Source organism: Oryx dammah, unplaced genomic scaffold (genome assembly GCF_014754425.2).
Source record: "Oryx dammah isolate SB20612 unplaced genomic scaffold, SCBI_Odam_1.1 HiC_scaffold_1, whole genome shotgun sequence".
NCBI classification, from domain to species: domain Eukaryota; kingdom Metazoa; phylum Chordata; class Mammalia; order Artiodactyla; family Bovidae; genus Oryx; species Oryx dammah.
Genome location: NW_024070185.1, coordinates 17165244 through 17309422, shown reverse-complemented (window position 1 = coordinate 17309422; position 144179 = coordinate 17165244). Strand labels below are relative to the sequence as shown.

At 38.5% G+C, this 144179-nt stretch overlaps 1 protein-coding gene across 1 annotated transcript; it reads right to left on the bottom strand.

The window, feature by feature from the left end:
• Positions 1-57262: 57262 nt before the first annotated feature.
• On the bottom strand, positions 57263-134839 carry CAAP1 (caspase activity and apoptosis inhibitor 1). Its single transcript, XM_040238125.1, has 6 exons — positions 134423-134839; positions 130718-130918; positions 129226-129310; positions 127988-128063; positions 106935-107008; positions 57263-58688 (listed from the first exon to the last, which is right to left on the bottom strand). The coding sequence occupies exons 1-6, from the start codon at positions 134726-134728 to the stop codon at positions 58342-58344; spliced, it is 1089 nt and encodes a 362-aa protein (XP_040094059.1). The 5' UTR covers positions 134729-134839; the 3' UTR covers positions 57263-58341.
• Between the last annotated feature and the right edge of the window lie 9340 nt (positions 134840-144179).

Sequence of the window (144179 nt, the reverse complement as noted above, 5' to 3'; positions counted from 1 at the left end):
ATTGCTGGCTTGAGCAGCATAAACTGAACACATAAATTTAATGTAGACAGGTAGCAAATATCCATGTTAGTTATCAACCACACCAAAGAGAGAGCTGAAAAAAAAATACCACGTCAGGGAAAAACAGGCACAGTGCATGTCACCATCACGCAGTTAGAAACTAGGCCTATGTCACTGCTTTTGGCGGGATGTGGAAATTTCAATACATGTATTCAATATTAGATAACCTTCAAGGTTTCTGAACTTTCTCTCAAGAATCCCAGTTATTTCAGCAATAATTTCCAAACACCACTGCTTCTGCTAACACTTTGGCCCCAGTTTAAGGAAACACTCCTGTTTGGCTTAGATCCTAACTCCTGCTCATCTTAACATTTTTCTCTACTTCCTTATTTAAAACCTGTATGTTGTCATCCTGCTTATTTAACTTATATGCGAGTACATCATGTGAAATGCCAGGCCAGATGAAGCACAATCTGGAATCAAGATTGCCAGGAGAAATATCAATAACCTCAGATATACAGATGACACCACCCTTATGGCAGAAAGCAAAGAAAAACTAAAGAGCCTCTTGATGAAAGTAGAAGAGGAGAGTGAAAAAGTTGGCTTAAAGCTCAACATTCAGAAAACGAAGATCATGGCATCTGGTCCCATCACTTCATGGCAAATAGATGGAGAACCAATGGAAAGAGTGAGAGACTTTATTTTGGGGGCTCCAAAATCACTGCAGATGGTGACTGCAGCCATGAAACTAAAAGATGCTTGCTCCTTGGATGGAAAGCTGTGATCAACCTAGACAGCATATTAAAAAGCAAAGACACTACTTTGCCAACAAAGGTCTGTCTAGTCAAAGCTGTTGTTTTTCCAGTAGTCATGTATGGATGTGAGAGTTGGATTATAAAGAAAGCTGAGCGCCAAATAATTGATGCTTTTGAACTGTGGTGTTGGAGAAGACTCGTGAGACTCTTGGACTGCAAGAAGATCCAATCAGTCTATCCAAAGGAAATCAGTTCTGAATATTCATTGGAAGGACTGATGCTGAAGCTGAAACTCCAATACTTTGGCCACCTGATGGGAAGAACTGACTCACTAGAAAAGCCCCTGATGCTGGTCTGAAAGCAGGAGGAGAAGGGGATGACAGAGGATGAGATGGTTGGACGGCATCACTGACTCAATGGACATGAGTTTGAGTAAGCTTCAGGAGTTGGTGATGGACAGGGAAGCCTGGCGTGCTGCAGTCCATGGTGTTACAAAGAGTCGGACGTGACTGAGTGGCTGAACTGATCTGAACTAACAGAAATTTAAAGGAATGAAACAGAAACTCAAGGTCAAGGAGTGCTTTCAAGGCAGACCAGGCATGGTCACTAAGATCTTTTTCCAAGATGCCTCCACAGAATGATATTCACTATCTTGAAAGTGGACCATGGCTCCTAGTAAGATAGTGACAAAAACTAAATTTTGTCAGGATCCTGAGAATGAATCCATATTATATTAAACAAGCTTAAGAAACTACTGTGTAAGACCAGAATACAAGTGTATTTTTTCATAAAGAGAAATTAGTATCAAAGGGAATACACAGAGTCTATTTAACTGTTGTCTGATTCTGTTCACAGATCTCTATGAGAAGCCATTAGAATATACTTAAAAACAAGCAATAGAAATCCATCTCAAATTGGGTTAAACAATGAAGAGAATTTATTCACTCATATAAACCAAAACATCTGAGGTTGGAAGTATTTCAGGTAAGGCTTGATCCAACAAGGTTATCACCAAGAATTAAACTTTTTTCAATATATAGGCTCTATTTTCGATCATATTGGCACCTTCCTAGGACATCTCCTTCCCATGGCTCTCAGCAGCATTAAGATGATATACATTTTTCTATTCAACTTCAGTAAAAGAATGATGGTGTCTTTTTGCCCAACCATCAGATAAAGGTCCTAAACTTTATGTTGATTTGAATAAATTGGACAAGTACCTGTCCATGAACTAGTCACTATAGGTAGAGCATTGGTTTAGGCCTAGATCAGTTTTTGTCCCCAAATCAATTGCTATGGCAAAGAATGTGGCTTTATGAAAATAGGTTTACAGTCAATCTCTAGAGCTAAGAAATGGCTAATCTACAGTTCAATCTACACAGTGTTAACAGGGTGGGCTAAATGTTTGGGAGACAGCTTCATGATACTACTGTAGAAAGATACATTGTGATCAGATGGTTGCTTTGTAAACCTGGGATCAGAAGAAATTCAGAAATACACATGCTTAATCAGTTCAGTTCAGCCACTCAGTTGTGTCTGACTCTTTGTGACCACATGGACTGCAGCATGCCAGGCTTCCCTGTCCATCACCAACTCCTGGGGGTTGCTCAAACTCATGTCCATTGAGTTGGTGATGCCATCCAACCATCTCATCCTCTGTTCTTCTTCAAGGAGTCAGTCCTTTGTATCAGATGGCCAAAGTATTGGAGTTTCAGCTTCAGCATCAGTCCTTCCAATGAATATTCAGAACTGATTTCCTTTGGATAGACTGATTGGATCTTCTTGCAGTCCAAGGGACTCTCAAGAATCTTCCCCAACACCACAGTTCAGAAGCATCAATTCTTTGGCGCTCAGCTTTCTTTATAATCCAACTCTCACATCCATACATAACTACTGGAAAAACAACAGCTTTGACTAGATGGACCTTTGTTGGCAAAGTAATGTCTCTGCTTTTTAATATGCTGTCTAGGTTGATCACAACTCTCCATCCAAGGAGCAAGTATCTTTTAGTTTCATGGCTGCAGTCGCCATCTGCAGTGATTTTGGAGACCCCCAAAATAAAGTCTCTCACTCTTTCCATTGGTTCTCCATCTATTTGCCATGAAGTGATGGGACCAGATGCCATGATCTTCGTTTTCTGAATGTTGAGTTTTAATCCAACTTTTTCACTCTCCTCTTTTACTTTTATCAAGAGGCTCTTTAGTTTTTCTTTGCTTTCTGCCATAAGGGTGGTGTCATCTGTATATCTGAGGTTATTGATATTTCTCGTGGCAATCTTAATCCAGCTTGTGCTTCATCCAGCCCAGCATTTCGCATGATGTACTCTCCATATAAGTTACATAAGCAGGGTGACAATATACAACCTTGACGTACTCCTTTTCCTATTTGGAACCAGTTTGTTGTTCCATGTCCAGTTCCAACTATTGCTTCTTGATCTGCATACAGATTTCTCAGGAGGCAGGTAAGGTGGTCTGGTAGTCCCATCTCGAAGAATTTTCCACAGTCTGTTGTGATCCACACAGTCAAAAGCTTTGGTGTAGTCAATAAAGCAGAAGTAGATGTTTTTCTGGAACTCCCTTGCTTTTCGATGATCCAGTAGATGTAGGTAATTTGATCTCTAGTTCCTCTGCCTTTTCTAAACCCAGCTTGAACATCCAGAAGTTCAGGATTCATGTACTGTTGAAGCCTGGCTTGGAGAATTTTGAGCATTACTTAGCTAGCGTGTGAGATGAGTGTAATTGTGTGGTAGTTTTAACATTTTTTGGCATTGCCTTTCTTTGGGATTACTTAATATCATTAAGATATACAGTGGGATTTACCCAGTCCCAGGAATTTCCTTGCCAAAGGTTCTAGACAGTGACTGGGTAACCTCTATGAAAGCACCTTAAGAATGAACAAGGGGAAAGGGCAAATACCATGTGATTTCACTTGTGTGAGGTGCCTGCTGCTGCTGAGTCGCTTCAGTCGTGTCCGACTCTGTGCGGCCCCAGAGTCAGCCTCCTACCAGGCTCCTCTGTCCCTGGGATTCTCCAGGTAAGAACACTGGAGTGGGTTGCCATTTCCTTCCCCAATGGATGAAAGTGAAAAGTGAAAGGGAAGTCGCTCAGTCGTGTCCGACTCTTAGCGACCCCATGGACTGCAGCCTACCAGGCTCCTCCATCCATGGGATTTTACAGGCAAGAGGACTGGAGTGGGGTGCCATTAGAGTTAGTCAAATTCAAAGATACACAAAGTAGAATCAGGGGCTGCAAGTGTGGTGGGGGTCATGTGGAATTACTATTTAATGGGTAAAGAATTTCAGTTTTGCATGAAGAGAATTCTGGAGATGGATGATGGTAATGGTTGTACAGTATGAATATACTTAATACCCTAGAACTGCACACTCAAAAATAGTAAAAATAAAAAGTTTTATGTTATGTGTATTTTACCATAATTTTTAAAAGGGAATAAAATGATTAAATAGGTGAGTTATGGTCATATCTTACAGGCCTTGGAGTTGAATTTCAGTATCTTCTCTTTTGAGTGTTACATGCTTGTGTTTAAATCAACTTATGAAAAAAAAAGTATTATTATTCTCTTGCAAAAGATCTAGGGCCAAACACCACAGTGACATACAGAAGAAACTGTCAGCATTTGGGTTCAAGAAGCTAGTGTCCCACCATCACATGGCTTAAGCTGTCTCTCCTGTGTAAGTGGACACAACTGGAGACGATTTAAACTGTACTCCCGGAGAGACAGAAAACCCCTGGTACCCAGCCCTCATACATTTACAGCTGGGAGGTGACCGAGATCACCCAGCCTTGTTGCTCTGAACACAAGGCACAGCCTTGCCAGTGTGAGAAAACATTCTTTTCTCTATGTCCATCCTCTGGGAAGTTTGCAATTCAGCATTGGCGCTAACCAGTACAACTTCTGACTCTCTCTGCCAGGCCAGCTCATTACTGGACAACCTGAGAGAAAGTTGCTGGAGGCATCCAGAGAGAAACTGGCTTGTCTCTCCTCATCATCTTACATCCAAGTGCTTAGAGGAAGCTTCACTGTAGTCCCCAAGTACTAACTGAAAACATCGATTGTATTTAAAAAAAAAAATCAGTAGGACAGAGGAAAGCATTTCATTGGTAGCTAAAGTAGCATGTCCAGGGGCTGGAAAAAGCACTGGTGGAGTTAAGGCTAGTAAAGGATGAAGGAAGGAGTGTGCATGCCTGATAAAGTTTTTAAGCCACACAGAACTGAAGCTGGGCTTTGGTTATCTTAGCATGGGTAACAGAGTGGCATACAGCTCTTGATTACATTTTCTTTGATTTCTTTATGCCATGTGATCCCTGTATATCTTATAATTGAACTCTAAAAACTCCAAGCAGACACTCTGCCTAGTATCCAAGAGCAGCCATAGATAAGCCCTCCAAAAACTCTGTCTAACATTGATGACTAAGAGAAAAGTATTTCACTGACTTCTTAAGAATCCTCATAGAATTAAGGCTCCTTATAGAATTAATGTAATCATCTGGTGGTGGATTAGCATTTTCTAAATAAAGGAGCAAGTCCCTGCAGGGATGCAAGACGTGAGGTAGTGCTGAATTAGTGTTTCATTTAGGCTTTGCAGTGAGTGAGAAGCTTAACACACCTGTTTTTAGTGTGCTTGTGTGTTATTATTGTGATATGGTAACAGTGTTTTGAGAATTATTAATTGCAGGATATCGTGGGAACCTATGTATACCAGCTCCTCTAATCCTTAAAACATCATCAGGTCAGTATAATTCCTAGTTCATAAATGAAGAAATCAAACTCAACATGTTTAATAAATTGTCCAGGATCACATTGTTAAGAAATACCAGATCTGTGACTCAAACTCACATTTCTCTGACCCAGAAAACTCAGTGTTAATCATCATGGTTCAGCAAGCCTATATCTTTGTTGGATTGATGAAGTTTTGATGGGCATGCCATTCTTTGACTGCTTCTCTCAAGAGGCCTGTAGACAAAGCCGGATGTTGGGAATGTGTAAGTTTTATTCTTCAGGCAGAACAGATGCCCAAACTTGAAATTCCATAACATCCGCTGACCACAACAGGCTGTCTCATCAGGAGAAAAAATGGAAACTTGGTAAGAAGTGAGTTCCCCTGTTTCCAACCTTGACTTTTGAAGTCTTCTTCAAAGGACTATTGTTTGAATTGCATCAGCTTTAAGCAGGGATTAGCATATCTGGGTTCAAATTCAAATTCCACCACTGGTTAACTTGGTCAAGTTGCATAATTCCCTGAGTCTCGGTTTGCTTATCTACAAAATGGATATCACACTGATGTAAAAGTTAAGCTCCTTTCTAACATTTGCCACTTAAATAAGCATGTCTGTATGGTTTCAGTTTTTATTTCTCTAAGAACTATATCTTCTTTGGCAAATCGTCTGTCAAAAAATTTTACACATTTTTTTTAAATGGGTTGTTGGTCGTCTTAGCATTAATTCTTGAGACTTTTCTTTAAAATAAATTCCGGATACATACCAAGAGTACGTGAGAACACGGAGCATCTGGAACTCTCATGCATTGCTGGTAAGAATGCAAAATGGTAGAACCACTTTGGAAAATTGCTGGGCAATTTCTAGAAAAGTTAAATATGCACCTACAATATGACCCAGCCTTTCCACAAAGAGGGTTTTACCCAAGAGAAATGAAAACATGTGTCTAATGATTTCTGTGTGAATTTTCATAGCACCCTTATTGGTAACAGGCCAAAACTAAAAACAACCCAAATGTCCATAAGCAAGTAAATGGATAAACAAACTGTGGCATAGCCATACGATGGAACATTGTCAAAAAGGAAAGAAGTACTGATACCTGCTTACAATATGCCAAAGCTCAAAATAATTATGCTGAGTGAAAGAAATCAGACAAGAAAGAATACGTGTTGTATGATCCTGTGCATGCTAAGTCACTTCAGTCGTGTCCAACTCTGCAACCCTAAGGACCATAGCCCGCCAGGCTCTTCTGTCCATGTGATTCTCCAGGCAAGAATACTGGAGTGTGTTGCCATTTCCTTCTCCAGGGGATCTTCCCCACCTGTGCTTCTTATGTATCCTGTATTAGCAGGCATGTTCTCGACCACTAGCACCGCCTGGGAAGCCCTGTATGATCCCACATACAGGATCTACATATTGCAATTCTACATAGTGCAAATTAATCTATAGTGACAGAGGCAAACCAGTGATTGCCTTGGGCCAGGTAGAAAGCCATGCGGGGAGATTGGAGGGGAGAAACACAAAGGGAAAAGGAAATGTTCAAGGATGATGGATATATTCATTATTTTCCTCATGGTGATCGTTTCCTTGATAGAGAAAATGTATCAGTTTGTGCACTCTAAATATGTGTAGTTTACTAGTCCGTTATCCTGGGAATAGCCCCTGATACAGAGGAGGAGCCCCCTGTAGTCATGCCTGGACCACGTGACTCTGCCTTCCTGGCCAGAGTTGGTCCATCCGATGGCAGGTCACTAAAGACAAGAATTACAGACATCAGTATGCTAGAAAAAAGATCCATAATTTCCTGCTTCTTAGGCCGCTGACATTGCTTGGCTCCAACCCATCCCAAGATAGCTTGTCTTAACTTCAGATTTCAGAACCTGAGTGTCCTGTCAATAAATTCCTTCTATGGTAACAGGTATATGTTATCTTCCACCCTCAGAAAGAAATGAATTTGACATTTAACTCATTGCACTGATATTTCTTGGACTTCCCTGGCAGCTCAGATGGTAAAGAATCTGCCTGCAATGCAGGAGACCCAGGTTCAATTCTGGCCACAGAGATCCCCTGGAGAAGGGAATGGCTACCGACTCCAGAATTCTTGCCTGGAGACTTCCATGGACAGAGGAGCCTAGCAGGCTTAAAGTCCTTGGGATCACAAAGAGTCGGACATGACTGAGTAACTAACACTTCCACTAATATTTCTTATGCTTTCTATCACAAATGGCCACATCCCTATTTTAAAAACAGGGCATTCAGCTGGCTCTGTGAGTGCTTCATCCATCCCTTCATTTAACACACTTTGGCACAAGTGATGGCATGCTGTAGGCCGGGCACTGTGCCAGACATTTTCACATCTGAATCAAATCCTACAACTGCCTGTGCAGCCATCTGATGCTTGCAATTGAGAAAGCTCAGGTTCAGAGTGGTTCACTTACTTGCTTAAAGTAGGAGTCCCTAATAGGGATTGAGTCCTACCTACTAGGATTTGAGCCCAGTCCTGACTAGCTTCAGCACCACACTTTTTCCATTATCCATGCTCTGTTCCCGGGCAGTAGTAAGACCCAACATGAACTGAGCTCCAAGTGACTAGCCAAGCCACTGTAGCTGGCAGCTTCAGGAGCCGGGGGTCCCAAAATGTTTCCTGGATGCTCTCAAGGCCAACAACAGCCATCTCAGGAGTTTGTCCCTACAAGACTTAGTGTCCTGGGAAGAGATAAATTATTTGTTCTTGAGGGCAAGGACAACCAAAGGATCGTTTTTCCCAATGTTGATGTCTGTTGCTTTGTAATGAATCTGACTCCTCAGTGACAAATAGTAGCAAAATCCTAAAATTAAAAACAGTTAACCATAAGAACAGGAAATGCCCAACCAATGCCACTCTTGGCCACAAATCAAAGATAATGGGGCTGTAATAGTCTTCCTGTGAACTCACTGGAACTCTGACCACTTATGAAAAGCTGAGGATTGAAGCTGCATTTTTACATGGTTTCTGGAAATACCGCTAATAATTTCAGTGACACAGGCTTGGGTTAAAGCCAGAGACCTCATGATACTTTCTTTTCCTCAGGGAAGTAAGTCTACTAGAGCAGAGGGAGATTTCATCTTCAACTTAGAGATCTCAGTTCTTGAATTTAAAAATATAATAAAAGGGGAAATTCCACAGATTTTCACTTTATATATTCTTCCTCATAATCAGCCTGCAGAAATACGAAAACTGCCTAGAACTCAAGTGCACTGGAAATCATCACAGTGTCATTTGTAAGAGGAAAAGTGGAAGCAAGCATTTGATCATCTGGTAATGATATAATGTTACATCCCAACTTTCTTCTATTTAAAAAAATATTTAAATAATTTGGTAATGTTAACAAACTATACCCATATAATGGGTTTCTTAGGTGGTACTAGTGGTAAAGAATCCGCATGCCAATGCAGGACACGGGAGACGCAGGTTTGATCCCTGGGTCAGAAATATCCCCTGGAGTAGGAAGTGCCAACCCACTCTACTATTTTTTCCTGCAGAATCCCATGGACAGAGGAGCCTGGTGGGCACTGTCCATGGGGCCTCAAAGAGTGGGACACAACTAAGCAATTGTGCACACATTCATGTGATAAAAACTATGTACACATCAAACATATTTCAAATACTAATTTAATCAAATAGACTAATCTTTATGATTTGTTAAATGGTAAAAATAGGGTACAAAAATAGGTATGCAATCTGATCTTAAAATGTGTGTGGTATGTTTATGCATGTGTCTCAGGAAAAGGAGATATCAAAATATGAACAGCAGTGATATCTGAATATGGGTAAAATACTGTCCCTCTTACTTTTATATCTTACCCATTATTAAAATACATTATGCTAAATGAAATATGGTATCTCAGCAGATTGGATCCTGGAACATAAAAGGGATACAAATGGAAAAAACATGAAATCTGAATAAAGTCCTTTGTTTACTTCATAAATAGTAAGATATCAAAAGTGGTCCCAATTAAAAAATCACATTGTTGTATCTGGATTACTTGTGAGAGGTGTAGCAAGTCATTCATCATTATTTTTTTTTAAACTCCAAAATTATCACTGATTTATCTTTTGCTCCTTAACAACTTTAGAGCAGATTCAAGATAATCCTTCTAATAGCCTTATATTCACACTCAGTCACTCCCAATGTGGTTTCTCAAGTGGAGAAGAAAGATGTGCATGAACAGGTGGGGCTCTGGAAACTGCACACAGCTGGGTGTGTCCACATCACATGTGTCAACAGCAACAGCCTGTGCACATCTGCACACAGAGGGAAGGTGACAACCACTGACAGAAAGACTCAGCAACTGCTGTGTGCTGTGCTGTGCTGTGCTCAATCGTGCCTGCGCGGACTGTAGCCCACCAGGATCCTCTGTCCATAGGATTATTCCGGCAAGAATACTGGAGTCGGTTGCAAGTCCCTTCTCCAGGGGAATCTGCCCCACCCAGGGATAGAACCAGAGTCTCTCGAGTCTCCTACGTTGTCAGGTGGGTTCTTTACCACTGAGGCACCCAGGAAGCCCCAGCAAGAGCTTCTGTGTTCTGAGTTCAGAGCCCAAGAATCTGTTTAAATATTTAGCCAGTTGGTGATGGACGGGGAGGCCTGGAGTGCTGCGATTCATGGGGTCGCGAAGAGTCGGACATGACTGAGCAACTGAACTGAACTGAACTGAACTGAGGGAGGCCTGGTGTGCTGCAATTCATCGGGTCACAAAGAGTCAGACGTGACTGAGCGACTGAACTGAACTGAAGATGTTGACTTGAAAGGTATATGCAACTTGACATCTGTAAAGCTATCTCTTGGACTTACGGTCACAATCATTTAAAACAATGCTTTTCAAACTATCTTTTTAAAATTATGAAATGCTTTTTTAAAAGCAACCTTATATTTTATTTGTACAAAAATTATTCCTGAGTGCCTACTGTGTGCCAGGAAGCACTGTACCACTGTAATTAATAAAATAGATGAGGTCCCTACACACAAGAAATTAACTGTGGAGACAAACAAAAAGTCAGGCAAACACTAAATAAAGAATTATAAAGGGTACAAAGTATCATGAAATAAATGAACCGGCTCAAGATGAGTGGGAACTCACTTTGGTAGAAAGATCAGGAAAGATTCTCTGAGGCAGTTACATTGAAGGTGAGACCTTAAGAATTGGAAGCAGACAGCCATACAAAGAACATAGTCACTAAATCATATTCAACTCGTAGCAACTCCATGGTAGCCAAGCCCGCCAAGCTCCTCTATTATTGGGATTTCACAGACAAGAATACTGGAGTAGGTTGCCATTTTCTTTCCCAGGGAATCTTCCCAACCCAGGGATCAAACCCATTTCTCCTGCATCGGCAGGCAGATTCTTTACCACTAAGCCAACAGGGAAGTCCAAACAAAGAGATGGTGCATGAGAAAAACAAACGGTGGGAAATAAAAATGTGTACTTGATTTGCCAGCCCATGTGATTTCTCTCTAGCGATGCTTAACAGCCCAGATATAGGATACAGAAGACATCTTTTGAATTGTCACAGAATTGGGAATTGCCAGTGAGTGTCATAAAAGGTCTAAAAGGTGACAGAAACGGAGGAGAAATATGCAAATCTTAACATTCTGTAAGCAATCAGACAGATTCAATATTTACCTATGCAGAATCTTTTTTAATGCTTCTGTGCCATCCTTCTCAGAGATCTGAATGTTTCTGATTCATCATAGAGACACAGAGGCTCTCAGAACTGTCGAGCAGATTTCACTAAAACCTGGAGGTGTCTGGAATAAAAGTGAAAGTTCACGTCGTCAAGTTTATATCATTTCTTAGCAGACAGCCATCTTCTATATATCAACAAACAGAGTCTAAGGCAGCACATTCTTCACGACTTTTCTGTGATTCCATCCCCCGACTAAAGGCATATTGCAAAGTCTGTGATAACTTGGCATGTCTCGCACATGATCCACCATTTACATAAATCAAGGTTTCGTGTTTGTAATTTATGTTTCAGCACTTAGAGAATACCTTGCTAGTTATTTCAAATAGATAAATCAAATCAAAATTTTGTTAATAAAATATTAGAAATGTCATAAGACCTCTGATTTATTTAAAGATGTCTAACATTTCTTGATCTCCATTTATTTCAAGTTTTAGGAAGAAAAATGGTTAGCTGGATCATCCTGCTCTTATTTTTATTCCTTCATTTAGGAGATTACATCTCAGCTCCAAAACCATTTTTAATAATAAGATATGCAATTTTTAACTGTTGATATTTTTTAAAGAATAAACACGATTAAGATTAATTCATGCTGTCTCAGATATACTCAAATAATGGATTAGTCTGTATAGCATATTTGATTCATGTCTGATAGTTAAGATTCTTTTCATTTTAGCTTCATCCATATATACAGACATTTACTCCTTAATTTGCTTAAAAGTCAGAACTACTTATGCAATAGAAGGAAATGAATGTAGACCAATCATTTCTAGGTAACACATACAGAATGCCTAGGATACGGTAAATTAACACTATAAAACAGAAAGCAAATGGTGTCCGTGGATTGCAGAAAGATCCTTTTCAAATGTAGAGTGTCAGGAGATAAGAATTAAATATATCTTTAAAAAAGTAAAGAGAGCAGCAGAAAATTTTTGGAGGTGATGGTAGGTTTAAGGCACAGATCATAGTGATGGTTTCACAAGTATATACTCATTTCCAGACTCATCAAGTTATATACATTAAATGTGTGTAGCTTCTTGTATGTCAATACCTCAATAGTGGTTTGAAAAACAAACAAAATAATTAAATAAATGGAAGACACTTAAAGGAAAAGACAAAATTCAGATAACTGCAGAGAGGAGGAATGGAAGGAATACTTTCCTTTTCTAGCAAAGAATTAAATTCACACCAGGTCTCAAGTCAGAAACTGATTCTCCATTTTAGGTGTGGTCTTATTTATATTTTCCCTCTGGGAGCTTCAGGGGTGAAAGATTGGTCATTGACTTTGGAAATGATTAACAACATTCTTAATTTGCTACTTGACTCATTTTTGTCCTCCCTACATTGGTGAACATATATATTTTAGATGCTTATGAACACTCAGGGAAAACAGCATGATGGAGTTAGTCACTGATTTTACAGTTTTAGAGTGGTCACAAAAGGACTCGTAGTTGGCATCGTACTGGAAGAACTTAACAGTAATTTGTCTAGTATTTCCCAAAGAATAATAAGTTACAACGTTGAACATCAAAGTAACATTTAGTGTAAAAATGAGAAATAATTCATAATAGAAAGGCTTAAAAAATGCAAAAGAAAGGTAATAGTTCTTAAGGTCATTCCTACTCCAGTGTTGACTAAACAAAGCATCATGATTGTGGGAAAAACTTAACCAGGTTCACAACTAAGTAGCCAGGTGATCTAAGAAAAACTCAAGAGCTTTAGTTACAAGGGAAGAGAATGAAACAGTAGGATTTCTTGGGTTCTCCTTTAGCTATAAAGTTCTAAGTTAGATCTTTAGCCATGATACTGTTGCCTTCCACTGAGTACAGAATCTCATACATTAGTTCCTGACTTTTGAGTATGCTGAACTAATTACTGGCTGCTGTTGTTCAATCGCACAGTCATATCCGACTCTTTGCGACCCCATGGACTGCAGCACACTAGGCTCCTCTGTCTATGGGATTATCCAGGCAAGAATACTGGAGTAGGTTGCATTCCCTTCTCCAGAGAATCTTCCTGATGCAGGGATCAAACCTGGGTCTCCCGCATTGCAGGCAGATTTTTTATCAGCTGAGCCACCAGGGAAGCCCAGTTACTGGCTAGCCTTATAAAATACAACACCTACTAGTTTAGGTCTTGCTACTCTTAGAAATACTAGGTCATAATATTGAAAGAAATCTTTTTTAAAGATTTTTTTTAATGTGGACCACTTTTAAAGTCTTTATTGAATTTGTTACAATATTGTTTCTGTTTTATGTTTCGGTTTTTTGGTCATGAGGCCTGTGGGATCTTAGCTCTCCTGCATTAGAAGGCGAAGTCTTAACCACTGGACCGCCAGGGAAGTCCCTGAAAGAGATCTTTTAAATTAGTTATTTGTATAAATGACAACCTGAAGCAACATCCTCCTTTCAATTTTATTTCTATTTCTTACATGACTTATTTAAAACCAAAAGAAGTCAGACACCGATCTTTCATCTCATTTATGAGAGTTCAATATTCAATTGCATACACATTACTCATAGTCACACAACGTCCTGCACGTATGTTACCTGTATACTTGCTGCACACACATTATAGGATTAGCAAAAGAGTAATAAGAGTCATATGATCAAAGAACAAATGAGGCAAATATTTCAGTTTGCCCCAGTGGCAATTTAAAAACCTCTAAATATCAGAAGGTTTAAATAAGAAAAAGAAAAAACTGCTTACTGTGGCCAAAGATGCTTTAGTTCAGTTCAGTTCAGTCGCTCAGTCGTGTCCGACTCTTTGCGACCCCATGAATTGCAGCACACCAGGCCTCCCTGTCCATCACCAACTCCCGGAGTTCACTCAGACTCACGTCCATCAAGTCAGTGATGCCACCCAGCCATCTCATCCTCTGTCGTCCCCTTCTCCTCCTGCCCCCAGTCCCTCCCAGCATCAGAGTCTTTTCCAATGAGTCAACTCTTCACATGAGGTGGCCAAAGTACGGGAGTTTCAGCTTTAGCATCATTCCTTCCAAAGAAATCCCAGGGTTGATCTCCTTCAGAATGGACTGGTTGGATCTCCTTGCAGTCCAAGGGACTCTCAAGAGTCTTCTCCAACACCACAGTTGAAAAGCATCAGTTCTTCGGCGCTCAGCCTTCTTCACAGTCCAACTCTCACATCCATACATGACCACTGGAAAAACCATAGCCTTGACTAGATGGACGCATACCTGGGGACAATTATGAAAAAAAAAAGCAGAAGAGTAACAAGGATTCTCAGTAATACATAATACACACCAAAACCATTTCTTAAGATATATAAAGAGGAAAAATGTTTAACACTTTAAGTTTAAACTGGGAAAAGACCAAGTTGCTGAATATAATTTTAAACAGAGATATATAGGATGAGACAATCTAATGTTGAGTCTTTTTATTTTCTTTTCCATTTTCAGAGTTGTAATTTCTGACTCCTTCCAGTGAGGTTGCCAATACCACCCAATGGTAATAAAGAAAACAAATGAGCACCTAGAAGCTGAAAGAATGAGGAAAGTTATAGTTCAAAGTTAAAATACAAAGTCACCATTCCGTAACCTGTCCTATAAGATTAAAAAAATTCAGATACTTGAATTTAGTCCCCAAAGAAAAGTCACCCTGTTAAATAAAATGCTTCACAGTCCTCCTCTCGCTGAAGCTATTGCCATGAGCTTGTCCACCCCTGCTCCCATTAACACAAGAGCATAAGTGCCTCTGACACACGTGTGAAAAATGGAATAGCACCTGAACCTCGCCTTCTCAGTTGTGGGTAATCCAGCAGAGAAGGCTGCAGTGGGAACGTGTGTCTTCTTGCCCAGGAATGCTGGGTCTCACCTACGGAGTATGAGTGTGTGGAGTGTGAAGATGAAGTGGGTCGCAACAGTCAGGCAAACCAGGATGTGGAAGATCTGACTTTGCCTCGTGACCCGAAGGGAAAGCCCCAGACGTGCTGCAGGTTGCTGGGACCAGAGAGGAAGGAGAATTGCTTTTCTTCTCCCAATTCCTGGACATCCCTTTGCTCTGTTTGGTGGGACAGTAGGTATCACGTGGCCCTGAAGAGCTGCCTCAAAGCCCACATCTAAACTACTATTGCGAGACAGGGGCGGGCCACACTCCCCTCCTCTAAGCCATGGCTTCCTCATTGCACCCAGGGATTCAGGATACTGGAACTAGACTCATAAGAACTTCTTATTTTATGATGACATTCAACAGTCACACTCTAAAGGAAAGAAAATTCGTTTAAACCACCTAAGCTCAGAGTATAGAAGCAGAAAAACAGGTGTGTGTCTAAGGCCTTGTCTAACCTGCAAAGGCATCATTACGATGGCCTTGCCCAATCTCCTTGAACTTAACCTGTGAACGGAACATTCATTGTCAAACACTGAACCATCCTTCGTCATTTCTTAATTGGATAGGTGTGTGCTCAGTCGTGTCTGACTCTTTGTGACCCCATGGACTGTAGCCCACCAGGCTCGTCTGTCCATGGGATTTCCCAGGCCAGAAGGCTGGAACAGGTGGCCATTACCTTCTCCAGGGAATCTTCACAACCCAGGGATCAAACCTGTGTTTCTTGCACTGCAGGCAGATTCTTCACCACTGAGCCATCGCTCAATTATTCCTCTTTCAAATCCAGGTTTTTCTTCGGCTTCTAACAACTTTCAATACTATTTCAGGTAACTCCTAGTTTTCTACCAAGGTTGAAGGGGCTAAAATGAAATTGGTTAATGTTAACACTGAATCCAATACCCAAGGCAGAATAAGCTAAGATTAGCAGGGCTCTAGTTCCCTGCAGGTGATATAAAAGGTGCATTTCACTTCAACAAACTGCCTGTACAAGAGGTTTTCTAACAGAACAAGATAGAAAAGAAGCTTATGATCCAATAAAATGTTCTGAGAAGTATGCTAAGTTTGACCTCAAATTGAAAAGGACCTTATTTGCAAAGTAGTCTTTCTTAAAGATTGAGTCAGTCTTATTAGGCTCTCAACATCTAAATACCAGTTCAAAACAGTATACTGTTGGCCCTCCAAATCTGCAGGCTCCCCATCTGTGGATTTTAGCAACTGCTGATGGAAAAACATTTTTTTCAGATAATTCCAAGAAATAAAACTTAAATTTTCCATGGCTGGAAACTATTTATATAGCATTGACATTGCATTAGGTATGACAAGTAATATAGAGAAAACTTAAAGTGTATGAGAGGGTATCCATAGGTTATATGCAAATACTATGCCTTTTTATATAAGGGACTAGAACATTCATGGGTGCTGATATCTGTGGGGAGGGCTGGAACCAATAACTTTTGGATACCAAGAGACTTCGGTAGTAGATAGAGAAACAAATTAAACAAACCATAAGAACATCTCAACCTCAGAATGTGGGACACTCTATAGGACTTCTCACATGGTTTCTCCATTAAATTGATACCATTAAAAAATATGTGTATACTATTTAGAATGAATAAAAACTTTAAAGATGCAATAACCAGTTGCAACTTGTAGACTATATTTGGCTCCTAATTTACACAAACCAAATATTAAAAGTCACTTGTGATAACCAGGGAAGTTTAAACTAGACTGAGTGTTAGATGACATTAGGGAAAAGTCTTTATCGGTTATAAATCTATCCTGAAGTATTTACAAGTGAAATGGTAAGCTTACACATGAAATTTTCTTTAATGTTCTCAAGAAAAAAGTTGGGGAGTAGATTAAACAAGATGGGCAAAATGTTGATTACTGTTGAAGCTAGTGGGGCTGGTAGATGCAGGTCCCTTCTGGTCTCTTATGAATATTTCACAGTTTTTCATGACAAAAAAAGGTTTTAAAAGCCAATGCATTATCACTGATCAAAAAAGTACTTGAGTATCATTACAACATAGTTTAGTGCAGTACAAAATGGAAATAATCTAAATGTTCTATAGGAGAAAAAAAAGTTTAATCTATGATCAACCAATCTGATGAAAATTAGGCAGCCATTAGGATGACAATACAGAAGTGAGCAACAAAGAAAATGGTTATGGAATTATTATTTTTAGAATAAGGACTACACCCACATTACAATCACAACTCTTTCAAATATGTGTGAATATAAACAAAGAAGAGACAAGTGTAAAAGAAAAACAAAATGTCAAGTTGATATGTCATAAAGTGATGAAATGGTTTTCTTTTCAGTGATATAATATTGTTTCTGAAACAAAAAACTGACACGAACAAAAGAACAAAAAAACTGACATGGAGCTGCATGTGCTGAAATGGAACCTGCTGCAGTGGACACAGCCCTGGCTTTGGAGTCAGACGATACAGACAATTCAAAGGATCTGAGAATCAGTTTTCTCATCTCTAAAATTGATATGAAATAACTGCCCTTTACTAAATCCCAGGTGGCGCCAGTGATAATGAATCCACCTGCCAACGCAGGAGAAACAGTTATGGGTTCAATCCCTGTGTCAGGAAGATCCCCTGGAGAAGGGCGTCACAACCCACTCCAGTATTCTTGCCTGGAGAATCCCGTGGACAGAGGAGCCTGGCAGGGGTTATAGCCCAGGAGGTTGCAAAGAGGTGGACAAGACTGAGCACGCGCGCACACACACACACACACACACACACACACACGCACACACACACCTTTCCTTTAGGGATGCTACAAGGATTAGAGATGAAAGCAAGTATCTACCATAATACCTGGCGTATAGTAAACATGCTATAAACAGTATTCAGTCCTATTGTTTAGTAAACGTTCTGTAAATAATGCTTACTACTACTGTCATAATAAAAATATGCCAGAGTTTTTGACATTTGGGGGAGAGGTCTGTAAACAAACAGGAGAAAGGGAAGGGGGCTGAGGATGCATGGCCACAGATTTTCATGGTGGTGTGGCTTTTACACAAAAAAATGAAGACAGGGACTTGCCTGGAAGTACAGTGATTAACACTCTGCACTTCCACCGCCAGGGGTGTGGCTTCAATCCCTTGTTGGAGAACCAAGAACCTGCATTACATGAGGTACGACTAAAAAAAAATCATTAAAAAAATTTTTTTTTAATGAAGGTAGGGCAAAATTCAAGGAGGTTTTAAAATTTTATCTGGACCAGTTGGAGGTAAGGGTGAGCTGGCGAGGGGCCAAAGCTTGTCCGAGGGGCTAGTATAATGAGGCAAAGGAGGCCATGAGAGGTAAAAAAGTCTACCCTACAGGAACAACAGCAGAACCATGTAACACCACTTTCAAACCACCCTGCAGCTTCCAGGCAAAACTGTAGTTCTAGAGGAAGGAGAAGGAAACGAGGGAGTAAAGAAAAAGTACCTAGAGGACCCCAGGTCCGAAAAGGTGCAAGAAATGTTGAACTGCTTCTATATGGGGCTAGAGAGATGGGACTTCTTGGCACTAACAAGCAATTCCTAACTGTGATTATGATGATAGATTACAGAGTTTCAGAGCTGAAATGACCTGGAATTCTTAGAAAATTGCCTCATCCTATCTCTCCACTATACAAGATGAGAAAATCACGTCCAGGAAAGGGAAGCCTCGGGAGACAATGGCAAGATTTTCTGGCAAAGCTATGGCTAAGATGCTGGCTTATGAACCCGAGACCAGTGCACTTCTTGTACCTCATCCTGCCAGTCTCCAGGATGGTTTGTACCATAACCTCACCAAGTCAATCTTTTTTCCCATATTTATTAAACATACATAGCTTTCCATGTCTTCAACAAACAATAAAATACAAGCACTTATTCTCTTCATTAATATCCTACATGTCAAAAACTTCCTACTAACTTGAGATTATTTTGTTGCATGAAACCAAAGAGACTGTATTGAATGTTTGTTCAGCAAAATTTGCATCAGCACCTACTAGGTAGCAGGCATATAAGAATGAATGGCACAGACCTTGTCGCCAAGGAGCTGACAGTCCAGTGAAGAAGGCGAGCATGGATGCATAGAAGCATAATCCTGCAGAGACAGACTGTAATGCTCAGTGTGCTGTGGAAACAAGGCAAGAGGTCATTAGACCCGAGGAGGGAGAGAAGGAAGAGAAAACTTCATTGCAGGTGTTGCTGGAGGAGGCCCTGAGCATGAATGAATGAAGTCAAAAGCAGGGACAAGGGGCTTCCCTGGTGGTCTAGTAGCTAAGACTCTGAATTCCAAGTGCCGGGGGCTTGGGTTCGATCCCTGGTCGGAGAACTAGATTCCACATGCCTCATACATGCTACAGCTAAGACCCAGAGCTGCCAAATTAATATTTTTTTTTAAAAAAAGGCAAGGACAAAGAAGGTGGCCTGGCACAGTAGCTTAGTGAAAGGAGATAAGGACCGAAACTGTGAAAATGACCAGAAAATACAGTAAGCATATATAGGAGTCAGAGTTGGGTAGTGAGAAAAATCATTCAGGCAAACTGGCAGCAGAGTCAGGAACAAAGTAAAAGCCAACCTCTTTTTAAGTTGTAAGGAAATGTAAAAGAAAGGGAGAGAGAAAAACGCATTTTTTTTCTTGTCTCTGAGCCCTAAGAATAATCAGGTGATTCAAAGTGAGTCATGGCCAGCTGAAGTATAAGAAGACTCCAAAAACAGATTTAATTCTGGTCTTGGACAGATTTCAGCAGCTGCCATCAAACCTATATCTCGGGGTGTGAGTCCTTGGGTGCGCAGACAGATTTTGGCTTCCTGGCAAAAACTTCATTCTCTTTTTTTTTCTGGAATCTGGCCCCTTTTCTTCTGGCTTCCCTCCACCCTCACCTTTACTCTCCCCCTTGAGATTCATTGTGGTATTTAGAATAGAAATTCCAACTGAGAAATATTTGCTCTCTCCTCTGTGGACCTGAACGGCTTTCAACAAATGATGCTTCAAAACCATCCAGTGTTGACAACCCTCAATAGGCAGACCCTCCTTCTCTAAAGAACGACATCAATGGGCATCAAATTATACAGACATATGATTACAAGAGGGAACTTTCAATATAGCCTATAATCTAAAGTCTACTCCAAGGAAAATTTTATGAGAGTTGCAAAATACAATGCAGGCCACACAGGAAGGTGAAGCAAAAGTTCCTGGGGAAATGGACCACTTAGAAGCAAAAAAGAGCAGAAAACCAACACTGCCAAATGTGTACTTCCTTTGCGCTGGGCACCACCAGGGGTACTTTACACTTATTATTTAATAACTTATTTTAAAATACACTTATTATAGGAGGAAGGAAAGAAAAGACACTTCTTGTTTCATTCAATTTTATTCTTTCAAGTATCTCTCAATAGTTTATCACATTTTATCATTTCTACTAAAGATGAATTTGGAGATGATGAGAACAAGGAGATTCCTAGTGCTAGAATCAGAGAAAACCTATTTCTTCAAACCTATGTATGTATATTCTTTGTAAGAGTTCCCCCAGTTTTCAGATGACAGAGCATTTAAAGATACGTACTGACATGAACGTCAGTATTTCTTAAAATACATTGTGGGCAAAAGGATTGCTAAATATTCTGCCAGTTTTGCTTTATACTAACACATCCTTCTGTTCAAAATGAGTACGTTTTCTGAAACCAGGTCCTGAGTTAAGAATGAACCTAGAGAGAAGTCAGGAAAGCTTTACGAGGACTTAGCTCTCCTACCTGGCAGACTCTCGAGATTGCCCAGCAACCCTGACCACAGATTTGCATTCTTCTCTGCTGCATGCTCGTCTGGATCTATTAGACTATTAAAATATTAATAGGGTCTTGGTATCTGTCATTATTAATTTTAGAGAATAACAAGGACATGCTGAGCCATAGTATTGATAGATTTGTAGAATATGTTAATCAGGACACTCATTACTCAGCTGTTATCATTTTTTCAGATGCTTTTTCTCCACTAGTCATTTTCAATATTTAATAATTTGTCCTATCCAACTATCCACACTTGTTCCTTAGAAATCTATTTATATACGTGTTTTGTAATGTCTTGATAGAAACAATTTATTAAACAATTGTTGTGCCCCCATCATAGAAGGAAAGAAAGTCTTCTGAAAAATACCTGGAGAATTTAGCTAAGAAATGAGTCGATTATGAAATGTGGCATAAAAATAATATGTTTCTGCTCTTGAAATGAGAAAGCTGAAGCATAAAGCTAAATGAGTTCCTAAGAATTAACAAGCATGAAGATCTAATCTTTTCTATTCAATAACTGTTGAAATGTACCAAGCTTAGATTTGGGATGTGCACTTAAAAAAGAGAAACTCAAGTGTCTTCCTAGTCAGAGTAGACAACTCAAATATAATTGAAAACCTAAATAAGAAGTCATTTTTTGTTACCTACAGTACAAATTATCTCTGCAAGTAATGATTCTTCTCCTTTTTTTGTGGGTGAATGCCACCATAACCATATGTCTCTCCAGTCTTTTTATTCTCCTCAACCTATTTCCACCATCACTTCTAAAAGATTAGTACTTTATCTGCCTCCAAAAGTGATGGTGGTAGCAAAACGTATAAGCCACAGTCTTAGTCAGAAAGACTCATGCTTTATTCTCAATTACATATAGCACAACAACAGCAAAACACCCAGATGGATCCAAGCTCATACCATACTTCAGACAACTATGTTACTTACTGCAGTAACCTGGCTCTCCAGGACCATGGCTCTGATGAAAGGGTGAGGAACACAGGTGGAACCAGAGAAGAATTTGCCTGGTTGCAATATCACCATCACTATTTACAAAATACCCCTTAATGTGGCTGCAAGCAGAAACAGAAAGGTTTTCGATTCAGAGGATGAAATAGCCTAAGTTGGGCTTTGTCTAAGGTTGTCTCTATCACAAATCAGGTAGTGGTATGTCTTTTTTAACATGGCCGTGGCTCTTCATGGTCCAGACTCATTAAATGATAAGTTAAAAGAACAACAGAATGTTTTGCTTGTCCGCTCGAGCCACAACTAAAATGCAAAACAACCAACCAACTGTTGAGGGAGGTGTTTTCCATCTTCAGTACTGTACAGTTCATGTTTAAATTGACAACCCAGGTCTCTTCTCATGACCCTGAAGAAGCTCACAGTGTTTCAATCATAAAATGTAAATCTCAGCCCACCTCCTCAAAGCACTGAATAATGAATTATGAGAAAGAAAACTATAGACTTGGATGTTCTGAAAATAGGGTGTTAAAATCAACCCATGATTCTCCACAAACTCCTTTTTACTTTCTACTCCTGTCATTAGACATCTGAAAAATTTGTTCTTGCTCCGTCCTCCACATGCAGAATATAACCGAAAACTCTTGGGTGAGTGAGGCTCCTGAATGGGTTCATTTATCATTCTGAAATCAGTGATCAGATCCATATTACTGCAAGGGTAAAAAGTGTGATGGACAAGGCAAGAGAATGTTGGCACCATAAATATCCTGAAGCTCTGGCTTTCCCATTTCATTCCTGACACGTGCACTTTCTCTTTCACCAGAGTCAAAAGTGGGTGTGGCAGGAATGAGTGAGTGTGGGTATGGGTGCATGTGAAAGAAGGGATAAAGAACACTCATCAAGGGCCCCACTTCATTGACATTTGCTCCATCGAGGACTGAACTGCTCACACCCTTCATGCCAGCCTTGTTGGCCACCCAATGGCCCTCTTGTCTCAGCCTTAGTGACTTTGCCACAGCAATACAGTTGGATGGTGCTACGATCTGGGGTACACCAGGTTCATGTGCGGATGCCCTAACCCCTAAAGATGGGGCCTTTGAGAAGGAAACAGGTTTAGATGAAGTCATGAGGGTAGGGTCCTCAGGACGGGATTAGTGTCATTATAAAAAGAGACACTGGAGAGCCCACTCTTTCTCTCCCTGTGGGTGTTTAGAGAAGAGGTCGAGTGAGCACACGTGAAGATTGCCACGGTGTGCAAGCCAAGAAAGGAGCCCTCCCCAGAAGCCAACCGTGCCAACAGCCTTATCAGACTCACAGCCTCTGGAGCTGTACAAGAATCCATTTCTGTGCCCATGTTATCACAGCCCAAGCTGACTAAACCAGGTAAAGAGACAGAGACATTTTGGAAAGAGTGATTTCCATTAAAAAGTGGTTGTTCTAAATGCGACAATGATTTCATCTCCTTTTACTCATATTTTATGAAATTTCATTGCAACAGACATCTCTTGGCCAGTGCCCAGGGCTCTCACTCTGAGAACAACAATCAAAAGTATAAGAACTGAGGAACAAGAGGCTGAATTCAGCCCTTCTCAAATGATGGGGCAGTTGATGCCATTTCCTACATTCAACATCTAGTCAAATTGCAGCAGGCATGACCAAACACAGCCTCCCCAGGTAGCGCTAGTGGTAAAGAACCCACCTGTCAATGCAGGAGACCTAAGAGATACGGGTTCAATTCTTGGGGAAGATTCCCTGGAGGAAGGTGTGTCAACCGTTCAGTATATTTGCCTGGAGAATCCCATGGACAGAGGAGCCTGGCAGTCTACAGTGCACGGGGTTGCCAAACAGTCAGACACGACTGAAGCGACTTAGCATGCACACATGACCAAAGGCGCTTCCTGATCCTCCCACTAGAAAGCTACCCCTCAGGCTAACTGTAGGCTAAACAGCCCTCTCTTTACAGCAGTAACTAACACACATTGCAAGTCAGCTAAGCTATGTCTGACTCTTTGCAACCCTATGAACTGTAGCATTCCAGGATCCCCTGTCCTTCACTATCTCCCTATACTTCATTTAAAAAAAAATTTTTTTTAAAGGAGAAGTAAACTGCTAAATTCTCCTATACCAACCAGGTTTGTTCAGTTTTCTGACTTCTACAAATCTAAACCTTTCTATTTGACTCCTTATGGTTCTGTCACGTTAAGACTCCTGCAAGGTCAAAAGAGACCTTGGTTTACTAGGTCTAGGGCTAGGTTTACTAGCTGCCAAGGATCAAAACTGCAGAAGTTCTCAGAGACAAGTAAGTTTCTAATAAACTAAGTTTTCACTTGCTTAAAAAAAAATAAAAAATAAAAAAAAACAAATAAAATGTCAACACCGTGTAGGCAAGTACAGAGATGGAAATGAAAGCTTTGCCTATCACTGCAAGCTTTATTTTTTTTAATAAAACCGATTTGGATCAATTTGAGATAACTGCTGGGAGATGCCAGGTTTTATTTTAGCTACATCATTTGTTTTTGTTTCTGATCTGGGTTCTGAGAGGAACGCTGCCAGTGTTTTTCCAGTAGCACAATACAGTTCTAGAAGAGTTAAAATAAGAAACCCTACCTGCTTAATCTGCCAGAAAACACAGGAGAGGAGCAATCAGCCCTGGGAAGAGGTGCTCTGAATGAGGTATGCCTGGCTGCTTTAGGCCATGCTGTCTGTCAGTCTTTCAAAATTCAAGTCATTACCAGATGCTGATCTACTATAATATTGTGATATTTTATCTGATTACACTTACCTGATTGTGCCTTATCTGCTATTTGCCTTCCCATTCTTCCATGTATATTAAATGCAGGTGCTTTTATTATTCTGAGAGCTAGAAAGTGTTGACTGCTCTGAATATAAATGGGGATATTATATCATTAACTTGCTCCAAAAGCAGGGCCATTCACTGTGTAAATCACATGCCAGGCACCTAGTGGAGACACAATAAACCATAATGTCTTGAGAAAGAAAGCAACGGAATGGATAAGGAGATAAAAATTTAAGGCATTGTTAAAGAAGGGTAATCTTCGAAATCCTATTTGATTCTTTCAAACTAGCATTTGTTGATAATACAACCTTTACATTAGAAACTTTTTTAACTTCATAAAAAAAGCTTTGGGGGAGGCAGCATCAAATGGAATGCTATCACTAATAGGATTACACAGAAACACAATCTCTAACCTTCTATGGCTTGTCTAGGTTAGAAGAGCGTTTCAGAAGGGCTAATCTTTCAGCAATGTCTATTCTGCTTTGGCAAATACAGTCTTACCCAACCCGAGTGTACAGCTTAAACAAGATGAACAAATGACCAAATGCGCTCAGCATTTCCAGATGTTGAAAGGTGAATAGTTTAGAATCTGGTTGCAAATTTCAAAGGAAGTAATCAGCAGCGAATTAAGGCAGAACTGTGACCACATGTGGCTGCCCAACCATCTGGGGTTACATGCTCTGCTTAGTTCCCACTAGGTTGGCCTCACTGAAAGTTAATCCACAGCTATTTAAGAAAAATCTATTTTCAGAGCAAACATTATGTGAGAGTTTCAGTGAGCCACTTCCCTCTGTTGGATAGAATATCCGATGGCCTGTTCATTTATCAGAGTGTCAGATTCCTCCACCATGTAACAGCTGGGAGCCAGGCCTTGTAAAGGAACACGGGTGACACACTGCCTGAAGCAGGGTGGCCGGAGTCATCACCTGACTCTCAGGGCTGAGTGTGTGAGACAGAAAAGAGCCTGTCGTGAGGACAGCTGGGAACAGGAGGAGTAAGCTCCTCTCTGCTCCCACTTTCCTCCCAAATTCTGTGTGAGCCAACAAAGCCTAGAGTGTGAGTGCTATTTCTGTCTCCCCCCAACCCTCAACCTTCCCCCACACCTCCCCAGCTGTTACTTATAAACGCATGCCTGCACGCAGGCTAAGTCACTTGAGTCGTGTCTGACTCAGTGCGACCCTATGGACTGTAACCCACCAGGTTCCTCTTTCCATGGGATTTTCCAGGCAAGAGTACTGGAATGGGTTGTCATGGCCTCCTCTAGGGAACCTTCTCCACCCACGGATCAAACCCTGGATCTGGAGAATGTCACTGAGTTCCTGCAGCTCTTGTATTGTGGGCAAATTACTGCTGAGAAAGCCCTTATAAATGCAGAGAACAGTCTGTTTTCTCTTAACTGAACAATCATATGGTTAAAACACCTCTATTGTTTTTTACTTTCATACCTGATTTCATTATTTAAAAAATGAAACAATAACCAAATCGTTATAATAATCTTTATAAATAAACAAACTTTTTCAAGCCCCTCCCTAATGGACCACCTACCTCAGCCATCATTTTTTTGATTATTATTTTTTATTGGAATATAATTGCTTTAGAAACTAACATAACATTGTAAAATACCTCTTTAGGTCTAGGTTCCTCTTTACTTAGAGAACCCTCTATTCTTCTTGAATGATAATGCTTGAAAGCAAAGCACATATTTGGAGGATAGTCTGACCTTTTCAATGATCCCATATTTACACGTTTTCTCTAGAAAGACATTGTAATAGGTTTCTTGGAACATGATGTTGGGGCTGAGGGTGGACCACCCCAAAATATGCTACAATGGCATATTGATTATTTTGAATTGAAGCTGCTTGAGAAGCAGTGAACCCAAGAAGAAAATTCTGACCCTCTTCTGTCTCCCTGAAAAGAAGGAAATAAATCTCTCATGTGAAAAGTGCACTCCCAGGGACTTCCCTGGTGGCCTGGTGGTTAAGAATCCACCTTTTGATGCAGGGGACGTGGGTTCAATCCCTGCTCGGGGAACTAAGATCCCATGTGCCACATGGCAACTAAGCCTGCATGCTACAACTAGGGAGCTTGCATGCTGCAATGAAAATCCAGCACAGCCCCCAAAAAGTGCATTTCCTGCATCCAAAAGTAAGACGGCCTTACAGTGGAGACAGAGAATACAGCCGGGAAGTCTCCTGTTACTTTTTTTGTTTACTACCCCAAACCCAAACTCCGTTTAGATTCTTTACAAATTACACATACCAAATCTAATTTTCTTTATCCTGTCAATTCCTCATTGTTTCTTTGACAGTTCATACAACTCAATGTCAAAAAAAAAAAAATCAAAAAATGGGCAGAAGAACTAAATAGACATTTCTACAAAGAAGACATACAGATGGCCAACAGACACCTGCAAGGTGCTCCACATCAGGAATTATTAGAGAAATGCAAATCAAACCAATAATGAACACCTCACACAGGTCAGAATGGCCATCATCAAAAATCTACAAGTAATAAATGCTAGAGAGGGTGTGAAGAAAAGGGAACCCTCCTGTTATGATGAAGGGAATGTAAATTGGAGCTGCTCCTATGGAAAAGGGTACAGAGGTTCCTTAAAAAATTGAAAATAGACTTGTCATACAATCCAGTGATCCCACTCCTGGGCCCTAATTCAGAAAGATCCATGCACCTCAAGGCTCACAGCAGCACTACATACAGTAACCAAGACATGGAAGCAGCCTAAGTGTCCATCGATCAATGAATGGATAAAGAAGATGAGGCATATTTATAAAATGTGATATTACTCAGCCATACAAAAGAATGAAATATTGTCACTGGCAGCAACATGGATGGACCTGGAGAATATCATACCAAGTGAAGTAAATCAGACAGAAAAAGACAGCTATTATACAGCATCACTTACATATGGAATATAAAAAGATGCTACAAATGAATTTATTTATAAAACAGAATAGACTCACAGACATAGAAAACAAACTTAAAGTTACCAAAAGGGAAAGGGAGTGGGGAAGGATAAATGAGAAGTGTGGATTAAAAGATACACACTATTATACATAAAATAGATACGCAACAAAGATTTACCATGTAGCACAGGGAAGTATATGCAATATCTTGTAATAACCTATGATAGAAACTAATCTGACAAAATATATGTAACTAAATCACTTTGCTGTGTGCCTGAAACTAACACAACATTATAAATCAACTATATGTCAATTAAATATATATATATATATTTTTTCTTTGTTGTCACTTCTTAGGTCCATTTCTATAAGATCTCTGTGGGCATGAGTTAAAATTTATTCCTCCTACAAATTTGTCTTGTGTCAATTTTATTATTAGTCCAGCCAGAAGAACTCAAGGGGCAGAAAAGCAAATTTCTCTTTCCTTGACATTGAATAAATTTCATTTATTTGTTTATATATAAAAGAAAGTTTAACCGGGTATTATTTTAGACAGTTTAGGAGGTCCATTCTTAAAAATTGTGAAAACTAGTGAAAAGGTGAAATAAATACCCTAAAACATAAGAGCTAAAATTATAAAGCTTTTACAAGAGAGTATTGGAGAATATGTTCCTAACTCATGAGTCAAGATTTCTTAGCTCATACAAAGCAATAACTGTAAAAGAAGACAAAAACAGACTTCATCAAAATTAAAAACTTTTGCTCATCAAAAGACACCATTAAGAAAATGAACAGGCAGTCCATAGACTTGGAGGAAACACTGGCAAAACGTATATCTGACAAGGTATTATCCAGGGTATGCAAAGAACTATGGCACTTCAACAGTAGAAGACAACCAATTAAAAATGGGCAAAAGATTTGAAGAATCAAAAGTATATATGCCTGAATGGCCAATAAGCACAATGAAAGAAATGCTCCACATCACTTGTTATCCAAAAATGCAAATTAAAACCACAAGGACACAAGACTACACACCCACCGGAGTGGCTATAGTCGAAGAAACCGACCCCAGCCATCAGTGGAAGTGGGAATGGGGTACCTGAAGCAGCGCTGTCCATGGAAGGGTAACTGAAGCAACTGCGCTGGGAACCAGTCAGGCAGTTTCTTCTAAAACGAAGCATATGTGCATCCTATGACCAGCACTTCCACTGAGGTATTTATCCAATATAAATGAAAATATTGACACGTTCACAAAAAATACTTGTGAAGTTTACAGTGACTTTACTCATATAGCCATTAACTAGAAAGGTTCACAGTGCCCATCAACAGAAAAACAGATGCTTACATGGTGGTAAGCAATGACATTAGCAACACAAAAGAACAAATGACTGATACATGAAAGAATATGGATAACTCACAAATACTGTGCACAGTGAAAGACGTCTTATACACCAAAGAGTGTACATCATATGATCTCCTTGACATGATGCCATAATATACAAAACTAATCTACAGTGGAAAAAATTCAGAACAGGGGTTACCGCTGGGCCTTGGAGGAGAGATTCACTAAGAATAGGAGTGAGAGAACTTTCTGTGTTTTGTATCTTGATAGCTTATATGTGTATATATGTTTGTCAAAATGCAATGAACATACTCTTAAGATGGTACATTTCCTTGTAGATTTTAAATGCTAATATTAATAATATGTCTCTAAAGTATTTAGGGGAAGTATACTGATGTCTTTGATTTACTTTGAAGTAATCACAAATAATAAGATGGGTTAATGCCTTGATAACTATGTAATAAAGCAAGTCCAGTAATGCTAATAGTAGAACCGAGGAGCTGGGTATGTGGCTGTCCCACAGCAAAATTCTTACAATGTTGCTACTTGCTTGAAAATTTTCACATCAAAATGCTAGAAAACATGAAAAAATAAATATGAACTACAATACACACAACAGTCACTTATTTGGCCATTTATTATGTTTCAAATTATAATTATAGAAAAAGGCTTATTTGTTCAGGTCTTAAAGACACATGCTGGCAAAGTAATGCTCAAAATTCTACAAGTAAGGCTTCTACAGTACGTGAACCATGAACTTCCAGATGTTCAAGGTGGATTTAGAAAAGGCAGAGGAACCAGAGATCAAATTACCAACATCTATTGGATCATTGAAAAAGCAAGAAAGTTTCAGAAAAACATCTACTTCTGTTTTATTGACTACACCAAAGCTTTTGACTGTGTGAATCACAACAAACTATGAAAAATTCTTCAAGAGATGGAAATACCAGACCACCTGACCTGTCTCCTGAGAAATCTATATTCAGGTCAAGAAGCAACATTTAGAACTGGACATGGAACAACAGACTGGTTCCAAATCGGGAAAGGAGTACATCAAAGCTGTATATTGTCACCCTGCTTATTTAACTTATATGTAGAGTACATCATGCGAAATGCCAGGATGGGTGAAGCACAAGCTGGAATCAAGATTGCCGGGAAAATATCAATAACCTCAGATATGCAGATGACACCACCCTTATGGCAGAAAGTGAAGAAGAACTAAAGAGTCTCTTCATGAAAATGAAAGAGGAGAGTGAAAAAGTTGCTTAAAACTCAACATTCAGAAAACTAAGATCATGGCATCTGGTCCCATCATTTCATGGCAAATTGATGGCGAACAATGGAAACTGTGAGAGATTTCATTTTCTTGGGCTCCAAAATCACTGCAGATGGTGACTGTAGCCATGAAATTAAAGGATGCTTGCTCCTTGGAAGAAAAGTTATGACCAATCTAGACAGCATATGAAGAAGCAGAGACATTACTTTGCCTACAAGTTTCATCTAGTCGAAGTTATGATTTTTCCAGTAGTCATGTGTAGACGTGAGAGCTGGACTATAAAGAAAGCTGAGCATCAAAGAATTGATGCCTTTGAACTGTGGTGTTGGAGAAGATTCTTGAGAGTCTCTTGAAGTGCATGGAGATCCAGTCAGTCAATCCAAAAGGAAATCAGTCCTGAATATTCGTTGGAAGGACTGACGCTGAAGCTTCAATACTTTGGCCACCTGATGCAAAGAACTGACTCCTTGGAAAAGACCCTGACGCTGGGAAAGATTGAAGGCGGGAGAAGAAGGGGACAATAGAGGATGAGATGGTTGGATGGCATTACTGATTCAATGGACATGAGTCTGAGCAAACTCTGGGAGTTGGTGATGGGCAGGGAAGCCTGGCTTCCTGCAGTCCATGGGTCGCAAAGAGTAGGACACGACTGAGCAACTGAACTGAATTAAAGACACACACAAACAAGCTTAACTTTATTAAGCTCCACAAAGCAGAGCACTTTGCCTGTTTAAATGATTAGAAGTACCTAGTCTGGCTGGCATATAAAAGAAAGAGTTAGTGGCTTAGTTGTGTCCAACTCTTTGCAACCCCATGGACTGTAGCCCACCAGGCTCCTCTGTCCATCAGATTCTCCAGGCAAGAATACTGGAGCGGGGATCCATTTCCTTTCCAGGTGATCTTGCCAACCCAGTGATCAAACCCTGGTCTCCTATATTGCAGGCGGATTCTTTACCATCAGAGCCACCAGGGAAGTCCTCAGTCTAACATATAGCAGGTGCTAAACAAATATTTGTGGATGGGCTTTTTCACATATAATTCTTTTTTTAAAAAAATTACTTATTTGGCTGAACTGGTTCTTAGTTATGGCATGTGATTCTTCGATCTTGGCTGCAGCATGTGGGATCTAGTTCCCTGACTAGGGATCGAATCTGGGCCCCCATGCATTGGGAGCATGGAGTCTTAGCTACTGGACCACCAGAGAAGTCCCTCACATATAATTCTTAACCAGACTATTTCACTCTTAGAAAGTGAAATGTGATCAAAGCAATTCAAGTGTCTTCTAAAATGCAGCCCATGATCAGAAGTATTCCTAAACTCAGTTTAGACGGTTCTAACACTGGTTAATATTAGTTGCCTAACTAGACTGATTTTTAAATGATGATGGGAGGGAATAAAATACAAAGATTTTCAAGAGTTCATGTAGTTCATAGATCTAAAGCTGAATTTGGCATCAGAATTATCTGAGAGTTTTAGAAAAATTATAGTTTTCTAGGCTACATTCAGAAAATGAAGATCATGGCATCCGGTCCCATCACTTCATGGGAAATAGATGGGGAAACAGTGGAAACAGTGTTAGACTTTATGTTTTGGGGCTCCAAAATCACTGCAGATGGTGACTGCAGCCATGAAATTAAAAGATGCTTACTCCTTGGAAGAAAAGTTATGACCAACCTAGATAGTATATTCAAAAGCAGAGACATTACTTTGGTGACTAAGGTCTGTCTAGTCAAGGCTATGGTTTTTCCTCTGGTCATGTATGGATGTGAGAGTTGGACTGTGAAGAAGGCTGAGCGCTGAAGAATCGATGCTTTTAAACTGTGGTGTTGGAGAAGACTCTTGAGAGTCCCTTGGACTGCAAGGAGATCCAACCAGTCCATTTTGAAGGAGATCAGCCCTGGGATTTCTTTGGAGGGAATGATGCTAAAGCTGAAGCTCCAGTACTTTGGCCACCTCATGCAAAGAACTGACTCACTGGAAAAGACCCTGAAGCTGGGCAAGATTGAAGGCAGGAGGGGAAGGGGACGACAGAGGATGAGATGGCTGGATGGCATCACTGACTCGATGGACGCGAGTATGAGTGAACTCCAGGAGTTGGTGATGGACAGGGAGGCCTGGTGTGCTGCGATTCATGGGGTCACAAAGAGTCAGACACGACTGAGCAACTGAACTGAACTGAATTGAGGCTACAATTTGGAGATTCAGATTCAATGTTAAGTAGTTTTTTAAAGTCCTCATGTAATTTTAGAGCATATGTAGACTTGCCAATCAATTATCTTGTTCATTTCAACTACTTCAAATATATCTTCCAAAATGATGGCAAGAGAAGTAACTTTTATTTGGCTGCTTCCACATCAGCTAGTAAAGAATCTGCTTTCAACACAGGAGACCCTGGTTTGATTTCTGGGTTGGAAAGATCCCCTGCAGAAGGGAACGGCTACCCACTGCAGTATTCTGGCCTGGAGAATTCCATGGACTGCATAGTCCATGCGGGCACAAAGAGTTGGACACAACTGAATGATTTTCACTTTCATTTTCTTACATACTAGTCACTGTGTTCTGTTATCTCATTTTGATCACATAGCAAACCCTCCTGGTGAGTATTATTAACTCCACTTTACAGTTTGGAAAATTGAGACTAGGCAAAGATCCATCTCAGGGTCATTGGAAAAGATGCTGATGCTGGGAAAGATTGATGGCAAAAGGAGAAAAGGGTGGCAGAGGATGAGATGGTTGGGTGGCATCACCAACTTAATGGACATGAATCTGAGCAAAGTGCAGGAGATTGTAAAGGACAGGGAAGCCTGGCATGCTGAACCCCTTGGGGTTGCAAAGAGTCAGACATGACTTAGCAACTGAAAAACAATAACAACAATGTTAAGTAACTTTGTCTTAGTTCATTATAGCTAACCATAGAGGAGACCTCCTTGGTGGCTCAGCAGTAAACAATCTTCCACCAATGCAGGAAACAACATTTGATCCCTGGGTCAGGAAGATCTCCTGGAAAAGGAAATGACAACCCACTCCTGGAAAATCCCAGGGACAGAGGAGCCTGGTGGGCTAGAGTCCATGGAGTTGTAAAAGAGTCAGACACAACTTAGTGACTAATCAACAACAAACTATAGAGGACACAGGATTTGAAGCCAGATGTGTCTACAAAGCTGTCACACTAGAGCAAGTTTTTCATAAAAGATAAGGGTAAAAGTTAAAGTTTCTCATCTGGCATTAGTAACTGCGATGCTGTGCAGCAAATTCTTAATTTATTACTTAAATGCCCATTGGTATAATCTTGGCCTCTGTCTCATTTCAGTATCAATGGAAAAGAGCAGCCGATGTGATCCTTTATATACAGCTTCCAGAAGATCTTTGGAGGGAGTGAGAGTGAGTTCTAGGTATGTATTCTTCACTTCTTTCTAAACCTAGATTGCTCCACTTCAGATCCTGAGTTCTCCAAGTAATGTCCCAAATTAAACACTGCTTTTTCCTCTGTCTCATGCACAAAAACAATAGTCTTTAGCTCTTCACCATTTGAACATATCCTAGGCAAACTCTCATTTACCTTACTGCTAGAATAAGAAATTCTTGGCCAAGGTCTAAAGTAAATTGCTATTAATACCTCCCTCTTGGGTTGTTGAAGTGACGGTTTGGGCTTTAGTTCTCTCTGATGCTGTTTCTAGGTTCTAAAAAAATTTATATATATTAACAAATTTAAACTAACAGTTCTTTGAGGTTAATACTATTATTTTGCCCCCATCTTATAGATGGGGACAACTGAAGCCCAGAGAAATTTGAGGCCAGAGGTGCCACAACCAGGATTAGAACCAAGAAGGCTGACACCAGAGCAGAATGTTTAGTGTTATTCTGAGAAAACTACCCAATACTTGAGGGTCTTTTTTGGAATATATTTTATTGCTCTAAGAAGAGGTGGTAAACTCATGACTCACTACCCATTCCTGAGTCTTTGACAGACTTCATTGGTAGATGGTGGCCTCCAGGTGGGTTCTCAGAATCCTTTGTACTGTAGAGCTCAGAGCAGACCTTACTGTCATTTGGAGTTGATATGTGAGAAACATACTACCCCTCAAACATAAAATAATTGTGCGTGCATGTTCAGTTGCTCAGTCATATCCCGCACTTTGTGACCCCATGGACTGCACCTCACCAGGCTCCTCTGTCCATGGGATTTCCCAGGGAAGAATACTGCAGTGGGTTGCCATTTTCTCCTCCAGGGGATCTTCCCAACCCAGGGATCGAGCCCAGGTCTCCTGCATTGACAGGAGGATTCTTTACCCCTAAGCCAGCTGGGAAGTCCCACATAAACTAGGCCACTGACTAAAAATAGAGATGTATCTACAGCTACCAATTGTCTGCCCTTACTTTTCCCATTAAATGAAAATGCCCATTTAGCACTCTCTTCATGCACCATCTATGATCAGTCACTTCTATGCTGTTGGAACATAGCTTGAAAATGTAAAATGCCTCTATCAATGATTAATGATGCTCTTACCCATTGCGTGCAACTACTCAAGTGAGGAGATGCTGCTTCGCCTGACATTCACAGAAGGGCACCAACGGCATTTAGGAACAAACAGGGGCAAAGTAGTTGATGGTTTGTGGGTGCTGCAATTTCCCAGGATGGTATCCGATAATCAGACAAAACCTCCTGTCACCATCAAGGCACTTTATTTATTTTCTTGGCTCCTAGCTCCCTCATACGTTTTAATCTATTCAGATCCTTGGAGCCACAAAAACACTTGTATGGTGTGTGAAAGAGTCTCTGGTTCCGGAATTAACTTTGTCTCTCCATAACTGGAGGTAGTTAAGATCCCTATCCTAAAATGATGTCCCACTGGGACGTGCAAAAGTCCAGTTATCACCCATTCACAGTGGAAAACCATAGGACAAAGAAAAGAGTCTGGCTTTGGCATCAGAAAAACGAAACTTGGCTCTATTTTCCTGGGTTGTTGTGGGCATGGTATCTAAGAAGTGGGGAGAACTATCACTCCCCACTGTTTTCATGATGGAAGGCAATGTATATAAAGTACTTTGCACAGTGCCTGACACACAGGTAACTCATATTATCACCATTACATTTATTGCTAGAATTGCCATTTCCCTGGGTTCTCTCTTCATATATTACCCACACTCACAGCATTGACATTTGAAGTCAACACTGTCTTGGTTTGATGGGATTTCTTTCCTCTTTGGGGCCCAGGCAGCAATGATGGCATGAATCCCTTCAGCAGGAAGGACACTTCAAAAGAGGGAGTGGGTTGGCAGAAAGGCACCTGGCCTGTTTCACAGCTGTGTCTAAGGCCATCCATCCCAAAGAGTTAACATTCCCCATACAGCAATTTTGTCCTTGCCAAGTGCCATATTGAAACAAAAATCTTAAAAAAAAAAAAAAAAGTCTGTCCAAATGTAAAAAGGCAGTAAGAAGCAATGCAATGAGGCAAACGCTGTATATGAAGGTTATTTAAAATGTGACATAATTTTTTACACTCTGTTTCAAACTTCTAACCACCCTGCCTGCTGATACCTGCCAAAAGCCTGAGATAATAGCTGATGGCACCTTAGGGACCACTTCCAGGCCTCTCCTGCCTTCTCGTTCCTCATTTACAGAGATGTATAAAGGATTACATGGGCCCACATCTGACTTGAAAGTTCAAATCATATTCACTTGCTTTTAGATCATCCCTTTGTTCATTTATAGAGCCAGGGAATGTTTCCAGGTTCCAAACAGGGAAACAGGGGCTATTAGGCAACATACCCATCAAACAACTACAACTTTATAGTCCCCGTAGCATAGTTACTAGAGAAACACAGCAAGGGTGGGAAATGTCTTTAGCTATCAAGGTTATACTTTTATACAAGGTAATTGACATATAGACAAATAGATAATCTCAAAGAGCCTGCATAACCCAGCCTCATAAAATACACCAAAAATAAAACCACTAGGCCACACAAATATTTTATTAGCAGGTTTTCACAGCTCTGATGAGGTTTTCACTGATGACATCTATACTTTCTCAGCTCAAGACACCAGAGACAAATTCAACAATCATGGCAAATTTCCATGATAGCAAGTTAACAAGTAGAGTTTCTAGAAGCAGCACAGGGTGTCTCCCACTGAAATTACAAAATACCTCCACACACCAATGCTCAATTGCCAACCTGTTAGTCTTTGTTAGTCTGTAAAAATCTCTGGGCCTCACTGAAATCCAAGGGTCTGAATTAGAAAACCCATAGAGCATTCTTAAAAGTCAAGAGAAGTTGAGTAGCTATTTGCTTACAGCCTAACTCATCCATCTAGAGATTGATCTCTGCCAAATTCTCCTTGATTCTGTTACTCTGTTATTTATGAGGAACGTGGCATCATGTTTCAGGAATTACCAACCAGTCAGCACTGATGGGTATGTATTTTTCTTGCTCACTCAGTGGCAAAACACATATATAATGAATTCTTGGCAACTTTATCTCTTTCAGGGAAAGTCAAAATAACTGCTGACTCAATGATCTGCCACACAACATATTCCTGGATAAAAGGGAGGTTCCTCCCCCCACCATTTTTTACTGAAGTATTTCAAAACTTCAGCGTTTCCAACAAGAACAGAGAAGTATTAAAGACTAGTAAAACAAAGTATGTTCCATGACTGAGAAATTGTTTTTGAATAGTTTATACCATTTTAAATTTGTTCAATGGAAAGATAGCAACAGATTAATTGCCCACATGTCCATTTGATAAAAAAATTTTTTAACCAAACTTATTTTATTTTTATGGCTGCAGATAGGAGTTATTAACCATCTGCCTTTGCATTATTTAAACATTATACAAGTAAACCTTTTTTTACAACCAGAAAACAGTTATTCATAGAATTGTACATTTATTCCCCAATAATTCTTCTTTGCCACTTTAATAAGGGCTTAAAGTTACCATCAAGTCAACTCTTTTTAAAAATCATTACATATAATACTAAGAAAAACAGATGACAATTCAATTATTTCATTGCAAATAAAGAAGGCTTAAAAGAAATTGTTTTGAAAAATTTATTAGCAGTACAGGGAATTCCTTGGCAGTCCAGTGATTAGGACTCTGTGCTTTTACTACCAAGGTCCCAGGTTCAATCCTTGGTCAGGGAACTAAGACCCCATAAGTTGTACAGCACACACACACACACACACACAAAAAAAAAAAAAAACCCACTAGCAGTATCAATTATCTCCTCTTGAGAAAACAGTTAAGAGGGGGAAATGACAATCTAAATTATAACTCACACTGTTAAAGGAAACGAGGGTGTCCAGCTGACAGTTGCACTAGCAGTCTTACACAGGCAAGTATCCTACTGCACACTAACAAAATATGGCCAAACAAATTAACATTTTACTTCTCTGCTTCTACGAAACACAGAAATGAGTACACCTGCAGGATCAGACAATATGTCATATGGAAAGACAATTCTTTGATCTCAGACTTTTAGTTTCAGAATTCTGAGAAAATACATTTCTGTTGTTTAAGCTACCCAATCTGTGATATTTTGTTATGGCTGCCGTATAGCAAACTATTACAGAAAAGCTATTAATATCTTTGTGATCCATGTGGCATGTACTGAAATAGCATTAATAATCATTTTAATAGTTTTATTAAAATTTATTCCGGATGTTTAAAAAAAAACAGTTCTTTGCTATATAAGGCAAGGAAATAGAGGAAAATAGGGGTAAACAGAGGTCGAGAGATAAGGCTTAAGATCTCCTGAAGGGAATATAATAAATCCAGATTTATTAAGATTACAGAAACACTCTGTGACTTCCCTGGTGGTCCAGTGGCTAAGACTACATGCTGTCAAAACTTGGCCAGGGAACTATATCCCACTTGCCACAACTAAAAGATACCATGTGCCACAACTTAAAAAAAAAAGAACCCATGTGCTTCAGCTAAGACCCAGAACATCCAAAAAAAAAAACTATTTATATATATATATGTATATATATTTATTTAAATATCACTTTTTTAACAAAAAGAGGAAACACCCTAAGGAACAGAAGTCAGAATAAACTCAGTTCAGTTCAGTTCAGTCACTCAGTTGTGTCCGACTCTTTGCGACCCCATGAATCGCAGCATGCCAGGCCTCCCTGTTCATCACCATCTCCCGGAGTTCACTCAAACTCACATCCATCGAGTCCGTGATGCCATCCAGCCATATCATCCTCTGTCGTCCCCTTCACCTCCTGCCCCCAATCCCTCCCAGCATCAGAGTCTTTTCCAATGAGTCAGCTCTTCACATGAGGTGGCCAAAGTACTGGAGCTTCAGCTTTAGCATCATTCCTTCCAAAGAAATCCCAGGGTTGATCTCCTTCAGCATGGACTGGTGGAATCTCCTTGCAGTCCAAGGGACTCTCAAGAGTCTTCTCCAATACCACAGTTCAAAAGCATCAATTCTTCAGTGCTCAGCCTTCTTCACAGTCCAACTCTCACATCCATACATGACCACAGGAAAAACCATAGCCTTGACTAGACGGACCTTAGTCACCAAAGTAATGTCTCTGCTTTTGAATATACTATCTAGGTTGGTCATAACTTTTCTTCCAAGGAGTAAGCGTCTTTTAATTTCATGGCTGCAATCACCATCTGCAGTGATTTTGGAGCCCAGAAAAATAAAGTCTAACACTGTTTCCACTGTTTCCCCATCTATTTCCCATGAAGTGATGGGACCAGATGCCATGATCTTCGTTTTCTGAATGCTGAGCTTTAAGCCAACTTTTTTGCTCTCCTCTTTCACTTGCATCAAGAGGCTTTTTAGCTCTTCTTCACTTTCTGCCATAAGGGTGGTGTCATCTGCATATCTGAGGTTATTGATATTTCTCCCGGCAATCTTGATTCCAGCTTGTGTTTCTTCCAGTCCAGCATTTCTCATGATGTACTCTGCATAGAAGTTAAATAAGCAGGGTGACAATATACAGCCTTGACGTACTCCTTTTCCTATCTGGAACCAGTCTGTTGTTCCATGTCCAGTTCTAACTGTTGCTTCCTGACCTGCATACAGATTTCTCAAGGGGCAGGTCAGGTGGGCTGGTATTCCCATCTCTTTCAGAATTTTCCACAGTTTCTTGTGATCCACACAGTCAAAGGCTTTGGCATAGTCAATAAAGCAGAAATAGATGTGTTTCTGGAACTCTCTTGCTTTTTCCATGATCCAGTGGATGTTGGCAAATTTGATCTCTGGTTCCTCTGCCTTTTCTAAAACCAGCGTGAACATCAGGGAGTTCACGGTTCATGTATTGCTGAAGCCTGGCTTGGAGAATTTTGAGCATTACTTTACTAGCGTGTGAGATGAGTGCAATAAACTAGCCAAAGACAACTCTACACTGAAGGCAAACTCTGAACGAGAGGCAAGAAAGCAACACAGAAGCTCTGTAGAAGCTCAAAAGTGAAGTCGCTCAGTCGTGCCTGACTCTTTGTGATCCCATGGACAGTAGCCTGCACCAAGCTCCTCCGTCCATGGGATTTTTCAGGCAAGAGTACTAGAGTGGGTTGCCATTTCCTTCTCCAGGGAATCTTCCCGACCCAGGGATCGAACCCAGATCTCCCTCATTGTAGACAGACGCTTTATCGTCTGAGCCACCAGGGAAGTCTCAAGGCCTCCCCAATCACTCTGCTGAGACTGAATAGGGAATGCAGGTAAGGAAACTGCCCAGGCCAAGAGAAAAACCACCATCAGCACATGAGGTAATGGTGCTCAGCATTGACATGAAGCTAAGAGCAGTGCTTGTGCACAAAAGCCAGACTGGAAAACCTCATGACCCACAGGGCACTTGACTAAGTACAGAGAGGGCTTTTCTTCAGCAAGGGGGACTAATTACACCTACAATAAGCATGTTTCAGTTGGGCTTAACAAATCTTAAAAGCAAGAATGGAAAGGATCAAACTGTTTACAATAACTTAACTATGTCCCAGGAAAAAGGCTCAAGACCATTTTACATGACCAGCGCCCAACAAAGTAAGAGTCATATTGTCTGGTATTCAATGAAAAAATTGTCAAGCCTGTACAGAAACTAGAAAATGTGACCCATCATTAGGAGAAAATTTTATCAATTGAAACTAACCAAGAACTGACACAGAAAAAGGAGACAAGTGCTTTTAAAAAGTCATTGTGACTATTTTCTGTATGTTCAAAATAATAAGCAAAGATATGAAAAATATTTAAAAGATGGAAATTAAACTGATTAAATTTAAAATTACAATGTAAAATATGAGAACTATGTTAGATGGGATTAACAGCAGGTTAGAAACTACAGAAAAAAGATTGGTGAATTTGAAAGACAGAAAAGAGAATTTTAAAAAATGAATGGAGCAGCAGTGAGCTATGATAAAAAATTTAAAGTATACTACATATGTGTAAAGGAAGCCCCCAAAAGAAAAAGAGGGAAATAAAAAAATTATTTGATGTAATAATGGTAATAATAATTATTATTTTGAAAAATAAATAATAATTGTTTGAAGTAATAATGGTTGAAACTTTTCCAGATGTGATGAAAATAAAATAATAAAACTCACAAATCCAAGAACGATAATGACTCTAAGCACAAGAAACATGAAGAAAACTACACAAAACCACATTGTAATCAAATTTCTCAAAATAAGTAATAAAGAAAACAGTAAAAGGCACTCAGAAAAAGACATGTTATACAGAGGGATAATAAGGACAGAGATATCTCACTGGAAACAAGCAAATGAGACCACAATGAAGCAACATCTTTCAAATACTTAAAAAGACAGACAATAACAGGTATTGAAGGAAACTGGAACCCTGATATATTGCTGGTAGGAAAGTCAAATGGTCTAGCTATTTGGAAAAAAGTTTGTGAATTCCCTGAAAAGTTAAACATAGAGTTACTATATGATATAGTAATTCTACTCTTAGGTATATAGCCAAGAAAAATGAAATGATAACATTTGTCCACACAAAAACTTGTACATGAATATTCATAGAAGCATTATTCACAATAGCCAAAAAATTGGAAATAACCCAATAATGAATCAGCTAATGAACGAATAAACAAAATGTGATATACTAACACAATGGGAAACTATTTAGCCATAAAAACCAAACAAGTATGGCATCTGCTACAATATGAATGGATCTTGAAAACAAGCCAGATACAAAAAGTCACCTATTGTAAGATTCTATTGAGAGGAAATGTCCAGAATAGGCAAATTCTACACAGAAGAGTTTATTAGTGTTTGCCAGGGGCTTGGAGAAGGTGGGCATGGAGAGACTGCTAATAGGTACAAAGGTTCTTTAGAAGGGGTGATGAAAATATTCTAGAATTACATAGTGTTGATAAATGGGCTTCCTTGGGGGCTCAACAGTAAAGAATCCACCTGCCAATACAAGAGATACGGGTTCAATCCTGGGTTGGAAGGATCCCCTGGAGAAGGAAATGACAACCCACTCCAATATTCTTGCCTGGGAAATATCATGGACAGAGGAGCCTGGTGGGCTACAGTCCATGGGGTTACGAAAGATTTGAACACAGCTTAACAACTAAATTAAAACAACAACATGAATGCGTAGCTCTGTAAAAACCTCTAAACTGTACATTTTAAAACAGTAAACTTTATGGTATGTGAATTATATGTCAACAAAACCATCAAAATAAATGATAGAAATATATTATAGAAGATCTATAAAAGCTAAGAGATAGGGTTACATATGGTATGCTATGTACAAATACTATTCATAAAAAAATAAACTATGAATAAATTTCAAAAAATAAATAAAAGGCAGAGATTGCAACTTTGGATAAACAGTTAAGACCCAACCATATGCAGCCTACAAGAAGCACAATTTAAAGACAGAAGGAGACTAAAAGGTAGGATAAGATACTCCATGGGCTTCCCTGGGAGCTCAGCTGGTAGAGAATCCACCTGCAATGAGGAGATACAAGGGACATGGGTTGGATTCCTGGGTTGGGAAAAACCTCTGGAGTGGGAAATGGAAACCCACTCCAGTATTCTTGACACTTTATTACTATACATTAACATTAAGCCCACTTTGTGGTAATTTGTTATGTGGAAATGTAAAACTAATATGTCCTCTCCTGATAAGTAAAAAATACACACAGAAAACCAGTAAGAACATGGAAGATTTGAACAACGTTATTAACCAACCTGATCTAGTTGACACTTATATAACACCCCACCAGACAACAGCAAGTCTGCATTCTTTTCCAGTGATCAAGGAATACTTGCCAACATAGACCCTATTTTAGGCCATATTACAAATCTCAATAAATTCAAAAGGAGACAAGTCATACAAAATATGTCCTATGACCAAGTAGAATTAAGTTAAAAATCAGTAACAGAAAGATTTCAAAAATCTCCTAATATTAGGATCCTAAGTAACATTTGAGCTTCCCTGGTGCCCCAGCGGTAAAGAATCCACCTGCTATGCAGGAGATGCCAGAGATTCGGGTTCTGTCTCTGAATAGGCAAGATCCCCTGGAGAAGGGCATGGCAACCTACTCCAGTATTCTTGCCTGGAGAATCCCTTGGACAGAGGAGCCTGGCGGGCTACAGTCCATGGGGTCACACAGAGTCAGACACGGCTGAAGCGACTTAGCACACACACATGCAAGAAACATATATCTATTAATTAGTAATCCATGAGTCAAAGAAAAAAATAAGAGGAAATGATCCTATAAAAAATATTACAAATTTCCATAAAGACTGAGCAATTAGAGCATTACAGTTTTAGGTAAATGGACAACCAAATGTAGACTTAATTATTGTATTTAAATATTTTAACATGCAACTTCTATAGAAGATAATGAGCTTCTATCACAGGTGTAGAAACAGGATTGTTATACTAGCAAGTATTTTTCCTATAGGCTGACAAAAAGAAGCTGTCTCTTAGCCTGATGGCAATGAAAGACAGAAGATAAATCATTGCTTGTGCAAACCAATTTATTTAGTCACTTTGGACTGCTGTTATTTATGACTTGTCAGCACATGCTGTTAGTTCAATTAAATACAAAAATCTTAAATTCTTTTTTCCCCATTCCCATCTCTTTTTAAAAAAAGACACAAAATTAAAACATTAAAAGAACACTTTAAATGTATTGTGTTTCTATTATTTTACACAAGCATTGTTTATTAAACATCCTGCAACAAAGGAAAGACTTATTCATTGCTTTGACTAGTTAAATTTAAACGTTTACAGGGTCTGGATATGGAAACATAATTTGGAAGCTCTCCTTTGAGGATAATACAAAAACAAAAATTTAAAACAAGGCTCTCAGAGAAAGTGTACATTGCAACATGCTCTGAATTGCCAGGAAGCTAGACATAGCAAACTCACAGCTATTAAAAAGCTGGATTTCTTGACTTGATATATTTCAGATAGATTAAAATATTCATACTTGTTACATACAAAGTATACGATATTTCACTTTGACCATACCACAGAGTTCTCATCATTTAACTACAATCAAACTCTTTTTAAAAATCTTTTTTATATCAAATACCAGACACATGGGCACACATTGCCATGGAAAAGCATGATGTTTAGAGAATCTGTCAAAAGAGTAATATCAAGCACTGTATATTAAATATATGCGCCGCCTACCCCGGCCAAGCGTAAAAGCCTATTATCCCTAATTACGTTCCTCACTGAGTTTATACCTTTAAAGAAAAAAACACAGGCCATAGTTCTGGGGCTAATTTCAGTTTTCAGTGAAACCATGTCTCAAGCTTCAAACGACATTATGGGACCATCCACCAAGGAATACACAAGTCCATTTTCTTTATTCTGTTGTTTCAGTGAACAGAAATTATATATATTCTGACAAATTTAGAGAGTTTGACAGAAACTAGGGCTCAAAGCAGATCTGAGACAACAGGGTGTTTTCAAATAGTTGCCTAAAGACAATGCCTCATTTATCCAGTAAATCAAGAAAAGATAGCATCACCTATTCAATGGACAATAATTTGAGCAAACTCCAGAAGATAGTGAAGGACAGGGGAGCCTGGCTGCCCAATATATATGAAGCTGCCCAATACATAAACATATATTCTTTTTACACACAAACATCTTTTTACACATTTTTACAACAAAAATTTACGACCACCACCACATGAACTTCACTTCTCACAGACTCAGATTCATCATTAGAAACATCAGTTTTCACACCATAGTGTGATACTAAGGGCAAACAAAACCTCCTGAGTGAGACTATTTGCCCTGCACTAAATGGTCTCCAAGGACCACGTAACCAGAGCTCTTTCAATTCTTTCATTGTGAGCTGTCATTTCTCCTACTGGACGTGCTTTCTCTGTACATTCCCCAGCGCTCCCTCCCTCCCCTCCAATATTCTCTGAGCTTTAGGAATCAGCAACCACGCTTTACATACAATTCTACAATACTGACACTTTATAATTTCTCAATTATATGTACTACATCTTTTTTATTGAAGTATTGTTGTTGTTTTTCAGTTGCTAAGTTGTGTCCAACTCTTTGACCCCATGGGCTGTAGCATGCCAGGCGCCCCTGTCCTTCACTATCTTCTGGAGTTTGCGCAAATTCATGTCCATTGAGTCGGTGATGCCATCTAACCATCTCATCCTCTGCTGCCCACTTCTCCTTTTGCTTTCAATCTTTCTTCAGCATCAGGGTCTTTCCCGATGAGTCAGCTCTTTGTACTAGGTGGCCAAAATATTGGAGCTTCAGCTTCCACATCAGTCCTTCCAGTGAATATTGATTTATTTCTTGAAGTATAGTTGCTTTACAATGTTGTGCTAGTTTCTGCTGTACAACGAAGTGAATCAGCTCTATATGTACATATATCCCCTCCCTCCTGGACCTCCCTCTCACCCCACCCCCCACCCCACTCCTGTAGGTCATCACAGAGCACCAAGCTGAGCTCCCCAAGATATACAGGAGCTTCCCACTAGCTGTTTTACACATGGTAGTGTATATACATCAATGCCTATCTCCCAATTTATCCCATCCCCACACATGTCCATAGGTCTGTTCTCTACATCTGTGTCTCTATTCCTGCTCTGCAAATAGGTTCATCTGTTTCACTTTTCTAGATTCCACATATATGTTCTAATATATATTTGCTTTTCTCTGGCTTCATTTTGTATGATAATCTATAGGTCCGCCCACATCTCTACAAGTGACCCAATTTCGTTCCTTTTCATGACTGAGTAATATTCCATTGAATATACGTATTGATACCACATCTTCTTTATCCATTCCTCTGTTAATGGACATTTAGTTTGCTTCCAGTCCTGGCTATTGTAAATAGTGCTGCAATGAACACTGAGGTGCATGTTTTCTCAAATTATGGTTTTCTCAGGCTATATACCCCTTAGAGGGACTGCTAGGTCATTTATTTTTTTAAGGAACTTCCTTACTGTTCTTGGTATCAATTTACATTCCCACCCACAGTACAAGAAGGTTCTCTTTCTTAAGGATATCAACTCTGTGGCTTCCATTTATACAAATGCTCTTTTTCCTCCAGACTGCTTGCCTTTTATCCTTTTACTCCTGATGCAAATTGTTCCCAAATTATGACGGTTTGACTTTGGATTTTTCAACTTTTATAATGATGTAAAAGTAATCTATGCATTTAGTAGTAACTATACTTTGAATTTTGATCTTCCAGGGTAGCGGTGTGTGGGATGACACTCTGGCATGATGCTGGGCAGCGGTGGAGAGCGACAGCTCCCAGTCAGTAACAGGATCATAAGGGTAAACTACCAATACCTTTACAACCATTTTGTACCCAGCCAGCCATTCTGTTTCCCACCCTCAGTACAGTATTCAGGATTCCATAAGATATTCAACACTTTGTTGTAAAATAGGCTTTGTGTGAAATTGATGTTGCCCAACTGTAAGTGAGTCTAATTGTTCCAAGCATGTTTAAGTAGGCGAGGTTAAACTCCGATGTTCAGTAGGTTAGGTATATTATTAATAAGTGAACTTTCAGCTTATAGTATATTCAGATTATAATGGGTTTCTTAGGATGTAACCTCATCGTAAGTCACAGACCTCTGTACTCTTGACAATACTGAGTATCTTGTGTGTGTGTTATTAATCTGATGAACAAACAATGATTTTGAATGTTGGAGAACAAGGCAAAACATCCAGGAGACTACATCTAGTCTGCGAGATTCCTCTCGGTACTTTTCTCTTTTGTTCAACTTATCTGCAGTACAGTTCTGATGCTGCAAATGAAAAATTAGGAAACAGAGCTTAAAAAAAAAATAAACCTTTGAACTTAAAAGCATCCAGTGTTCATTTACTTTTGATCATTTAAACTGAAAACGTGGGAAAGGACAGGAGGAAGATCATTAATATTTAAGTGACATACGTACTGAAATGATTGTGGGGAATGGGTTCAAATACTTTAATCTTTTCTTATAATGGAAAAACATTAATCCAAAAGTGTAATTTTTTTGAAAATCATATAAAAAAATAGACATTGAATTTGTTGCTATTTTGAATTAGATTTTCAATATCCCATCAAGTCTGATTCTCTATGATTATAAAATTCTCAATTACCTAAAGGAAATCAGGTTTCTAAACAGTTTTTTTCCTTTTCTTTTTAAAATTTTTGTTTATATGGTACATAGGATCTTTGTTCCCTGACTAGTGATCAAACCCACCCCTGCTACAATGGAAGCTCAGAGTCTTAACTGCTGGACTGCCAGGGAAGTCCCTAAACAAAGTTTTGACATGAATTTTAACATATAGGTTGAGAATACAACAATGGATTTTAAAAACTGTCTGAAATGATCATCAGTTAAGGAAGAAAATGTGGAACAGGAAAATGACAAAAGAGCAAAGGAAAGAGTTAATATTAATAGGAAGGTGGAAGAAAAAGAAGAGAGGACAGAAAGATATACTAAAATGTTGGTCAGGAGGAGCTGGTAGAAAACAAACCCACAAACCAAGCTAATGTGGGTAGCTGTAGCCCATGGTCTCCTAACCATCTTTTAGATCCATAAATTCTAAATATAAAGTTCCTTCTCTTACCAAAACTATTTCCTGGTAATAGCAAATAAAGACAAATAATTTCAAAGTAATTCACAATAAAATGTGCTTAAGATCGATAACTCATAATATTTATGTACTTTGAGGAAAAGGTACAATTTAAAAGTTTCTGAATTCCAAATCAATGCATCTAATAATTTCATTTTGGAGATTAAAAAACTACCAGTGAATTATTTATCTTTCAACTAAAGACTAGCAGGCTTTTTATGTTTTAAAAAAATCAATTAACTTAATATATAAGTGGAAGTATGAAAACAAAGTTCTTACAGTTGTCACGTTGGTATAAACATGTCCCATACTGGGAGGGACTGATTTTATTTACTCAACACAGAAAACAACAAGTATTTATATAAGACTGACTTTTATCAGAGGTTAAAATTCACACCAAGTTCTGACAAAAGAGTCTAAAGATTAGGTAGAAAAAAAGATATGTGAAGGTATATTTAAAAGAGAATAGTGAATTGTATGAACATAATTTTTTTAAAAAGGAATACTATTTGTCCTACACAGTTTCATAAATGTATGACATTAACAATTATCATCTTTGGTTCTTTCTCATATAACAATAGCAGCCGTTTGATTAGCCAGTGTGCAGCAAAAATCCTTCTGCAGGCTTCAGAATGAATAAGAATTCCATTCATGCACTTAAATGTTAATAAAAAAGAACTATAAAACATGAAACTCAATAAAAAATGCAGTATTTTAAACTTTAAATCTGTTTGTAAATAAGACAAACATAATAAACATTTTTTCTCTTTTTATATATTGCATATTTGATGCAGGCATATATCTGAAGAGTTATATAATTGTGAATGAGCAAAGACAATTAGATTTTAATTTGATATTTTAAGTGTTCTTGATATAGCCTCTTCCTCCATGTTTACTAATAGGAAAATTCCAGAAGTAAGCTATTACACAGATATTTCATACCAAACCAGTTGTGTTGTAGCAATCAACCACATCAAGCTATCTTTTAAACTAAAAGAGAAAAATTTTATATAGTAATGGTAATGGATACTTTCTGAATCTCTTTTCAGGCAGAGTTATTTTGGTTTTTGTGATGTTATAATAGGTTGGTTGATAAACATATACAATATCACCAATTTTCCATTAATATAGTGATTTTAAATATCATACTAAAAATAGAATCTTATTTAAAAACCTATACCAAATGTATTTAGAGGGGGAAAAGAATCAGTTGCTAAAACTTGTAGGTCTCTTGGACTCTGAGAAAATATGTGCCAGGCAGAGATGCTATACAGAAGAGTAATGAATAAATATTAATTATTCAAAGAATGAAAAAAATTATCTTTTAGAAGCGACACAGTGACTTCAATTCTCTTCCCCCCAAATTTCACATTAGAATATTGGTTCTCTTAATCTATAATATCATCTTTATTTTTATACAAATGATTTTCAATCTTAAGAGGGTAAAAAATCTTTCAACTGACAATTACTACTATAAGAATATACCTAGTAAAGCTAATTCCCTTGCTATTAAGGGGTAGTGCAAATATGTTTTACATTCTAGCTAACAACTGCTTCTACCAAACATACACAAGCTGTGGTTTTAAAATAAAAAATAACTTTGTCAAAATTAACAAGATAATTTTAAGAATACTTTGAAATAAATCAGTAAGATATTTTACATATATATCAGCTCTCCTTGATATACAGTACTTTGTCATTTGTATTTGTATATAATGAAGACTGCCTACATATCTTAAAACAAAAACACAGGAGTATCCTGGGAAGATAATGGTGACAAAAGCAAAAGTTTTTGCATCTCTACATAAAACCAGGTAGAACAATGAAAAGAAAAAACCCAAAACCCACAGACAACATTTAAAACAAGACTAAGCAGTGGTATGACACAACCTCAAAATATAAGCAAGTAGAACAAACCACTAACAAGTCTTAAGACCTTCATAATATCAGCACTTCAGAAGGAGAAAATAAAGGGAAGCCAGGAGACGCCCAAAATAAGGTGATGTCAGGTGAGACAACTTGAGACAGCAAATGAAGGTGGGAGGGGTTTTGCCTCTAATAACAGCAGGTGAGTTCAAGGACAATAATGTCTCAAAGAAGCAGTCAGTTCCTAAGCACTCCAAAAAGGAGCCAGCCAGGGCTCCCTTCTAGGAACCTGCGTGTTCAGTCGCTTATTTGTAGCAGATTCTGTAGCCCACCAGGCTCCTCTGTCCATGGGGGTTCCCAGGCACAAACACTGGAGTGGATTGCCATTTCCTCTTCCAGGGAATACTTCCCACCCAGGGATCAAACCCGCGTCTCCTGCGTCTCGTGCACTGCCAGGCAGATTTTTTTTCTTTTTTTTTTTTAACCACTGAGCCACCTGGGAAACCCCCCTTCTAGGAGAGAGGTCCACTCAAAAGAATCACTTGGTTGTAGAATCAAAAGTGATCAGGACAGAGAAAATCAACAGATGGAAAGAGAAGTTCAAGAAAATATGTAAGAGAGGGGAACAGATCCAGGAACACTCTGGAAGCAAGGCACCATAATTTTGAACATCATTAGATAACAAAAAATAGACTACAGAATATGAAGATAGAAAAGCTAATCTGAACTAGGTTTCTTGTGAAAGTTCAGAAAAATAAGTCTCACTATGACAAATATATCAAGGTCAAATCTATGCTATAATGTTATAAATAAAACAGAGAGATAAAGAATAAGGAACAGAATAACCCCTCCAGACAATAAAAGTATAACAGAAAGACCCACGGAACTTATCAAAACTATTACCTTGTATTGTAAAATGAGATTATAGTCATTAAGAAAAGTACATTAATACAAGCCATAAAAGAAAATATGAGTCAGAATTAGGTATGAGGGGATAGAATTCAGGGAAGAATTAAAAGGAAAAATATCACTCCAGAAATGAAAATGAAAATAGAATAAATATAGGCGTGAATAAACAGATAATGCCTGAGAAATAGGTGAAAAGGGAAAATTTAATTCAAAATGAGGATTTTAAAAAAGTTAGGAAGTGACATATATTGAAGATAAAGACACATGACAAATAACAGGAAATCCAGAAGAAAACCAAAAGCAAGGGCAAGAGAACAAATACTACAATAATTCAAGCAAATATTTGTAAAATTAAAAAGTATGAAATTACATGACAAAAAAAATACACAGCATATTTGAAACTATCAGCACAATAACTAACACCAACACATACTCTACCAAAAATTACTGGAGTGAAAGGAAGAAAAACACACGATGATTGATATAAGCCAGCCTCAGGTATCCCTTGGAGAAGGCAATGGCACCCCACTCCAGTATCTTGCCTGGAGAATCCCACAGCCGGAGGAGCCTGGTAGGCTGCAGTCCATGGGGTTGCGAAGAGTCGGACACAACTGAGCGACTTCACTTTCACTTTTCACTTTCATGCATTGGAGAAGGAAATGGCAACCCACTCCAGTGTTCTTACCTGGAGAATCCCAGGGACGGGGGAGCCTGGTGGGCTGCTATCTATGGAGTCGCACAGAGTCGGGCACGACTGAAGCAACTTAGCAGCAGCAGCAGCAGCAGCAGGTATCACTGATTAAAAACTGCCCTCACCTTTGTCTACTTTCCTTCACACTTTTCCACTTGTAATCAATTAACCTAAATTCGCACTTAGCAAAAACTTGAGTTGAAAAAAAGCAAAGACAAGTTAAAAATCCAAGTAATATCTGCTTAAAAGGACACTAAACACCACATTTGCCATTGCTCTATCATGAAAGTCCCCTGAAGTGACAAGGAAATTTTGAAAGCTGAAGCACAAATAAGTGAGTGGAATTGGCTTTGTGGATGAAGAAGGTTGCAACCTAAAGGCCTGTAGAAAACTAAGAAGCAACTTGATTCTAAGCAGAAACCCAAGTAGTCTTGGTAATGACGATCCCAGTTTCCTCCTAATACAGTGCAGAGGGGAAAGCATGAGAGCTGGTCTCACAAATATGCAACCATTCACTCACCAATGCCACAGAGGACTGGCAAAGCTCAAGCATGCGACTCCACACTCAGGCATACCAAGCAGAGCGAAGGGCAGGCTGAACCTACGGAAACAGGAGGGTTCATGGAAAAGCCGAATCCCACCAATTAATGAGCCTCCTTCATAGAAAGGGCTTCCAATCAATTTTTTAGTGTCTAACTTATGAAAGCAGTTAAACATCAGCACAGGTTTAAGAAAATTTGAAAAAACATCAGAGAGCAAAACAAACAAGAAAAATGTTTAAACTGAAGGAACTAGAAGGCAAAAAGCAGAAGAAAACTTGAAAACAAGTTAAAATTAACATCCACAGAGAGATAAAATGTTACATCCATGAAGCCATCAAGCACAAGGCCAAGACATGGGCCAAGCAAGACTAGACAGATTTAGCCGTTAAAGAAAAACAGTAAAGTCTCTTTAGACTCAGGCAGCTCATCACTTACACAGTGAAAAACAGTAGCCAAAGGTGCCAAGCCGCCATGGCCCTTGGGTAGGCTAAAAGTGATAGTCGCTTAGTCGTGTCCGACTCTGTGACCCCGTGGCTGTACCCCACCAGGCTCCTCTGTCCATGGAATTCTCCAGGCAAGAATACTGGAGTGGGTGGCCACTCCCTTCTCCAGGTAGGCTAACACCAGAGTAAAAGAAGCAAAACTGGCAGGACACTCTGTAGCTGAGGCACTAACGTCAGGCTGTCCCTACGCAATTTTGTAGCCTACAGCTGTGCCCTAAGTGGGGCAGGATGGTCTCAGGTCTCTAAGAAACCAGGGAGGCAGATGGGGAAACTGCCTTAAGACATCCATCCACAAAATAGAGGGCTTCCCTCAAGACAAGGGAGATAAGGCAATGTTCTTGTGATGGTTCCCCACAAGACGGTCTGACCACACTCCAGGAGGATCACACACACACCACTGCACCAAGACTTAGGCCACGAGGTTCAAGCTCTGACTGCACAGCCCACCAGGGTACAGGCAAGTGCACCAGCACACCAGGGTGGAACCACGGCTTCACAGCACAACATACCACTACTCTTAAAAAGGAATATTCCGAGAATCCCAAAAAAATCTTTCAGATGTTAAAAATGATAGGAGAAAAAAATTAATCAATGGAAGAACTGGAAGAGAATATTGAGAAAATATATGAGAAAGCGGAAGATGGAAAAGAGACAGTGAGAAATAAGAATTTAAAAATTAGGCCTAGATAGCCACCTCTTGGGAGCTTCCTGAGGGGCTCAGCAGTTAAGAATCTGCCAGCAATACAGAAGACTTGCAGGAGACGTGGGTTCCATCCCTGGGCTAAGAAGGTCCCCTGGAGGAGAGAATGGCAACTCACTCCAGTGTTCTTGCTGGGAAAATTCCATGGATAGAGGAGCCTGGCGAGCTAAGGCTCACGGGGTTACAAAGAGCTGGACGTGACTGAAACGACTGAGCACATAGGCACGTCTTAATAAAAGGAGTTCTAGAAATAGAGATTAAAAAAGTTAGAGGGAAGGTGCTTCTCCAAGTAGTATTAAAAATCTTCCCAGAACTGAATGATATGAACTTCCCCTCTAGAGTCTATCAATGATCAACTTGAGAATGAAAAAAGATCCATCCTATAAAACATTATCAAGAAATTTCAGAATATTGGGAATAAAGAGAAGACCCTAAGGGCTTTCAAATCAAGCAGGACACACATTAAGTATCAAGAATCAAAATTACAAATGACTTCTCAATAGCTCAGATGGTAAAGAATCTGCCTCTGATGCAGGAGACCTGGGTTCAATTCCTGGGTAGGGAAGATTCCCTGGAGAAGGCTAACCACTCCAGTATTCTTGCCTGGGAAATCCCATGGATAGAGTGTGCTACAGTCCATGGGGTTGCAGTCGGACATGACTGACACTTCACTTTCTCAATAGTTTCAGTGGAAGCTAAAAGAGGACTTCTCTGATGGCTCAGCAGTGAAGAATCTGCCTGCAATGTAAGAGATGCGGGTTCTATCCCTGGGTCAGAAAGATCTCTTGAAGAAAATGACAACCCACTCCAATATTTTCGCCTGGAAAATTCTGTGAACTGAGGAGCCTGCCAGGCTACAGTCCATGGGTTGAAGTTAAAAGGCACCACACAATGCTGTAAAACTGAAAGGGACAATGATTTCCAGCCTAATGCCAACACTCACTGTCTCATTTGAGGATATGGATAGAATTGAGACATGCTGAGTCACACCAACGAATCAGAATAATTGGTCATTTAAGCAGTTTTTCACAGGAAGCAGTTGGAAGAGGTACATCACCAAAATGGGAGAATAAACTAAAGAAGAAAGACATGATTCAGGAAATGGGATACTTAGCATGAGAGAGGTGAAGATCAACTGATCCAGAGTAGCGTAGGACAGGGAGTCCCAGGAGGTATGTCTTTAAAGGAAAAAATAAAGATCATATGATATGTTTGAACCTACCAACAAAGTTAAGCTCTTGGAGGGTAGTCAGGGTATAACTGAAAAGCTACTATAGAGAACACTGAGCAAACCAAAGAATAAGGTCATTATAAAAGAATTCCAAAAAGCCAAAAACAAAAATTGGAACAAAAAAGGAAATCTAATGACAGGTACCACACAACCCAGCTGTGAATAATATTTACAGAGTCTAAATAGTATAAATACTGAATGCTAATTTAACCAAAACCATCATGTATTGGGTTGGCCAAAAAGTCCGTTGGGGATTTTCCATGTTACAGAAAAAACTCAAAAGAACTTTTTGGCTAACCCAATAATTGCACTGTATTATGAGGATGAGAGAGGAAGCTACATTTTTAGGGAAGAGAGAGAAGGAATATAGCTTAATTTTCATATTGCAAAATAGATCAATAAATAAAACCTAAGACTGCAACATTAAGGAATGGCAAAAAATTATTTTACTTAGAAATACAAAGATAATCTGTAAGAAGGCTAAAAAATTTGAAAGTGGTTACCTCTCAGTAGCAAGAGTTGGAACAAAAAAATAGGGGAGTACTATTTTTTGTTAAAAGCCTTGCGAAAAATTTTTTTTGATTTAAAACTATCTATATATTATTTTGAAATACAATAAAGCAGTAAGTTAAAGACAGCAATCCAAGTTTATAAGGCAAAGTGAAAAATTCTAGACAGTATACTTACCAAGTGACCCTGACAATAAAGCCTAGGTAAAAGGAAAAAAAACTTGATTATTGTTCATATCTAGCAGCTGTATGGGACAGTTTAGATTGTTTCATTTTGAAAAGGGGAAAGAAAAGGGGAAGGGAAGCCCTAAGAAATACTTGAACTCAAAATACTTGGTGCTGTGATGTGCTAAGTCACTTCAGTTGTGTCCAACTCTTTGCGACCCTATTGACCATAGCCTGCCAGGCTTCTCTGTCAACAGAATTCTCCAGACAAGAACACTGGAGTGGGTTGCCGTGCCCTCCTCCAGGGGATCTTCCTGGCCCAGGGATTGAACCCGTGTCTCCAAAGCCTCCTGCCTTGGCAGGCAAGCGCTTTACCACTAGAGCCACCTGGAAAGCAAAAATACTTGGTAACTTTTACAAATTTTATGGCATTTTCTATTGTAATCAGGATGTTATAGCAGAAAGGAAAGTGAAATTGCTGTCATGTCCGACTCTTTGCGACCCCACAGACTGCAGCCTAACCAGGCTCCTCCATCCATGGGATTTTCCAGGCAAGGGTACTGTAGTGGGTTGCCATTTCCTTCTCCAGGGGAATCTTCCCGACCCAGGGATCAAACCCGGGTCTCCCACATTGCAGGCAGACACTTCATCATCTGAGCCACCTGGGAAGCCCAGTTAGAGCAGAAAGGAATCTTACATATCAGTGAAGGATTCATCTCTCCTGTTAATAGATACTTATCCCAAGTTACACAGGTGGTTGGGGCAGATTCAGAACCCTCTGTTTTTAACTCTCATACCCTTTTGATTTTATCACAAATAAATGATAAAATAATGACTAAATAATAAATATTTTAAATAATTAAATATCAAGGAAACTGAGTCTCTCAGCACTTTTTGGATTTGTTTTTCAAGGGAGTCTACTTGAAGATAAAAATATATAAAAATATCTATTGTTTTAAGGTAAAGCATGTTGGTCTTTTAAACAATTAAACAGATACAACAAAAGGAAAGTATCTATAACCAAACTCTTTTCCTACTTTTTTTTTTTTTTAAGGGTCCAATGCTATAAAGAGCAATATTGCATAGGAAACTGGCTTTTCCTACTTTTTATGACATAAAACTGATAGTTTTTAAAACCTTCAAGCTGCCATCTATATTTTGCCTAAATTGTGGGTTAACTCCTGTTTTATCTATCTTGAAATGGCATTGAAAAATGTGTTTTATTGCAATTTGTATTACTGTCCAAATGATTCTTTTATTCAGAGAGCTAATCATGCCCTAGGATCTAATGATTTGCTGAAAGTAGGTTTTGGCAACAAAATTTATAAGGAAGATATACTGCCTTATAGTTTGAAGGAATTTATGGTGTTCAACAAAAGGATTTGGGAGGCTTAGGTGATTTTTCGTAATTAGTATATTACACTGGTCATCCAATGATAGGTTATCAGGATATATCTTGAGCATGAGGATTAGTAGGAACATCAAAAAGTGGGCCAAAGCTTACTGCAAAGGACCCATTATACCAGATACCATCAATCACTCAAGATTTAGGTAAAGTTCCTAGTCAAATATCAGTGTTACCTGACTTTGGATGAAAAATTCGACTGCCATTTTTTTTTTCCTCTTAGTCACTAATTAAACATGAACTAAATTTTTTTTTTTACATTGGCAAAATGGAAGATTAGGCATAAAATGAAACATCACTCATATGTTTGTTAATCAGTCTATTCCGTGCTAAAATATATACCATAATATTCCTACACCATAACAGTTTAAGATTCTGAACAAGACTAAACACCTTAGACGTAGTCAATAAATACCTGTGAGCTGATGATTAAATGACAGCATCAGATCAATATATGGTATTTTCTCATTACTTAGGCATTTCTAAAATAACCTTATTCCTATTCTCTAAAGCCACTCATTTGCAAAAACCTCTCATGTCTTTTAACATTACAAAAAAAAGAGTTGATTTTCCAAGGTAGTAATCTAAGTAGCCTAATGTGTTCAACTCATTCTTCCTCACATACACCCAACTCTAGTCAAATGTACTCTAAAGCATTCTGCACAGTGAATACAGCAGGCACACAATGCTTCATGAAGGTGGTGACTTGAATCAGCTACAAGGCACTCAGACCTCTTTCTCCTCCTCTGTGTTCGATCACACACAAGTCATCTCCTGCATCTCATGATTAGTAAGTAGCAATAAAGTTTATTCTGCACTACTTTGTTATCATTTTAACTTTTAGTGTAAGTAGAAATAGAAACTGATTTTTTTCATCTTGAAGCAGTAACTATAAGAACTATTTAAATCATACCCATGTTTATCAGCCTAAGAGAAGTATTTCAAATGATACAGGCCTCTGTACTTCATTACAAAAATTCAGCAAGAAAAAAGAAATGACAGGATTATTTAAAGGCATGTTCAGGAACAACAAAAATGAATTTGTAACTGCTACTCCAGTGTTTCATATATATTATTTCCATAAGTGAAAAAGAAAGTGAAAGTCACTCAGTCGTGTCTGACTGTGACCCCATGGACTATACAATCCATGGAATCCTCTGGGCCAGAATACTGGAATGGGTAGCTTTTCCCTTCTCTAGTGGATCTTCCCAACCCAGGGATCGAACCCAGGTTTTTCACACTGCAGGCAGATTCTTTAGCAGCTGAATCACAACGGAAGTCCAAGAATACTGGAGTGGGTAGCCTACCCCTTCTCCAGCGGATCTTCCCGACCCAGGAATTGAACTGGGGTCTCCTGCATTGTAGGCAGGTTACCAACTGAGCTATCAGGGAAGCCCACGTACTATTTCCATAAGAGATTCTCTAAAATTTATATATAATTAAGCCAGCTAAAAAGACACAATCCCTCTAAGTTCTTCTGTGTATAAGGAAAATCCTCCCACAACACTAACAGAACATGCCTTATAAATATATTTGTTAGCAAATATAAAAACAACAGTTTCAGATTTATATTTTACAAAAAAAAAAAAAATTTATTTTAAGTTAAGAGTCTCTACCTAAATTTATTTTGGTATCAAACAGCTACAATTAGTGATGGGACAAAAAGCATTCATAATTGTGGCAGCATGTTAATCTATTTACAAAAACTATACAAAATTAGATTAATTATTACATCCACTTATCAAAACTTCCTGAAATTAAATTCATTTTTGGAAATCTATCAAAAGTCCTCAGATCCAGAATGATAGTCTTAATGATTTTTAATTCATGGAATTATAGCACATAAGATGTTCAAGCAAAAACATCAGATGAAAGCCTGTACAATAAAATAGTCTCCTTCTCCTAACTGCCTGGAATGTAAATGAAAATGTGTGCCCTTTTTATTGAAGGAAAAAAACTGAACTAAGGGTTCGACAGTATCAAATACCTGTTAGAATGGTTTGTCTGCTGGAATTAAAGTTGGACAATTAATTCGACATTGTTAAAAAATGCTTTAAACTAAGTCCTTTTTTTTCCTTTTTTATAAAAAAGCTTTGCTCAGCCATTTTGAATCTCCGCCTTGTAACAAAAATGTTGTTCAGCTTTTACTAAGTCCATACCCATAAAAGTCATCTTCAAAATGGTCCATATTTTAAAAGTACATATAAATATAACTCAACTTAAATTGTTAATATACCTAGGAGCAATAATTTATTCTATTGCAAAATATAGATAGCCTGAAGGCAACATGCTTGGTCAATCTTTCATAAACTTTTTGGTTTGATGCCAAAATATTTCAAAATAAAGGAAAAAATATCATGACTTTTTAGCTAATGGGTTTTCAGACATTAATTTGCAGAAATACTAAATACTCATCTAACAAAGTATCTAAAGTACCCAATGATATGTGTCATGAATTCAAAAAACAACTACATAATACAAAAGTAACAACAACAATAACATGTATTTTAGACCTAAGATGAGTTTATCTAGTAAGAGTTATATGAGAAATATCAGGTAAGACCCCCAAATAAACATTAGATACAAAATTATATAGTGTGGCATTGTTCAAACACATCCAATATTCAGACACAACTTAAATAAACTAGGCTGGCTTTTTTATATCACCAGCTTTCATCAGGGCTTTAATAGCTCTGGCTCTCATTTCAAGTTCGAGCAGCTCCAGCTGCTGTGCGGAAGGCTGAACATCTTCCGGCGGAGGAACAGTCAGGGTGGCGGCTTTGGGCTCCTTTGGACTGGACTCTGCAAGTCCCAGAATCTCATTCACGCTTTTCTCAATGTCTTTCTCCAGGTCATCTATCTGACCAGCTTCACTCTGGACTGTATTTTCTGGGACTTCAGGAGCAGCTGCTTCTTCATTACAGGGGCCTTCTATGTCGCTGTCATAAGCGTCTGCATTTATACTGAGTACATCGCTATCTTCCCCTTTGCCTGTAACACACACACAAAAAGGGAAAGAATCATGTGACCTAAAGGTTCTGATCAAAATTTCCCTTCTATTTATAAAGTAAGGGCTGCTTTGACCTCCCCCACCTCCCACATTTCATAAGCCTCATCCCAAACCCTTTTCCCCTGACTCCTCAACCTTTTTTTTTTTTTTAACCAGAAGAATCTTAATTTTCTGACCAGGGATCAAATTCAGGCCCTGGCAGTGAAAGCACTGAGCCCTAACCTCTGGACTGCCAGGGAATTCCCCCATCAACTTTGAAAACATCTAATTTAATGTAAATCTTAATGTATTTTTCATCCCAATTTAGTAGAACATGGAAGCATTGGGAAATGTATACCATCATATGGATGTCCCTGACCAACTTTCCAAATTAAAATGTACCACTTTAGACCACAGTGAAGCCTTGACATTACAAAATGCTGACACCCTTTGGACAGAATACTGCTTATTACCGAAGCAAAACTCCACTCAAAAAGAAGTTTAAAGTACTCTGCCTTATAAACTGTAAAAACAGAAAAATATCACCAGTAAGCTGGACACCATGTGCATTGCAGGTATTCCAAAGCTTTTCATATGCTTTTTCAAACACTTTGTTCTGAATCAATAAATTAAAGGAGAATGCCTAAGGCTACTTTCTAAGATAAAATAACTTTCATCAATAGGATTTTAATTAATGAAGTTAGTAAGCCATAATTTTTTAAAAACGCATTTGTTATAAGGCTTCTGTAACTGAGGCTAGGAACATACATATAAACACAGATTGTAGCCCTCAACCACTATGGTCCTGGACCATTACTAAAGTCCACAAGTTAGTTACAACTTTGAGTGCTCCTCTATACCTCCAATTTATTTATATTTTAAATTCCTGATATGTCTTTTAAAAAGAAAATAATGATCCCCCAATTGTTAGCTTTGTTAATTTTCCTGTGGTAGGGAAAACATTTACAAAACATAGACTGACAGATGGAAAATTCTAATATAACGTGTAAAAATTCTACTCCACAGATTTTAAAGTAAATTATTTACTGACCTTAACTGATTCTCCTACATCCTAATTATTCAAAAACTACTCCCATTCCAATATTAAAGTAGAAAATGAGCTAACAAATTATGTGTCCACAAACAGAACTTGTAAACAAAAAGTTCCAATTTTAATCATTTAATGCCAAAGAATATTTTATATATCTCTCCAGAGCAAAAAATATTAATAGCTACAGAAAAAAATGAAATAGCCTTTTGTATAAATAAATAATGCTTTACATCTAAGTATTCTAATGTGAGACAAAACAAATTTAAGAAAAAAAAAGTGCTGCTAAGTTGTTCATAGTCTCAAAGTTAATTTTCATGCCTAACAGGCTTTACTCTAGAATTCTAAATCTGTAGTCACTGATTCTGAGTGAAAATATGCAGCCTGTCTAAAAGATTTTAAAATATAAGCTTTTAGAAAAATGTGATTGTTTTTTCAGGCTAAAAGTTGTTGCCTAATAATGAATGAAGAGCAGAATGTAATGGATGACTGGGGAGAAAGGGAGAGTCTCAAAGTTGGAATACCTGAATTCTAACCCTTACTCTGCTTTTAATCATATAATCTGGGGAAAATCCCTTACCTTCTCAGAGGTTCTCTCCTGTAAAAATTAAGGTAGATTGTCTTAGGATGTCCCAAAAGCCTAATTTTACACAGTAAGCTGCATATACAAAAATATAGAAAATGGCAATATTTTAAACTGTTTTCCTTTTTGCTCCCCATAAGATTCAGGTATCACTTATATTTCACTTAATATATTTATCAGCTGAATAATAATCCAAAAGAATTTCCTACTAGCCAATGAAAGTAGCCAATGAAAAATAAGTAACAAGTCAGTAAATCCTGCTCTACTAAAAAATTTTGACCAAAAACTCTTTATTGCCAACAGCTTTCTAGTGAAAAGAAATACATTTACAAAGTTCAGGCATTATAATTGAAGTTCACATATTACCTTAGGGATCAATGTATAATTAATCAACAACTATGGAATCTCTTATACATTAAATCACAAATGTTGAAGCAGCTGCATTTTTATGAAATCAGTTTGCTTTGAATCTAAATAAATGAATGAGTGAAACTTAGATATTTTCATTAAAAAAGTGGAGAATCTATTTTAGTAGGTCCTGTAGATGTTTTCATGGCAAATCATCAGCCTGTATTTGCTCTCAAAAGAGACTACAGAGATATATGTGAGTATGTAAAAATATTTCTAAGTGAAGGTCTATTATGTTCATCCTTTTTTCCCCCTCTTTCAAACACTTTGGAAATGGCTAAGATCTACTGAGCTATATACTCTCACTTAATTCAGATCACTCTTTAAGCCTACTTATATAAGCTACTCAAAAAGCAGCCACAGCTAAAGAGCTCCTCTGCCATAAACTTAAGATCCCCAAAAGGAGGAAATGGCAACCCACTCAGTCTTCTCGCCTGGGAAATCCCATGGACAGAGGAGCCTTAGTGGGCTAGAGTCCATGGGGTCGCAAAAGAGACACGACTTAATGGACTAAACAACAAGTTCATAAAGTTATCAGCACTAGAGATTCAGGATCAAAATGTTTATACACACACTCCCAATGTTTCAAAGGAGAAAAATCTTGATGAAAAACTTTTCTCATTTATATTTTCTATGGGTTTGTTTCAAATGTTTTTAGAGAGCAGAGGTGGAGCTTGCTTTACTTTTTTTTAAAAATCAGAAACAGTAGTATACATAGTACTTGAAGAAGAAACAGTCTTCTATGAATTTGCTGTTCTCTGTTTACATTTAAAATTATCGAAATCCAAGTGACTGAGTTCTCTGTAGCACAGTATAGGTAAAAGCATTCATAAGTCCCATCTGCCCATTACACCTGCACTGTAGAGGCCAAAGCTTTGTAGAATCTGTACTTGAAATAATTCAGCAAAAGTACCTCACTTCACAAATGTGACAACAAGATAAGTGACTTGTACAACGTAACCTGACAAACTATTTAAAGGTCTAAGATCATACTTCTGTTGTTTCACTAGTTCTTAATTTTCTTCATTCTACTGGCTCATTTTTAAGATACAGTCTGCAAACATAAGAATACATTTTCAAAGATAATTTACTCTCATCCTCAGTATCAGAAAACTGTAGGGTCTTTTGTTACCAATTATGATCCTCCAATCAGAAGGGGAAAACTTGTACACTCTTTCTAAAACAGTAACCTTAACCTGCTGCTACTGCTGCTAAGTCGCTTCTGTCGTGTCCGACTCTGTGCAACCCCACAGACAGCAGCCCACCAAGCTCCCCCGTCCCTGGGATTCTCCAGGCAAGAACACTGGAGTGGGCTGCCATTTCCTTCTCCAAACCTTAACCTAATATGCCTTATTCTAAGTCCTCAAAATATCAGTGCAGTTATGGTTCTGTCCTTCTGCACCCCCACTCTGCATCTGTGAAAGTAAGTGTGTGAGTGTGCATGCACACACACGCACATCTGTGCACAAGTGTGTTCAGGGGAGTGAGTACCCATTTAAATTTTAAGAGAATTCTACAAAGGAGCATTTTCAAGCTTTTATATGCACTTAGGAGTCTGAGGGTAACTAAACAATCTCAGGGAAATTATTTGTACTCCTCTAAGAGAAATAAAAATAGTTTCAATGTATTCATGATGCTAAAGTAAGGTCATTGAAATCCACCAAGAAAAATAAAAGACATAGGGGTTTGAGGTAAAATAATACAAATCTAATTTAAAATATTAAGAATTCACACTATTACTGTTAAAAACATTACTACAAAAAATGGCTGGGGGAAGAGAGCAAGCATAAAATTAGACCAATTACTGAAGTCATAAAGCAGCAAAATAACTAACTTAAACATGGTCCATATATACAACATAATACTGCTCAGCCGTAACAAAGAATGAAACAACATTATTTGCAGCAACATGGATAACACCAAAAAAAGATGTCATTTTCATTACAGGGGGCTGGAATGCAAAAGTAGGAACTCAAGAAATACCTGGAGTAACAAGCAAATCTGGCCTTGGAGTACAATACGAAGAAGGGAAAAGGCTAATATGAGTTTTGCCAAGAGAATGCACTGGTCAAAGCAAACACCCTCTTCCAACAACACAAGAGAAGACTCTACACATGGACATCACCAGATGGTCAATACCAAAATCAGACTGATTATATTCTTTGCAGCCAAAGATGGAGAAGCTCTATACAGTCAGCAAAAACAAGACCAGGAGCTGACTGTGACTCAGATCATGAACTCCTTATTGCCACATTCAGACTTAAATTGAAGAAAGTAGGGAAAACCATTAGACCATTCAGGTATGACCTAAATCAAACTCCTTACAATTATACAGTGCAAGTGACAAATAGATTCAACGGATTATATCTGATAGACACAGTGCCTGAAGAACTATGGACGAAGGTTCATGACAGTGTACAGGAGGCAGGGATCAAAACCATCCCCAAGGAAAAGAAATGCAAAAAGGCAAAATGGCTATCTGAGGAGGCCTTACAAATAGCTGTGAATAGAACAGAAGCAAAAGGCAAAGGAGAAAAGAAAAGATATAAGCATCTGAATGCAGAGTTCCAAAGAATAGCAAGGAGAGAGAAAAAAAAGCCTTCCTCAGTGATCAGTGCAAAGAAATAGAGGAAAACAACAGAATGGAAAAGTCTAGAGATCTCTCCAACAAAATTAAAGATACCAAGGGAACATTTCATACAAAGATGGGCACAATAAAGGACAGAAATAGTATGGACCTAACAGAAGCAGAAGATATTAAGAAGAGATGGCAAGAATACACAGAAGAACTATACAAAAAAGAATTTCACAACCTAGATAATCATGAAGGTGTGATCATCAACCTCGAGCCAGACATCCTGGAATGTGAAGTCAAGTGGGCCTTAGAAAGCATCACTATGAACAAAGCTAGTGGAGGTGACGGAATTCCAGTGGAGCTATTTCAAGTCCTGAAAGATGATGCTGTGAAAGTGCTGCACTCATTATGCCAGCAAATTTGGAAAACTCAGCATTGGCCACAGGACTGGAAAAGGTCAGTTTTCATCCCAATGCCAAAGAAAGGCAATGCCAAAGAATGCTCAAACTACCGCATAATTGCACTCATCTCACATGATAGTAAAGTAATGCTCAAAATTCTCCAAGCCAGGTTTCAACAGTACGTGAACCATGAACTTCCAGATGTTCAAGCTGGATTTAGAAAAGGCAGAGGAACCAGAGATCAAATTGCAAGCATCTGTTGGATCATCAAAAAAGCAAGAGAGTTTCAGAAAAACATCTACTTCTGCTTTATTGACTACACCAAAGCCTTTGACTGTGTGAACCACAACAAACTGTGGAAAATTCTTCAAGAGATGGGAATACCAGACCATCTGGCCTGCCTCTTGAGAATCTGTATGTCGGTCAGGAAGCAACAGTTAGAACTGGACATGGAACAACAGACTGGTTCCAAATCACAAAGGAGTACATCAAGGCTGTATATTGTCACCCTGCTTATTTAACTTATATGAAGAATACATCATGAGAAAAGCTGGGCTGGAGGAAGCACAAGCTGGAATCAAGATAGCCGGGAGAAATATCAATAACCTCAGATATGCAGATGACACCACCCTTATGGCAGAAAGTGAGAAAGAACTAAAGAGCCTCTTGATGAAAGTGAAAGAAGAGAGTTAAAAAGTTGGCTTAAAACTCAACATTCAGAGAACTAAGATTATGGCATCTGGTCCCATCACTTCATGGCAAATAGATGGGGAAACAGTGGAAACACTGTCAGATTTTATTTTGGGGGGCTCCAAAATCATTGCACATGGTGACTGCAGCCATGAAATTAAAAGATGCTCCTTGGAAGAAAAGTTATGACCAACCTAGATAGCATATTAAAAAGCAGAGACATTACTTTGTCAACAAAGGTCCATCTAGTCAAAGTATGGTTTTCCAGTAGTCATATATGGATGGACTATAAAGAAAGTTGAACTATAGCTGGACTATAAAGAAAGCTGCATGCCAAAGAATTGATGCTTTTGAACTGTGGTGCTGGAGAAGACTCTTGAGAGTCCCTTGGACTGCAAGGAGATCCAACCAGTCCATCCTAAAGGAAATCAGTCCTGAATATTCACTGATGCTGAAGCTCCAATACTTTGGCCACCTGATGTGAAGAACTGAATCATTGGAAAAGACCCTGATGCTGGGAAAGATTGAAGGCAGAAGGAGAAGGGGATGAAAGAGGATGAGACGGTGGGATGGCATCACAGACTAATGGACATGAATCTGAGTAAACTCCAGGAGCTGGGGATAGACAGGGAGGCCTGATGTGCTGTAGTCCGTGGGGTTGCAGAGTCAGACACAACTGAACCAATGAACTGAACTGACTGGATGGACCTAGAGATTATCATACTAAGTGAAGTAAGTCAGAGAAAGAAAGATAAATATCATACAGTATCACTCATGTGTGGATTCTAATTCTTAAAAAAAGATACAAATGAACTGACTTACAACACAGAAAAAGACTTACATACATCAAAACAAGCAGATGGTCACTAAAGGGAAAACTTGGAGGAGAGAGATAAATGAGGAGCTTGGAATGAACATACATACACTACCATATATAAGACAGATAACCAACAAGGACCTACTGTATAGCAGAGGAAACTCTACTCAACATTCTGTGATAACCTAAATGAAAAAGAATCTAAAAAGGAATGAACATATGTAAATACATATATGCATAACTGAGTCCATTTGCTGTACACCTGAAACTAAAACAACTATAAATCCACTACATTCCAATAAAATTAAAAATTTTTTAAATAAAACAAAGTAACTTTAAAATATACACAAAGAGGGACTTCCCTGGTGGTCCAGTGGCTAAAACCCCTCATTCTCAATGCAGGGAACTAGGTTCGATCCCTGCTCAGGGAACTAGATCCTGCATTCTGCAACTTAGACACATCATGGTCAAATAAATAAACACTAAGACTTGGTGCAGCCAAATAAATAAAAATACTTAAAAAATATATATATATAATATAATAAAAATACTTTTAAATATATAAAAATTAAAACTTTAAATAATATATATAAAGAAACAAGAGACATTACAGAATTAACTACATTAATTCTGCTTCTTTATATAATCTAGTAACATAGGTGGCCCCTAAAATACTAAATACCATTTAGAGAATTTTAGAGAAAAGCAATATAATTGAAGAAATGAACCAAATAATCCAAGGGAAAGGACAAAAGAGTTTAAGAACTTGGCTAAGCAAAAGTTATAGGAAGACAAAGAGTTAAAATATTGATATTTTTCAAGGAAAAAGCAATAAAGAGTTCAAGGACTTATTGAGCATTCATCTCTTATGGTTAATTCCCTAGCCAACTACTCACAAATATAAATTCTATTCCATTTTCTTCCGATCTGTGTATGTTCAACTTTTCTTTTGTTTTCCTGCTATCTTCTTTGCTACCAACTTGATTCATACTCTAGTCAAACTCTGTACCAACTCTTTTTGACCCCATGAACTATACAGTCCATGGAATTCTCCAGGCCAGGAAACGAGTGGGTAGCCTTTCCCTTCTCCAGGGGATCTTCCCAACCCAGGGATTGCACCCAGGTCTCCCACAGTGCAGGTGGATTCTTTACTAACTGAGCTATCAGGGAAGCCCTCAATGGACATGAGTTTAAGCAAAATCTGGGAGATGGTGAAGGACGGGGAAGCCTGGCGTGCTGCAGTCCATAGGGTCACAAAGAGTCAGGCAGAACTTTGCAATTGAACAACAACAACACCACAAATATGGGATAAAACCATAAAGGGAAAAATATTTGGCAACTAAATAAAACACCTACCACTCTAAATATTTTACTGACAAGGAGAAAAATTACAACTATGAAAGACCCATCCATTTAAAATGTCAGTATTTTAAAAAGGAAACATACTACATAATAAAAAAAGCTAATATACAATACTTGTATTTTTATTATCATCTGTAACAATTCTCAATACTTGAGAGCTACAGAGATTCCCTAAGCTAGATAAAGGAAAATATTTTTTGTTTTAGATTTGCTTTCTATTATAATAAAAGTTTTAATTAGCCAATGAAAGTAAACAAACATAGAAGAGTTTTTAAACATTTTGAGTAATAAAAATTAAAAAACATTTTAAGTTATGCTGCTGCTAAGTCACTTCAGTCATGTCTGACTCTGTGCAACCCCACAGACGGCAGCCCACCAGACTCCCCCATCCCTGGGATTCTCCTGGCAAGAACACTGGAGTGGGTTGCCATTTCCTTCTCCAAAGCATGAAAGTGAAAAGTGAAAGTGAAGTTACTCAGTCGTGTCAGACTCTTAGCGACCCCATGGACTGCAGCCCACCAGGCTCCTCCGTCCATGGGATTTTCCAGGCAAGAGTACTGGAGTGGGGTGCCATTGCCTTCTCCGTTAAGTTATGCTAGCATGTTTACACCTTGATCAGTTCAGTTCAGTCGCTCAGTTGTGTCTGACTATTTGCGACCCCATGAATTGCAGCACACCAGACCTCCCTGTCCATCACCAACTCTGAGTTCACTCAGACTCTCGTCCATCGAGTCAGTGATGCCATCCAGCCATCTCATCCTCTGTCGTCCCCTTCTCCTCCTGCCCCTAATCCCTCCCAGCATCAGAGTCTTTTCCAATGAGTCAACTCTTTGCATGAGGTGGCCAAAGTACTGGAGTTTTAGCTTTAGCATCATTCCTATCAAAGAAATCCCAGGGCTGATCTCCTATAGAATGGACTGGTTGGATCTCCTTGCAGTCCAAGGGACTCTCAAGAGTCTTCTCCAACACCACAGTTCAAAGCCATCAATTCTTCAGCACTCAGCTTTCTTCACAGTCCAACTCTCAAATCCATACATGACCACTGGGAAAACCATAGCCTTGACTAGACAGACCTTTGTTGGCAAAGTAATGTCTCTGCTTTTCAATATGCTATCTAGGTTGGTCATAAGTTTCCTTCCAAGGAATAAGCATCTTTTAATTTCATGGGTGCAGTCACCATCTACAGTGATTTTGGAGCCCCCCAAAATAAAGTCTGACACTGTTTCTACTGTTTCCCCATCTATTTCCCATGAAGTGATGGGACCAGATGCCATGATCTTCATTTTCTGAATGTTGAGCTTTAAGCCAACTTTTTCACTCTCCACTTTCATCAAGAGACTTTTAGTTCCTCTTCACTTTCTGCCATAAGGGTGGTGTCATCTGCATATCTGAGGTTATTGATATTTCTCCCGGCAATCTTGATTCCAGCTTGTGCTTCTTCCAGCCCTGCCTTTCTCATGATGTACTCTGCATGTACGTTAAATAAGCAGGGTGACAATATACAGCCTTGACATACTCTTTTTCCTATTTGGAACCAGTCTGTTGTTCCATGTCTAGTTCTAACTGTTGCTTCCTGACCTGTATTCAGGTTTCTCAAGAGGCAGGTTAGGTGGTCTGGTATTCCCATCTCTTGAAGAATTTTCCACAGTTTATTGTGATCCACACAGTCAAAGGCTTTGGCATAGTCAATAAAGCAGAAATAGATGTTTTTCTGGATCTCTCTTGCTTTTTCGATGATCCAGTGGATGTTGGCAATTTGATCTCTGGTTCCTCTGCCTTTTCCAAAACCGGCTTGAACATCTGGAAGTTCACGATTCACATATTGCTGAAGCCTGGCTTGGAGAATTTTGAGTATTACTTTACTAGCATGTGAGATGAGTGCAATTGTGTGGTAGTTTGAGCATTCTTTGGCATTGCCTTTCTTTGGGATTGGAATGAAAACTGACCTTTTCCAGTCCTGTGGCCAATGCTGAGTTTTCTAAATTTGCTGGCATATTGAGTGCAGCACTTTCACAGCATCATCTTGTAGGATTTGAAACAGCTCAACTGGAATTCCATCACCTCCACTAGCTTTGTTCATAGTGATACTTTCTAAGGCCCACTTGACTTCACGTTCTAGGATGTCTGGCTCTAGGTGAATGATCACACCATCGTGATTATCTTGGTCTTTAAGATCTTTTTTTGTACAATTCTTCTGTGTATTCTTGCCACCTCTTCTTAATAGCTTCTGCTTCTGTTAGGTCCATACCATTTCTGTCCTTTATCAATCCCATCTTAGTGTGAAATGTTCCCTTGGTATGTCTAATTTTCTTGAAGAGATCTCTAGTCTTCCCCATTCTGTTGTTTTCCTCTATTTCTTTGCATTGGTCACTGAGGAAGGCTTTCTTATCTCTTATCTCTTCTTATTTCTATTTCTTCTTTTCCTTTTCTGCATCTCTGCATTCAGATGCTTTTATCTCTCCTTTTCTCCTTTGCTTTACATCTTGATAGGGCCTGTAATATTCCATGTGCAAATAATTCAACTTACCAGAATACTTTTAATGCATAAAATGAAACTGTATCTAATGTTAAGAGTGACTACATGCCTGTGAAACTTTTTGATAATGAGTTATTAAATTAAGCCAAGAGACAAACCCTAGTACATGGAATAATTAAATATCTGTCTGAATTTCTGCTAAAGATGGCAAATTGGGCACACATTTCTAATCCCCTTCCGTATCAAGAATCCACTGAAGTGACAGAAGAGAGGATATTTAAAAATAATAGCTAAAAATTGTAAATTAACTGAGGGTGAAAGTAACAAACATCAGTCCTTCCTAAGTAAAGCACAAGACAGAGACTCCACAAAGGGAAAAAAATGTGAGAAAATGTGAGACCTCTGAGAAAGAAAATATAGACTACAGATAAAATTATAAGACAGGGCAAACTTATAAGAAAATATTAGCAAAATGCATTTTTTAAGAAAACAAATGTAAGAATATATACAATGTATGGGTATTGTTAGAAACAAGTTAAAACACAAGTAAAGGATAGAAACGGGTCTAGCATTTCACACACTATGAAATACAAAAGTACAGTAAATATATGAAAAATACTCAATATAATTTCTAATCAGGGAAATACAAATTAAAACATTAAGATATTTCTTTTTATTCATTAGATTTTAAAAAAGGAATTTCACCCATCTGCAGAAAAAAATAATAAATTGGCAAGGTGCAAAAATGATCAAGACATACTGTTAAGTCAAAAAAGTAACTTAAAGAGTTGTTAATAATGGCTTCCTTCCAGAGAGGGGAATACAAGTAGAAGAGGAAGAGAAGAAAATCAGTTTTCCAATTCCCCTCTATGAACATGATGTATTTCTTCAACCAAGAAATTAAAATGTTAGATAATAAGAAAGGGTATCATCTAGAAAGAAATTTTGCTGGATTTTTATAAAACGTAAGGAAGTGGTATGAAAATGACACAAAAATAAAAGCAAAGCAAAACCACAGCCAAAGATATACAGGGAGGTGTAATTCTTTCTTAGCGTCTTGGAAGCAAGGAAGAGATGGCTTTGGAACAAAGAGTGAGAAAATTAAACTCACTCTGAATAGCTGAGCCAAATGAACCTTTCTTTCTTATCCTCCCCTTCCTTGCCACAGGCCCAAGCACTCTACATTGGGAGGCCTACCCCATGCACTTACATTAGAGAGATCTGGTAGTGAAATATAACTAAACAGTTACTGAAGAAGCCCAGCTACCAGAAAAACTAAAATAAATGAAGGACCAAGATGAACAAAGGAAGACAAAGAAAATGTGGAGATCAGAAGATATTCTACTGGAGGGGAATGAGGGGTTGGGAAGTCTAGTTAGTATCCTTATGGAGCCTGACACAGATATGCAACTATAAAACAAGTACAGGATGCAATGAAAAAGGACCAGAGAAAAGAAACACTAAAATTTAAAGTTACAATCATCAAGAGCAAACATTCAATGATTATTGGAAGATAATGTTTAAAAAAAAAAAAAAAAAAAACTTTCAGGGACTTCCCTGGTGGTCCAGTAACTGGGACTTCACCTTCCAACGCAGAGGGTGTGGCTTCAATCCTGGGTCAGGGAGCTAAGATCCCACATGCTTCCTGCCCCCTTCCCCGCAAAAAAACACATAAAACAGAAACAACATTGGAACAAAATCAATATAGACTTAAAAAACCTTTCAAGATGTAGAAAAGAAATAAAAAATACATTAAAAATATGCAATAGAAGTCAAGAAATGGGGATGACTCACAAGTCCAACAACCTAATGTTTTCAACAACTACGGAGCACCTACTATGTATAAGACATTGTTTTAAACACTGAGAAAACAGCAGTGAATTTTAAAAAGTCCCTGCCTTACCATCAAGTCATTGGAAAGACATTATAAATCAACATCAGGTGCTATGAAAAGAATAAAGCAGCATATGCAGCTCGATATCACACACACACACACTCAATCAGAAAACAGGCAGAGGAGCTAAACTGACATTTCTCCAAAGAAGACAAAGATGGCCAAGAGGCACATGAACAGATGCTCAACATCACTAATTATTAAAGAAATGTAAATCAAAACAGCCACTATAAAGAACAGTATGGTGGCTCCTTTTAAAACTAAATATAGAACTACATACAATCCAGCAATCTTATTATTGGGCATATACCCTGAGAAAACCATAATTCAAAAAGACACACACCCCAATACTCATTGCAGCACACTCTACAACAGCTAGGACATGGAAGCAACCTAAATGTCCATCGACAGATGTCTGGATAAAGAAGACGTGGTACATATATACAATGGAATATTACTCAGCCATAAAAAGGAACGAAACTGAGTCATTTGTAGGGATATGGATGGACCTAGAGCCTGTCATACAAAGGGAACTAAGGCGTAAAGAGAAATGTAAATATCGTTACTAACACATATGTAGAATCTAGAAAAACAGTTCGGATGAATCTACTTGCAGGGCAGTAACAGAGATGCAGGCATAGAGAATGGACATGTGCACATAGCAGATAAGGGGAGGATAGGCAAATTAGGAGATCAGAACTCACATACATACACACCACGTGTGCCTAGTGAGAGCCTGCTGTATAGCACAGGGGTCTCAGTTCAGTGCTCTCTGCTGACCTAGAGGGGTGGGACAAGGGTGGGAGCAGGAGTGAAAGGCAGGTCAGGAGGGAGGGGATATATGTATACTTACAACTGATTCATTTCATTGTACAGCAGAAACTAACACAACATTGTAAAGCAATTATACTCCAACTAAAATATAAAGACAGCAGCAGAATGCTTTCATACAGTCAGTACTTTGACCTGGTACAGTAACAGCTGAGCAGAGACTTAAAGCAACAGAACAAGTCAGAAAGCAATAAGAGAGGGAATGAAGAAGGAAAATGAAGAAATAAAAGAAGAAAATTGCTATGAAATGAAAAAGGCTTTCACACTGAAAGGGTCTCCCAGGAGCATAACACCTGAGACACATCCTGTGAAATATCAGAAGTCAAGGGTTAAAAAAAAAATCTTAATTCCCAGAGGCAGGAAAGAAATAGATTTCCAAGAAAAGATAGGTTCAAGAAATCAAGCACATTCTTAACAGCCATTGTGGACAACAGATTCCCAAGGCTACAATATGCTCACAAAAAATGGAAGAACTATATATTGTGTGCCTTAAGGACAAAACATTGCTTCTAAATATTGCTGTTAAAAAAACTGAACATGAATCTGATTCAAGTCTCTAATTACCTATTTACAGAAAAACAATGTTAAAAGAAACACTGAGATGCAATCAGCAAATTCAAATGGAGAAACTCTAACAATCCCGATTCTTCAAGAAATAAACTGCAGAGAGAGGGAGAAAAGGGGGAGCATACAGATTAAAAAGAGGCTGAATATTATCCAATTGCAATGTAGAGACCTTATTTGGATACTGATTCTTACATAGTTTATGTACCTATGGCTGATTCATGTTGATGTTTGGCAGAAACCAACAAAATTCTGTAAAGCAATTATCCTTCAATTAAAAAATAAATTTTAAAAAGAATAAGGATAAAGACAACTTCAAATTATTAAAAAATAAATTTAAAATTAAAAAATACTATAAGACAATTAGAGAATTTAAAAAAGAATAAGGATAAAATAAAGATAACTTCAAATTATTAAAAAATAAATTCAAAATTAAAAATACTATAAGACAATTAGAGAAATTTGAACATTGGCTATCTCAAGATTAAAATTACATTATTACTTTCTGTAACCCCTAATGAAATAATGGAAAAAGATAATACTAAATAGCTACTAAAACCATTAATGGAGCTTTCCTCGTAGCTCAGCTGGTTAAGAACCTGCCTGCAATGCAGGAGACCTTGGTTCAATTCCTGGGTTGGGAAGACCCCTGGAGGAGGGCATGACAATTCACTCCAGTATTCTTGCCTGGAGAATCCCCATGGACAGAGGAGCCTGGCGGGCTACAGTCCACGGAGTTGCAAAGAGTCAGACACGACTGAGTGAGTAAGTACAGCACAAAACCATTAATGCAAGGCTGATAACACCTGACCCAACAGGTCAATCTTAATATCACAATATCCACCAATGAACAACTAGGTTAAATTTGAACACTTTCTGAATATTATCTGATATTTAAGAAATGCTACTTTTTAAGGTATTCTGATTATGTTTAAAAACTGAGCTCTTATCTTTAAGAGATACACTGTTGCTAAAATATTTACAAATGAACTGAAAAAATACAGGATTTGCTTTAAAATAATATAGCAGGTAGGAAGCAGGTAAGAATATGGATGAAAAAGGATTAGACACTGCAGATAATTACTGAAGATGCAGCTGAGTATATGGAAGTTAAAATTCCTACTTTATTTTCTATTTATGCTTGAAAATTTCTAAAAAAGGTTTTTAAGTTAATTCTTATTTAGGAAGCAAACATCAGGTTTAAAATATGGTTTTTTTTTTTCAGTCACAAAGTCCTGTGTGTGTGTGTATATATATATATATATCAGAGAAGAAAATGAGAGTATTGAAATCCAATATTCCTATCAAGCAAACAGAGTTGGTTATTAGAAGGGTTAAACTATTTTACTTTGTTTTGTCTTTTAATAAGTTTTCCTCATCTAATTTTAAGTTATTCATGTTTAGTGGTTATGCCATTTAAAACAACACATTTTACCAGCCTTCCCTCTAGAATCTTAACTCTCCAAGGCCTCTGGCATTATCAATCTGCTGGAATCTTATTAGTAACAAAGCCAATGATATATTGGACAGCAGTGCTGTGCCTCCATGGATTTCCTTCTTTTCTTAGACTACAGATAACTTTGGTTTTAAAAAATTTTAAGTTATAGAGAACACATTTTTAATATATTCTAAATGCAGAAAGTCAGCTTGATAACTTTTAACATTTTTAGTGAGCTTCAGCCTTTTCAGGAAGCCAAAATGTTTCTGAAAAAGAAACAAAATTGTTCTTTTAATATGTACGAATAATCTTTTCAGAGAAGCTTTCAATCCTTCTCTTAGCAAAACCAACAAACTTTCATGCAGTGTTTTAAACTACTGAATTAAGTTTAACTGCATCATGTTAACCAGGATATTCAAAATTAATCAATTATTTTCATAAAAAAATAAAATGCAAACAATTTAGTACAGAAAAACTGTCTAGTATTCTACCAAACCCCTTGAACCATCCATTGAACTTCTGGATAAGTGACTGTCTAATAGCCTGGAAACCTAACTTTTAAGAACCACAAATCTAGTCTTCAAGAAAGAAAGGATATACAGATACTTACAGTTGATTCACCCTGTTGTGCAGCAAATACCAACACTGTAAAGCAATTATCCTCCAATTAAAAATAAATTTAAAAGATAATAGAACCAAAAATCCAGAGATTACTCCAAGAATCAATAAATATCCATTCAGTATCTATCACATATGAGCTGTAAAGACCACAGAAGCAGGCTTTACAAAATGCCACAGGTAGTGTGTGTGTGGCAGGATTTAAGACACAAGTTTTGCCTTCATGGTGCTTGTATATGCTTAAAATATAAATATCACACTTTAAAGTGATAAATTGTGCAAAATGAAATATAACAGAATTTCGGAGTATATAAGGCAATGGGGAAAAGTCAAGGAGAACTTACAGACATGTATTATGAAGTAGGTCTTAAAACCTAACAAGTGATATGGACAGGGGAGGAACTCCAAGTGTGAGGGACAGGGTGGACAAAGAAATAAAGTATTAGATCTAAACTCAGTACATGCTGAGTCTAACAGAATAAAATGCACATATGAGAATACTGAAAAGGGTAGTATTCAAAATTATTGCCTCTGAAGACATCACCAATCCAGGACAAAATGCACAATAGGACCTCCTGCCAGCCTTTTACAACGGATCAGGTAGTGGTTATTTTGGGGTTGCACTGGAGTACAATAACAGGCTAATGGAAGAGATGCCTATCTTTCCTCTAGGAATCTAAAGGAAGTAGGAAGAACATATTTTTAAATATGATTCATCATTTCTCCTACCATTTGATTAAACAGACTTGAACTAAAAGTCTATTGAATAAAAAGTTTGATCTCAAAATCTAGGAAGAAATTATGAAAACATACAAAAGGGTTAAAAATGAAGACAGATAGCGTATTTCCAAGCACTGATACTTAAAATCAGGCAACTGTTCACCCCCAAATTTTGTTGGAACTTACTAATTTAAAAGGGCATCACACTCAAATATTCTCTGCTAGTAACATCTCAATGTTTTACAAGCTGCCTATCCACGGAAGGTTATGCTCAAACTCATCATCTATTCACAATCTGCTGTTTCCGCAGCACTGCTTTAGTATGTTTAAATTGTTTAATTTGTTAAAGTTTAGAAAGAGATACTAAAAACTTGATTCTAATTTTAGATAACATAAAGTTATCTTTTATATGTGCTTCCCAGGTGGCTCATCTGGTAAAGAATCTGCCTGCAATGCTGGGAGACCGGGATTCAATCCCTGGGTTGGGAAGATCCCCTGAAGAAGGGAACAGTTAGTGTTCTGACCTGGAGAATTCCATGGACTGTATAGTCCATGGGGTCTCAAAGAGTTAGACACAACTAAGCAAATTACTGATTCTAATTTTAGATAATGTAAAGGCATCTATTATATATATAGTCATGTAGAAAGCAGCCAATCATTATCAGTATGGCAAAAGAAAGTGGTAGTGTATTTCATAAAAAAAAAAAAAAAAAAGAAAACCTACCCTAAAACTAAAAACACTTTCATTAAAGAAGTACGAAAAATAACAAACCTGTCAGTTTTGTTATTTTTTATTCTTTCCATAAAGTAAGTAGTCAGAGTCTTTGGGAAAATAACTCTGGTACTGAAGGTGGAAAATGTAGTAAAAAGTGCCCTGTATGTTTTCAGAATGGTTGGAGAAAAGGTATAATCTCATGGGGAAGGACAGTTAAAGAGTTTAAAAGATGCTAAAAAATAAACCTTATCCAAACATTAATTATCCAAATGAGGAAATATCAAAAGCAATACAAGCTACAGAAGAATTCCCACTGTTCTCACTGCTTGAAAAAGTTTCCTGGAGGAGGCTCAGAAAAGCAGGGGAAAGTAGAGCTGAGGTTTCTGCAGAGAGGGAACTCTCTAAAATATGGGATTCCAGCCCACATTTAAAAATTTTTAAGAGAAACAAGATGGAGGAGGAGTAGGTGGACATGGAGTACATCTCTCTCCATGGATGCATCAGGAATACACCTTCAGACACAGAAGTGCATGCAGAACACCAGCTGAGAACGGACAGGAGTACCTGACCAGTGGAAAAGAATATATAGAACCACACAAAACTCAGTAGGACAAAGGAACCAGAGGGAAAAACAGCAGTGTTAGTAGGACTGGACCTGCCCTCGGCAGGTGGGGGAACTGAAGCAGGGGTCCAGTCCCACATTGGGGCGACTGTCTGAGTCAGAGGAGAAACATTTAAGGCTGAGACTGAAACAGCTGATCTGTGGCAGCCTAAATGGAATGAGAATCAGACAGTCCTTACCACAGACATACATACCCCGGACAGGGACACAGGTCCCCTGGAAGGAGCAGCAGCTGGCAGCGGGAGTTGAGAGACGGTGGAGCAATCCCAGGGCAAGGGCTGCTGCTGACTGTGCAGAGACGGATAGAGGGGATGTGAGGGAGGAGCCTGTGGTGGGAAACGACTGTGGAGGAAAGTCGGGAAGCCATGGAAGCAAGGTGATACTGCAGAGTCACACGCAGGGGGTGGAGCCATCACCAAAGGCTCTCCCTCCCCACACGCCAGCGTCGGCAGCTGAAGGAGAGAAAGGCTGGCCCATCAAACACCTGAGGCACTGAACTACAGAGTAGGACCCCACCTAGGGTGCCCCTTAAAGGGGTGTCTGACGTGCCGTTCTACAAAGCAGGACCTCAGCCAGGGGGGTCCCTCCATGTGCCTGACACACCAAACAACAGAGGACTCCAGGCAAGGGAGCCCTCTAAGTGCCTGAATGTGTACAGCAATGGGAAAAGACTAGCCAAACAGGCCTTCTGATCACCAGCGACTAAAGGCTTGAAAAAAGACTCTGATAGGGCCATAACTCCTGCGGTGGATGCAGTCCATGTCCCTGCACACTTGGCGCAGCCAGGGTCCCCACAAGCCAAGCAGCTGTGCCACCTTCACGCTCAACTCTCACTGGGACAGAGCAGCCACAGGCAAAAAAAAAGTCTTGCATCTAGGTGCACAAGGTCGCTTTGGTCATGTCCAACACTTTGCGACCCTGTCGACTGTGGCCTGCCAGGCTTCTCTGTCGGGGGGTTCTCCAGGCAAGAATACTGGAGTGTATTGGCCAATACTGGTTGCCATACCCTTCCACTGTATTTCCTGCTGCCCTAGTCGACAACTCCCCTGAGTACCTGCTGCTGCCAGGAACCCTGTGACCCAAGCAGCTGAATCACCTCCACACCTGGCCCTCAAAGGAGCAAACCCAAGTCCTCCAGGGCAGCCTCAGGAGCAAACCCCAGTGGACAACCGACATGCAGAGATGGAAATAAAACCACAATTGAAACCCAGAGGCAGTGTGTCTAAGGAAGAAGACCCAAAACCTTCCCACCAGCTGTATAAGCTGCAGATTAAATCCACATGATCAACTAGGCAGACTCTATGAAACATAAAAGGACATTGAGAACTCCCACAAAAGAAAGTGCACTAGTTCTGATAGCTGTGGACACTGGAGGCAAGAACACACAGGAATAGGACCAGATTAGAATCTGAGCTGCCCCCACAGCAGGTCCAGAGATAGCATAGTGTTGGAGGGCATCCTAGGGGGGTGAGGTGGACTGTGACTCCCAGCGAGGGAAAGGACTCTGACAGCAGTGACTCAAGAAAAACATTTATTATTCTTATGTTTTGACTTGTTCTATAGATTCTTCTGGATTTTTGTCTTTTATTTTTTCCCCTCTGTTGCAGCTGTTGATTTTATTGGCACTATGAAATCTAATTAAGCTTTTGGTCTTTTTTTCCTCTCACACTTTTTATAGTTCTAATAAACCTCTTCCTCTACGTTGGGCTTTTGCAGTTCTGTAGAGGTGGTTTTTTTTTTTCTTTTCTCTGTTTTTTAATTTTAATTTTTTAAACCTATTTATTCTACATTTATTCCTTTGTTTCCTTTTCCTACTGTTCTTTTTCCCTTGCAGTTAATCTTTAATGTATATAAATCTTCTTTATCTACCTCTATTTAATTCTGCATATCTATTCTTTCTTTCCTTCCTTTCCTCACAACGTATTTGTTAGTTTTATTTTCATTGCTCTATTCTCCAATTAGCACCTTGCTTTAGTTTTGTTTTCCAATTTGTTTTAGTTTTTGTTCTTTTTATTTATTTATTTTAATGGAGGCTAATTACTTTACAATAGTGGTTTTTGCTGGAGAAGGAAATGGCAACCCACTCCAGTACTCTTGCCTGGAGAATCCCAGGGATGGGGGAGCCTGATGGGCTGCTGTCTCTGGGGTCGCACAGAGTCGGACACTACTGAAGCGACTTAGCAGCAGCAGCAGCAGCAGTGGTTTTTGCCATACATTGACATGAATCAGCCATGGGTATACATGTGCCCCCATCCTGAGTGCCCTGTCTCATGCATCGAACCTGGACTGGTGATCTATTTCACATATGGTAATATACATGTTTCAATGCTATTCTCTCAAATTACCCCACCCTCACCTTCTCCCACAGAGTCCAAAATTCTGTTCCTTATATCTGTGTCTCTTTTGCTGTCTCGCATATAGGGTCATCATTACCATCTTTGTAAATTCCAAATATATGCATTAATATACTGTATTGGTGGTTTTCTTTCTGACTTACCTCACTTCATTTAATAGACTCCAGTTTCATCTACTTCATTAGAACTGACACAAATGCATTCTTTTTAATAGCTGAGTAATATTCCACTGTGTATATGTATCACAGCTTTGTTATCCATTTGTCTGCTGATGGACATCTAGTTTGCTTCCATGTCCTAGCTATTGTAAACAGTGCCACAGTGAACACTGGGGTACATGTCTCTTTCAATTCTGGTTTCCTCAGTGTGTATGCCCAGCAGTGGGATTGCTGGGTCACACGGCAGTTCTATCTCCAGTTTTATAAGGAATCTCTATGCTGTACTCCATAGCGGTTGTACTAGTTTGCATTTCCATCAACAGTGTAAGAGGGTTCCCTTTTCTCCACACCTTCTCCAGCATGTATTGTTTATAGACTTTTTGATAGCAGCCATTCTGACCAGCGTGAAATGGTACCTCATTGTGGTTCTGATTTGCATTTCTCGGATAATGAGTGATGTTGAGCATCTTTTCATGTGTTTCTTAGCTATCTGTATGTCTTCTTTGGAGAAATGTCTGTTTAGTTCTTTGGCCCATTTTTTGAATGGGCCATTTCTTTTTCTGGCACTGAGCTGTGTGAGCTGAGATCAATTCTTTGTCAGTTGCTTCTTTTGCTATTATTTACTCCCATTCTGAAGGCTGTCTTTTCACCTTGCTTTTAGTTTCCTTTGTTGTGCAGAAGCTTTTAAGTATAATTAGGTCCCATTTGTTTATTTTTGCTTTTATTTCCATTACTCTGGGAGGTGGGTCAAAGAGGATCCTCCTGTGATTTATGTCAGAGAGTGTTTTGCCTATAAACTATAAAATTCCTAAAACTCCTTTAGGAGTTTTAGTTTCTGGTCTTACGTTTAGATTTTTAACCCATTTTGAGTTTATTTTTGTGTATGGTTAGAAAGTGTTCTAGTTTCACTCTTTTACAAGTGGTTGACCAGATGACCATTATATCTACTACTGCAGGCAGGAATCCCTCAGAAGAAATGGAGTAGCCATCATGGTCAACAAAAGTCTGAAATGCAGTACTTGGATGCAATCTCAAAAACTACAAAATGATCTCTGTTCGTCTCCAGGGCAAATCATTCAATATCACAGTTATCGAAGTCTATGCTCCAACCAGTAACACTGAAGAAACTGAAGTTGAACAGTTTTATGAAGACATACAAGACCTTTTAGAACTAACACCCAAAAAAGATGTCCTTTTCATTATAGGGGACTGGAATGCAAAAGGAGGAAGTCAAGAAACTCCTGGAGTAACAGGCAAATTTGGCCTTGGAATGCGGAATGAAGCAGGGCAAAGACTAATAGAGTTTTGCCAAGAAAATGCACTGGTCATAGCAAACACCCTCTTCCAACAACACAAGAGAAAACTCTACACATGGACATCACCAGAAGGTCAACACAGAAATCAGATTGATGATATTCTTTGCAGCCAAAGATGGAGAAGCTCTATACAGTCAACAAAAACAAGACTGGGAGCTGACTGTAGCTCAGATCATGAACTCCTTTTACCAAATTCAGACTCAAATTGAAGAAAGTAGGGAAAACTGCTAGACCATTCAGGTATGACCTCAATCAAATCCCTTATCACATACAGTGGATGTGAGAAATAGATTTAAGGGCCTAGATCTGATAGAGTGCCTGATGAACTATGGACTGAGGTTCGTGACATTCTACAGGAGACAGGGATCAAGACCATCTCCATGGAAAAGAAATGCAAAAAAGCAAAATGGCTGTCTAGGGAGGCCTTACAAATAGCTGTGAAAAGAGAAGCAAAAAGCAAAGGAGAAAAGGAAAGATATAAGCAACTGAATGCAGAGTTCCAGAGAATAGCAAGAAGAGATAAGAAAGCCTTCTTCAGCAATCAATGCAAAGAAATCGAGGAAGAGAACAGAATGGGAAAGGCTAGAGATCTCTTCAAGAAAATTAGAGATACCAAGGGAACATTTCATACAAAGATGGGCTCGATAAAGGACAGAAATGGTCTGGACCTAACAGAAGCAGAAGCTATTAAGAAGAGGTGGCAAGAATACATGGAAGAACTGTACAAAAAAGATCTTCACGACCCAGATGATCTTGATGACGTGATCACTAATCTAGAGCCAGACATCTTGGAATGTGAAGTCAAGTGGGCCTTAGAAAGCATCACTATGAACAAAGCTAGTGGAGGTGACGGAATTCCAGTTGAGCTGTTTCAAATCCTAAAAGATGATGCTGTGAAAGTACTGCACTCCATACGCCAGCAAGTTTGGAAAACTCAGCAGTGGCCACAGGACTGGAAAAGGTCAGTTTTCATTCTAATTCCAAAGAAAAGCAATGCCAAAGAATGCTCAAACTACCGCACAATTGCACTCATCTCACATGCTAGTAAAGTAATGCTCAAAATTCTAAAAGCCATGCTTCAGCAATACGTGAACCGTGAACTCCCTGATGTTCAAGCTGGTTTTAGAAAAGGCAGAGGAACCAGAGATCAAATTGCCAACATCCGCTGGATCATCGAAAAAGCAAGAGAGTTCCAGAAAAACATCTATTTCTGCTTTATTGACTATGCCAAAGCCTTTGACTATGTGGATCACAAGAAACTGTGGAAAATTCTGAAAGAGATTGGAATATCAGACCACCTAACCTGCCTCTTGAGAAATCTGTATGCAGGTCAGGAAGCAACAGTTAGAACTGGACATGGAACAACAGACTGGTTCCAAATAGAAAAAGGAGTACGTCAAGGCTGTATATTGTCACCCTGCTTATTTAACGTATATGCAGAGTACATCACGAGAAACGCTGGACTGGAAGAAAAACAAGCTGGAATCAAGATTGCCAGGAGAAATATCAATAACCTCAGATATGCAGATGACACCACCCTTATGGCAGAAAGTGAAGAGGAGCTAATAAACCTCTTGATGAAAGTGAAAGAGGAGAGTGAAAAAGTTGGCTTAAAGCTCAGCATTCAGAAAACGAAGATCATGGCATCTGGTCCCATCACTTCATGGCAAATAGATGGGGAAACAGTGGAAACAGTGTCAGACTTTATTTTGGGGGGCTCCAAAAACACTGCAGATGGTGATTGCAGCCATGAAATTAAAAGACGTTTACTCATTGGAAGAAAAGTTATGACCAACCTAGATAGCATATTCAAAAGTAGAGACATTACTTTGCCAACAAAGGTCCGTCTAGTCAAGGCTATGGTTTTTCCTGTGGTCATGTATGGATGTGAGAGTTGGACTGTGAAGAAGGCTGAGAGCTGAAGAATTGATGCTTTTCAACTGTGGTGTTGGAGAAGACTCTTGAGAGTCCCTTGGACTGCAAGGAGATCCAACCAGTCCATTCTCAGGGAGATCAACAATGGGATTTCTTTGGAAGGAATGATGCTAAAGCTGAAACTCCAGTACTTTGGACACCTCATGCGAAGAGTTGACTCATTGGAAAAGACTCTGATGCTGGGAGGGATTGGGGGCAGGAGGAGAAGGGGACGAGTGAGGATGAGATGGCTGGATGGCATCACGGACTCGATGGATGTGAGTCTGAGTGAACTCCGGGAGATGGTGATGGACAGGGAGGCCTGGTGTGCTGCAATTCATGGGGTCGCCAGGAGTTGGACACAACTGAGTGACTGAACTGACCAGTTTTCCCAGCACCATTTGTTAAAGAGATCGTTTTTTCTCCATTGTATATTCTTACCTCCTTTGTCGAAGATAAGGTGTCCATAGGTGCATAGATTTACCTCTGGGCTTTCTATTTTGTTCCATTGTTCTGTATTTCTGTCTTTGTGCCTGTACCATACTGTCTTGATGACTGTAGCTTTGTAGTATAGCCTGAAGTCAGGCAGGTTGATTCCTCCAGTTCCATTCTTTCTCAAGACTGCTTTGGCTATTCCAGGTTTTTTGTATTTCCATACAAATTGTGAAATTATTTCTTCTAGTTCTCTGAAGAAATCACGTTGGTAGCTTGACAGGGATTGCATTGAATCTATAGATCGCTTTGGGTAGTATACTCATTTTCACTATATTGATTCTACAGCTCCATGAACATTCTATATTTCTCCATCTATTTGTGTCATCTTTGATTTCTTTCATCAGTGTTTTATACTTTTCTATATATAGGTCTTTTGTTTCTTTGGTAGATTTATTCCTAAGTATTTTATTCTTTTCATTGCAATTGTGAATGAATTGTTTCCTTAATTTCTCTGTTTTCTCATTGTTAGTGTATAGGAATGCAAGGAACTTCTGTGTGTTAATTTTATATCCTGAAACTTTACTATATTCATTGATTAGCTGTAGTAATTTTCTGGTGGTGTCTTAGGGTTTTCTATGTATAGGATCATGTCATCTGCAAAACGGGAGAGTTTTACTTCTTTTCAATCTGGATATCTTTTATTTTTCTTCTCTGATTGCTGTGGCTAAAACTTCCAAAACTATGCTGAATAGTAGTGGTGAGAGTGGGCACCCTTGTCTTCTTCCTGATTTTAAGGGGAAAGGTTTTCAATTTTTCACCATTAAGGATAATGTTTGCTGGGGGTTTATCATATATGCCTTTTATTATGTTGAGGTACATCCCTTCTATGCCTGCTTTCTGGGGGGTTTTATCATAAATGGATGTTGAATTTTATCAAAGGCTTTGTCTGCATCTATTGAGATAACCATATGGTTTCTATCTTTCAATTTGTTCATGTGGTGAACACATTGATTGACTTGCAAATATTGAAGAATCCTTGCATCCCTGGGATAAAGCCCACTTCGTCATGATGTATGATCTTCTTAATATGTTGCTAGATTCTGTTTGCTAGAATTTTGTTGAGGATTTTTGCATCTATGTTCATCAGTGATACTGGCCTATAGTTTTTTTCTGTGGCATCTTTGTCTGGTTCTGGTATTAGGGTGATGTTGGCCTCATAGAATGAGTTTGGCAGTTTACTTTCCTCTACAATTTTCTGGAAGAGTTTGAGTAGGATAGGTGTTAGCTCTTCTCTAAATTTTTGGTAGAATTCACCTGTGAAGCCATCTGGTCCTGGGCTTTTGTTTGTTGGAAGACTTTTGATAACAGTTTTTATTTCTGTGCTTGTGATGGGTCTGTTTACATTTTCTATTTCTTCTTCAGTTTTGGAAGGTTATACTTTTCTAAGAATTTGTCCATTTCTTCCAAGATGTCCATTTAACTGTCATACAGTTGCTGCTAATAGTCTCTTATGATCCTTTGTATTTCTGTGTTGTCTATTGTGATTTCTCCATTTTCATTTCTAATTTCATTGACTTGATTCTTCTCCCTTTTTTTCTTGATGAGTCTGGCTAAAGGTTTGTCAATTTTATTGATTTTTGCTATAGTCTCCTTTGTTTTTATTTCTGCCCTAATTTTTATGATTTCTTTCTTTCTACTAACCCTGAGGTTCTTCATTTATTCTTTCTCTGGTTACTTTAGGTTTAAAGTGAGGTTATTTGATTTTTCTCTTGTTTCTTGAGGTAAGCTTGTATTGCTATGAACCGTCCCCCTAGCACTGGTTTTTACTGAATCCCATAGGTTTGGGGTTGTAGTGTTTTTATTGTTTCTATGCATATTTTGATTTTTTTAAATTTCTTCTGTGATTTGCTGGTTATTCAGAAGTGTGCTGTTTAGCCTCCACATGTTTGTATTTTTAATACTTTTCTTCCTGTAGCTGGCATCTAGTCTTACCAGATTTTGATCAGAAAAGATGCTTAAAATGATTTCAATTTTTTTGAATTTACCAAGGCTAGATTTATGGCCATGGATGGGATCTATCCTAGAGAATGTCCGTGTACACTTGAGAAAATGGTGAAATTCATTGTTTTGGGGTGAAATCTCCTATAGATATCAATTAGGTCTAACTTGTCCACTGTATCAATTAAAGTTTGTATTTCCTTGCTAGTTTTCCATTTAGTCGATCTATCCATAGGTGTGAGTGGAGTATTAAAGTCTCTCAGTATTACTGTGTTACTGTTAATTTCCCTTTTCATACTTGTTAGGATTTGCCTTACGTATTGTGGTGCTATGTTGGGTGCATATATATTTATAATTGCTATATCTTCTTCTTGGATTGATCCTTTGATCATTATGTAGTGTCCTTCTTTGTCTCTTTTCACGGTCTTTATTTCAAAGTCTGCCTTATCTGATATGAGTATTGCTACTTCTTTTGGTCTTCATTTGCATGAAATATCTTTTCCAGCCCTTCACTTTCAGTCTGTATGTGTCCCTTGTTTTGAGGGGGGTCTCTTCTAGACAGTATAATAGGGGTCTTTCTTGTTTTTGTATCCACTCAGCCAGTCTTTTCTTTTGGTTGGGGCATTCAACTCATTTACATTTAAGGTAACTATTGATAAGTATGATCCCATTGCCATTTACTTTGTTGTTTTCAGCTCGAGTTTATAAACCTTTTATGCGTTTCCTGTCTAGAGAAGATCCTTTAGCATTTGTTGAAGAGCTGGTTTGGTGGTGCTGAATTCTCTCAGGTTTTGTCTGTAAAGCTTTTGATTTCTCCTTCATATTTGAATGAGATCCTTGCTGCGTACAGTAATCTGGGTTGTAGGTTTTTCTTTCCTCCTGCCATTCCCTTCTGGCCTGAAGAGTTTCTATTGAAAGATCAGCTGTTATCCTTATGGGGATCCCCTTGTGTGTTATTTGTTCATTTTCCCTTGCTGCTTTTAATATTCGCTCTGTTTGACCTTCATTAATTTGATTAATGGTGTCTTGGGGTGTTTCACCTTGGGTTTATGCCGTTTGGGACTCTCTGGGTTTCTTGGACTTGGGTGGCTATTTCCTTCCCCATTTTAGGGAAGTTTTCAACTGTTATACCCTCAAGTATTTTCTCATGCCCTTTCTGTCTTCTTCTTGTGGGACTCCTATGATTCAAATGTTGAGGTGTTTAACATTGTCTCAGAGATCTCTGAGGTTGTCCTCATTTAATTTTTTTTTCTTTTTTCCTCTCTGCTTCATTTCTTTCCAGCGTTCTATCTTCCACCTCACTTATCCTGTCTTCTACCTCAGTTATTCTGTTGGTTCCCTTCAGAGTGCTTTTGATCTCAGTTATCGCATTATTCATTATTGACTGACTCTTTTTTATTTCTTCTAGGTCCTTGTTAAACATTTCTTGCATCTTCTCAATCCTTGTCTCTAGTCTATTTATCTGTAACTCCATTTTGTTTTCAAGATTTTGGGTCATCCTTACTATCATTATTCTCAATTCTTTTCCAGGTAGACTCCCTATCTCCTCCTCTTGTTTGGTTTGGTGGGCATTTATCATGTTCCTTTACCTGCTGAATATTTCTCTGCCTTTTCATTTTGTTTAGATTGCTGTGTTTGGGGGTGACCTTTCTGTAGGCTGGAAATTTGTGGTTCCTCTTTATTGTAGAGGTTGTTCCTTCTGGGTGGGGTTGGACAAGTAGCTTGTCAAAGTTTCCTGGTTAGGGAAGCTTGTGTCTGTGTTCTGGTGGGTAGAGCTGGATCTCTTCTCTCTGCAGTGCAATGAAGTGTCCAGTAGTGAGTTTTGGGGTGTCTATGGGTTTGGCATGGCTTTGGGAAACCTGTATTTTAATGCTCAGGGCTGTGTTCCTGCATTGCTGGAGAATTAGCATGGTGTCTTGCTGTGGAACTTATTGGCTCTTGGGTGGAGCTTGGTTTCAGTGTAGGTATGGAGGCTTTTGAATGAGCTCTTGTCGATTAATGTTCCCTGGTATCAGGAGTTTTCTGGTGTTCTCAAGTTTGGGATTTAAGCCTCCTGCCTCTGGCTTTCAGTCTTATTCTTACAGTAGCCTCAAGAGGTCTCCATCTATACAGCAGAGATGATAAAACATCTAGGTCAATGGTGAAAAGATTCTCCACAGTGAGAGACACCTAGAGAGGTTCACAGAGTTACATGGAGAAAAGAAGAGGGAAGAGGGAGATAGAGGTGACCAGGAGGACAAGAGAGGGAGTCAAAAGGGGAGAAAGCAATCTAGCCAGTTATCAGCTCCCTAAGTGTCCTCCACAGCCCAGAACACCCACAGAGATTCACAGAGTTAAGCAGAGAAGGGGGAAGGAGGAGATAGAGGTAACCTGAGGGAGAAAAGGGAGAGTCAAAAGGGGAGAGAGCAATCAAGCCAGTCATCACACCCCTAAGTAAAAATGGGAACTGAAGACTAGATTCTTAAAGGTACAAAATTGAAAATACCAAAAAGCAAAGATTGAAAATCTAGAGTAAAGGTTAGACTCTCAAAAATACAATATTAAAAATACAAAACAAAATAAATAACAAAAACTATAAAAAATATATATATATATGAAATTTCCTTTAAAAACAGGGTCTTTTTTTTTTTCAAGGTAAATAGTAGGTTATAAAAATGAAAGTTAAAGGAGTAATAAAGAACTTAAAAAAATTTTAAATTAAAAAGTGATAATAGTAAAAGTATATCTAGTAATTTCTCTGGAGCTGTTGAGGGCAATGTGGGGTCAGTTCACTTTCAGGTAGTTCCTTGTTCCAGCTTATACTTCTTCTCAAGGTCTATAGGCCCCTTCCAATGCTTACTCAATGCTAACTACAGGATTTTAATCTGTTGCACCTGTCACTTCCAGAGCAGTTCCCCCTTGTTTATTTTGGCTTCCTGTTTGCTAGTCTCTTCAGTGTCTAATTTCTGCCCTGACACAAGGGGGCAAAGGTGGTAACTTATTTAGGCTAACTTGTTCAGTTGTGTTGTGGGGAGGGAGGAACACTGCAAACAAATATCACTGGCGTGTGTGGGGAGTCCTCACAGTATATGGACCACATGGTTTGCCCTAGCTCACAGTGGTGTATGCTTTCCTGGTCTACACTGCTCAGGTTCTAGGTTGCTCTACAGTGGTACTGTCCAAAGTGGGCCCTGTGTTTTGTGCACTTCCCAGGTCTAAGATGCTCAGGTTCAGGTTCTTGGGTACTCTGCAAGGGCACAGACTCAGTTGGGCATGCATTTTGTGCCCTTCCCAGTTCTGAGCAGCTCAGGCGGCCAGGTGCTTGGCGAGCACACTGTCCCAGGTGGGCTGTGCATCTTAATTACCTCCCTGATCCCAGCCGCTCAGTTTCCCGGGGGGGACTGCAAGAGCGCCATCTCAGATATGCCATGCGTGTCCTCCTCTGGGGAGCAGATCTCTGGCTGTGACCCTCCTGGCAGATGTCAACAGTCCAGGATCCCAGGAAGACTTGGCTAGCAACTGGGAGCCTGTTCACAGTTGGGTGGAGGAAGCCCATCTCTGGGGCTGAGATTACCCCTTGCCTTCCGGCTCTGCCTCCGGCAGGGGGAGGGGCTTGTCCTCAGCAGGCTAGCTCTCCTCTGGTATTCACTCAATCCTTTGTTCTGTGAGTGGGCCAGGCTGGGCCTTAGAGCTTTTCGCGGGAAAGTTCTGTTTGTTCGTTTGTTTGTTCCTCTCTCTGGCTATCCCACAGTCTGGGTTGCTATCCCACGTTAGCTCCCTCAGATTGTCCTCAGGGGATTCAGGCCCAGTCCTTACCCTAAGCATGCAATCCATGCCTCCCTGTCCGGCCCCCGCTTGCTGGTGGTGGATGCAAGTGTCTGGGCTACTTCTCTGGGAGTTGTGATTAGGCATGTCTTCTGTGGGTTTTTTTTTTCCCTTCCCGGTTATGTTGCCCTCTGAGATTCTAAAACTCCCCACATACCCGCTAGTGAGAGGGTTTCCTAGTGTTTGGAAACTTCTCCTCCTTCATGACTCCCTCCCATGGACAGGTATCCATCCTTAATTCTTGTCTCTCTTTTTGTCTTTTATATTGTCGTACCTCATTTTGAAGAGAATGGGCTGCCTTGCTGGGTGCCTGGTGTCCTATGCCAGCAATCAGAAGTTGTTTTGTGGAAGTTGCTCAGCATTCAAATGATTTTTTGATGAATTTGTAGGGGAAAAAGTGGTCTCCCCATCGTATTCCTCAGCCATCTTAGGACCACCCGTTAGTTTTATTCTTAACTGGTAGATATAATTTTTGGTTTCCTTTGTTTGCCAGGTGAACCTACTGTACCTTATTTTTGTTGGATTATTTTGATTTTGCTTATGAGTATGTATATATATATTCAGTTACATTTTTTATTGTTGTTATAAACCTCTGCCCCTAGGTTGGGCTTTTATAGTTCTGTGGAGTTTTTCCTTTTTTTTTTTTTTCTCTTCTCTTTTATAATTTTAACTTTTAATTTTTTAATGCTATTATATTTCTTCTACACTTTTTCCTTTGTTTGCCTTTCCTACTGTTCTTTTCCCCTTGCAGTTAATCTTTAATGTACATAAATCTTCTTTATCTACCTTTATTTAACTTTGCTTATCTATTCTTTCTTTTCTTTCCTCTCAACATATTTGTTAGTTTTGCTTTCATTGCTTTACTATCCACTTGGCACCTTGCTTCAGTTTCGTTTTCCAGTTTGTGCTTTAGTTAGTTTTGTTCTTTACTGGTAAATATAATTTTTGATTTCCTTTGTTCACTGGTCAATCTATTGTACTTTATTTTGTTGGACTGTTTTGACTTTGCTTATGGGTATACATGTATACGTGTATATTCCATTATTTTAATTATTGTTTGCCTGATTTTGTAACTGCCATTTGTCTGGGGGGGTCATCTTTGGTTTCTTGTTTTTGGGTATTTGTTTCAATCTCACTTAACGCCATAACAAATCACTTGTGTAATCTTCGTTCCTGACCAGAGATCAAGCTCTGAGCCTCTGGAGTGACAGCACTGACTCCAAGACCCTATACTACCAGAGAACTAAACCCAGGGAGTATCAAATAGTGAGAATTCACACAACAGAAACCACCTGAATACAAGATCCAACCACCCAACCACCAGTAGCACCCTGTCCAGGACACCTCATTTAAACAATAAACAAAACAAAAATAAAAAACCCAATCATCAGCAGACAGGATTACCACTTGACTCAGCCTGGCCCATCAGAGGAAAAACAAACAAACAAAAAACTCAGCAAAAATCTCAGCCTATACGAAGCTTACACAAACCACTGGACCAACCACAGTAGGGCAGAAGCCAAAAGGAAGAAAGAATTCAACCTTCAAGCCTGGGAAAAGGAGACCTCAAACACAATTAAGTTTAAAAAAAATAATGAAAAGGCAGAGAAATACTACCCAAATGAAGGAACAAACCAGAAACACAGAAATTCAAACAAATAAAGAGAAAATAGGCAAACTAACTGAAAAAGAATTCAGAATAATGATAGTAAAGATGATCAAACACCTTGAAAACAAAATAGAGAAAATGCAAGAATCAATTAACAAAGACCTACAAGAATTAAAGAATAAACATGCAAACAATAATATAATTACTGAAATTAAAAATACTCTAAAAGGAATCAATAGCAGAATAGCTGAAGAAGAAGAATGAATCAGCGAGCTGGCAGATAAAATGGTGGCAATAACTTCTAAAGAGCAGAATAAAGTACAGGAATGAAAAGAATTGAGGACAGTCTCAGAGACCTAAGGACAATATCAAACGCACCAACATTCTAATTCTAGGGGTCCCAGAAGAAGAGAAAAAGAAAGGGTATGAGAAAATTTTTGAAGAGGTTATAGTTGAAAATTTCCCCAACATGGAAATGGAAATAGTCAATCAGGTCCAAGAGGCACAAAGAGCCCCATACAGGATAAACCCAAGGAGAAACACACTAAGACACATACTAATCAAACTAGCTAAGACTAAACACAAAGAAAGAATATTAAAAGTAGCAAGGGAAAAGCAACAAGTAACATACAAGGGAAATCCCATATGTTTAACAGCTGACCTTTCAGCAGAAACTCTGCTGGCCAGAAAGGAATGGCAGCATATATTTAAAGTACTGAAAGTGAAAAATCTACAACCAAGATTACTATACCCAGCAAGAATCTCATTCAAAATTGATGGAGAAATAAAAAGCTTTTCAGACAAGCAAAAGTTAAGAAAATTCAGTACTACCAAACCAGCTTACAACAAATGTTAAAGGGACTTATATAGTCAAGAAATACAAGAAAAAAAAAAACATCTACAAAATCAACCCCCAAAATTAAGAAAATGCCAATAGGAACATATATATCAATAATTACTTTAAATGTGAATGGATTAAATGCTCCAACCAAAAGACACAGACTGGCTGAATGGATACAAAAACAAGACCCATATACATGCTGTCTACAAGAAACAAACTTCAGACCTAAAGACACATACAGAATTAAAGTGAGAGGATGGAAAAATATACTCCACGCAAATGGGAAGCAAAAGAAAGCTGACAAAATAGACAGCTTTTGTCCTCATATCAGGCAAAATAGACCTTAAAATAAAGAAGATTACAAGAGATAAGGAAGGACACTAATAATGATCAAGGGATCAATCCAAGAGGAAGACATAACAATTGTAAATATCTATACACCCAACATAGGAGCACCTCAATACTTAAAACAATTACTAATAGACATAAAAGGAGAAATTGACAGTAACACAATATTAGGAGACTTTAATACCCTACTCACACCAATGGACAGATTATCAAAACAGAAAATAAGGAAACACAAGTCTTAAATAATACATTAGATGAGATGGATCTCATTCATAACTTCAGGATATTCCATCCAAATGCAGAAGAATACACCTTCTTCTCAAGTGCACATGGAACATTCTCCAGGATAGACCACATCTTGGATCACAAATCAAACCTCAGTAAATTTAAGAATATTGAAATCATATCAAGCATCCTCTCCAACCACAACACTATGAGACTAGATATCAATTACAAGAAAAAAGCTGTAAGAAACACAAACACATGGAGATTAAACAATACCTTTCTAAATAACCAACAGGTTTCTGAAGAAATCAAAAGGGAAATCAAAAATTATCTAGAAACAAACAACAATGAAAACATAACAACTCAAAACCTGTGGGATGCAGCAAAAGCAGTCCTAAGAGGGAAGTTTATAGCAATACAATCCTACCTCAAGAAACAAAAAAGACATCAAATAAACAACCTAACTTTACACCTAAAACAACTGGGAAAAGAAAAACAAAACAAACAAACAAAAAAACACCAAAATTAATAGAAGGAAAGAAATCATAAAGATCTGAGCAGAAATAAATGAAAAATAAATGAAAGAAACAATAGTAAAGATTAATAAAACAAAAAGCTGGTTCTTTGAGAAGAAAACAAAATTGATAAACCTTTAGCCAGATTCATCAAGAAAAAAAGAGAGAAGAATCAAATCAGCAAAACAAGAAATGAAAAAGGAGAGGGTTACAACACAGTGCAGAAATACAAAGGATTATAAGAGACTATTATGAACAACTATATGGCAATAAAATGGATAACCTGGAAGAAATGGACAGATTCTTAGAAAAGTTTAATCTTCCAAGACCGAAACAAGAAGAAATAGAAATTATGAGCAACCCAATCACAAGCACTGAAATGGAAGCTGTGATCAAAAATCTCCTAAAAAACAAAAGCCCAGGACCAGATGGCTTCACAGGTGAATTCTATCAAACATTTAGAGAAGAGCTAATGCCTATCATCCTGAAACTCTTTCCAAAAACTGCAGAGGAAAGAACACTTCCAAACTCATTCTACAAGGCCACCATCACCCTGATACCAAAACCAGACAGAGACAATACAAAAAAAAAGAAAACTAAAGGTCAATATCACTGATGAACATAGATGCGAAAATCCTCAACAAAATTTTAGCGAACAGAATCCAGCAACACATCAAAAAGCTCATACACCATGACCAAGCTGGGTTTATTCCAGGGATGCCCAGGTTCTTCAATATATACAAATCAATCAATGTGATACATCATATTAACAAATTGAAAGGTAAAAACCACATGACCATCTCAATAGATGCAGAAAAAGCCTTTGACAAAATTCAGCACCCGTTCATGATTAAAACTCTTCAAAAAATGGGCATAGAAGGAACCTACCTCAACACAGCAAAGACCATAGATGATAAGCCTACAGCAAACATTATTCTCAATGGTGAAAAACTGAAAGCATCCCCCCTAAGATCAGGAACAAGACAAGGGTATCCACTTTCACCACTATTATTCAACATAGTTTTGGAAGTCCTAGCTACAGCAATCAGAGAAGAAAAAGAAATAAAAGGAATCCAGATCAGAAAAGAAGTAGTAAAGCTCTCATTGTTTGCAGGTGACAAGATACTATATATAGAAAACCCTAAAGATAGTACCACAAAATTACTAGAGCTAATCAGTGAATTTAGCAAAGTCACAGGATACAAAATCAATACACAGAAACCGCTTGCATTTCTATATACTAACAATGAAAAAAGCAGAAAGAAATTAAGAAATCAATCCCATTCACCACTGCAACAAAAAGAATTAAATATCTAGGAATATACTTACCTAAGGAGACAAAACCTGTATAAAGATTACTATAAGACACTAATGAAAGAAATCAAAGATGACATAAACAGACGGAGAGATATTCTGTGTTTCTGGGTAGGAAGAATCAATATTGTGAAAATGACTATATTACCAAACACAATCTACAGATTCAATGCAATCCCTATCAAATTACTGACGGTATTTTTCACAGAACTAGAATAAAAAATTTTATAATTCACATGGAAAACCGAAAAGATGCTGAATAGACAAATCAGTCTTGAGAAAGAATGGAGCTGGAGGAATCAACCTTGATGATTTCAGATCATACTACAAAGATATAGTCATCAAGAGAGTATGATACTGGCACTAAAACAGAAATAGAGACCAATGGAACAAGATAGAAAGCCCAGAAATAAACCCATGCACCTATGGGTACCTTATTTTTGACAAAGAAGGCAAGAATATACATTGGGGCAAAGACAGCCTCTTCAAAAGTGGTGCTGGGAAAACTGGACAGCTCCATGTAAAAGAATGAAGTTAGAACACTTCCTAACAGCATATACAAAGATAAACTCGAAATGGATTAAAGACCTAAATGTAAGACCAGAAACTATAAAACTCTTAGAGGAAAACATAGGTAGAATACTCAGTGACATAAATCAAAGCAAGATCCTCTATGACCCACCCAATGGAAATAAAAACAAAAGTAAGCAACTGGGACCTGATTAAACTTAAAAGCTTCTGCACAGCAAAGGAAACTATAAGCAAGATGAAAAGACAACCCTTAGAATGGGAGACAATAATAGCAAATGAAGCAACTGACCAAGGATTAATTTCCAAAATATACAAGCAGCTCATACAACTCAATACTAGAAAAACAAACAACCCTATCAAATAGTGGGAAAAAGACCTAAACACACATTTCTGCCAAGAAGACATACAGCTGGCTAACAAACACATGAAAAGACGCTCAGCATTGCTCATTATTAAAGAAATGCAAATCAAAACTACAATGAGATATCACCGCACACCAGTCAGAATGGCCATCATCAGAAAGTCTACAAACAATAAATGCTGGAGAAGGTGTGGAGAAAAGGAAACATGGTGTGGAGAAAAGGAAACACTCTTGCACTGTTGTTGGTGGGACTGTAAATTGGTACAGCCAAATGGAAGAAGGTATGGATATTCCTCAAAAACCTAGAAGTAAAATGACCATATGACCCAGCAATCCCACTACTATGCATATACCCTGAGGAAACCAAAACTGAAAAAGACACATGTATCCCAATGTTTACTGAAGCACTATTTACAATCGCTAGAACATGGAAGTAACCTAGATGTCCACTGACGGATGGATAAAGAAGTTGTGGTACAATATAAACAATGAAATATTACTCAGCCATTAAAAGGAAGGCATTTGAGTCAGTTCTAATGAGGTGGATGAACCTAGAACCTATTACAGAGTGAAGTAAGTCAGAAAGAGAAAGACAAATACCATATACTGTGGAAAATTCTGAAAGAAATGGGAATACCAGACCACCTGACCTGCCTCTTGAGAAACCTATATGCAGGTCAAGAAGCAACAGTTAGAACTGGACATGGAACAACAGACTGGTTCCAAATAGGAAAAGGAGTACGTCAAGGCTGTATATTGTCACCCTGCTTATTTAACTTATATGCAGAGTACATCATCAGAAACGCAGGGCTGGAAGACGCACAAGCTGGAATCAAGATTGCCAGGAGAAATATCAATAACCTCAGATATGCAGATGACACCACCCTTATGGCAGAAAGGGAAGAGGAACTCAAAAGCCTCTTGAAGAAAGTGAAAGAGGAGAGTGAAAAAGTTGGCTTACAGCTCAACATTCAGAAAACGAAGATCATGGCATCTGGTCCCATCACTTCACGGGAAATAGACGGGGAAACAGTGGAAACAGTGTCAGACTTTATTTTGGGGAGTTCCAAAAATCACTGTAGATGGTGACTGCAGCCATGGAATTAAAAGATGCTTACTCCTTGGAAGAAAAGTTATGACCAACGTAGATAGCATATTGAAAAGCAGAGACATTTTATTTTGCCAACAAAGGTCCATCTAGTCAAGTCTATATTTATCCAGTGTTTATGTATAGATGCAAGAGTTGGGCTGTGAAGAAAGCTGAGCACCGAAAAATTGATGCTTTTGAACTGTGGTGTTGGAGAAGACTCTTGAGTCCCTTGGACTGCAAGGAGATCCAACTAGTCCATTCTAAAGGAGATCAGCCCTGGATGTTCTTTGTAAGAAATGATGCTAAAGCTGAAACTCCAGTACTTTGGACACCTCATGCCAAGAGTTGACTCATTGGAAAAAGACTCTGATGCTGGGAGGCATTGGGGGCAGGAGGAAAAGGGGACGACAGAGGATGAGATGGGTGGATGGCATCACCGACTTGATGGACATTTGAGTTTGAGTGAACTCTGAGAGATGGTGATGGACATGGAGGCCTGGTGTGCTGTGATTCATGGGGTCACAAAGAGTCGGACACGACTAAGCAATCGAACTGAACTGAATGCATATATACGGAATCTGGAAAAACGGTGCTGAAGAATTTATTTCCAGGGCAGCAATGGAGAAACAGACATAGAGAACAGATTTGTGCACGCGGGGCGAGGGGAGGAGAGGGTGAGACGTTATGGAGACAGCAACATGGAAACTTACATTACCATATGTAAAATAGACAGCCAATGGGAATTTGCTATATGGCTCAGGAAACTCAAGCAGGGACTCTGCACCAACCTAGAGGGGTGGGATGGGAAGAGAGATGGGAGGGAGGTTCAAAGGGGAGGGGATATATGTATACCTATGGCTGATTCATGTTGAGGTTTGACAGAAAAGAACAAAATTCTGTAAAGCAATTATCCTTCAATAAACTAAATTAATTAATTTTTAAAAACACAGGTAAGCCAATTTAAAAAAATGGACAAAAAAGAAAAAAAAAGAAGAACCTCTATGAGGACCACATATTTTAAAAAGGGCACATGATCAATGCTTAATATAAGAGACTGATATGAATCTATACAAGTAATATAAACAAATCTAAAGGCTAAGGGAAATGAACCAAAAGTTAACCCAGTTTTGTTAAGACCAGAAAGAAAAACACGCTTATAAGCAACTCACTCTTTGTGGTAGGTGGTAGAATATTAAAGGACAAATATAACTAATATTCTATTTTACTTATATCTTCTTTTTAAGAACTTGTACACACTGGACAGGATAGAAGAGAAAGAAGGAATTCTTTTAGTCAGCTATCCATCCACTTATTCAAAAGAATATGAGTATCCACTATACACAATCAGTGAAAGAATTCTAAGATATAATCCTTTACCTTGCTGCTGCTGCTGAGTCGCTTCAGTCGTGTCCGACTCTGTGCAACCCCATAGACGGCAGCCCACCAGGCTCCCCCGTCCCTGGGACTCTCCAGGCAAGAGTACTGTCGTGGGTTGCCACTCCCTTCTCCGAATCCTTTACCTTATAGTATCTAAATTTAGGTATCCATAAATGTTTATTGAATTAAAAACAATTACTAATTACTGGGCAGTGCTATAACAGAAGTAAATAAAATAGGCAGTAGTGGTATCAATGAGGTGATAATCAATTCTACAGTAAGGGGAATGAGGAAGAAAAGTGAGGTAAGCATAAATAGGTTAAGAAAGGCCTCACCAATCTGGAGATGTCTGAGCTTAAAGAGAGCCTGGTGGCTCAGTGGTAAATAATCTGCCTGCAATGCAGGAGATGCGGGTTTGATCCCAGGGTCAGCAAGATTCCCTGGAGAAGAAAATGGCAACCCACTCCAGTATTCTTATCTGGGAAATCTTATGGACAGAGGAGCCTGGCAGCCTAGTCAATGAGGTTGCAGAAGAGGCAGACATAAGTTAGCAACTAAACAACAACCTTAAAGAACAAGTAGTTTGACCTAAATAAGAGCACACCACTGGTGTGAACAAGCATAAATCTCAGGTTTCAACAAACTGCAAGACAGATATTAAAACTTCTAGGATAGATTTCCATCCATACTGTGAGACACGCTGTGAACTAGACACATGACACAGCACCAGAGCTCTGGCTCTCAAAAGGTGACTTCTCCAAGACTACAGGGCAGGAAGTCTGACTTCAATTCCCAGTAAATCTCTAGATCAAGAGATTTATGAACTATGAAAAAGCCAGTGCTAATTAGTTCAGACAGACCAGGGAGCATCTGATCAGGGATCTAAATGCTCTGTGGAGACTGACATGGTTCTCTTGGGGAGGAGCGCACAGCTACAGGGAATAGCAAAAGCAAGTCCTTGACTTAAGAGTGCTCAGAGTGGAGAGGGAAACCAAGATGAAGGAAGAAGAGGGAGTTAGGGGGAAGGTGACAGGCCACATCACGTGGCCCTGTCCCTACCACACCATACCATATGGCGCCAGCCACCAGAGAGAAGGAAGGACTCCAGATTTTGTTTTGAGATGGAAATATTCTGGAAGACTTTGAGAAGAGTGACATGACCATTCTTACAGTTTAGAACAATCATGCAGACTGCTGTGTGGAAAAGAAGACTACAGGAATGCACGACAGCAAGAGAGGGATCAGGATACCCTAAGAATCAGTACCAGAATAATGGCTAGGAAGAGGTGTTTGGATTGGCTGGATTCTGAGTATTCTGAAAGCAAAGTAGACAAGTTTTGCTGATGGAGAAAGAAGGACTCATCAAGAATGAATTCAGGATTTTCCTAGCGGTCCAGGGTTTAGAACTCTGAGCTATATTAAAAAAAGAACTCTGAGCTTCCACTGCAGGGGACATGGGTTCTATTCCTGGTTGGGCTTCAGGCCATATGGTACAGCCACAAAAAAAGATGAGTTCAAGGTTTGTGTTTTATTTGTTTGCTGCTCTGCAAGCAAACAAGGGGTGGAGGCCTAGGAAAGGATCTAGAATTTATTATGGGACATATTAATGTTTAAGATGCATATTCAACATTGAGTAAGTAAACTGGATATACAATGTTGGAAAGAGTTCTGATTGAAGAAATAAATTCGTAGATGCCAGTACTAAAACTAAAACTAGCTGGGACTGTAGAAAAAAGTACCAAGACACTCAGCCTTTAGAAGTTAAGTAGAGGGGAGTATAATGCCAAGGTGACTAAGAACAAAGACAGTGTCAGGGAATGAGAAATAATCAAAGGTGTCACACACGGCTGGTAGGTCAAGATGAGGACTCTGCAGTGACCAGAGAAATAGCTGTTGGCAAGAATTCACTAGAGAGTAGGACCCTGATAAAAGAGAGTTAACAACTACAAGTCCCAGAAGGGAATGTGGCCACCATACAAATAGAGGGACTAGTTCCAGCAACATAAAGAGTTCAAGCACTTTATGGGAAGAAAGGGGAATATATAAGTTCAGGTACAAATAGATACGAAAATTTAATTTACACATCTCTTTTCCTTGACTAGATAAGTTCTTGTGAAGCCAGGCCACACTGTATTTATCTTTATATCCCTGGTTCCCAGCACAAAACAACAATTTGTTTGTGGAAAGAAGGGATCAGCCTTCAAATTTGAAGAGATGCCATTCAGGGAGACATTGAATTCACTGACTATAACCCAAAGGACACAGAAGAACCAAGAGGATAGACGTTACATAAAGGCAGACTGTGACCCGACACAGTGACACTTTTACCCGTTAGAGACAGCCGGGATGATACCAAGGGGATGCAGCAGAAAACATTAATGCCGATAATAATGGTAGAAATTTTATAACAGGGGCTGACATTTATGGAGCAGTTGCTTTGCACAAAGCGTTTTATTTCTCTAAAGAACTTCACAAGTATTAGTCCACTTCATCCTTATGCCAGTGTAGTGGAGCAGGCATTCATTTATTATCTCCATTTCACCAATCAGGAAACTGAGGAAAAGAGAATTTAAGTAACTTGCCCCAGTTTATACAACTTAAGTGGCAGAACCAACATTCAAACCCAAGTGTATTTTGAACATCTATGCCTTTAAACCTTTCGTACTGCCTCTCAGGTCTTAACAAAATCAGAATGACCACAAAACCTTCACAGACTAGAATACTGGTTCAGGCAAATGTATCTTCTAGGTCCCTTAAACCCACCTAAATAAATATAATATGAGGGAGACAAAGACCCAAAAAGTATTTATTAAATGTGGATAGAAATTCAGAGAATAAAAAACAAGCCATAGACTGTGAGAAAATATTTGCAAAACACATTTGATAAAAGACTGGTATCCAAAATATATAAAGAACTCTTAAAAGTCAACTATCAAAGAACAAAGGACCAAATTTTTGAATGGGCAAAAGATCTGAAGAGACAAGTTACCAAAGAAGAGATACAGAGGGCAAAGCAGCACGTGAAAAGATGCTCAACATCACAGACCATTACAGTGAGCACTGCAAAGTAAAACTAGACACCCATTAGAAAGGCCAAAATCCAAAACACTGGCAGGCACCAAATGCTAGCAACGATGTGAAACATCAGGAACTCTCATTCATGGGAATGTGAAACAGTACAGAGCTTTGAAAGACAGTTTGGCTGTTTCTTACAAAACTAAATTTGGCATTTACCCGGAGTTGAAGACTTAAGTCCACACAAAAACCTGCATACAAATGATTATAGCAGCGTTAGTCACAACTGCCAAATTTGGAAGCAAGATGTCCTTCAGCAGGTGAAATGATAGGCAAACTGCAGTACATTCATACAATGGAAGATTATTCAGCAGTAAAAGAAATGAGTTATCAAATCATAAAAAGACACAGACGAATCTCAAATGTGTATTGCTAAGTGAAAAAAGCCAATCTGCAAAAACTACTGATTATATGAGCTCAACTGAATGACATTACAGAAAAGACAAAACTACAGAGACAGTAAAAAGGTGGGTGGTTGCCAGGAGTCTAGGGGGGAGAGAGAAAAAAGGAATGAATAGGTGAAACTATACTGTATGATACTATCATGGGGGATACCTTACTGTAAGTTACCAAAACTCACAGCAGGTACAGCACAAAGAATGAACCCTAATGTTAACTATGGACTTTAGTTAGTGATAATGTATTAATAATGCTGCATCAACTGTAACAAATTTACCACACTAATGCAAGATACTATGGGAAACTGGAAGAACTGGTCAGTGGGTATACAGGAACTCTGTAATTTCCACTCAATTTTTTTGTACATCTAAAGACATTCAAAAATTTTTTTAAGTACTACTTTTCAAAAATAAAGTTTGTTAACTACAAGCTTATTATGTATCAACTATATGATATAGCAACTAAAACTGCTAATTATATCATAGGCTATGAATGCTAGGTACATAAAAAGTTCAGAACCTGCTGACAAAATCTGATTTCAAGCCTAGTATTTACTAACTTCCCTTTGGGACGAGAGCTTTTACATAGGAGTTACTTTTTCCAATGAACTGGATGAGAACATAATGATTGAAAAGCACAGAGGATCCAAAGGGGATTCAAATATCTGAGGAGGTTTGGCATATGTGAACTCCAAAGCAGCTGGAGAGACACACTTTTTCACAGTGTGTCTAGGATACTATCAAATGCATCACAAGATATAATGCTTAAAATGAGATATAATGCTTTACAATTTAAAGAAACGTGGAAACAAACATTTCTCTCAAAATACTGAATCCAAGTCTTCATAATTTCATTCTCGATAAAACACACACAGAGCATTACACATCCCAAAACCTTGTCAGTTTACTTAAAAAAAAAGAAAAAGAAAAGAAATACAGAAAAGTCTCACATTTAAATTCAACAGGGGGCCTTCAAAAGGTACAGGAAGACTATGAGCTAATTTGCCATATAAAATGTAATTTTCACCCTTTCATTTAACTACTACTCACAGAAAGAGACAAATTAAAAAGCAGGGAGGATCATGTTTGGTGTCGCTGCTGGTAATAACTTGTGAAAAAGCTCAAAGGAATGAGAAGAGATGTAAATTCTCAAGCCACACTGATGGTTATACCACAATCTCTTCTTACTTCACCAATCACTGAATTGGATATCATTTCCCCAGAACAAAAAATTTTTTTTAATCTTTAAAGAAGTTAACTCATGTTGAGAAGCCGCATTCTGTGAATACTTATTTGTTAGAGCCAGTCAAGGGGATAATCAAGGGCTAGGAGGAAAGGAATTAGACTCCAACTTTGAAAACAAACCAGCAGTCAAGTGTACACATGCTTTCTGCTTTCAGCTCCACAATAGGCTTGTAACACTTTCCTTTCAGTCTCCCCTCAGCTCTCTAACATGCCTGCCTGCAACTGTGGTCTTCAAATGGAAAGGCTGTGCAGAGTTCATCTGCCAAACCAGGGATTTCTTCACATACAGCTTCGGGCCTATAAAAGCTAATTAATTAACTGATGATCTCCCTTCTCTCTTCCTTTACTGAGCAAGAAAAGTTTGATCACACTTTTCTCATTGCCTTTTCAGTTTTTTATAACTTGTACTTATTCCTCCATGGTTGTGAAGTTCTTTTCAGCAAAAATCATCCCCTTTGTAAGTGCAAATTCATTTCTTCATTCTTTTTTATTCTAGTTCCCCTCCGTACCTACCTTCGCTTACCCTAGAGCGGTATTACCTCAGAACAACAATAACAAAGGCAGTAAAAACAAAAATTAGCTGAGTTTTTTATTTACTCTCACCTTAAGGATTCAAATAGTCTCATACAGTTTACTATCTTTGCTAAACAATGGAAAAATCTTATATCACATTTAATTTTTTAGAAGTAATAAATGAACACTTATGGTCACCATCAATCCTTAATAACAGTCTGAAAGAGTCATCTCTCAACTTCATTGTTTATATAAACCTATCACTGAAAACATTTTTAAGTACCTGTCCCACTACACACAAAAAACATTTATTTTTACTTATAAATTAATACATAATTAATATGATATATTATAATTACTATATTTGAAATTTTTTAAGGAAGACATTTAAATATATTTATAAAAATACATAAAAACTACATAATAGTTTTAATGTATTTATTCACTTTAAAATTTCTAGTATTTTCATTTTATATTCTCAGGGAGTGTGTAATAATTATACTTTGTTGACCAGCAGTCTGAAAGGCTGAAATTATCTAAATTTCATCACATGGGTTAACCACTGCAAACAATTTTTCCCTATTAAATTCTACTTTTCAAATTCTTGAAGCTCTCAACAAGGTAAATTCTTAAAGCTATCATTCACTAACTCCTGAATTAGAAGGCCAAAATATAATTGTGTGAGGCAACTACATTAATTTTAAAAAAAAAAGGGACAAGGCTTGCGTCTAATCATAATAAAAGTCTGTGTGCATTTTTTTTTGTATTTGCATGTCTTTCTCTAACAGATAAGAGGAATAATTTTCACATGAGAAAGTTGGTGTAAAAGATGCGGAGGAAAATGCAGTCAATGTCTTATTAATTCTGAGCATTTTATATTCCATGTGGTCACACTACCTATTTTTATAACTGTATTCAGATGAATGTATTTGGAAACCATCATAGAGCTTTTTTAAAAGACTAAAAATCAAGCATCTTTTTCTCTAACAGAAAAATGGAGAGAGGGAAAAGATTGTATATCCCATTATTCTTACAGCAAACCATTTAATAAAACAGTTATGAACACTCTTCACAAGTGCCAACACTGCACTAGGCCCTGGTCTTTAGAAAATCTGGTGGAAAGGAACTTCAAGGTTAAGGTCAAACATCCAAATGTTTAAACACGACTTGAATCTTCTCTACAGCAGCACCACCACGTGGCCGTTTGTGTAACTTGTGTGAAAACACCTTCAGCAATATGGATGTATCAGCAAGCAAAATGCATTTTCTGATACATCTGACTATCTGAAATAAACAAACTGAACCAACCATATCTAATAACAACCTTATTTACTAGCTCTACTTTTATCCTCTATTAGAACAAACCTAATCAATCAGTCTTCTACATAGCAGCCCTTCAAATATTTTAAAGGTACTACTATAAATCTCAACTCTTCTCTTCATCCTAAATATACATTTTAACTTAGCTATTTAATCATGCAGAGTTAAAAAAAAATTCTCATAACAACTTCCAAGAAGGAACACAAACATAAGAGCTTAATTCTTGAAGTTACAAAGGAGAATAATTTGCAAAATTACACATACTCCAGTTATAAACTTTAAAGCAACAATTTAAATTGCTTTAATATTACTGAATGTCTTAAATGCATTTATTTATAGATAAATATATGAGAGTTCATTAGTATCAGCAAAGATTTGTTTTATATTTTAAAAATATTTTCAATGTATTAAATAACTCTGACACAAGAACAGACTCGTGGACACAGCAGGAAAAGGCGAGGATGGGATGGTGAGAGAATAGCGCTGAACCATACATACTGCCATATGTAAAACACGGAGCTAGTGGGAAGTTGCTGTGTAACACCGGAACTCACCTGGTGCTCTGTGACAACCTAGGCCGGGGGAGGTTCAAGAGTCAAGAGGGAGAGGATATATGTATACTTGTGCCTGATTCATGATGTTATATGGCAGAAACCAACACAACACTGTAAAGCAATTATCCCGCAATTTTAAAAAAGGCAAAAAAAGAAACTGTAAAGCACATACACTGAAAAATAAATATCTTTGACAAATAGCAGTTGCACTTTTTTTAACTGTAGCACAAATGACCAATTTAGAAAATTTATATAAACCATTCTTCTACCCTTTTGCTAAAAATGATTTACAACACTAATCCTAATGCTATTTTACTACAATATCAATCAACTGGATTATATTTACATTTAAATGTTTTCTCAGTGAAGGCAGAAGTTAGTGTACAATCTGATACTCATCTTCAGCACAGCTAGTTTCATAAATGAATCTCCTATCAACAAGATAAATAATACCAGTACTAGACAAAGAAATGCCAATTTCAATTTACCTAATACATAGTTACTATTTCTCAATATTGAGTATTTCAGAAGCTGAAAAAACTGAAAAGATAATTTAAATAATTTGCCAATATCATATACTATTAATAGGGCATAATAAGATTTATTTTCTCCTGAAAGAGCAAAGAGAAAATTCAATGCTGCTTTATATTTTGGTCTACTGAACAGTTACTTTAATACTAACTAAGCTTCAGTGAATTTTCTTAAATGGTCAAGCTATTAAATACAATGACAATGCATTCACAAGGAGAATTATGTTGTTTTTATTAACCAACTGTGAGCAAAAACAGAAAGTTAGAGATAACAATAAATCAATTTTAAAAATCTGCATATTAAAAATAGACTAAAAATAGTATTAGTCCATTTAGAAAAAAGGCAATCTTTACTGAGCCTACCAGCATTTCTGTTTCCTGGGGTACCTCAACTTCTTGGGTAACTCCCAGTAAGTTACTTACTCTCTGGTTCGGATTTCAGTGTTACTAACATTCGTCTGTAAGGTGTTCCACATAATTGAATCTTCTAAATAATTTATAATGTAGCCCATTATGCAACAAAATTTAAAATTTTAACCATTTCATAGGCATTTGTCTCAACAGGAAAAGTTTCCTGTTTTCCAAAAGGAGCTGAAAAGTAACCATTTTCTATAAATTCAGTCACAGTATGCACATGAACAGTACTGCACAGTGGAACTGCTGTGCCTGGATCTCCTGTTTCCTCACCCCTGCTGGCTGTCACTTACTGATGACTGTGTTCCTGACGTTTCTGATGCTGAAGTGAGAACCTAAGAGTGTCTATTAAGGCTCCTGAGCATTAAAAACTGGGCTTTGCGGTATCTGAGTTATTTTTCTCTCCTACTACTGAGTTATTTTTCTCTCCTTCTTTGCCTCCATCACTAATTTTCAAATGACTGAAGTTACATTAAAAAAAAAAAAGTCACAGCAAAACAGGCTGTTGGCACCAGGAAGGAAATTCTGAAGAGAGCTCCAGATGCCGGAATAAGGGAGCAGAAAAACCCCTCCCCTTAGAGTGCGGCACTAGCTAATTTGTACAATGGGGTCTCCATTCCTTTCTCCCTGGGAACAAGAATCAACCTGCCCATTCTGAACTTTTCCATCCCTTATACGGCATTCTTCTCTCCAAAGATAATCTAGTAAGAGTCTCTACACCACTTGCTGATTAAATGCAAAAATAGAAACAAAGGCAGAAACAACAGCAGTGTTGTCAAAATACACATAGGGTACAAGAGATAAACGATTATGACTACATTATATGAAAATGATGTATGTTTAGCATGTATTTATACATGACAATAATAAATAAATCTATGAATCTGAGTTTATGCCTGTGGGGATGCTAAAAAGAAGCAAGAATATACTGAGAAGAAGTAAGAATACAAAGATATAATTTTGTCTGGCTATTGAAGAAGTTAACACAACAGGACTTCTGAAAAACACTGGAATTCTCAAAATCATCAGAAATATATATAAACGCCAGAGAACATAAATCATAATTATAGAAAACTTAGATTTTGTTCTCTCTACATACGAACTGAAAGAATCACAAATTAACCAACTTTTTTTCCCCTTTCTCAATTAAGTGTTGGTAATACGGGCCACAGCTTAAAAGAAGAAATTCTGCCTGAATAAACTGATGACCTGTATCTCTCTACCACGGAAGTTCTTATGACTCAAAGTTTTAGAGAAACTATTCTAAGCCATCAAAGATTACCTGCCTATGAAATAAACAAGATAACCCTTTTGGCCGCAACAGACTCTCATGGCTCTGAAGTAATTTTATCAGTAAAATGGAAAAATGTGAGGTAGTCTTTGAGGAACTAATAAAAACTTATTTTTACATTCAATTTTCCCTACAAGGCATGAGGAAAAAGCAAACAAACAAAAAGACATCTAATAGATTAGTCCTACTGAGCTACCTGGCTTGAATAAATAACGAATACCACTTTACTTGTGTTACAAAAGTTACTGATTTGTAGAAAACAATACATATGGAAGAAAGTAAATGAGGACAAAACATCAAGCAAAAAAAAAATAGAGGAAAATAATCCTATAAAACTTTTTCCTGCACATAAAACCCACAGTTATCCAGTCAATATATCTACAGTATCCTGCAGTTGCTGCTGCTGCTGCTAAGTCACTTTAGTCGTGTCCGACTCTGTGCGACCCCATAGACGGCAGTCCACCAGGCTCCCCCGTCCCTGGGATTCTCTAGGCAAGAACACTGGAGTGGGTTGCCATTTCCTTCTCCAATGCAGGAAAGTGAAAAGTGACAGGGAAGTCGCTCAGTTGTGTCCAACTCTTAGCGACCCCATGGTCTGCAGCCTACCAGGCTCCTCCGTCCATGGGATATTCCAGGCAAGAGTACTGGAGTGGGGTGCCATTGCCCTCTCCGATCCTACAGCTAAGAGTATATAATAGATTACTGCATTAAAACTTTTCAAAACGATACCTTGGTGGTGGCATTTGTAACCATGTATTACTAAGGCAGAACCACTCCAATACCTGAGGAGTCATGAAATAAAGGACGTGTTCCTGACTCTTGACCTCAGACCGAATAAATTATTTTCTTTCCCTATTTATAAAACAAGGGAAAACTAGAAGACTATGAAAATTTATTACTGGTAAAATGCTTATAATTTTCAGGCAAATGTTTCAGAAAAAGTATGTGATCCATACCTTGTTTTAATTCCAAACCTTCAGGTTGCTTGTTCTCTCGCAGGGATGAAGTAGAATCTATACAGCTGTCTTGTCTGAGGAATGAAAGTAAATAAAAACAACTTTTTAAACAATATTCAAGGTCCTAGAATTAAGTTATACACTTGAAAAGACACAATGAATCCTTCTCAGTCCCCAGGGTACCATTCAGTACACTCTGGAGACAGAAACAGGTATACAAGTGTCAGAAGTAGCGGCTATAAACTACTACAATTTAAGTAGTTTACTTCTTTGTAAAATCAAAGAGCAAACCTGGAAAGAATACCAAGGTAATTTTTTCTCCTTTCCTATACTCTGCAGGGTAGCTAATGGGAGAAATCCTAACTCACAGAAGAATCCAGTAATTTTTCAAGTTCAGCTGTTAAATTTAATGGGCATTTTGGCATTCAAATCATTTTACAGTCATCTAATTTCATACCTCAAATGCTTTGCTGTTTACAGTATGTGGGAAATACATGTTTTATTTGTAATACATATATGTAATCAAAGAAATGGATTATGTTTAAGATGCCACTAAAAAGTTCTTGATCCACTATGTTCTGCAAAAGAGCTCAACTATTTCTTTTTCTTAGAGAGCACTGTACCATCTTTACACTGATGTTACACTTTTCAGAAAGTCAAGAAATTAACTATTATGAATACTCAAAATGACTATTTTCTTTAAAATATGTGTCTATCACCTTCTGAGAATTTTTATACACACTCTAACAAACTAAAAATATCTAGGAAAGTTACCTATTCACAAAACTTTATATTCACTTAATAAATTCCTCAAATAACTAAAGGATAAAGATGTGATTATTTCTTTGAGAAGTTTACAATTTTCTTTCCAGCCAACACATTTAGCTCTTTTAAGTTTGTTTTGTATTGAAATTTTATTAATACAAGCACAAACTCAAATAGAGTATAAAAATATTTTAATCTGGTGTTAACTGTGACATGTTAGAGATTTAATATTGAGATATCTCAATCTTTTTAATTTCTTTTGGTCTAATGTCGATTTTATTCTTTCACCAGAATGACTAGCAGATCCCAAAGAGCATATCAACAAGACTCCCTGGCAGTTTACGGACAGATTAAAGGCCAATACACTACATTAAAAGTTTTGCAAAAATAAAGTTAAAATATGTCACCTTAATTCTTACATCAAATTAGATTTTATCTACTGGTGAAGAAAGCTGAGTGCTGAAGAATGGATGCTTTTGAATTGTGGTGTTGGAGAAGACTCTTGAGAGTCCCTTGGACTGCAAGGAAATCAACCAGTCCATTCTAAAGGAGATTAGTCCTGGGTGTTCACTGGAAGGACTGATGCTAAAGCTGAAACTCCAATACTTTGGTCACCTCATGTGAAGAGTTGACTCATTGGAAAAGACCCTGATGCTGGGAGGGATTGGGGGCAGGAGAAGGGGATGACAGAGGATGAGGTGGCTGGATGGCATCACTGACTTGATGGGCATGAGTTTGAGTGAACTCCAGGAGTTGGTGATGGACAGGGAGGCCTGGAGTGCTGCAATTTATGGAGTCGCAAAGAGTCAGACACGACTGAGTGACTGAACTGAACTGGGAACCTTATTTCTAAGTATATTCCTTTAGAGAAAATGTTTGTTTGCTCTTAAACTTGAATGGAATTTATTTCTCTTCTAAACACATACACCCAATTTTTAAAAAATCACTTGAACAAAAACATAAAGGAACATCACTATTAAAAGCACCTTAGGTACACACAAGACCTTAATAGACAGGACATGACTCATGTAGCGAGAGGAGCTACCCCACGCCCGAGGTCAGGGGCAGTGGCCTAGAGGAGCAACCCCAAGTCCAAGAAGTGGCAGCTGCGTGGGTGCAGGAGGGTCGAGAGAAGCTACTCCACATTCAAGGTTAGAGAGGGCGGCCGGTGAGGAGATACCCCTCGTCCAAGGACAGGAGCAGCGGCTGTGCTTTGCTGGAGGAGCCGTGAAGAGACACCCCACGTCCAAGGTAAGAGAAACCCAAGTAAGATGGTAGGTGTTGTGAGAGGGCATCAGAGGGCAGACACACTGAAACCATACTCACAGAAAACTAGCCAATCTGATCACACCAACCACAGCCTTGTCTAACTCAATGAAACTAAGCCATGCCGTGCAGGACCACCCAAGACAGGCGGGTCATGGTGGAGAGGTCTGACAGAATGTAGTCCACTGGAGAAGGGAATGGCAAACCACTTCAGTATTCTTGCCTTCAGAACCCCATGAACAGTTCAAGGCAAAATGATAGGACACTGAAAGATGAACTCTCCATGTCAGTAGGTGCCCAATATGCTACTGGAGATCAGTGGAGAAATAACTCCACAAAGAATGAAGGGATGGAGCCAAAGCAAAATCAATACCCAGTTGTGGATGTGACTGGTGATAGAAGCAAGTCCGATGCTGTAAAGAGGAATATTGCATAGGAACCTGGAATGTTAGGTCCATGAATCAAGGCAAATTGGAAGCGGTCAAAATTACAGTTGAGAATGTATAATCTGTATCATGAGGAATCATCAGACAAAGCCAAAGTGGGAATGAGTAATATTCTATTAAAAGTGGGGAGGGAAGTTAAATTCAACGTTATAAAATACAAAGAGGCTGTGGAAACATGCCAGGTTAAAGGAAGCTAAAGAGTAGTGACAATTAAATGTTACAACTGATGTGAGGCTCCTCAACTAAAGTGGAAAAACATTATAAAGCATATTATTGAGTCAAGAGACAAATGGAAATACTGATAGCAGATATGACAAAACTATTTTATCAATGTTAAATTTACTAAAGCTGAATTTACTGAAGTTAACAATGTATTGTGGTTATATGAAAAAGAATATCACTATTCTTAGGAAAAAATGCAATGTAGTATTTAGAGGTAAAATGTCATGATGTATGCTACTCAGCTTTAAATGTTTCAGAAGGAAATACACAAGTATATAAACAGAGTATGTGCAATGGGTTAAAATATTAAAAACAGATAGATCTAGGTAAAGCATACATGTATACTTCTTATATTATTTTTCTTACTCCTGTAACATTTTAATAACTCTTAAATTTTTCCAAGTAAAAATTAATAAAGCAATGAAATATTTTATGAATTATTTTAATTTCATTTTTTATTTTCTCTGTGAAAGCTCCTTGAATCACCTTCAGATAAAACTAGACCCCTCTATAAAGACTATCTGCTGTCATAAACAATCTCTTTTATTGCCTGAAGTGAACTTTTATAATGTTCTTTTTTTCTTAAGTTGGATTTGACCTGGCTGTTGAAGAAAGTAACCAAAAAAAAAAAAAAGAAAAACAAACAAAACTGCAGACAGTAGAGGCAGTACACCGCCTTGTGGCTGAAAAGTGAAAATGTAGATGCTTTTACATCAGTATCATCTGAAACTGAAAAAAATTCCATTCACAGATTTACAACTAAAGCTACCATATACAGTCAGAGTTCTGTAATACAATTTAAAGATTTTCACTAAAGAATATAAAAGGCAAGATAGAAACAAAATAGGAAATGTCTTAAAGTATAAGCAAATTATGTGTACATACATCTTATTTCCAGCTTTAGGAAAATAAAAAATGTCACCCCCATATGATAAAACATACTAAGTGTCAGAGGTAGGAAAACTAGAGGAATTCCAATTTATATTTAAATGATATTTAAATATTTCTATCAAACACTTTAAAAACATGTCAGAATTTTATAACTGGAGAGAGAAGAGGTAAAGGAGGGAGGGAAGGAACACATGGTTGGCGGGAGTTTAAGAATCTCACAATGCTTCTTGTACTCTTTTCCATAAAGAAAAAAGAAAGGCAGTTTAAATTTTCCCAATTCTCTTCTACCATCTGCAGTGCTCCTTAAAACAGCTTAATTTACAGTCTTGGCTCTGAATTATAAGAGAGCCCTATGTCTATCCCTGGGATTTAAGTTCTCAAACCAACATCTGTCCACCTTTCTCTCTTTTACCTCCAATACAATTCTAAGCAGGATCCTTTCTCGTAACTCGAATGAGTTTGCTTTTAAATCAGAGTACTACACTGGGGAGATCTGCACGAATTAACCAAAAAGAACCACACATGTGAATTACTAAGGTTTATATTTCTAAAAGAAAAAAAATCAATTTCCTGTCCAAAAGAAAAATACTGGAGAGAGAGACCTCAACAGAAGGATAAAGAAAGAGAACTGCATCAGGATTTTTCCCGTTCTGGCAAAAATTAGCTATCAATCAGGCAAACTAGCCTAGCAATAGGTATAACCCTTGGTTCTTTGCACTATCCTAGGAATAAAACAGAGGCTGAAAGAAGCCAGTCTACCAACTTGTGAGTTTTGTACTATTAAAAATGAGACACAGGCAGAAACTAGAGTATCCAAAGCAATTCTGAAAAAGAGCAACAAAGTTTAAGGATGTCCACTATCACACTCAAGACTAAAAGGCTACAGTAATTAGGACCGTGATGGTATTAGAGAGAGGATAAACATCCAGATTAGCAAAACAGAAGAGAGTCCAGAAACAGATCTAACACATATATATATGGTCAATAGTTGAAAATAACATAAATGTATACCACAGCTCTGTGGGTCAGAAGTCTGGGTGGGGTCTCACTGCACTAAAATCAAAGTCCCTACAAACTGCCTTCCTCTCTGGAGGCTCTAGGGGAGAATTCATTCCCTGCTCATTTGGGCTGTCGACAGTTCCCTGATATGCCAGGACCAAAGTCCCTGCTGCCTTGCTGGTTGCCAGCTCCCAGTCAAGGTCCTCTCATGGCACATCTCTTTGACCTACTCTTCTTTCCCTTTAAATTACTCAATGTGAAGAGAACTGGGATAATCTGCATAATTCAGAATAATCTCCCCATCTCAAAGTCCTTAACCTTAACCAAATATGCAAAATCCCAAAAGTAAGACATTCTCAGGTTCTAGAGACCCCAGAGTCATTTTTCTGCCTACTAAATGGCCTCAACTGGAAAAAGGATAACAAACTATGGTGCATCCACACAGTGGAACACCAACTACTCATCCAGGAAAAGGAAGGAACTACTGATACACACAGCAACATAAACAAATCTCAACTGCATTATGCTGAGTAAAAGAAGCCAGGCTCAAAAGGCTATATACTGTACTGATCTATATGACATTCTGGAAAAAGAAATAGTATAAGGACAAAAATCAGATCAGTGGTTGTCAAAGGCTGTACACAGGAGAACGAGTGGATGACAAAGAGCCATAGGGGAAATTCTGAGTGTGATGGAAGGGGTCTTATTGTGGCTGCGATGGTAGATAAATTTATCCAAACTCACATAACTATATAATTTTTTTTAAAAATGAATCTTGTTCTAAATTACACTTTTAATATTTTTCAAATAGGTTACTGCCAAGTCTTAGAACAAGTTCACAAAAATGAAATCACATAGTACTCAAATGTAACCCTCGAACACCATGTAATGGAGCAAAACTGTTTCTCAAAGGGCTTTTTCCAAACAGCAAATTAATCCATACCTCTAACGTTTCCCTCAGCAAGTTCATTACTCAAGATAGCAAAATTCAACCCTTGTTTCCATTTCCATTCCCCAAATAATGTAATTCTAAAAATGAGTTACCATACTCCAATTTCTCTGATCCATGATTCTTTAAGAATTTGTTCTATAAATTGCCTCTCTACAATTACAAGTTTTTGTAAATAAGGCAATTCTCTAAACAGGGGGCTCTATTCTATACAAAAGTGACTAAAGGAAACAGGGGTTCTCCTCTTTCTTCTATCCCGATACTCCTGCTTTCAAGCCTTTCCAGTTTTAAGTTGTATGAGATCACTTTGTAAGTGCTTTATTTAAAGGGGTACAAGTAGGATATGCAAACATTCTACTAACGTTAAACTTGTAGTCCTATCCAAGTTTTAAGTTGCAATATTGTCAATGATTAGTAGCATTTTCTGTGAAGGTTTTCTGAAAAATTTATCCTATTATTTTGATAGTCTGCCTAGGGATCACAGCCTAATAGCAACTTAAAAGGACGTAAGGACATAAGTAGGGTACAGGTAATCAATGCTCTTTAGAATACATACTGAGTTTAAAATAACTGAGCATAATGATAGGTGTAAAGAAAACAAACACCTGGACTGTACAAATAAAAAAATAAATAACTGAGCATAGAGTAATGGCAATTTAAGAAACTGATCGCATTTGTGGGGGGAAAAATCCTTCTATGCTTTAAAATATGTATACAATAGTTTTCTCTTAAACTATATTTTTAACAAATGAAAAAGTTAGAAACTTGTTAAGTAATAAATTGTTTTCTAAAAAGGCAGTAACAGTAAAAAATAATAATTAAAAATAACGTGTTATTTTGCTTTCTTTAGGGTTTCATAAAAAGAATTTGGGGAGAGGAATCCCCAATACTCATCAATGTAAAGTGGAATTTTAAGAACAGTGATTGTTACAAATTCAAAGTTAAAAATTCTACAGCAAATACAGCAACATTTTTCACTGCTTCTCAACAAGTACTATTCTAAGCACTTTACAATTTTTTTCTGATTTAATCATCATCACAGTCATATGAGTAGGTGCTGATGTTACGTCTATTGTCCAAACAAAGTAATTCAGGCCCAGAAAGGTTAAGTAACTTGCCAAAAGTCAGAGATATAGTAAGCTGTGGAGGTCTGCTGTTTTTTAAAATGCAGGTTTAGTTTAACTCGAGAACCTTCGTTTTTCACATTTATGCGGACTTTCTCGTACGTAAAGATATTAGTTCTCCAAGTGGTAATACTAAAAACTGTAGGTAGTCAGTATCTATATCTCAAAGTATCAAGTCAGTTTTCATTCAAAATTTGACCCCAAACCTCACAGGAAAATACTTATTTCTACTGGCAAAACTAAGATATGCTATTAAACCAAGATGGAATTATTATTTTACAGTGGAAATTTTCAATGAAAAGACACACAAGAACAATAACAACTGGTAACCAAGAATAAATCCCAAATGAATCAAAGATTTCAATATTTTAAAAAATCATAAAGTACCAGAAGGAAGTATGAAAAATACTTTTTATAATTTCAGAACAGAGAAGGCCTTTTCTAAATATAAAACCCGAAAACCATAAAAGTTTGATAAAATCAGACTATATAAACCTGAAATATGTATACATGTGCAAAAATAAATAAATAAATAAAAGCTATAAGTAAAGTAAAGCAACAGCAAAAAAAAAAAAAAAAAAAAATGCAACCCATATCACAAACAATGGACTATTAAAAAAGACCAAAACCTTCTACCACATACACACAAAAGGTAAAAAAAAATGACAAAGAGCTCAGAGGAAAAGGAAGTTCAAACAGCTCTGTAACATACAGAAAGATAGTCAATTCCACTCACAGTAAGAGACAGCTTAGTTGGTAAAGAATCTGCCTGCAATGCAGGAGACCTGGGTTCGATTCCTGGGTCAGGAAGATCCCCTGGAGAAGGGACAGACTACCCACTCCAGTATTCTTGGGTTTCCCTTGTAGCTCAGCTGGTAAAGAATCTGCCTGAAATACAGGACACCGGGGTTCTATCCATGGGTTGGGAAAATCCCCTGGAGAAGGGAAAAGCTACCCACTCCAGTATTCTGGCCTGGAGAATTCCATGGACTACATAGTCCATGGGGTCGTTAAGAGTTGGACACAAGTGAGTGACTTTCACTTCACTTCACGAGATTGTAGATTAAAATTCCCAGTGCAGCGTTGGTGAGAATATTGGTGAGAATTTTACCTAACAGAGGAACAACCATCAAAATGTCAGATAACATCATATTAGCTAAAGTATATGAAAACATATACTCCACATTTGTGGGGACAGGTATAAATTAGTTTAAACTCTGTGAAAGTCAATTATGGCAGTTACCTTTTAAAGTTTCAAATGCCCAAGCATCTAATCCAACAATTAATTTACAGGTATTTATATAATCACTGAAAAACATGATTACTTACATACAGATATATTCATACCATATGCAGTAATAAAAGATAGTAAACACTTAAATGTCCATTGACAAACTTTTGCTATATCCAATAATGGAATAGTACACAGATGCATGTGTGTATACATATATGTATACATGTATGTATAATGTATATATATGTATGTATACACACACAGACACACACACCCACGTATAGTAAGCCTTATATGCACTAAGTAAAACAAAATAAAAGAAAAGGCATACTATTAAATGGAAAAGATTTAATGAAAAAAGGTACGGAACAATTTGCACAGTATGCTACAATTTATGTGAGAAGAAAAAATATATATACACTTATACATTTGTAAATGTACAGAATATCTCGGGGAGGATATAAAAGAAACTGGTTTATTGTGGCTGCCTATAGGAAGGCATTCAGAATGGGAAAGAGAAAAAAGAGTGAGACTAATTCTCACTGTATACGTTTTAAAATTATACTATGTACAAGTGCATGTATTTACCATTCAAATAAACAAGCTGTTAAATAACAGACACAAGACACATGGCTATGTGGGAAAATGTCCTTATTCTCTGAAATTTCAAACATAAACATTTAGAATCAATTTACTTTACAGTACTTCAAGAAAACAGATAAAACAAATATGAAAAGTGGTAATAACTGTTACATCTAGGCAATAGTTATTTGGGGGTTTCATTATACTAGTCTCTCTACTTTTTCTAGATAGATGACACTTTTCATAATAAAAGAGTAAAAACAATCTAATACAGTGAAATCACTTTTTTCTAACTCAGGTGGTATCACTTTCTGGAAAAGAAAAAATTTACACAGGGAAACACTTAAAAGTTACATATATAATTTAAGCATCTTAGGTTAACATAAAACAGGAATGCATCTTCATTCACCAATCTTTGGATAAGAATCCACAGAAAAGAGTTCAGGCTCATCCTACTCACATAAGCCATTGTCTACATCTCTGCTTTTGGCTTATTTAAAACAGAAAACTCTGAGTGCAGAAAAAGATAACCCTTTGTGTATATATATATATACACACACACACACACACACACAATGCCACCCAAACTTTTACTACTGTTATCCCACAGCTAACTGTATTTTAAGTTTTTCTAAAGCATTCAATGTGATCAACTGATCTTTTCATACTGCTATTTCATCAGTTTTTATATTTAACCATATTATAAAATTACAGTAATTGTATTGGAAATAAATATGAGTGACTCTCAGTAAAGTAAAACCTTCAAATGGTGGGAAAAGTGCACTGGCATAAAGAACAAGGCATTAACAAACCAGTTTAGTGCACTAAACGTCAGCAGATTTATTTTTCAAGTGAAATGGAAAAGACAATACAAAGAATTACATAAGTGATTAAGAAAATCTTAATTTTTTAAAAAAAGTGATAAGGAAAGAGCAGAGAATAGGAAAACTACTTGCTTAAAATTACATCTAATCCAGCGCTTGAGCAGCAAGACGAGGCACTAAAATGACTGATGAAAAAACAACAGATATAGTTTAAAACTTAGGTTTCTATAACACAAAGAATACAATTTTTTTGCGTGTAGACAGTTACAAAATCAGAAATGCTTCTGAAGACCCTCAAAATTCCCCAACGGAAAACACAGTTACAATTCAAGCCTATCTAAGACCTCTGAGAAGCTCAGGCCTTCCCATTCCAAGGATATATTCAAAGATTTCAGAGAGGTGGCCATCTGCTAAATGTTTAAAAAGAACTGGGTCAAGATTTGCTTCAAAGTTATCAAGTTGGCAGAAGCTGAAAGGAGGAGGTTTCCAATAATATGGGAGGGAACATACTGAATAACAGGTATTTAAGGTAGAGTTAAATAAAAAAATGAATAGTTAAATAACTGTTACAAAACAGCTTCATACATTCCAGAGTGGTTTATGTGAGTTTGATGGATCACAGGTCAATTTCTGAAGGTATTATTCCTAATAAGGCTTGGTCTTGGGTTTACCTGATGCCTTTTTTGTATCCACTGATAAAAATGCTCACTTAACCATGTACTGTAGATTCACGCTGCCCATTAATTCAATGCTCCAAAGCACTGTGGGCTTCCTTGGTGGCTCAGACAGTAAAGAATCTGCCTGCAGTGTGGGAGATCTGGGTTGGGAAGATCCCCTGGAGAAGGGAAAGGCTACCCACTCCAGTATTCTGGCCTGGAGAATTCCATGGACTGTAGAGTCCATGGGGTCGCAAAGAGTCAGACGACTGAGCAACTTTCACTTTCAGAGCACTATAAACTTTATTCAAATACTTTATCCCATTGAAGCTCAATAATAGCAGTTTATGAAGCAATAGTCTTATTCCCAATAAGTTCAGTTTTATTGACACTTATTGAGAGTTCAGCATTTGGCTGAGTACTCCTGCCCCTTGGAAAGTTACTTATACTTATTCAAGGAATATAAGTGACCTGAATTGGATCAAATCGAACTCTGAGTACTCTAAGGACAGTAAGCTGAACCCACAAAATAGCTATACTTCATCAAAAAGGGCATGGATGCTTTCCCCTTACCAAAAACAGAAGAAAAATTAATGTTTTTTTTTTTTTAATTCAACCAACAAACAGCATCAGAGTTCTACCACATATCACTACAGGTCCACAATACAAGAGTGGTCATAAACACAATTCTAGTTGTTGTTAAGTTATATGTATAATGGAAAATCTCCTATCCTAAGACCTGTTTAGGAGTATCTTACTTTTTCAAAAAGTTAAGTATCCAGAACTAGAATTCAGTAACTGAAGTTTAGAACATGCCCATCCTCTGCTAAGGAGCAGTGACTAGACTTCCAGAACACTCCTAGCAAATCTACTCTGCAGTACACCTTAAGTTTGAGAAGCTGGGTTTTTAAACTTCTCTGCCTTCCAGAACTGGGATAGTATCTCAACATTGCTTACTATCCATAGAGAAATACAGCTTCATTTCCACCGACATTTCCCTCAATATCATTCACTGAAAGCATATTAATTTAAAATTCATAAAAGTATTTATGAGAACAATACTAAAGCATTGCTAAGATTTCCCTAAAGTGCTTGTATTTTTATTTTTATGTGAAACCACAATCCTGATTATTTTATTGCACTATTCAAGACTTAAATTTCATTACAAACATATTCTTTAGTGCAATCATCTCACCGTATATGCCAAGTTAATACCTGTTCTCATTTTTAGTGCTACTTGAGCTACTGAAGGACCTAAGCTACTCCATTGTGTTAACAGAAAAACTCCATTTTGCAAGGTTCCAGGAAAAGAGCCTTTGAAAATCCAAGAGCCTTTGGAAATCCCCTGACCTCACCCCACCACCCTCGAGCCAATCGGACCCCAGACCAAAATCTCCTGACTTAACGTAGTCTACCTAGGTAATGGGAACCAATCAGAACCCGGGGCCAGCCCGGGGAAAATAAAAACCAATCAGAAACCAACACCTAACCCTTCCACAGAAGGTAACCAATTAGACGTCTCCCAACCCGGAAACTCCCGTTTTTCAAATTTCTCACCAGAGAATACCTTATATAAGCAATGTAACCCAGAACTTGGGGCTCCTCCCTATAGCCGCTGTGTCGGTATCGGTGGGAGCCCCAGCTCGAGCTTGGTAATAAAAACTCTCTTGCTTTTGCATCGGATATCGGCTCCCTGGTGGTCACTGGGAGATTTCTCGACTTGGGCACAACACTACAATAAAGCTTCTTTTCCAAATGAAGATAGCACTCTGCATGCAGGCATATTATCTTATTTACTTAAAACAGATGTTCTTGGTAAGCAACTTGCAATTGGTAGCATTGCAAGTCTTGTGACAATATCTAAGTTTTAAAACACTGCAAAATTATACATGCTAAGGTTTTACACCATCTCAATATAACATAAAATTGCTCACTTATTCACCTAAGGTGAACAAAAGTGACAATCTCAACCCTCACCTTTCTAAAAATGAAGGTATTTAGAAACTATGAATGTCCTATCTTCATAGTTAATACATCTCATTTCTATTAAAATTGTTATAAGTTAACACTCACTAATTTCAAGTTTTAAAGTAGTGCATTGTCAAAAATTTCTTATAACTACTATTTTTTTGTTACTTTTGAAAGTAAAAAAGAACTATCGTAAAAAAAAAAGAAAGAAAGAGAACTATTGTAAATTAAGTATGAGTAAGCAATCAAAATTTCAAAAAGCAGCAGAAATCAAGAGTTTGGGGAGGAAAAAATGTATTTGAAAGCTGACCTTAGACTAAAACATATAAAGCTGTTTGTTTTATAAACACGTGAATCATATAAAACTGAAAATCTCATTTTAATTTTTTTTACATTGTGCATAAACATCTGTGTGTACTGTATTTTCAAACTTTAATGGTTTATGAGAAAATTCACATAAAGCATATTAAATACCATATACATATATACCTCATATTGAAAGTTGTCATTTTACAGCTTCTTAGGCAATCCTAAGAATCCTTAATACTATCTCCTTTGCCATAAGCACTATAACAAAAGCACATAAGTTGCTCATTAAAAGAAAATATCAAAATTTCCACGTGCTTTTAATAATAAAGACTGCTTTATCCAGATCTATTTAAAGTTCTTTGTGTTCATCAAAACAGGGATAAAGAGGTAAAGGTACGTGTCCCAGTTGATAAGACCCTGAAAAACTGATAGAACTGGTTCCAAGGCAAACCTTTGGCCTTTATGTATTTTCCCTTGAACCAGAGCTTCCTTTTCTAGACATTCTGTACTTTAGACATACAGGCAAATGTAGTACTATGTGGCACAGTGAAACATACACATGCCACACAAAAAGAGAGAACCTACATTCAGCTCTAATTCTTTTTTTTTTTTTTTTTGCTCCCCTCAGGAAAAGCTGATCTGATTTTTAAGCAATTCAAAAATCCAAATTTTGGTGAACTATCACCTGAATTTTAAATGCTGGAAACCATCTGAAACTTTAAATATTTAAATTTTGAGCAAAATATCTCTATGGCTATAGGCAACAATCTGTAACTCTGGCTTTATGTCAAGTACCTTGCATTAGTTTTCTATTGCCTCTGTTACAAATTACAGAGGCAATAGTGGCTTAACACAACATACCTTACATTACCTTATGGTTCTGGAGGTCAGAAATCCCAAGTGAGTCTTGGGACACTAGAATCAAGGTAGTTCCAGGGTAGTTCCAGGTTCCAGGGGAGAATTCATCTCCTTGTCTTTTCCAGCTTAAGATTACCTGCATTCCTTAGCTTTGGGCTCCTTTCTCCATCTTCAAAGTATATCACTCCAATCTCTAGGCCTCTATCATCCCATCTTTTTAGCTGCCTTTGACCAGTTAATTACTTTCTACCACTCATGTTGCACGTGTGTGGCTTTTTGCTTTTTTCTAGTCTAACTGCATTTGCTTGAACCTTCAAGAAATGTTGAAAACGAATGGTCTCGTCTGATTCCTCGTTTTAGTTCACCAAGTGAGTGATTAAGTCTGATCAAATGGTCATTACTGTATCTGAAAAGTTTTCTATGTTTTTTTTACCAATAGCTTATATTAGAAACGACTGCTGGGTAGTATCAAAGGCATTTTTAGCATCTACTTATCTGAACTTTTCTCCTTTACTTTATTGAAATGAATTACACTAAAAGACTTTCTAATTAAGTCTTCTATAAATTCCTGGAGTAAATCATACTTGGTCAGTAGTATAATTATTCACTAATATACTGCTGGATTCTATATGCTAATGTTGTACTTATAATTTTTGCATCTATATTCACAAGTGAGAAGGCCTATAATCCGCCCACCTTTTTTTTGACACTATGTATGAAATTTGCGATATTAAAACTATGGAGAAGTCATAAAGTAAACTGAAGATCTTTTCATCTTTTTCTAGGGCTCGGACTAATTTAAATAGCACAGGTGTAATCTATTTGAAATTAATAACAGATAACATTATTGAACATTTTATTCACTATAAACACGTTACAAGTATTGAGTCTTGTAAATAATGCTGTGGATTCACCTTGTCTTTTTCAACAGATCTCTATTCACCTTTCTAATTTCTTGCTTGTTAATCTCTTCAGGTACTCCATTTTAGGGAGAAGTTAATTTGGTTAATGTGTATTTTGATAGACTATCCATTTGCTAGCTTCAAATTTGTTTATACAATGCTGAATGCAGTTTCTATTCTTTCAAACTCATAAAATGCATGACTCTCTTCTTCCTCACTAACCTCGATTTTAATTGCTCTCCACTTATTTCCTTAATCAGATCTAAGAAGAATTCATCTTATTTTCTTGTCTTTACAAAATCAAGTTTATAAATTTATTTATCCTTTTATTTTCTATGTCTTTAGTTTTAATGTTTACCTCTGTTAATTCTTTCTACTTTCTTTTGGTTTGTTATTTTTTAAGTTCCTTTAAGACGTGAACTAAGTTCCTGGACTATTCATTAAGCTTTTATCTATCTATATCTTCTCTTTAAACTCAGCTTTCAGACTTCCCTGCTGGTCCACTGATTTAAGAATCCACCTTGCAATGCAGGGGGTGTAGGTTCAATCCCTGATCTGAGAACTAAAATCCCATATGTCACAGGGCAACTAAGCAGGTGTAACACAACCAGAGTAGCCCATGCACCTGCAACTACTGAGCCTACATGCTCTAGAGCCCGTGTACCACAAGAAGTCTGTGTGCCACAATTAGAGAAAGCCCACGTGATGCAACAAAGACTCAGCACAGCCAAAATTAAAACAAAAAAACAACAAACCAAAGATAAACAAAAAGAAAACTCAACTTTGTAATACTAACAATCAAACATCACACATGAATTCCACTGGATTCTGGATCAGAATCAACCAGGTAATTAATTAAAATAAATAAATATGCTATAAATTTATTTTAGTAATTGGGCAAATTTTATATGAACAATGATACTATTTGAAATACTGATTATTTCTGAAGAGTGATGATTGGCCTTATTTTTAAGAAGTGCACACTGAATTGTTTAGGCATGGAATGTTATGACATCTGCAACTTAGTTTTTAATAGGTTATGAACTGAACTATTTCCTCACAAAAAATTCGTGTGTGAAACCCTAACTCTAGTACCTGAGAATGTGACCATTTTAGAAATAGGGCCTTTAAAAAGCTAATTTAAGTTAAAGTAAGTCCAGTAACCTTAGATATGCAGATACCACCAACCTTATTGCAGAAAGCAAAGAAAAACTAAAGAGCCTCTTGAAGAAAGTGAAAGAGGAGAGTGAAAAAGCTGGCTTAAAACTCAACATTTAAAAAATGAAGATCATGGCATCTGGTCTCATCACTCATTGCAAATAGATGGGGAAACAATGGAAACAGTGACAGACTTTATTTTCTTGGGCTCCAAAATCACTGCAGATGGTGACTGCAGCCATGAAATTAAAAGATACTTGCTCCTTGGAAGAAACGTTCTGACAAACCTAGACTGCATATTAAAAAGCAGAGACATTACTTTGCCAGCAAAGGTCCGTCTAGTGAAAGCTATGGTTTTTCCAGTAGTCATGCATGCATATGAGAGTTGAACCATAAAGAAAGCTGAGCACTGAAGAATTGATACTTTTGAACTATGGTGTTAAAGAAGACTCTTGAGAGTCCCTGGGACTGCAACGAGATCAAACCAGTCAATCCTAAAGGAAATAGTCCTGAATATTCATTGGAAGGTCTGATGCTAAAGCTGACATTCCAATACTTCAGCCACCTGATGCAAAGAGCTGACTGCTTGGAAAAGACCCTGATGCTGGGAAAGACTGAAGGCAGGAGGAGAAGGGGATGACAGAGGAAGAGATGGTTGGATGACATCACCAACTCAATGGACATGAGTTTGCGCAAGCTCCAGGAGTTGGTGATGGACAGGGAGGCCTGGCATGTTGCAGTCCACAGGGTCACAAAGAGTCGGACACGACTGAGGGACTGAACGGACTGAAGGCCATAATGGTGGGCCCTAACCCAGTGTGACTGTTGACCTTATAAGGGGAGAACAGCACACAGGGAGAGACAACAGGGAAACACACAAGGGAAGTCAACCAAGTGAAAAGGCAGCAAGAGGGTGGCCATATACAAGTCAAGGGGAGAAGCTTCAGAGAAAAGAACCCTGTCAGTTCCCTGATCTTGGACTTTCATCCTCCAGAATGGTAAGAAAATAAGTTTCTGCTGTTTAAGCCAGCCAGTCTCTGGTACTCTGTTCTGGCAGCTCTAGCAACCTAATACAAATGGTTCCTGGGGAAAATGGATAAATATAAGGAGAGAGAGAAAGTAAAACTGGCAAGATCTTACTGTTGCTGAATCTAGGTACAAAGTATATGGATGTTCATCATATCATTCTTTCAATTTTACATAAGTTTAAAGTTCTCCAAAATATACGTTTGAAGTTTCCCAAAATAAAAAATTCAGGGGAAAAATTTCACCAGGAAATTCACACACATACACACACATATATGTTTGTATTTGTCTGCTAGAGCTGTCATAACAAAATACCAAGACTGGCTGGCTTAAGCAACAAAAATGTATTCTCACAGTTCTGCAAGGTGGAAGTTAAAGATCAAGGTGTCTGCACGTTCGGTTTCCTCTGAGGCCTCTCCTTGACTTGCAGACGGCTTTCACATGGCTCTGCTCTGTGTGCGCCCAGCCCTGATGTCTCCTCAGTACACTCAAATTTCCTTTTCTTGTAAGGACACGAATCAGACTGGACTGACTTAATCACCTCTTTGGGCTTCCCAGGTGGCTCAGTGGTAAAGAATTTGCCTGCCAAGCAGGATACACAGGTTCAGTCCTTGGGTGGGGAAGATCCCCCAGAGAAGGAAATGGAAACCCATTCCCTTATTCTTGTCTGGAGAGTCTCATGGACAGAGGAGCCTGGCGAGCTATATAGTCCATGGGGTCAGAAGAGAATGAGAGATAGCTCAGTGACTAAACAATATGCAAATCACCTCTTTAAAGACCATATCTCCAAATGAGATTATGTTCTGAAGTGCTAAGGGGAGCCTGGCGAGCTATATAGTCCATGGGGTCAGAAGAGAATGAGAGATGGCTCAGTGACTAAACAATACGCAAATCACCTCTTTAAAGACCATATCTCCAAATGAGATTATGTTCTGAAGTGCTAAGGGTTAGGGACTTCCATGTACAAATTTTGGAGGGACACAATTCAGCTCATAACCAGATCGTTATCCTTGTCCTTACAGTCTTATGTCTTTAAATAAAGAATGTTAATTCTATGATTTATTTAATTCTTTTCTAGCTATTTTTTCTCTTTCAGGATTTCTAGCATCTTCAAGATAGGTCTAAAACTGTCTTCCAGGTAACCATGAGTTATACGTAAGGATTTACACTTTCTGTGTGTGGTTTCTCTCTACTATTCTGTATTTATTTATTCAATTTAATTTCTTAGCACAATGATATAGCCTCCAGTCATGGCTAATCTCTTTATCAACTTGTCTCCTAAATTTAGAAATCCAGAATTGTTTTAGTTCCTGAAACTACATTTGTGTTCTAACTCTACTTCTTTGAGAGTTATCATTACTTTGCTAAAGTTTCCTTTCCTATTGCCTATTAATCCTGTGTTCCACAGAAGCTACCTGTTCAATGTACTCAGCCTTATTTTCCTCTCCCAAATCGCTGAATTCCTTGAAGGTTCTTCCCTACTCATAACTGTTCCCTCAGCATCCAGATAGGTCAGACTACTGTTATCTATTAGAGGAAAAAAACAGCAGGTAATAAAAAACATGAAAATTTTCAGCACCAAGAACCAAACATGTTAACTAACTTAACCCTCTGCGGAAGCACTGGAATTAAGTTTATATGAGCGTGCCCACCAGGTTCAGTTCAACTCAACAGAAATGAACAGGACTGCACTGACCTCTGAGCACAAAGCCAGCAGCAAATTGTCAAGTCAGCAATGTGGGCTAAGGTCAACATTTTCCCACATTATTTCCCTGTCCTACCGTCACTGCTTCACAGTGCAGTTATCTCCCTATTCATAACTAGGATTAGTAACAAAACAGTAAAAATTTCTTAAAAATAACAAACAGGTCACATTAGTGTTGCTCAGCCACGTCTGACTCTTTGTGACCATATGGATCATGGCCTGCCAGGCTCCTCTGTTCATGGAATTCTCCAGGCAAGAATACTGAAGCAGATTGCTTCCGTATCGCTTTCCTACTCTAGGGAATCTTCCTGACCCAGGGATTAAACCTGCATCTCCTGCACTGGTAGGTGGATTCTTTACCACTCCACCATCATTTATCCAAATAATCCTATTGGGGCCAAGTATTACCCATATTTTACAAAGGTACAAGGTGATTTCAGAGAAAGTTACGTGTTTTAAAGCCAGGTCCATTTACATAAACACTTATCGTCTCTTCATAACTAACATTCCTTCTACTTCCACATTCATTTGTGTGATCTCAGGCACATAAATCTTTCTAGGCCTTATCTGTCCATCTGTAAAATGATGATACTAATACCACCTAACTCACAAGGCTAGTATACAAACCCAATGAGTGAATGAAGGCAAGTAAAGTGATTAGAACAGTGTCCGGCATACAATGCTCCTAATATTATTATTTATTTGGCATCCTGTAGCTTACAAATATGATTTTTTTAAAGCCTATATACTCAAATAACTCAAAAGAATCTCAATGATCTGACACTTATCAGGTCCACAAGTGGCTATAATGACCATTTTGGGTAATATTTTTGACTGCTTAACCTACTCACTGCAGCATTTAAAAGCTAACATGACCCGTCTCATGGTAACACTGTAAAACTCAAGTTTTCCACAATAGTCACTTTGAACCTTTTTTTTTCATTAGAAAAGTTCAGAAGTCAAATTCTGTACGTTGTAATTTTTAAAAAAGAAACAAATTTCTAATCTAATTAGATATCCATTAAACAGCTTCTTGGAGAAGGCAATGGCACCCCACTCTAGTACTCTTGCCTGGAAAATCTCATGGACGGAGGAGCCTGGTAGGCTGCAGTCCATGGGGTCGCTGAGAGTCGGGTACGACTAAGCGACTTCACTTTCATTTTTATGCATTGGAGAAGGCAATGGCAACCCACTCCAGTGTTCTTGCCTGGAGAATCCCAGGGACGGGATAGCCTGGTGGGCTGCCGTCTATGGGGTCACACAGAGTCGGACACGACTGAAGTGACTTAGCAGCAAACAGCTTCTAACATAGAAAAGTAGCAGCAGTGTTCGGGTGTGAACAAAAAAGGACTTAACCCTGAAAACACCTCAAAAATTGGAAAAACAAACACATTTAAACAAAGGCAAAACAAAAGTAATCAAGCAGAAGTTGATGCTCTGTAAAAAGCATCAAGAAACAAGATGATTAGATTATTTAAGAAACTAAAATGTAAAAGTAAAAAGTGACAGGCTTAAACTATCTAAACCAGACTAGCATATATATAAGCAATTTAAAGCTACATATTTTGAAGAAAGGAGAAGGCAATGGCACCCCACTCTAGTACTCTTGCCTGGAAAATCCCATGGACGGAGGAGCCTGGTAGGCTACAGTCCATGGCGTCGCAAAGAGGCGGACACGACTGAGCGACTTCACTTTCACTTTCACCCTGGCTAAGATCTTCCTTGTAGCTCAGATGGTAAAGAATCTGCCTGCAGTGCAGGAGACCTGAGTTCAATCCCTGGATCAGGAAGATCTTCTGGAGAAGGGACTGGCAATCCACTCCAGTATTCTTGACTGGAGAATCCCACAGATAGAGGAGCCTGAGGGGCTACAGTTCGTGGGGTCACAAAGAGTCGGACACGACTAAGTGACTAACCCACCCACCAACATTTTGAAGAAAAGTCAATAACAAGACTTTAGAAATGTGTACGTTTTATAGTCTGTGGGTAAGTATAAATCATCCTATGACATTTCGAGGCAAGATGAATGTGATGACCAAAAATCTACTAATTATGAGGCAGCCAAGATACAATGGTTTCTTCAGTGCTTCAGTATAAGTAGATTAGCTGATGCTCTCTATAGTTATAATATGAAATTAAATTGTCATTTTCCAGTGATATTTACCCAATAGCACTGTATTAGAAATGAGAATATACTCAGGTTTCAGGTTAAATATGTGCTACTGATTTATGTCACTCTCTCTGGTTATGTTTTTATTTGGGCTACTGCCTATAGCCAAACTTTGCAAACAGAGATGCAAGTCAGTCTTTGGTGATGACCAAAAAAAAAACGTTTTAGTCAAAAATCAGAACACGTGATAAAATTAGTGGGTGAAAGTTTAATGAGCCCATGGCAGAGCAGAATAGCCTAGAAAATTAGCATGTCACTTCTTCATTAGGTGGCATTCCAAAACTTCAGCTATTTTCCATCATCACAATAATCAAATTAAATGTACCTATATTAAACAAAGAACTGACTCATTGGGAAAGACTCTGATGCTGGGCAAGATTGAAGGCAAGAGAAGGGGACGACAGAGGATGAGATGGTTGAACGGCATCACCGACTCAATGGACATAAGTTTGAGCAAGCTTCGGGAGTTGGTGATGGACAGGGAAACCTGGAGTGCTGCAGTCCATGGGGTCACAAAGAGTTGAACACCACTGAGTGACTGAACTGACTGAACTGACATCAAATGAACTAGCTTATTATCTGATCCATGAAAAGAAGCTATTATCACCAAACATTAAGAGGTGTGTAGAAGAATTCAGTGAGATAAAGTCTTCTAAACTACTAACATGTTTGTTACAGTAAGTACTTAATAAACAGTGGGTACCAGTAGTAGTATATATATTCAGATTCCAAATGAGAGATGTGATTCTGCTTCAGTGTTGGCACTGTTATAGTACTATTTCTGAGTAGTAATTGAATAAAATCATCTTAATCCTGAAAGCAATTAATTCCATCCTCACAAATGAAAAGGACCAATCACCACAAGTAAAAAAAATCAATCCAACATTGTTGACTCTCTTTATATAACTATAACATAGAAAAACAATCACATCCTTGAGGTAAGAAATTACCAGAGATAACAAAGCAATTCTGAAATTACAATGAATGCTTTTAACTTACTGATTAACTAAATCAGATACCGTCTTAGAGCCATCATCTGCTTCTTCTTCCATTTCAGAGTCCATACCATTGTCACCTTGTGAATGACATCAAAAAAAAAAATTGGAAACAGGCTTATAAGACAAAAAGTCAGAGCAACGTATCATTATACAGAAAGTTTCATCTATAAAGTGACAGATTAAGAAACCTGACACTTGTTGAAAGATGACAGTTTTAATTCTTATATTTAAAATGCCTTTTTGGGTATCTGTCCTATTTATCTATTCTATAAATGCATAAAATGTATAAAAATGAGAATGTGTGTGTGTGTATATATATATATATATACTTACAGACTATACACACATGTACACATCTTTTACCAATTACAGATTCCATTAAACCATTTTACATTTTAGAAAGGTGTTATCTCTAGAAATTTAAAGTCTCCGTTTTTTTGTTCCTTCTCTTGTAACGCTAATACTAAAATCCTTGTAGAGTCAAAAAAACGCAGCTTAAAAATCCAAAATTCTACAGGTAATGTATGGCAAAGAAGAGTCTTATTTTAGGCAGATAGACAAATGTCAGGAATTTGCAAGAAATTATTCTAACTCTGCATTTGGCTCTTATCAGAGCAGGCAATGGCAACCCACTCCAGTACTCTTGCCTGGAAAATCCCATGGACGGAGGAGCCTGGTGGGCTGCAGTCCATGAGGTTGCTAGGAGTCGGACACGACTGAGCGACTTCACTTTCATTTTTCACTTTCATACATTGGAGAAGGAAATGGCAACCCACTTCAGTGTTCTTGCCTGGAGAATCCCAGGGACGGGGGAGCCTGGTGGGCTGCCATCAATGAGGTCACACAGAGTCAGACACAACTGAAGTGACTTACAGCAGAGCAAAAATGGTACTCAATGGATAATTAGAAGCAGTGAGAAAGCAAAAAACTAAAAAATATCTTAAGAGAAGTCTTTGCCTTAATAATTTTTTATAGAATTTTGGATAAACTTTTTTCACACAAACTTCAATGTTCTTACCTACATAACTGATTTGGAAAAACCACACATACATCAAAAAGTCCATTCCTAAGATGCTATTCTACAAATATAAACTATAATTTTCTATAAAGAGAAGTAAAAATATTAATTAATGACTAAGAATAAAGCTGAAGTCAAGTAAAAATACCTCATGATTTATGCTAAATATAGTATTAACTATCTATACTAAGTTACCAGAAGGTAGAAATATGCATTCTTACCCTCAAGAATCTTCAAAATTTTTTTTTCAGACAGGAGCTCTAGCTGTTCCTGGCAAAGTCTTTTAATTTCTTCTATTGAACAGTTCTAAAGAAAATGATATTTTTTTAAAATGCATTTATATAATACAGCACCAAAGTAAACTAGAAAATAGCAAGCATTAAAAAAAAAAGTCTTGCTTAGCAAAGTTGTGCAGTCAAACAAATGAAAAGTCACATAAACCTTTTTTATGGGATAAAATCTGAAGACCTGCCAGTTAACATGCAAACATTGTAATTTATAGTTTTAATTGGAACGTATAAAGTCATGTTAACTATGAAAGAACAAACTAAAGAGTGAGTCAGGTGCCCAGATATTGTTAATAGTAGCCTATTACAGTTCAGTTCAGTCGCTCAGTCGTGTCCGACTCTTTGCGACCCCATAAACCACAGCACGCCAGGCCTCCCTGTCCATCACCAACTCCTGGAGTTCACCCAAACCCATGTCCATTGAGTCGGTGATGCCATCCAACCATCTCATCCTCTGTCGTCCCCTTCTCCTCAATCTTTCCTAGCATCAGGGTCTTTTTAAATGAGTCAGCTCTTCACATCAGGTGGCCAAAGTATTGGAGTTTCAGCTTCAGCATCAGTCCTTCCAATGAATATTCAGGACTGATTTCCTTTAGGATGGACTGGTTGGATCTCCTTGCAGTCCAAGGGACTCTCAAGAGTCTTCTCCTATTTATGTTAGGCAAATACCACTAAAGGCTTAAATATTCTAGCCCTGGCTCCATTCATCTTAGATATATATGCTGTTGGGTTTAACTTGCCCAAGTCTTTTTTCCATATCAGTAAAATTACAACACCACATACACTTCTGAGTAATTTTCAGAAATAAACATACAAAAACATTTAAGACTTTAATGAAATACAGGCTATTACCAACTATCATTGCATACCGTGGTCTTCCCTGGTGACTCAGTTGGTAAAGAGTCTGCCTGCAACGTGGAAGACCCGGGGTTCAATCCCTGGATCAGTAAGAGCCCCTGGAGAAGGAAATGGCACCCCACTCCAGTATTCTTGCCTGGAGAATTCCATGGAGAGAGCAGCCTGATAGGCTACAGTCCATGGGGTCACAGAGAGTCTGACATGAGAGTGACTAACACTTTCACTTTCTTTCTTTTATTACATACTGTTACACAGCAGTATACTACTTCTTAAAGCAAAAGAATCAGTGTATATCTAATCTAGTTACTGAAATTGCCAATATTTAATAGAATTATTTCCAGAAGGTCAAAAAACTCCTTACCTAAATACAGTTAAGTGTCCCATTTCTTTCTGGCAAATTTTTCAAGACAGAAAGCCATTATGGTTCTGCAAAATCCCTATATCTTTTTGAAGTAGCTTAGTTGAAAACATACAATTATAATTTCCATTAAGTAAAATGACTGCTACAAAGAAAGTTTTTATATATTTCTATATAGTGGGGAACCTGCTAACGTATGTCATTAAATACCTTTAACACATCAGGAAGCATCTTCTGTAACTTCTTCTCCCCTATGATACAGAAACACTGTCGAAGCATTTCTTTTTTGTCTGATATATAGAAACTAACTGGTTTTAATGCCACAGTCAGGTCTAATCCACCTTCTTCAAGGTCACTGTGCTCTGCCAAGAATAACTCTTTTTCCAGAGGTGGCAAAAGATATTTGGCCTCCTAAAATTAAAAGACATAAAGAACCATTAAACAATAAAAATATGTCTATAACATCATACATCATTTAATAAAATCTTTATTAAACATCTTCAAATTCTTTGGTTGCATAAATCAGTTATTTAAAACCACAAAAAAGACTATTTAATTGCTCAGTATTTTGTGACATTACTCTCCAGGCTGTACTTATCAGCAAATTGATAAAAAGTGAAGAAATAATAATATCTTACAATACGCAAATGAAAATATACTCAATATTGAATAATTTTCTACAATTTCAGACTTCTGAAGAATACGATACTCCTCCAGTAGACCATTCACCCAAGAATTTTATGTATGTATGGTCGTTCTTAATTCTGAAAAGAAACAGGATAGCAGCAAAATGTTACAAATCACATATATAATAAAATACCACTGCTTACTGGAAGCTACTGTAATTTTTAAAACTGTTAAATATCCAATCATATTCAAAGCAGGCAAGTAATTTAAGATAATTCAATCAACTTTGCCTCCTATTTTCCAAATCTATCCAGTCTCTCAAGTCTACTGCCAAAATGCTGATCCAAGGCAACATCCTCTTTGCCTAGATTACCTCCAGGTGGCATGAATGGTAAAGAAAACCTGCCTGCCAAGAGATGCAGGTTTGATCCCCAGATGGAGAAGATTCCCCTGGAGTAGGAAATGGCAAACCACTCCCGTATTCTTGCCTGGAGAAACCCAAGCACAGAGGAGCCTGGTGGACTACAGTCCCTGGCCACAAAGAGTCAGACAGGACTGAGTGACTGAGTTCACACACACTGGACTCCCTATATCTAATCAAAGGTTTCACCAATCTGTTTTGTATTCTGTCACAAAATGGATTTTATAAAATGCACACATAATCATCCTCCCTATTTGTAAGACTTCTCAGTGAAGTACTTCTCACAAAAGTACAGTTTAGTTCTGTATGCAAATGCTTACACAATCCTTATTACTGGTCTTCTCATAATAACAGAGTACCAAAAATATGCAAACTATTTAAGATAAGAATGGTGATATCCAAAAGTGAAATCAGACGATGCTTGCTCCTTGGAAGAAAAGCTATGACAAACCTAGACAGCATATTAAAAAGCAGAGACATCACTTTGCCCACAAAGGTCCGTCTAGTCAAGGCTATGGTTTTTCCAGTAGTCATGTATGCATGTGAGAGTTGGACCCTAAAAAAAGCTGAGCACCGAAGAACTGATGCTTTTGAACTGTGGTGTTGGAGAAGACTCTTGAGAGTCCCTTGGATTGCAAGGAGATCCAACCAGTCAATCCTGAAGGAAATCAGTCCCGAATATTCATTGGAAGGACTGATGCTGAAGCTGAAACTCCAATACTTTGGCCACTTGAAGTGAAGAACTGATTCACTGGAAAAGACGCTGACGCTGAGAAAAATTGAAGGCAGGAGGAGAAGGGGATGACAGAGGATGAGACAGTTGGATGGCATCACCGACTTGATGGACATGAGTTTGAGCAAGCTCTGGGAGTTGGTGATGGAAAGGGAAGCCTGGCACGCTGCAGTCCATGGGGTCACAAAGAGTCGGACACAACTGAGTGACTGAACTGAACTGATCCAAAACTAAATCTAGAAGGAATAGAAAAACTGAATATATCTATAACTATCAAAGAAAGTGGGGGAGAAAATAAGGTGAGAGGCATTAAGGAAAAATACACTACCCCTAGAAAAACCCACTACCCCTAGAAAAATCCACCAGACCCAAACAGCTGTATGGTCCAACAGTCAAGTACACCCTTGAAAGAAAGATATAAACTACTCTGGAATACGTGAAAAAAAAAAAAAAAAGTTGTTTTCCCAACTCAATCCATAGCCCAATACTAAAATAAAACAGGGTAACTACAAAAATAAAAACCATAATCTGATTTAACTTAACATAAACACAAACGTATTTAATAAAAATATTGAATTACAGTTGAACAACCAAATCAACAAATCAAATAAGATTTATCTCAAAAAGCAAGGACAATTTATCAATACAATTACATTATCAGATTAAAGAAAACTGTATGACCCCTCAACAGAATGCCCCAAAGGTAACTGATAAAACTCCACAAAATCTCAGAAAAACCGGAATTAAAAATTTCCTTAACTTGATCAGATATCATTCAGAACTTATGACAAATAGATTTACTGGTATAAAAGTTAAAAACTGTTTCTACTACAAAAAGGAATGGGAAAAGAATGCCTGCTATGAATGCCTGTGTTCAACACTACACTAAACGATTGAAAAAAAAAAAAAGAAAATAAAAAAGCCTTAGATAATGTAAAATAACAAAAATAAGAAATATCAAGGCTGACGAGTCAATGAAGGGGCTGCGTATCAAACAATTAATGAGGAAGCATAAAGAAAGCCTTCCATTTCCCGTCATTTGTGTTGTATATATTTAAAGCATGCAGTCCTGCAACTGGTTTGTGTGTTTTTATTTTTTTCCTGCATCTGTTTCATAATGTGAGCAAACTTTTTTTTTTTAAATGGCATTATTTTGCCAGGTTGAAGGCACATAAAGAGGGGTTTTATTTCGTTTTGTTTTTTAACTTATTTTAATTGGAGGCTAATTACTTCACAATATTGTGGTGGTTTTTGCCATACATTCACATGAATCAGCCATGGGTGTACATGTGTTCCCCATCCTGATCCTCCCTCTCACCTCCCTCCCCATCCCATCCCTCAGGGTCATCCAAGTGCACCAGCCCTGAACACCCTGCCTCATGCATGGAACCTGGACTGGCAATCTATTTCACATATACATGTTTCAATGCTATTCTCTCAAATCATCCCACCCTCGCCTTCTCCCACAGTCTTTACATCTGTGTCTCTTTTGCTGTCTCGCATATAGGGTCATCGTTACCATCTTTCTAAATTCCATATATATGTGTGTTAATATACTGTATTGGTGTTTCTTTCTGACTTACTTCGCTCTGTATAATAGGCTCCAGTTTCATCCACTTCATTAGAACTGATTCAAATGCATTCCTTTTAATAGCTGAGTAATATTCCGTGTGTACATGTACCACAGTAAAGAGGGCTTTTATAATCAGATATTGGATTCCAATGTAGGTGTTATTAACAAATTGGTAACTACCAGTAAACTTCCTTAATCTCTTTGCTCCTCAATTTTCTCATCTTGTATAAGGTAGATGAAGAGAAGTAAAGCGGGGCTTGTAAGGGCACTGAAGGCTAGTTCCTGACCCCTACTTTTCAGGGAGACTAAGGCGACCACAGGAGTGGAAGGAGCTAAAGACAATCATCAGACGATCAGCACACCCAGAAATTTTAAGTTCAAGTCGTGGGAGTGTGGGGTTCAGGGAACTTAGGAACGTGAACTTCAGACACTGGATCCCGTAAGACCGCAGCCTTAACAGGAGGGACAGCAGGCTCCGCATCCCGCAGTCACATTCCGCTCTTCGCCCGCCTTCCGAAACCGCGGCCGCTTCGAGAAGCGACGAGAAAGACGCGCACGCACCTGCTGCAGGGAGCCGGAGACGCTGGAAGATGAGTCAGTGCTTCTCCGCTTCCGACGCTCACCGCGCTCCACGCTGCTGCCACCCCAGCAGCTGCCGCCGCTCCCACCGCCGGTGACACTTCCACTCACGCTAGTGTTCCCACAGCAGGTGACGCTTCCGCAGCCGCTTGCGCTCCCGCAGCCGCTGGTGCTTCCACTGCCACTGCTGCCTACGGCGGGGACCAGGTCCGGCGCTGCGAGGGCCGCCGCCGCCTCCTGACCGCTTCGTTTGCGCCGCTTCTCCCTGGAAGACTTCTTCCCCGTCATGATCCCACTCCAGCAACCATCCGGTGAAAGAACCCGTCTCCTGATAGACCGAAAGCCTCCCGCAGCGGCGAGCTGCAGGAGCTGGCGTCGCAGCTTGACGTCACTTCCGGTCGCGCCTCAAACGTCTAGAGTCGTTTCTGAAGGCGGGGTGAGGGCCAATCAAGCTGCCTCCGCCTACTGCGGAGATTGGCTGTAGAGTTTGAGGGCGGTTGAGCAGTGTCTGAGGACTTTTGTTGTATGTTTCCGTATACAAAGAACCATAGATGGAGCGTTACAATAGCTTTTTGCCTTGTTGATACTGTTTTTCAATCTTTGCCAGTATACGATACACAGTAAGCTGAAGGTATATTGTTTGATCTTCCGATTTCGTCTTTCAATTTTTGTTTGACTCAACAACAATGAGGCAAATTTAGGAGAAACTCATTATCATCATCACATGGGCAATTTTTTTTTTAATGTGTTTTAAGAAGTTGTACACGGAGAAGGCATTAGCACCCCACTCCAGTACTCTTGCCTGGAGAATCCCAGGGACGGCAGAGCCTGGTGGGCTGCCGTCTATGGGGTCGCACAGAGTCGGACACGACTGAAGCGACTTAGCAGCAGCAGCAAGAAGTTGTACAAGAGCAGTTTCTTGCTTCTTTGTTTTTACCCATTAACACTACTTTCTAGGCATGATTCCTTTTCACTTCTGAAGGCACTTGACGCTTTTATTTATCCTTTCTCAATTTATTTAATAGTCAAATACTGGTGTCTTGCTTATTGACCTTCTGGCACATGTCAGAAAAACACCGCCGTAAATAACAAGAAAAAAATTACATTATTTTGTACCCCCCAAAAGAAACTGATCAAAAGTTATTGGCACGTTATTTTTCTTGTTTGATGTAATCGAGTTTGTTTGAAAAAGAAAGGCTGAGGCTATTTAAAATGTCACCTGAAATCTTTTTAAAAGTAAGTTCTAACATATGATAAGATTAGTTTTAACTTGGATTTTTGGCTTACAATGTTGAATACTGATTAGAACACTATTTCCTCTTGATCGATACTCTGATGTACCATTTATCTACGAAAATTATATCGATCTTTTAAATGTAAATTAGTTCTTCCTGTTGAGGAAAGGGGAGCGGGAATAAAACACTATTGGCATATCAGTGTTCCTACCTTTTCTCTCTTCCTTCTTTCCTCATAAACTGCTGTTTCATACTAGTTCTTGGTTTTTTGAAAGGGAGGAAAGCAAGAAGAGTTTAGGAGTGAAGGTGACCAGTAAAAGAATCCAAGGCCATTTTTTAAAGGGATTTGAGGCAAGAAGTGCAAAAGAAAAAGAGAAGTGTATGAGGGCAGCAGTGGAAGAGCGAATGTGGGGAGTACCTCTGGGGATTATGTATTTCTTGCATAGAGTTCGTGAGGGACAAGAAAGGGACAAGTGAGTTTTTGAAAATAGATTATGGATCATAGTTTTATCACTGTTAGCTTTGCAGGCTGCCCTGTAGTATTTTGGATCTAAACACAAACCTGGTTTTAAAATCAGAGATCAAGGGCTTCCGTGGTGGCACAATGAATAAAAATCTGCCTGACACCGCAGGGGAAACGGATTCGATCCCTGCTCCCGGATACGTGCCACAGAGCAAGTAAGACTTAACTACTGAAGCCTGAGCATCCTAGAGTCTGCTCGCTACAGGTGCTGAGCCTGTGTGCCCTGGAGCCTGTGCTCCACAACAAGAGAAGTCACCACAGTGAGAATCCTGTGCCTAAGTGAAGAGTAGCCCTCTCTCATGGCAACTAGAGAAAGTCCAAGCAAAGCAATGAAAACCCAGCATAACCATAAATAAATAAATAAAATATTACTACATGAGCTATCACCTCACATCAGCCAGAATGACCATCATCAGAAAATCCACAAACAATAAATGGTGAAGAGGATGTGAAGAGAAGGGACCCCTCCTACATTAATGGTGGGAATGTAAACTGTTACAGCTTCTGTGGAGAACAGGATGGAGGTTACTTACAACACTAAAATTAGAGCTACCATATGACCCTACAATCCCACTCCTGGGCATAAAGCTAGAGAAAAACATGATCCGAAAGAATACATGCACCCTAGTGTTCACTGCGGCACTGTTCAGAATAACCAAGACATGGAAGCAACCTAAATATCTGTCAACAGAGGAATGGATAAAGATGTGGTACACATATACAATGGAATATTACTCGATCATTAAAAAGAATGAAATAATGCTATTTGCAACAAAATGGACCTAGAAATTGTCCTACTGAGTGAAGTAACTCAGAGAAGGAGAAATATCACAGGGCATCCCTTATATGTGGAATCTAAAAAGAAATGATACAAATGAACTTACAAAGCAGAAACAGACTCACAGAGAACAAACTTATGGTTGCCAGAAGGAAGGATTAGGGGGACAGGATAGTTAGGGAGTTTGGAATGGACATTGCACACTGCTGTATTTAAAATGGATAACTGACAAAGAGCTATAACCCATGAAACTCTGCTCAATGTTATGTGATATCCTGGGAGTTAGGGGGAAAATGAATATATGTACAGGCTTCTCCAGTGGCTCACCAGTTAAAGAATCTGCCTGCAATGCAGGAAATATAGCAGATGTGGGTTCAGTCCCTGGGTCAGGAAGATCCCCTAGAGGAAGGCGTGGCAATCCATTCCAGTGTTCTTACCTGGAGAACCCCATGAACTGAGGAGCCTGCCAGGCTACAGTCCATGAAGTCACAAAGAGTCAGACACAACTGAAGCAACTGAGCACACACACCCACATGGATACATGTGTATGTATGGCTGAGTCCCTTTGCTGTTCACCTGAAACTATCACAACATTGTTAATTGGCTATGGTGGTGGACTTGCTATCACCTGTTCTTGGGTGTTGTCCCCTCCTTTTTGACCCCCAGGGAGATTTTCTGTGCATGTGTGAAGTCTCCCTTGCCCCAAAGGTGGGAAATGTTATGATCTCTTGATCTTTTACTCAAACAGGATTTAGCCCTTCTCTGTTCCTGCCTTGACTGTTATCTTAAAATGTCTTCAAGAGACAAAATCTGGCTATTTACCCTGTTTCTGTTGTTATTTCTACTTCAAAGTGCAAGCAGGAGGCTCATTGTAAATATCTAACCTGGAGCTCACCTGCCCCGTTCCTCAGGAAATGTAAACAAGAAGCTAGTTGTGAATGTCCAGCCTGGAGCCCATCTATCTCCTGCCTCACGATGGAATTGCCAATGTTGTAGGCCAAAACTGATTGTATGTTGGCAGTTTCATATGGTAAAAAAAAAAAAAAGAAGTTAAGAGGCCCAGCACTAAATAATGTTATGAACTTAAAGCTCTGTGAGCAAACACAGGACTGTTTTTCTGCCTGAAGACAAATACATGGTAGAGTGGACAGAGAGTGGGATTTATATGCATTTTTGTAACTACTCTTCAGCAACTCAGTAAGCATGAATCACAGTGGTTGTCTAGAGATAGGATGTATTAGTGCTGGGGGCAATCAGTACTTCTTTGGAATTTTATAAAGATTCACTAGGTGAGAAATTTGATCTATCTTATGTGTGCTTAGTTGCTCAGTTATGTCTGACTCCCTGCAGCCCCACGGACCGTAGCCCCCCAAGCTCTTATGTCCGTGAAATTTTCCAGGCAAGAAAATGGAGAGCAGGTTTCCATTTCCTCCTCCCAGGAATCGTCCTGATCCAGGGATCAAACCCACTTCTCTTGCATCTCCTGAATTGGCAGGCGGGTTCCTTACCACTAGCATCACCAGGGAAGCCTGTCTAGCTGCCATGTAGCTCAGACAATAAAGAATCCATGTTTCCATTCTGAATCCTGCTAAGATTAGAAGGATTGAATCCTTCCTTTGTAATCTACTGTTCTCCCCACGAGCAAACAAAACTCACTACTGCAGGCTTTTGCTCAGTACCTTCTTCAAAATGTTGTTAGTTCTCATAAACAAAGCCAAGTATTACATATCTTTGTAGTCTCAACATATAATGCAGTATCTGACACATGCTAGAGACTCCATGCTTGCTAAACTCTGTATTGATAAGTGGTGGATCCACACAGAGCTTCTTTCTGTATAGCCACTATAGTAAATTGCATTCATGGCTCCAGGTCTTCACCTCTCTCTGTTCAGTTCAGTTCAGTTCAGTTCAGTCGCTCAGTCGTGTCTGACTCCTTCAACCCCATGAATCGCAGCACGCCAGGCCTCGCTGTCCATCACCAACTCCCGCAGTTCACTCAGACTCATGTCCATCGAGTCCGTGATGCCATCCAGCCATCTCATCTTCAGTCGTCCCCTTCTCCTCCTGCCCCCAATCCCTCCCAGCATCAGAGTCTTTTCCAGTGAGTCAACTCTTCACATGAGGTGGCCCAAGTACTGGAGTTTCAGCTTTAGCATCATTCCTTCCAAAGAAATCCCAGGGCTGATCTCCTTCAGAATGGACGGGTTGGATCTCCTTGCAGTCCAAGGGACTCTCAAGAGTCTTCTCCAACACCACAGTTCAAAAGCATCAATTCTTCGGTGCTCAGCCTTCTTCACAGTCTAACTCTCACATCCATACATGACCACAGGAAAAACCATAGCCTTGACTAGACAGACCTTAGTTGGCAAAGTAATGTCTCTGCTTTTGAATATGCTATCTAGGTTGGTCACAACTTTTCTTCCAAGGAGTAAGCGTCTTTTAATGCCTTTTTCCATGTAATTTGATAGTGTCCTTCTTCCACAACTAGAGACATAATTCCTGCAGAGTGGAATCAGCTATATGACTTACTTAAGCTAAGGGGAGGTTAAGCAGATGGGCACCAGAATCTCAACAAAAGCTTGGGCCATTAGGATGGTCCATGCATGTGCTTCCGCCATTACCTGAAAGTTATATACTCAGACTAGCCCATGGGTCCCAGGAGAAAGATGAGACAAACAGAGCTCAGCTGTCCCAGCTAAGCTGTCAAGTCCAGACTAGGGCAGATCATGAATGAGCCTACCCAGGATCAGCCAAACCCCAAACTCCTGGCTAAATTAATGCTGATAATTTTTGTTGTTGTTTTCTGTGCAGTATTATTGTGGGTATAGTTAACCTATATGCATACTTTCTTCTTGTTCAGTAACTCAGTTGTGTCCAACTCTTTACGACCTCATGGACTGCAGCATGCCAGGCTTCCCTGTCCTTTGCTGTCTCCCGGAGTTTGCTCAAACTCAAGTCCATTGAGTCAGTGATGGCATCCAACCACCTCACCTTCTTTCTAGACATCCCCTTTCCTTGTGTGAGGTTGACAAAAAAGTTAGTTTGTGTTTTCCCATAAGATGTTGCAGAAAAAGCCAAAAGAAATCTTGGGTCAATCACAATATTTCTCTGATAGTTATTAGAAGAGACTTCAAAGCTGATTTGATATCAAATGAGTCACTATCCAGTGCCAGATGTAGAATGGATAGTTGTGGGGTTTAAAAAAAATTTTTTTGGCCATGCTGTGTGAAATGCAGAATCTTAGTTCGCCAACCACTCAAACTGTGTCCTCTGCAGGGGAAGCACAGAGTCTCAACCACTGCACTGCCACTTATTTTTATATTCTAACAGATACACCTTTGTATTTCATGGTGAGGTTCTGTGGTATTATAAAGTGTAAGGATATTTGTGTTCAGAGTTCCAACAATTGCTTTTATTAAAACGTCATCAGGACAACACCCTCCAAATCCTACTACCACCTACATGGGCACATTCTCTCCCTATAGCAGTAAAATCTAATATTTTTCATTACCTTTTGAATATTCTTTGTATATAGCAGTCACTTTCATTGTTAGGAAGATAGTAGGCTTGCTTGGTTACCTTTGAAACGAATGCTTGGTAAACACATTATATATAGCAGATATTTTACTAGGCTTTTACACAAATACCTTATTATTCTATACTATGAAATCTCAATGTAGAGATGTGTAAACTGGGACTTACTTTAAGCAACTTACCCTAACTTATGTCTCTGCTCTTGAATATGCTCTCTAGGTTGGTCATAACTTTTCTTCCAAGGAGTAAGCGTCTTTTAATTTCATGGCTGCAGTCACCATCTACAGTGATTTGGGAGCCCCAAAAATAAAGTCTGATACTATTTCTGCTCTTTCCCCATCTATTTCCCATGAAGTGATGGGACTGGATGCCATGATCTTTGTTTTCTGAATGTTGAGCTTTAAGCCAACTTTTTCACTCTCCTCTTTCACTTTCATCAAGAGGCTTTTGAGTTCCTCTTCACTTTCTGCCATAAGGGTGGTGTCATCTGCATATCTGAGGTTATTGATATTTCTCCCAGCAGTCTTGATTCCAGCTTGTGCTTCTTCCAGCCCAGCGTTTCTCATGATGTACTCTGCATGTAAGTTCAATAAGCAGGGTGACAATATACAGCCTTGACGTACTCCTTTTCCTATTTGGAACTAGTCCGTTGTTCCATGTCCAGTTCTAACTGTTGCTTCCTGACCTGCATACAGATTTCTCAAGAGACAGGTCAGGTGGGCTGGTATTCCCATCTCTTTCAGAATTCTCCACAGTTTATTGTGATCCACACAGTCAAAGGCTTTGGCATAGTCAATAAAGCAGAAATAGATGTGTTTCTGGAACTCTCTTGCTTTTTCCATGATTCAGCAGATGTTGGCAATTTGATCTCTGGTTCCTCTGCCTTTTCTAAAACCAGCTTGAATGTCAGGGAGTTCACGGTTCACGTATTGCTGAAGCCTGGCTTGGAGAATTTTGAGCATTACTTTACTAGCATGTGAGATGAGTGCAATTGTGCAGTAGTTTGAGCATTCTTTGGCATTGCCTTTCTTTGGGATTGGAATGAAAACTGATCTTTTCCAGTCCTGTGGCCACTGCTGAGTTTTCCAAATTTGCTGGCATATTGAGTGCAGCTCTTTCACAGCATCATCTTTCAAGATTTGAAACAGCTCAACTGGAATTCCATCACCTCCACTAGCTTTGTTCGTAGTGATGCTTTCTAAGGCCCGCTAAGCGCGGCCGAGAGGAGCTACCCCACATCCGAGGTCAGGGGCAGCGGCCTAGAGTGCCAGGCTCCGACGGTGCAGGAACGGCCAAGAGGAGCTACCCCGCGTCCGAGGTCAGAGGCAGCTGGGAGGAGCTACCCCGCGTCCGATGTCAGAGGCGGCCGGGAGGAGACACCCCGTGTCCAAGGTCAGGGGCGGCCAGGAGAAGCCACCTCTTGCCCGAGGCCAGGGGCGGTGACCCTGAGGAGCCACCCTGAGCCTGAGGCCAGGGGCAGCAGCTGGGAGGAGCCACCCATGCCCGAGGCCAGGGCCGGCGGCCAGGAGAAGCAACCCGAGGAGCAGTGGCTGCGCAGGGGCAGGAGGGCCTAGAGGAGCTATCCCACGTTGAAGATCAGGAACAATGGCAGTAAGGAGATACCCCTCGTCCAAGGTAAGGAGCAGCCATGAAGAGATACCCTACGCCCAAGGTAAGAGAAACCCAAGTATGATGATGGTAGGTGTTGCAAGAGGGCATCAGAGGGCAGACACACTGAAATCATACTCACAGAAAATTAGTCAATCTAATCACACTAGGACCACAGCCTTCTCTAACTCAATGAAACCAAGCCATGCCTGCGGGGCAACCCAAGACGGGCGGGTCATGGTGGAGAGGTCTGACAGAGCTCCACTGGAGAAGGGAATGGCAAGCCACTTCAGTATTCTTGCCTTGAGAACCCCATGAACAGTATGAAAAGGCAAAATGATAAGATAGTGAAAGAGGAACTCCCCACGTCATTAGGTGCCCAATATGCTACTGGAGATCAGTGGAGAAATAACTCCAGAAAGAATGAAGGGATGGAGCCAAAACAAAAACAATACCCAGTTGTGTATGTGACTGGTGATAGAAGCAAGATCCGATGCTGTAAAGAGCAATATTGCATAGGAACCTGGAATGTCAGGTCCATGAATCAAGGCAAATTGGAAGTGGTCAAACAAGAGATGGCAAGGATGAACGTCGACATTCTAGGAATCAGCGAACTAAAATGGACTGGAATGGGTGAATTTAACTCAGATGACCATTATATCTACTACTGCAGGCAGGAATCCCTCAGAAGAAATGGAGTAGCCATCATGGTCAACAGAAGAGTCTGAAATGCAGTACTTGGATGCAATCTCAAAAACGACAGAATGATCTCTGTTCGTCTCCAAGGCAAACCCATTCAATATCACAGTTATCCAAGTCTATGCCCCAACCAGTAATGCTGAAGAAGCTGAAGTTGAACGGTTTTATGAAGACCTACAAGACCTTTTAGAACTAACACCCAAAAAAGATGTCCTTTTCATTATAAGGGACTGGAATGCAAAAGTAGGAAGTCAAGAAACACCTGGAGTAACAGGCAAATTTGGCCTTGGAATGCGGAATGAAGCAGGGCAAAGACTAATAGAGTTTTGCCAAGAAAACATAGCAAACACCCTCTTCCAACAACACAAGAGAAGACTCTACGCATGGACATCACCAGATGGTCAACACCGAAATCAGATTGATTATATTCTTTGCAGCCAAAGATGGAGAAGCTGTATACAGTCAACAAAAACAAGACTGAGAGCTGACTGTGGCTCAGATCGTGAATTCCTTATTACCAAATTCAGACTTAAATTGAGGAAAGTTGGGAAAACCACTAGACCATTCAGGTATGACCTAAATCAAATCCCTTATGATTATACAGTGGAAGTGAAAAATAGATTTAAGGGCCTAGATCTGATAGAGTGCCTGATGAACTATGGAATGAGGTTCGTGACATTGTACAGGAGACAGGGATCAAGACCATCCCCATGGAAAAGAAATGCCATAAAGCACAATGGCTGTCTAGGGAGGCCTTACAAATAGCTGTGAAAAGGAGAGAGGCAAAAAGCAAAGGAGAAAAGGAAAGATATAAGCATCTGAATGCAGAGTTCCAAAGAATAGCAAGAAGAGATAAGAAAGCCTTCTTCAGGGATCAATGCAAAGAAATCAAGGAAAACAACAGAATGGGAAAGACTAGAGAGCTCTTCAAGAAAATTAGAGATACCAAGGGAACATTTCATGCAAAGATGGGCTCGATAAAGGACAGAAATAGTATGGACCTAACAGAAGCAGAAGATATTAAGAAGAGGGGGCAAGAATACACGGAAGAACTGTACAAAAAAGATCTTCACGACCCAGATAATCATGATGATGTCATCACTAATCTAGAGCCAGACATCTTGGAATGTGAAGTCAAGTGGGCCTTAGAAAGCATCACTACGAACAAAGCTAGTGGAGATGATGGAATTCCAGTTGAGCTGTTTCAAATGATGTAGATGTGAGCAAATATTTCTTGAATTTATTAGTCCCTTTGAAGACACAAGAATGAAAGAAATGTGGCTTGAGGGCTTGTTTCAGGCCACCTTTTTCAGTATCAACCTATACCTGTGTATCAACCTGTATCTATGTATCAATGTTACA

Coding starts and splice junctions, on each gene's coding strand:
- CAAP1 (XM_040238125.1), bottom strand. CDS start 134,728: ATGACGGGGAAGAAGTCTTCCAGGGAGAAGCGGCGCAAACGAAGCGGT. Junction 128,064..129,225: donor AATTTTGAAGATTCTTGAGG/GTAAGAATGCAT, acceptor GTCATTCACAAG/GTGACAATGGTATGGACTCT. Junction 58,689..106,934: donor AGGTTTGGAATTAAAACAAG/GTATGGATCACA, acceptor TGTGTGTTACAG/GCAAAGGGGAAGATAGCGAT.